This window comes from Diorhabda carinulata, chromosome 4 (assembly GCF_026250575.1).
Source record: "Diorhabda carinulata isolate Delta chromosome 4, icDioCari1.1, whole genome shotgun sequence".
NCBI classification, from domain to species: Eukaryota; Metazoa; Arthropoda; class Insecta; order Coleoptera; family Chrysomelidae; genus Diorhabda; species Diorhabda carinulata.
The window spans coordinates 7,640,640-7,762,535 of record NC_079463.1 but is presented as its reverse complement, the minus strand read 5'-3'; the positions used below and the strand labels follow the sequence as shown (position 1 = coordinate 7,762,535).

At 31.6% G+C, this 121,896-nt stretch overlaps 7 protein-coding genes across 15 annotated transcripts; 3 read left to right on the top strand and 4 right to left on the bottom strand.

Moving 5' to 3' along the window:
• Positions 1-472: 472 nt before the first annotated feature.
• LOC130892200 (mitochondrial uncoupling protein Bmcp) lies at positions 473-5,809 on the bottom strand. Its single transcript, XM_057797429.1, has 6 exons — positions 5,245-5,809; positions 3,577-3,724; positions 3,054-3,339; positions 2,461-2,579; positions 2,299-2,359; positions 473-832 (listed from the first exon to the last, which is right to left on the bottom strand). The coding sequence occupies exons 1-6, from the start codon at positions 5,306-5,308 to the stop codon at positions 623-625; spliced, it is 888 nt and encodes a 295-aa protein (XP_057653412.1). The 5' UTR covers positions 5,309-5,809; the 3' UTR covers positions 473-622.
• A 1,179-nt stretch (positions 5,810-6,988) lies between these two features.
• Positions 6,989-12,098, top strand: LOC130892199 (U2 small nuclear ribonucleoprotein auxiliary factor 35 kDa subunit-related protein 2). 2 transcript variants are annotated; one of them, XM_057797428.1, is made up of 9 exons: positions 6,989-7,197; positions 7,614-7,735; positions 7,844-7,935; positions 7,988-8,142; positions 9,586-9,766; positions 10,223-10,481; positions 10,571-10,797; positions 11,499-11,619; positions 11,797-12,098. In XM_057797428.1, exons 2-9 carry the CDS (start codon positions 7,728-7,730, stop codon positions 12,056-12,058), a joined length of 1,305 nt encoding a protein of 434 aa, XP_057653411.1. In that variant the 5' UTR covers positions 6,989-7,197; positions 7,614-7,727; the 3' UTR covers positions 12,059-12,098. The 2 variants fall into 2 exon arrangements, with proteins under 2 accessions (XP_057653411.1, XP_057653410.1); XM_057797427.1 differs by lacking the exon at positions 6,989-7,197 and having other exon boundaries at positions 7,272-7,735.
• Positions 12,099-13,604: 1,506 nt separating this feature from the next.
• On the bottom strand, positions 13,605-25,490 carry LOC130892198 (aspartate aminotransferase, cytoplasmic). Of its 4 annotated transcripts, none has more exons than XM_057797424.1 (9): positions 25,354-25,490; positions 24,762-24,895; positions 22,669-22,850; positions 22,203-22,311; positions 21,864-22,031; positions 20,554-20,754; positions 16,047-16,212; positions 14,045-14,187; positions 13,605-13,823 (listed from the first exon to the last, which is right to left on the bottom strand). In XM_057797424.1, exons 2-9 carry the CDS (start codon positions 24,868-24,870, stop codon positions 13,675-13,677), a joined length of 1,227 nt encoding a protein of 408 aa, XP_057653407.1. In that variant the 5' UTR covers positions 24,871-24,895; positions 25,354-25,490; the 3' UTR covers positions 13,605-13,674. The 4 variants fall into 4 exon arrangements, with proteins under 4 accessions (XP_057653407.1, XP_057653409.1, XP_057653408.1 ...); XM_057797426.1 differs by having other exon boundaries at positions 25,210-25,383; XM_057797425.1 differs by lacking the exon at positions 25,354-25,490 and adding an exon at positions 25,069-25,207.
• A 4,412-nt stretch (positions 25,491-29,902) lies between these two features.
• Positions 29,903-38,026, top strand: LOC130892197 (uncharacterized). The gene is made up of 5 exons (XM_057797422.1): positions 29,903-30,016; positions 30,807-30,945; positions 34,618-34,809; positions 36,924-37,035; positions 37,726-38,026. The coding sequence occupies exons 1-5, from the start codon at positions 29,950-29,952 to the stop codon at positions 37,906-37,908; spliced, it is 693 nt and encodes a 230-aa protein (XP_057653405.1). The 5' UTR covers positions 29,903-29,949; the 3' UTR covers positions 37,909-38,026.
• Positions 38,027-39,981: 1,955 nt separating this feature from the next.
• Positions 39,982-63,725, bottom strand: LOC130893545 (golgin subfamily A member 6-like protein 22). 5 transcript variants are annotated; one of them, XM_057799779.1, is made up of 10 exons: positions 63,396-63,725; positions 51,356-51,507; positions 50,976-51,110; positions 48,988-49,421; positions 48,255-48,698; positions 42,875-43,052; positions 42,545-42,709; positions 42,095-42,407; positions 41,122-41,265; positions 39,982-40,796 (listed from the first exon to the last, which is right to left on the bottom strand). In XM_057799779.1, exons 1-10 carry the CDS (start codon positions 63,593-63,595, stop codon positions 40,403-40,405), a joined length of 2,559 nt encoding a protein of 852 aa, XP_057655762.1. In that variant the 5' UTR covers positions 63,596-63,725; the 3' UTR covers positions 39,982-40,402. The 5 variants fall into 5 exon arrangements, with proteins under 5 accessions (XP_057655762.1, XP_057655763.1, XP_057655765.1 ...); XM_057799780.1 differs by having other exon boundaries at positions 42,095-42,404; positions 63,396-63,652; XM_057799782.1 differs by having other exon boundaries at positions 42,095-42,404; positions 42,554-42,709; positions 63,396-63,652.
• A 1,555-nt stretch (positions 63,726-65,280) lies between these two features.
• LOC130893544 (uncharacterized) lies at positions 65,281-83,068 on the bottom strand. The gene is made up of 19 exons (XM_057799778.1): positions 82,715-83,068; positions 81,992-82,179; positions 81,608-81,779; positions 80,506-80,731; positions 80,056-80,387; positions 78,491-78,614; positions 78,137-78,272; positions 77,935-78,068; positions 77,168-77,465; positions 76,600-76,841; positions 75,598-75,990; positions 74,763-74,961; positions 72,147-72,947; positions 70,804-71,037; positions 69,359-70,627; positions 68,327-68,637; positions 66,716-66,833; positions 65,926-66,237; positions 65,281-65,725 (listed from the first exon to the last, which is right to left on the bottom strand). The coding sequence occupies exons 2-19, from the start codon at positions 82,122-82,124 to the stop codon at positions 65,691-65,693; spliced, it is 5,469 nt and encodes a 1,822-aa protein (XP_057655761.1). The 5' UTR covers positions 82,125-82,179; positions 82,715-83,068; the 3' UTR covers positions 65,281-65,690.
• A 7,928-nt stretch (positions 83,069-90,996) lies between these two features.
• LOC130892432 (leucine-rich repeat-containing protein let-4-like) lies at positions 90,997-93,977 on the top strand. Its single transcript, XM_057797856.1, has 2 exons — positions 90,997-91,061; positions 91,445-93,977. Exon 2 carries the CDS (start codon positions 91,773-91,775, stop codon positions 93,798-93,800), a length of 2,028 nt encoding a protein of 675 aa, XP_057653839.1. The 5' UTR covers positions 90,997-91,061; positions 91,445-91,772; the 3' UTR covers positions 93,801-93,977.
• Positions 93,978-121,896: the final 27,919 nt, after the last annotated feature.

Here is a 121,896-nt window from a genome sequence, read left to right as displayed (position 1 = left end):
CAAGGCTGAACTGGATTTGAGAAATGTTTAAATATAAATACAAAAAATTCGGGATCAAATGGATAAAATAATTAAAGAATTGAAGTCGTTTAATAATGGGTGTTTTTTTTTCAATTGTGACTCTTCGGTAAAACCGAAAAAGGAGAGGAAAAACTTTTCTGCCATATTTGAAAATTCCTCTTCATTGTAGCTTGAGATGTAAGACAAATTTGAAAGAGAATAACTCTGGTTGATTGTTGCATTACTACAATTCAAAAAGTTCCTTTGAAATAATACAGCAAGATTTGAGAAAAACCATTATTTTCCTTAAAGACGTTAATACATTCCTTGTGATCTTCTGGATTTATATAGATCTTAAAAAAGCCTCGAACTTCAACATCCTTATTGATTTGTATCTATATACTCCTAATAATCGCACTTATTTACTAAAATGAGTAAAAGGTAAGATTCTTATCTTAAGAAAAATACAATAAATAATTTAAATATATTCACTTGTATAACATGTGCCATATTAATTATATGAATTAATAACATATATTTAAATAGGTGCACTATATATAAGATCACAATTCTACAGACAGTAAAATGCCTTACGTTGCAAAAGATTAAATTATAATAATACTTAATATAGCCGTTTCAGCTGTTCATAAGTTAAAAAGAATATTATGTTCCAAGGACCCATACGAAATAAAGTGGGAACGAATCCTTTATAAAATGCCCAAAATCCTTCGTTTTTGTATGTTTGTATGAAACAGTCGATAGTCCCTTGATATATGTGACTAGGTAATTGTCCTCCGATTTGTTTTAATTTTCTTTGATTCATCAGACGAGTCTTGAAAAAGAAACATTTATTATTATTGCTAACAGAATTAAAATCTAAGCTTCAAAAATTTCAGTATAAAAATAAAAAAAATTATCTCTGATAATCTGGATGTGTATACAAAATTGAAAAAAAAATTTCTCAATGCTGAACTATGTATATACAAGTATTAAAATTATATACTCATTAGAAAGGGTTAAGTCAATACAACAATGGCACTGTATTGCCTCAAAAAACAAGAGATATAGCAGCGCTACGAGACAAACTGCAGAATGGCTAAGCAGTGAACGAATCAAATAAGCTATGAACACCTTTCATCAGTCTCTCCAGGAGTATGGATGGAATCTTCCCAGCCCTTTTTCAAAAGAACAAAAAGAAATCCTGCCACATTTAATCCGTTTCAATTGGAGCAGTTTAGAGCTGGGATATATTGAGCTCTGGAGAAGGGTCAAAGTAATCTTCATACCAAAAGCAGGAAAGAATGATACCACGCATTCCAAGTCCTTCAGACCAAATCAACCTCAAATCATTTTAACTCAAGACAATGAAAAAGCTTTCAATAACTACATCAGAACAGAAATATTGAAGTGGATACCATTCTGACCTCGTTAGTATGCATATCAAGCAGAAAATTTAGAGAATACATTTTTGGATATAGAAGATGCCTTTGACAATCTTAATATAAGTCTGTCAGAAGAATAAATTTATCCTCCAATGAGTTTTATAAAACACTGTAGTAGGAAAGTCTATGGAGCTGATATATGCTATCTATCTATAGATTATTAAAGTTAACTAGCTTTTCCATATAATATGACCATCAAAGAATGGAAAGAAAAAGTTTGCGGAAGATGTTATCACTACCAAATTGTGATTAAATTTGCCAAACGTTGACACATGTTAAAATCATGATAAAAAACTTTGGTGTAAAATGTCATCAGCATTATTAACTGATAAAATGGTATCACCAAATAAAGGGTAAGAAACGTTGGTAGAATGTTTTAACTATCAAAACGAGAAAGGAAACATGATAAAAGTTACCATGATCAAAAAAAGAGAAAAGAAACGTTAGCTGAAGTAGAGAAAAAACGTTGGTAAAATATGTCAATAGCATCAGGAAAATAAAAAGAAACGTTGCCTGGAAATATCATCATTACAAGATAGGAAAAAGAACTTTGGAAAAAAAGAGAGGAATCACTTGCAGAAGAATTTATTACTATCAAAGAAAGGAGAAGAATCGTTGACTGGTGATATTATCATCAAAGTAGAGAAGAAATGTTGGGAGATATTATCTCTAAAAGGGAAACGTTACTTAGAGAATTATATATCTTGAAGAAAAATTGGAGAAATATAGTTCCAGCTCAAATATCTGAATAAAAAGACAAACTGAGTAATACTACTGCAACTAATGAATATATTAAAAAATATATATTTCATCTTATAATATTTGAATATTTCGCCAGTAAAAATATAATACTCACTCGAACAACGTCTATTGGAGTTGAACCTACCGCACTACCAAAACTAGCAATAAGACTAGATCTGTAAAAATATTGGAATTTAAAACTTATAAAATTAAAGTGATCGAAGAAATATTTTATATGTTTTGGTAACTCGTTGATACTATCATATTAGAAACTTACATAAAATGGTTAACTGCTCTATCTCCAAGCAAATTTAACAGATGACTTTTGCAAAAATCATATACTGGTAATTCAATCGCTGCTATAACCGCTGCCCTTTGAGCAGTTGGATTAACACCCTGAAAATAAAATGAAGAATAATATCCAAATTGTTAAAATGTTAAATTTAAATAAATTGTATTTTATATCATGATTCCTTGTCCTAATTCAATTATTTGGTAGTATAAAAGTTATATTCCACTGAAATGGAATATTTCATTCTAATTTTTAAACATAATGGTATTGTCTTAAAATAATTCCGTTAATTATGAAACGTCTCATTAAATATACTGTTCTGATATGCATACAGTAGCTGTGGTACTTAGTAGATTTAGTGTTAAGCATTGTAGAAAAGACCAGAATAGTAACATAATATTCTAAATTTGACAGAAAAAGTTATTTCTGAAAAAGCCTCTCTATTTTAACACATAATTATGAATGAACAGTCAATATCCATTTTTTAAAACTATTTTCTTCTAAGTCAGTAATGGAAAATTCTGAAATGTTGCTTATCTATTATTGCATACAGTATAATTTAAAATGGAAAAACTTACCCTCCACAATCCTGAGATTCCTTCGTGAGTATAGACATCTCTAAAACAATCAATTAATCCCACATTAGAATTGTTATTCGTTCCAGCAACTTGCATACGAACTTTGAGAACATCTGTAGGATTCGCAATAGCACTAGAAACTGCACCAGCAACCACTCCGCAAACTACATTTAAAGTTACACTTTCCTTTCCGTCGTTATAATTTATAAAAATTTTTTTAAGTGTATAATAGGTTCCAAATTTAATGGTTCCGTAAGTCGCTTGCCGCAATACTGCTGGCCATATGCTAAAAAATTAAATCGCTATTGAAGGCATCATCAATTCATAATGTTTAGTAATATACGAAGTGTGGCTGTTAAGAGGTCATCCATAGATTACGTTACACATTAATGGGGAGGAAGGGTATCATGAATTCTAAACGATAAATAACAAATCAACAAGATACTGGTTACCTCTGACACAGTTATATTTGTCAAAATAAAAATGGATATCAAAAGTTTTGATTAACTTTAGTTCAACTAACCCAGAATATAATGAAACAAATCCTTCTTGTCTTGCTATTTTCAACATACAATCTATCATTCCCCTGTATTTTAAATGAGCATGGTTTTTATCCAGCTTCTGACCCTGGATTTGTAATCTGGTTTTGGTTGTATCAATTGGAAAAGTTCCTGAAATAACAAAAATACACAAATAATTTTGTCTAAGAACAAATAAATTTTCTTTCTTTGTTTTGATTATTTTACAGATACCATATAAAATAAATATAATAATCTGGTTTACATGTACCATTGTCTTTTCAGTCTCCGAAAATAACAATAACTCTAACACAATAAAGACTTGCTAAAATGTATTGTTATGTTTTTATAATTTACCTGACGCTGTGTAATAGCAACGGGTAAAGATTTATTTTATTATTTTTAAACTATGAGTATATTAAAAAATGTGTCAACGTGACTCGATATGGAAGCTTGATTCGTAATATTTAAGTATTGAATAATTTTAAAACATACCTTACGTTACTTTAAAGATAGTAAATGAATGAATTTTTCTTTGATTAAAATAATGTTTTAGTTCCCAAATTATATAGTTGGAATTTTATTGATAGAAAATGTAATTTAAATAATTGTGAATCAAGGTATCAAATTTTAGGGGTCATTAAAGGCAGCAAAAGATGAATATCTTTACAGGCGGCAAATCCGCCACTGTCTCGATTGAAGTATATACGTTTATTTCAAAAATTTTTAACATTCCAATTAACATAATGATGAATTTTTGTTAAATTATCAAAATTTTAATTCAGATAGTCTGTAGTGAAAGTCAAAATTTGAAAAAATCTTAAGAAGCAAATATTTATTGATATCTGCAATTTGAAAAACTGATTGTTCCTATATTTTAATCTTTACATTTACAGAGGCTTCCTTTGGAAAAACAAATTAATTTAAAAACCAAGTTTACATATTTTTTAAACATGTATGAATAAAATTAAAGTGGATTTATATAAGCAAATTAAAATGAAAAACGTGAGAATTACATAGAAACGCAATTAACAAAATAATTTTTACACATGCCAATTAGGAAGCGTCACTTGTCATTAGGATTTTTTAGTATGGTTGTGAGTCATTGAGTTGTTAACCTAACATTCTTGTTCTTGTTATATAAAAAACCTGTTTCCACTTTTCTGGTTGCTCAATAATTTCAGTTTTTTACTGTTTTCATGCCATTCGCAATGATCAACAGACATGAGAAGCATGGTATTAACGACGTTTCATCATTTCTGTTTACAGATAGCAATAAAAATTTTATATTTCTCATTATTTTTATATAAGCCTTATAAACGTTTATGTTGTCCATAAAGTCAAATTTCCTTATTCTTATCTTTATTACCTATATAAACCTATCTTTTAATGTATTCTTTGGCTTTGTAACTACAATTCAAAAGACTAAGTATATTCAAATAGGTCCATTTCACTCAGAAGGTACAATCTTTTTTTACACTATCCAGATGTTCTTGTCTATTGATTTATACACAAATGGACAATAAAAACACTATTCTTATCACTACCATAATTTTATATTTGACTTTATTGATTCCGATCTAATGTTTAGTCAATTTTGATTCTGTAAATGTGAATCCCCAAATCCAGTTGTATGCGTATTTGATGAGATTGGTTAAAATATTAGTACTTACCAAATTCTGCAACACAAGATGCAAAGCCTCCGTAGACAAAAGGTCTCCAATCCCTTTCTCCCATTCCACTACTAATGCTTTGTAGGAATTAAATATGTAATAATATATATTAACAGATTATTTTCTCAAGTTTGATCAACGGAGTCGAGATTGCACTCACAGAAATGTATCATCAGCGAAAAAATATTGAATAAATTTAAATAAATTCCCTAAATTTGGCAAAATTGCTTTAAAAACGTAATGTAGCCTGGTAGATACATGTTTATGTTAAAAAAATACACTAAAAAAAACTAATGCAACTAAATTTCTGGGATTCGGGAGAGAATTGGACGATCTATATTAAGATTCTAACCTAACTACCACACAAATTTACAATGTAAGAAACTTCTTCCTAAAGGGCACTAATACAAAGATTAGAATATGTATTGTTTAATAAAGGTATTTATTTTGAAATAAAGTAATTATTTGAAAAATTATTCATATTAAACATATTTACTCGTGTCAACTAAAACCGATAGGCACTTTTTATGATACTGGTAATCACAATGTTGCCAAACTAGAAATCACTATAGCTGGAAAACTCACAATTGTACCAGTGAAGTACGATTAAGAAGCATATCTTTTTACAGCCGATCTCTTAGGTTTATAAAATATATATTTTAAGAAAGTACAATTTTTAATCTTCAAATGTTTCCATTTTTATATTATAAAATGTAAATATTTCAAATAAAACTGACAAATAACAAGTTATTTTTTATATTTATTTGTGTTATAGTTATTTATTTTATTGGCATGACGACACTAATTAAATATTTCTGGTAATCTTTATTTAGCTTATAAATAGGAGATGCGGATTATAAAACGTAAAACTTTTTTTGTTTGTAAAAGCGCACTCGATTTTTTTATAAAAATACCATGATGTTTGTAAACCAATCAAAACAACGCAACGTATGAGTAAGCGACAGCAAACGATTATCAGGATTTGGTTGGTCTATATTATTATCGCACCTAGGCAGAATTGCCTGCTTTACTGTTCTTTCAATACATCTGCTAAATCCACATGTTTCCTCCCTATCTACTGATTAAACCGTAAATTCTATTACAAACTCGAGAATTCAACTACTGTTCTTAAGCTATAATTTTATATTACTATGGATTCTTTTATTAATAAAATTTACAGCGTTTATGACCCAGCAGCCTCCCTGAAGTTAATATACATTATCATGAAATTGAGAGGTCACCGTATCAACTAAATCCAGCAGGTGTTCTTCCGTGAAGCCGGTATCGGGTTATCCCGCTCGACTCACAGTCAACTGCGATCATTTAGCGCTACATGCAGTTTTCCGGCTTTTAGAGCCATCTCGTTGTTCCATGGGTGTAGAACCAGGGGTTCTTGCTCTATTATCAGGCTTTACCTGGAACTCCTGGTTAGAAGCCCTGGGTGGAGGGAGGTCCTTCCTTCTACTTTTTATGTCAATAGGGCCCTTGGAATGTTGCCACGTTTTCCGCAAGCATTGTTTGCGACACCTCATTAGGGCCCAGGAACCACCCATACATGCCACTTTGAGGTGGAAATGAGGGATGAATAGCACGCAACAAAAATACTAGTTATGTGTTGAATTTGTAAATTGTGAATTTTCCTAAGAAATTTTTCATTGGTAGGCCCGGAGTTGTCACGTTTTAATAGGGTAGAAAGTTGGTAACCTTAAGTTTGATTAGAGTAACCAGAATTTTCCCTTGTATGTTCTGTCGTCAATTATTTGTTAAACTACCCTGTACTATGCAACATATGCATAACAATTAAAATAATTGTATTGTAAACGTACCATACAATGTTTGGGTTAGATAATAGTATTTTATGATAATAATTAGAGATATCCTTTTTTTTGTTATAAACGACCTTCTTTATTTCTTGTAATCATCGCTTGGGCATCTGTACTGAGAAATATTTGTGTGAGTAAACATATATTGTTAATATTGATTTCGAAATATATAAATAAATGTAATAAATCGACAGTCATAGCGATTTACAATGCAAGAACTCGAATCAACGTACAATGTGTTTTGACCATGATTAAAAATATATTATGTTGTTTTATATCAAAAATATAAATGATTATTTATATATTATGTGAAAACGAATGCGATTTAATGATGTTTCTGAAATAACCACAAATATTTTTCCATTTTCACTGCCATCAACGAATTAATAAATGACAACTATGATAACAACTATGCGCATGTGCAAACGCGGTAATGGCGATCGTGTAAAGTTTATTTTGTCGTATTTTTATTTGGTGTGAATTATTTGTGATAAATTTAATGTTTTTTTATATTTCTCATTTTAGTTAATATTTGGTTTATTTAAGGTTCTGATACTCATATATGTAATGCTGGGACTAGTTTTATTGGATTCATTATTGGAATATATACACATTCTTAGATCTATAAATCATTATTTTGATTTATAATCCATTATTATAATGGGAAAGTAGGTATCCTTTTGAGAAAGAAAAAAAAGAATTTTATATGTAATAATAATTTGGTAGGTATTTATTCTATATTTTAAGGTTATATTTTCTTAATTTTATCAATCTAGACATTCGGAATGGAGGAAACTTGCAAAAAAATATAGAAGAAAAAGAATTAGGCAGCAAAAGGCCAGAGTAAGAGAAGAAAATGAACTTTTAGGTTCGTTTTATATATATCATTTTTGGAATGTTTCTTTAGTATTATATTTTAGAATTGAAAAAGCTGCTAAGCTCTCCTAGCTATCAGCTTTTATTGGCAGAAAAAAATGAGGCAGAAAAACAGCAGAAATTTGAAGAGGATAAATTGCAACAAGAAAAAGAGAGAGAATGGTTAAGGATTGAAGAAGAGGCTCAAAAACAGTTTCAGGTATATACACTATATATTCATTTCAGTGTCTTGATACTGTTATTATCTATATGTCTAGAGTACTTTTTTTATCCCTGGGCTGCTGTAGTGATAAGGGTCGGGCAAATGCCCAATAAAATGGGCATATACCTAGTTATTTGCCCAAAACCTTTTAAAATGCCCTATGTTTGAGTATTTACTAAGCTCAATCATGCCTGAAGATAGATATAAAGAAAATGATTCTCTATGATGATGTTTTCTGGGTGAAAATTGACAAAATTATAGAGCTGATAATGCCAATTGTCCATATGATACATTTCCAGAATCTAATTGTAGTCAAAAACTCATACAATAACTACAAAGTTCAATAACTTGGAAGCAATTTTCATTCAGAAGCTTCCATCATCTTCAAGTAAATCCTTTAGTTTGGTGACGAGGATTAAGAGGAACCTGTGAATTACCGAATGTGACAAAAAACATTTTTGGGACACCAGTAATATCTGCTGTCACTTAGAGAACATTCAACACAATTTGCTGAATTCACTATAAAAAGAGAAATCTGCTCACATGTGACAGGGAAGCAAAACTAACTTATCTAGCTTGAAATGAGAAATTTATAAAGAAATCTTCCACGAAAATGATGAAGCAGAATAAAGAAAAGATAGAAACAGAAAATTAAGATGAAGACGAAATCTCAGGGTCTGAGAAATCAGATTTGGGAGAATCTGAATCCTGAGTCTATACCAAAATGAAAAGATTTTGTAGATTAAAATGTATATCTGTTTTAAAAAGCACTGAAAATTGATGACTGAAAAGGAAAAAGAATTTTAAATAAAAGAGCTTAAAATGCTTTTTTTAGGTTGATAAATATTTAATACTTGTTGCCTGGTTGTCGCACTTTTACTTCTTATTTTTTTTCTGAAAAAGTATTACGTATCTTATTATATCAATCCAAAGCAACACTTTTTTGCGTCTATTGTGTTTTACTGATTGTTTTAACTGTCAAATAATCTCTACATCCACTGTAATGAAGTTCCAGAATAATGCAATTCATTACATTAGATTTAAAATAAAGAAAAAATAAGAAAATCACTAAACTAGACTCGTCAGTAAGTATCATTAATAAGTGCTTGTCTGACAATAATTCAATAATTTCTCAGAAATATAGAAATGCCCAGGCATTTTTGTATTTTGAGAATTTGTCCAGTCGTATGCACCAACTTATAAATGAATAAAAATTATTATTTTTTATTATGCTTCTGAATACATATTTTCATTTCTTTTTTATCATTTTGTTTTCTTTTATTCCAGACTGTGTGCATCATACTTAGTTTTGTTCTTTCCTTGGCGGTTCATGATTTTGATCAATCAAATTACTGATAATTTCTGCATTCTTTATGTACTTTAGCTTTTTACTGCAAAACTAGATAATAAACAATGTTTTGTTCATTTGAATTATTACAGGAACTTCAAAAAAAATTGGCCATTGCTAGAGAAGAACGAGCTAAACAAAATGAAAAAATTATCTTAGAATGGAAAGAAGAACAGAAAAGGAGGGATGAACAAAAGAAACAGGAAGAAGAAAAATTACAACAGCAAATCAAACAGCAAGAATTGCTAAATATCAAAGTAGAAGAATTTCTAGGTGAATATTTTACTTATTCATTTATTTGAATTATGAATCAATTTCCAAGTTTTCATCTACTATGTTATTTACACTTTCAACTGTCATTGCTAGATATTCTGTATTTTTTAAAGAATATTTCAAGTCCTATTTTCTTATAATCCTCCTTCAAATTCTTCACCATACAATTTAAATTCTCTTCATCCTGTGCTTTGACTATTTGGTCCTCCACAAAATTTAATGAGTATATATCTTCATTTCGGACTGACAGAAAGTTGTTACAAAGATGCTGGTGGTGTTTGGTTCAATTTTCAATCACTATAAAAACTGGATTTGCTGTACCAACAATTAAATTCTCCTTTTGATACTGAGGTTGGTTATGAATTGATATAGCTTGACCATTTTCAAGCATTATGAGGAAAATATAATATCTTTATCTTTATCTTTAAAAAAACTAATTTTTGAATTTTTATTTAGAATATGGTGGTGATACCCCCGAACATTTAAAAACTACTTGGGAAACGAATCCAAATAAACCACTATGTCCATTTTTTCAAAAGACCTCGACTTGCAGATTTTTTGATGTTTGCTCAAGAAATCATGTACGACCAGGAATAAGTAGTACCATTCTTATACCAAATTTTTTCTCACACTACAGTTTGGAAAAAACAGAAAATGAACATTTAACTGATTCTAATTTGGAGTTTGAAAAACACGAAACACAAGACTTTTATAGGTATGCGCTTCAGTGTTATAGTTTTAAATGCAAAGTTTGATATAGTAATATTCAACAGTCACACTGTTGTTTTATTATTTATTTTTCAGAGAATTTTATAATGATGTTGTACCTGAAATCGAAAAATATGGAAAGATTGAATTGTTTATAACATGCTGTAACCATGAAGCTCATTTAAGAGGAAATGTATTTGTAAAGTTCTGTTCGACTCATGCAGCTCTAAAATGTTTTAGAGCCTTGAATGGTAGGTGGTATGGTGGCAAGCAATTGAGTGTACAGTTTTGTAATGTACCAAATTGGAAATCTGCTGTTTGTGGTAAGTTGAGTCAATATGTGTCCAGAACTAGAAAAATAGCTCACAGACTCACAACAGCTATTTTTTAAAATGTTTGATTGGATAGTAAAAGAGAAAAGTCACTAGGTATGTGCGCAGCATCTCTAGCCCTCCTGCAGTGTTGTGGATGGAAGTTTTTGATAACATACCTGATTTCAAACCCCCAATTTGCTTTCCTGAAATGCTGCTTGAAGAATTGGAACATTTATAAATCGCCCTAATAGGAGACCAGAAGTGTATAGAGCACGGTCTTACATACAGGTCTTAAAACAAAAGTAATGGGTTCATTCCTTGGGCGCTTAATTATCTTACTCTGTGGCCACCAGATCGGCGTTGTGATCAAGGGATGGATAGGTGCATGCACAAATACCTACATTGGAAAATTGTTCAAAATACTTTAATCTGATGTACAATCAAGATGTGAATAGTTAATGTTAGAAGAAATCGGCATCTTCACACCAGATGCTTATAGAAATATCAAGATAATTTTGCTTTCAAAATTACATAAATGTTCCCAACTCCCTCTTGCTGGGAGTAAGCCCCCTCGCGGAGGCGCGGCCTATACAATTTGCCAAGGGTGCCATATACTCTAGTTACGTCCCTGCATGGTGTCGGATCTTTTTACATAGTTCACTCAAAATATTATTTATCTCAAATTAGGCATAAAGTGTATACTATTTTAGGAGTACATTTCTCAAACAGATGTCCAAAAGGAAATAGTTGTAATTTCTTGCATCCGTTTAGAAATCCAAGAAACGCTTATAGCTCATTTGCAAAAATTAGGGAATCCGAATATAAAAAAAGGTAATAAAATTTTTGGATAGATTTAACAACAAATAAAGATCGAATTTAAAAAATGGTAGATTAAAAATTGAACCATTTTCTGTGTCAAATCATGCCTACCAAGATTAGTCCTCAAAAAAAATTCAGTTATATATTATTGGTAGTACCTATAAAATGTAGTATGCAATTTTTTTCTAGAAATCGTTCAGAAAGTACAAATTGGAGATGGTCAGAGTCACCTGAACCAAGTGTTCAATCTGACTGGGAAAAGGATTCAGATACGAGTGCTCAAAGGCAAAAAAATTCTAGGAATGGAATGAAAAGAAAAAGATCAAAGTCCCGCTCTAAATCGAAAGAAAAATCCAGGAAGTCTAGTTCGAGTAAGCATTCAAGAAATGGTTCAAGATCTAGCGGTCGTAGCAGAAATTCAGAAAGATTTTATACTCATAGACATAAATAACTATTTGTATATGCTGATAATATAATTCTATAAAATTTAATTTTATTCACTAACTATAAACCAATAATGTTACCAATTAGGAGGGAAACTAATTATTAATTTATTTAAAAATTATTTATTATTTTTTTATTTCAATTTATTAGACAATGCAGTTTTTCGTAATATCATATTGCATATTATGATTAATCTTGCCCTTTATTTGACATTATTATACAAGGTTCTTTCCATTGCACGGTTGCAACTAACCAAAACTAATTCTTTATCTATCTGTAGAGAAAGTGCTACAATAAATGCAGGCAATCTGCAATTCTGATTACTTTTAATATTCTTTTTATTGTGGCTTAGTAGTCACTTCTGTTTTATTATCACGTTCAAGTTTTTGAAGAAATTGATGTGTTGTCAATCTCCCACTTAATTCGAAAAGTTTAATAAAATCTCGATTCTAAACGTCCTCATCTACAACGCCTATTTAAGATGAAACATTAAGTGAAGTAAATCATAAAAAAATATTTATCTACGACTGTTTTATAATATACCCATTACACGTCTACTTGCTCGACCTTAATAGTAGCCATTAATCACTGCTGTCAGATGCTTTCTTTATTTAGTTATACATCTACTGAAAATCTCACTATCGCTCGTGGCAATGAACTTCACTTCGTGAATAATAACCTTCATTATAAATTCGTGATAAATATACTATTATAATGTATGGTAATGGGAATACGTTCCCTATTAGAAATGTTTTTTTTGCGATTTCCTGACAGAACTGCCGAAATAAATAAACAGGAATGCAGATAAAAATTACTAGAGAAGGAATAAGTAGAATAGGTAAAAAGGTGTTTATGCTCTAACATATACAAAAAGTAAAAATTATATTTTTTTCATGTCATGCGATTAAAAACGAAGATTTTTCTATAAGGATAGCGACGATCACAAATCATCATTCAAAAGTAACATAATTGTTATTACATAATAATGAAGAGAAACACATATTTTATAAAGACCTCTCCTATCTATTTCTTTGTCAGCTCCCCTCTCCCTTTATTTGTGTTCTCTTGACAGTTCTATTTGCATTCATTTTGTACTCAACCACCTGACTGTCTGGGTTCTGACTAGTTATGTAGTCTCGTTATCTTTTCCATGAATCTTTGTTCATTTTCACAGTCCCCAGTATTTTTCTAAGTACTTTCCTTTCCCTAACTATTTTCACCACTTTTCAGGGTTATTACCCTGGACTCACACCCTTACAGTACAGAAGGTCTAATAATAGTTTTGTGCAATCGTAACTTTGCTGCTTCTTTGCTATCCGATTTTCTAGCTCTTTCGTCTCAATATCCGTTATCAGCACTCCTAGTTAAAGGAAACCATTTTTAAGGTTAAGTACAAGATTTGGTCATTTTTTTTTTGGTAGTTCAGTTCACTCTTATTGATGACTTGGTCTTGTCAACTCCAAATTACAAATTTTTCACTTGGTCAGATTCAGTTGTAAGCTCACGATATATGATGTGACATGAGGATATGTGTTACGGGTACAAAATAACAATTAACACTTTATGAAATGATTTTATTACTCTGTACATTTACTATTTAACAACTAATACTCACATTGATCATTAGATTTTACTAGGCAGTGAAGTTACAGTTTCGTGAATAGCCTTGGCAACATAATGTACGTTGTTACTGTTTAAACCACACATACTGATTCTTCCAGAACGTAACATGTATACATGGTGCTTCTTCACCATATGTTCAGATTGTTTTTCTGAAACATAAAAATGATGATTTAATGGGTTACATGAGTTTACAGTTTATGTAAACACATTAAGGTGGAGAAAATTAAATGGATATACATTTACATATTCAACTCAAATGTTCATCTTTTATGGAAAAAATATGGAAGCTAGAGACTTTTGACCGCGATCGTGGCACTTGAATCGTTTTTTTTTTCACAAGTGTATTTATAGTTTCAATGGTTATACGTACCATTTAATCCAGTATACGAGAACATACCAATGTGTTTGGTAAGATGGCTCCAATCCCCTGGGGTTCGCAATTCCTCAAGTGCGTTTCTTAACTGGTTTCTCATATCAATTATTCTTGAAGACATAGTGGTAATATGATCTTGCCTAACAATATAAAATAATAGTTATAATTATTCGCAGTATATAGTTGAATGGATCCTCTAAATATTCTCAATAGATTATTCATTTTGTTTAGAATTTTTATTTAAAATATCTTTTCAAAATAAATTCCAATGTTAAAAAATGCGAAAATGATTGTTATGTGACACAAAGAACCAATATAAACAGCTATTCAAAAGTTGAGGATTATCATTAAATTCAATTTGGAAACTCTTCTTATTTAAACATACTTAAAATTAAATAGGGTCATTATAGAATAATAAAACAAAATTATCGAAGAATTTAATAAAAAGAATGTTTAAACAACAGTTGTGTAACTCCTATTTGAATATATCACATCTCGGCTAACTTTCAACCAAGTTATCTTGATAAATTTTTTGCTATTTCAATTTCAATAACTGATCCTAAGCATGATCTATGAGATTCAGATCAGGCGACCTAGGTGGAAGCGGAAGATGATTTCTGTATTTCTTCAAAAATCATCACAGCACCATTATTATTAGTAAAAATGACGTGGGAGCCTACAGCGGCTTCACATTGTGACAGTATGTTGGTCATATGGAAAGTAGAGGTAAGAAGAATTCTCTTATATGGGGTTTAATTCTCAAAAGTTTATAGCAAATTGGGGACGATATGAATTTAAATAAATTCATAATTGATACTTTATAGGTATAGAAAATGATAGTATCATTTATGATAATACCTTTTCATTTTCTTGTAATATAACAACTTTCGACGCTTTGATTTTGATACCGTAGCGCCATCTTCAAGTTTTGTTATACTACGAACAATTTTACAAACGGAGAGAGTTCTTACATCTACCCTCCATATTTGTCTGTCAGTTGATTCCTATATATCTGTCCTACCATGTTTCCATGTTTTTTATCTTTCGCCAACAGTTCCAGTTTCTTGGATTCGATTAAGCATTGTCGAAATGATAATATGGGATGCGAAATCCATTTATGTTGAGCACGCTACGAATATCCAATAACCTGAGAAACTCTCCGATGGTTAATTATTTGAAGTAATCATTGAATTTAACCAAATCCTTATAAAAAATTTTGTAGGTCCGGCTGCTTATTACGGACATATTGAACACACTGTTTACACTACCACTTCACCAACACTCACAATTACACTGTCTGACAAGTGTTTCGATAACCAAGTTATCGTCTTCAGTGTTGGTGTAGCAGTAGTGAAAATAGTGTGTTCAGTATGAAAGTCACCAACGATTCCAAAAATAATCCAAAATGTCAAGTAAAAAATTTCCAAAAAGTAACATCAAAATGAAATTCATTGATTTTTTTCTCTAGTGATGGCAAATTTCGATGAATAATTTCAAATAAATTGATTTAGTTCCAAATACGATTTAGAAATATCCTTAACCTATGAATAGGTGTATATTTTAATGACTTTTTTCGTGATTATTTATCTTGTTTTTAGATCTCTTATCATAGAAAATCAGTTTAAGAAAACAGGTAAAAATTTTACTTACTTCGGTCTTTATCAAAATATCAAGACAAATCATCACGAAAAACATATAAAAAAGTTTAAGAAGTGAAAAGTTATTATAATGACATGATATTAAGTAACAAAGCTTGTAAATAAGTTCTAAAAGTATGTTTTTGAGAAACAGAAAGCTAATATAGACTCTAAAAAAGTTTATAGAAGATTAAGAGTAAAAGCAATGTTAATAAAAGAGCAAACAACTTCTCAATTTCTAATAGTGAAGTTATAGAATGAGGTAAACAAAATCATTACATATGGATTCAGGCTCAAGTCTCGTTCCGTGTAAACATCCTGTAAAATACAATATAAATTCATATACATATCAAAATACCTACCACTGGTTATACAAATCGGGATTGTTGAGTACATAAGCTACAATTTTAGCACCGTGACTTGGTGGATTTGAGTACATTCCTCTTACTACTAGAGTAAGTTGTGATTTAACAGCAGGCACTAAATCAGCATTATTTACTACGACAGTCAAGTTGCCAACACGCTCGTCTAGGAATAATATCAAATATTAATACAACCAACATAAGTTTATATAATGTTGCTGTAATATCCTACGAAAGCGGCTTAACGGAACACTTTGGCTAGATTGTCAAAATTTTAGATAAATCTGACCAATAGATTGGGTTTAATACTCATACGAGAGTTACTACTCAATTTTGGAGATAAACAGATAAAAACAAATATTTATGATTGTTTTTCAAAATATTCTCAATATACTTTTGCGTGTGTTTGAACGAATTGTGGAAGAATTTTTCCCATTACAACTGAGGTACCTCCGAAACATGTGATTTGAACGCATCAACCGGTACTTCAGGCGTAAAAAAACGTTTAAGTTGGAATTTCTGGAACCGTTGGTGATATTCATACTGAAAACACCGTTTACACCAACACTCACTATTACACTGACTGATGCGCGTTTCGATAACAAAGTTATCCTCTTCAGAGACGGAAGGTAGAATGTGATGCGTATGAAATAGAAGACCAAGAGACAATTAAAGTCATCCCACATTCTAGACTTTTTAAATGGAGTGGGTTGATGGATCAGCTGTAAACCTGGGTTCTCCAGTATCGCAATAAAAAAGAGGGACACAATAGATCCTTTAGTTCGCAGTGTATACGAGACCCCAAATCCATACATACATCCGCGGGAATAAGAAGTCATTGAGTGTCAAACAAAGACTGTTCAAAAACGTTTTCAATTGAACCGATGTGTAAAATGTAAGAGGTATTGTCGTGGTGGAGAATGATTCGTCTTCTGTGATTGGTCTACGTTGCTACGGTGGTGACATGTCCAGTTATTCTGAAAAACTGCGCGAACAACTTTTGTAAGATTTGGCCCGTCTTTGAAGACCCATACTGTCGATTGTTGTTTGGGAATCATATGCATAGATCGGCCACGAAGTTTTTTGAAGCACTGCGAATGAATTTTTTCGGCATTTATTCGCACCAATCGACACGAGCTTTTTTTGAGAGATTGTCAAATTATGCGGTATCCAACGCGAACAAATCTTTTTGACAGCCAAATTTTCATGCAATATTGAATGCATGCAAGTAGAATTAATGCCCAAGTATACCTCAATCTCACGGTATGTCACCTGATGATCTTGGAATATCAGTTTACGCATAGAATAGATGTTTTCTAGCACAATCAATCGGTAGCGAAGAGCGACCACGATTGATTTGGAAAACCAGCCAAACACAGTGGCTCGAGATTCTTTATCAAAAGTCGAAGCGAGTAGATCGGCAGGTGGCTAATCCATTTCGAAAGTCATAGAAAAATTGTTTTCATTGTTAGGTAAATATGGAGAGAAAGGATTTCTAGTGTTGATTGAAAAATGTTTGTTACGTGGAAAACAAAGGGACCGAGAACAAGTTACGTATGATAATGTCTTTAATCACAAAATGGAAGGGATAAATTCATACACACGGTTTATCTTACTTACGTAATTTACTTATCGTTGTGAACTCGTCGACTGATATAGTCCGAGAAGTCGGTCTTGTTCCAATATATTAATCAAATTTAAATATTGACGAATGCGCCTGGTACTTTTTGTATGGTCTGGGAGGTCAGTTTATTTGTCTATTTACATATTTGTGACCGTTTTTATAAAGAAAATTTCGAAGGTTGCGTTTTTGTTCCTTTACAGTAAATTACAGATTTCTAGGAAATCAAACATTCTGGAAAGTAAGAGTATATAAAAGCGAATCGCTAACAGACGGATTTAGAAAACAATTTGATTGTCATAATAAACACATCAGTATAGTGAAAAGTATTTAAATAAATTAGTGTTAAGTATTGGTGAATAGTTAACCGTGTTAACCACCTTCTGGAACATTCGGATTGTTAAAATCTTTATATATCTAATTCTTAGAAATTGTCTCGATAAAAAATAGTGACAAAAAAGGTAGATAAACCTTCAATAAAAATACCCGGCGCATCCGCCAAATAATATTAGGACAGAACCGACTTCACAGTCCTTATCAGTGCTATTTGCAAGAAGATTGCCGCGATTGCTTAATGCTGACCAAAAGCTCCGTCATTTTAAAAGTTCAAATGAACGTTTATGTATCTTTAAACGTAATCCAAGTAAATTTTTCTATCACAGTAGATGAAATTTGGGCATAACATCACACACCTGAAAAAAGATACGGTTGAAAAAGTGGGCTTTATTCACGTAAATTGCTTCCAAGAAAACAAAAAACGGTTCTGCGGTCAAAAAAGTCGTTGTCACATTGTTTAGGGGTTCCATAGGCGTGATATTTTACTTCAGACAAATGAAAAAAATCCACACATTTTCTTGATGGTTTGTGGAATGGAAAACTTGCTGTACTAAATGTATGGAGTTGAATAGAATTATGTTAATAAAGGACTTTATTCTACAGTCAAGTATTTTTTTTATTGAAATGAGACTCTTCCGTTAAATCGCCCTCGTATGAATAAGAGGATAAATTCATTAATGACCCAAAAATAAAAGCGCATAAGATGAAAAAAATATGATGTATTTAACTATCATAGAAATAGTTTATAGGCTATATTTCGATGAACGGACTCGATATTAAAATCTGATATTCTTTTTTTTTTAGATTAAACAAAGTAAATCAAGAAAAAGCAACCAGAAGTTGCTTAATTCAATTCATGAAGTTTTCTAAAATTATTCATGAACATTATTAGGTGGTTGGAAATTAGCTATTTCCAAAACATTTTTGAAATAGCAATCCCATTTCTTTTCAACACTAAAGAGTAGAGGAAGTTCGTTCTTTCAACCCTATTGTTGAATTATAATGTTTTTCTAAAATTTGTCTAATTCTCCTTAAACTTAATTATCGTTTGTTGACACTTATGGCATTTATTTCTTGTCAGCCCTCTGAAAATTCAGATATTTCTAATAACAACAAGGAAATTTTGAGTTTCTACAAGAACTTATACATATAATTGTAATCATATGAAGTTTTCCTATTTTTTTTTTTCGAGAAAAAATGGGAAAATGTTTTACACAGTTTCTGAGCATATAATGTAATTTTTTTGAAACAATAAATATTTGAGAAGTTATAGTTGTAGTAATTTAATTTTTTATGATATACTGCTTTTGAGAAAATTTAAATTTATCATAAATTCTAAAAATGCAATTAGAAAAAGCTCAGATTCATTTCTGATAAAACCGGTAAGTCATAAAAGAATGAAAATAATTCAACTGAAATGAAAAATATTGCAAATAGTATCCAATATAATCGGTGACTCAGCTCATTGTGGTATACACTGTAGTAAAAGTTGACAGAAATTTGTAACAGCTTAATATATACATTTTGATGATTATTTATGACGAAAATATTCGCATTTTAATTAATTGTAAAATTATTTAAATAGATGGATGAAAAGAGGAGGTCCACGCATCTAGCTACCCAGATTTCTAGATCTGACTTTGATGGTTTTATTTTTAAGGGAACATGAAAAAAATATTGTGTATGGTACTCTTTATAATATAAAAATTAGAATTAGGTACGTGTTTGCTACAGTTACACCCGAAATTTTGAAAAATGTTAGTTACAATCTATTTTACAGGAAAAGGTACCATTGAGGTCCAAAATTGACATGAGGTGCCTTGATGAAAAATTACACAACATTAACATGTTTAGAGACAGCTATAAGGAACCCTTATGCACTACACTATGGTAGAAATCTTTAAGTGTTATTTAATGCGTTGAAAATATACGGCGTGTTTTTTTATCTCCAATATTCTAACACTATTATAAAATAATGGACCAAGAAATATCACGATTTATAGGTCAAGTTATCCTGAATTAATATTGCCAACTTATCTAAATTAAATTGATTAATCAGCATTAATCTTCTACGCCAACTTTCGGTTTCCATAAAAAGTGAAATATATCAAGAACGGCAAAACCTGGGTACATAGAGTATTATTCAAAGTAAGGAGTAGCACCCATATACATATTCATAGAATATACAAAGATGATTTCAATAGTAAGAATGAAATTTTGTGAATAATGAATGGATCAATTTCAATGATACATATATAAGTATATAAAAATTTTGTATATAAAATTTGAATAGCTCATAATGATAATCAAATTGATTTATAGACATTTAATGGTAATGAAATTGATTTATATACATTATGTACATATTATATCGATATTGATTATCTAACATCCATGGGGCAGACAACTCAGTATTTAGAAAATAGAATAAAAGGTCATCAATATGATAAAAAAAATATAACTGCATTAACGAACCACGAAATATGAAAAAAACATAAATTATGAAAACATCCAGTACCTTGATATTCATTAATGATGAATAATACATACTATAAAGACCGAAATTCTTGGCAAAACTCTGAGCGCAGAAAAATTCAAACCCTTCAGCTGCAAACTTTCTCACAACTGCTGCATCTTTCACCAAATTACCGGAAGCAAAGCCTTGGTAAGCGCAATCGAAGAATGGGAATAATTGCCTCTCTTTAATAACTTCAGCGATTTCAGTCCATTGTTCTGGAGTGGGATCCGTTCCTGAAAATAGTATAATGTATTAGGGCACTTAATAAGTATTATGCACTCAACATATTTTGCATAATATTTATATTGAGCACGTTACCTAGACCTTTGACGTTACTTATCAAAAAGCTTTATTTTTAGTTATACTGTAGCAACTTAAATATCAAAGGAAATGCATAAAACTGCGAGATATTGTGTTGATTAAAGGTGGAGGCCTCTAATCGATGGAAGCTTAATAAAAACATATACTTGAGAAGAACGTGCTGAGCATATACGAAATGAAGGTATACGACGAACAACAAGTCGAGTATACACGACTTTGGAGAGAATACAGACTAAACAACTGATCTGGTACGGACACGCGGTGAAGATGGAGCTAAAAAGGAGGCCACAGAAACCTTTGATGTATCAATTGCAGAAGACCCTAAAGGACCTGGAAGGAAGGGATTGAACAGGAAAGATAGAGCTATCTGGGAAAACGAGTGGATATAATTTAAGTTAAACTATAATATCAACAGATAATTAAGAACAAATATTCATTTTATTGTTGTTAAAATGTTAGAGTTATAAAAATTATGTATCAACATTATTCCTTGTGTAAGCTTTATTCATATAAGTCATGAATTGTTTTAGTACATACCTTACCTCATATTAAAAGTGGTACAAGATTTATTTTTTCCTTATTTAATTTATAAAGCTGGAATTTTTCTGATAAAAAATGTAAATTAAATAATTGTGAGCTGAGGTATCGAATTTTAGAGGTTAGTAGAGACAGCCGAAGATGAATAACTTACAGGATGCCAAACTGTAAATCCACCAGATATTGGGATAACATTTGTGAAAGATGCCATCAAAATCATAAGTAAAAAACACCATAACAGAATAGAAAATCACCCATTATTTGAACCCAATAACAGTCGAGATTACAAGGCCAGTTTACTCAACAGTAGGGTAGATGACTATTGTAGAAAAGAATCAACTCGAATCAAGTGGGGAATTAAGGAGAATCCAGCAACTGATGCAATCTTATCATGCTAACTCAGAGTAGTAGCCTTCGAGCCATCAGATTAGCTCATAGAATATTGTAATTCTAATTGTACTAAATAAAATCCATTATAATGTACCTGTGGGATTGTGGGCACAAGCGTGTAAAATTATTACAGAATCTTTTGGAGCATTTCTTAAATCCTCCATCATACCAGCAAAATCAAAGCCACGTGTGGCATTGTCCCAATAACGGTAGCTACGACCTTCTTCGAATCCTGCATTTTTAAAAAGCAACTTGTGGTTTTCTAAAAAGTAATTATATTTGGATTAATTGTAAGAACTGCAACAAAATATAATCTATTTATATCTAGTTACTCAAAAGTATCATAGAATAATAAATATATAATATTTGATTAATCTATTTCAATAACCAATATATCAATTTATATTATGATCTATAATATTAATTATCATACCCCAAGTTGGTTCAGAATAGTAAAAGATCTTTTTTCCTAATACTCGTGCAAGAAATTCTGCTCCCACTCTTAATGCTCCTGTGCCAGATAGACTTTGAATACCAAAAGCCTGAAATAAATACATCAACATATTTTATTGAATTTTTTTTTACAGGAAATAGTAATATCAATCTTACCAGTAGAGTACCTAGGGGCAATTAAGATCGCCCGTCTGCCATATCTCAGAAATAGAATATATTACAATTTTAGGAAAAATGATAATAAAAAAAGCGGCCCCGAAAAACATGATTTCTATGATGTTGGATTCCCCACAAGAGGACGTAATTGAAAATATATTGAAAAAACCAATTTGCCTTATTTGTTCACTCGGTATATTTCAGTATAATGTCAGAATAAATTATAATAAACTTATCTGTTCCACTGAATTCCCACTCCTACTAAATAAAAAAAAAAACAGAGTTTTTACCTTGTTTTCTCGAACTACTTCAGCATCTTGTCCTAATAACATGGTAGTAGCTGCTGAACTGAATGCCTCCAATCCTAAGATTGGGAGGTATTCTTTGTTTAACGATTCATCATTAGCTAAGGCTTTCTCTGCTATTCTAACAACTGGAAGGACCCATGGTTTGCCTTCGGCAGTTCTATATGCTAAGATAAAACAATATTTTTTTACAAGCACATTTTTAGAATAATAGTAGATGATGATGTTTGGTTAATAATATGAATATGTATGGTGAGAAAATTGAACATTGTTTTCAAAGTAATCTGAAATATTTTCGTAATAAATTAATAACTAAATTTTGAAAATGCTTATTTTACCACCGATTGCTCTATAAAATAACTAAATCGAGATAGTTTTGATGGAAAAGTTTCAATTATCTTTATTATTTTTAACTTGCATAACAAATAAAACATCAGTAATTTAAGGATAATATTTTTGGAACCAATATGGTATAATTTATTAAATTGAAAGTCCCAATCTAGTCAAATGCAACCAAAAATAGCTTGTTTTGGGACATTTTGATCACTTATGTAACAACTTCTTTACTTTTGGAAAAGATTCAGGATTATTATGTAGGCAGTTTTGACAATAACATCATCCTTGTATTTTATTATGACAACAATTGTCATGTAAAATTAGTATGTCTTTTTGCTTCATACTGAAGAAATAGAAATAAGTAATGAAAATTATGCGGAATGATTATAACATTGGTGAATCTATAAAGGGACTACTCATTAATTGTTGTCTGCATAGTCAGAAGAGGTAAGCTGCATAGCCCTCAGACAAGTAACTCACTTTGCAAAGTCGTTGTTACCTGACAGGTGAACAGTCCGGGGTACACAATAGATTAATAGCTCCAAATGTTAGTGAATTAGATTCACCCTAGTTCATCTAATCTAAATTGTCAGTATAGTCAAGACATATAAATTTGTCAATAATTTCAAAAATGGAGTGGCTCTGGAGCAATTATTCATTGCTTTAGTCAACAATTTGTATTAGTTTTATTACTTTCCACAAAAGAAAATACATAAGTAGCTCTAGACTAGACCAAAAAACATAATTATTAAAGAAGATACAAATTAATACTTTTCAAGAACTAGAGTTAACATAGACATAATGACAAATATTATATAATTAAATCTGATTCCTTTTCTTTCTTGGAGTAAGAGGTAGATAAAGGGATACATAGAAAATTTGTACAAAACAAAACTTACAGATTTAGATGGGATGAAATTAATATGTAGATACTGGTCTAATTATAATTTCAATATTACCTCTAATGTTGATAACCCTTATAATATTAACACATGTTATTATCATAGTTATATAAATATCTATAAATAATGCATAATAGAGTGATTGTTGACTGTAATTGTTTCTATAAAGTTCAAATATTGTTATATGGTTTTTTAAAAATTGCTATCATTTATTGAAAAACATTGGAAACAAAAGAAAATGTTATAATTACGAATATATATGTTTCGGGAATGAAGTTTATTTATGATTAAGTCTATCAACTTTTTTTTAACTGTTTTGCAAAATTATGTGGTATTGTAAAGCTCAATAGTCTAATTAAAATAACTATGTTTTCTATTACATCTCACGACCAGTGTGTGATATAAGTTGGATTAAACTAATTTTTCTCTATTTAGTTATGTAACTAACAATATCTATATATAATGTATATTATATAATGTGAGAAACTTATTTCTATCTTTTGCATGCATATTATTGTTTTGGAGGTATTATTATAGTAAATAATTTAATATAATGTAGAATTTTAAATACAGTTGGTACTAGACAATATATTTAAGACTGTGATCTAATAGAGTCCAAATCCTGCTTTATTTAGTGTTTAACTAGATTTCAAAAATTATATTCAATCATTGAATAAACCGGGCGATTTTAATAATAAATCATTTTAAAAATTAGACGGCAAGGTGTAATATAATAATTTCTTATACAATTTTTTCTATTATATAATTATATCATAATTGATTTATTACTATTCCAACTTGAACTTTAAGGTTAAATATTATATACAATATGTAACTTACCTCCAACTCCAAGATTAACTTTCTTATCATAAGTATCTTCATTAAATGCTTTAGTTAGAGCAAATACTTCTACTGGTGGACCCAATTCAACTTCATTGAATAAAGACATTTTTTCTGGTAGTTGTATGATAAACCTTTAATAAAAAAATATGGGTAAAAACCTGTACACGATGTTTGTTCAACGATTAGCAATTAACTAAGAAATATATTAAATTATAGCAATGTTTATTATAACCTCTTTGACCTTCTCAAAAGGTCAAAAAATGTCAATAAAAATGTAAAAAAAATAACAGTGAACGATATTTACAGAAGGTGCGAATGTCGAATGATTATAATCGATGTAATGACAAATAATCGAGTTATCGTTTTATCTTATCAAGCTGTTTTCTTATAATTTGCGTATTTTAAATTGTATAATGCTGTAGTCTTCATACTGCATAATACTGACCTAGATTTTATTGCAAATAAACGTGTTTAATTTAGCTAACAATGATTGTTCAAACTATGTGAAACAATGAAATAATTAAATTTTTGAATTATAATAATTATATATAAAAGGAATTATAATTTCTATTATTAGTTTTCACTTTACCATTCTGGGTTTTAAATAGATCACAGAAAGTAGTGCTCACAGGTCCTATTATAGTTGGCCTTATTTTTCAAACTCGGCTTATGCAACCACTAAACCAACACTCACAATTACACATTCTGACGTTCGTTTCGATAACCAAATTATCATATTCAGGTAAAGTCATTGTTGGTGTTGCAATGACGTGAACAGTATGCTCAATGTGAACACACGGTTCCAGAAATTCCCACAGTTTACAATGTCTTGACACTTTAAGGTATTTAGCGCTTATATCAGTTCATATATGATACACGCTAGGTTTGTATAGTGACCATTGGAAACTTAAGGTAACGTAGGTTTCTATTACGATAGAAAATGACTTTTACAGATTTGTTTATTTGATGAAACATATTTAATATGTCAATAAATATATTGCATATAGATTGCCTAGCAAATTTCAGTCCAGGATATGATTAATTATTAATAAAAAAAATTTTCAAAATTTCAAAAATTATTCAGGTTTAAAATTATCGGACATGAAACTGTGATCTCTTACTTCTGAACCTTCTTCGTCATGACTCTCCGGTTTGGTTGTTTTAACAATGTCTCCTACTATTAGAGGTTTATGATCCCCAATGAATCCTACTGGTTTTAAATATTTATCTAAGAACCAACCACAGTTCTTAGGCTGAAATTTGACGCAAAATGGATCCGTTGTATTTAGCGACATGGAATTTACAAAAATAGTTCGTAAAAGTTTTTGAGTTGATATCCAGCATGGTGGTATGGAGTTGGAGTCAGAGCCTTTTATTTTTATAAAAAACCGCTGTCTTCTTTCTCGCATGATTCACTTCAGTGCAGTTATTGATACCATACATACTTGCTGTAAATTCTTCCCAGGCAATTCTAAACTGTTCATAATTAAATAATCTTCATTTTCATTTAACTTTATTTCAGACCAGTGCAAAATACCACTATTGATATACCTGTTTATACCTGGAAAGGAGAGTTGTGACTGGAAAAGAATAGGCAGCCTAACGTTTGTATATACTATGGGCTTCAAACTTTCGATTGGTATGGAAATCTAATAATAAATCCAGTGAAATGTTTACAAAATTTATTTTTTAATCATTAATTCAATCATATCCTAGACTGAAATTTGTTAGGCAGCTTAAATGAAAAATATTTATTGATACATCAAATTGAATATAAAATAAGTTTCATCAAATAAACATCTCGGTTAAGGTCGTTTTATATCGGGATCTTAGACCATAAGATAATTTCAAAAACTGACGATTTGAAAAACCTGAAAATATTACTGTATACAAATATATGTGAGAAATAATTGGCAATTATTGGGTATGGCAAGATCGTGACATACCATGGGATTAAGGCATACTTGGGCTCCGGTTCCACTCGCATTCCTTCAATATTAACTATCAAAAATATTTATTCGTGTTGATTACCGCATAATTTGACAATCGCTCAAAGGAAAAGCTCGTGTCGATTGGTGTAGAGAAATGTTAAAAAAAATTCAATCGCGATACTTCAAAAGACGTATATAAGAGCGTGAAAAGTGACAAATCTTGAATCTATGTATATGAACCCGAAACTAAACAACAATCGACTGTATGGGTCTTTGAAGTTGAGCAAAATCTAACAAAAGTTGTTCGCGCACGAAGTACTTCGAAGTAAATGGTCGCTTGTTTTTCTGAATAACTGGACTTGTTGCTACGTTCCATTAGAGCAATGTAGAACGGTCAATTCTGAATGGTACACCAGCATTTGTTTTCCTAAATCAAAATCAAAATATCGAATTAATGGGTCATCCGCCAAACAATCCTGTTTGGAACCCAATGATTTGTTCTTATTCTTGCAGATCAAAAATAAATTGCAAGGTCAACGTCATCTCGCTTTAAATATGTATAAATGAACAAATTGCAGGAACAGTGAACTAAAAATTATGAAATCCACAACTAGTTTCAAGGGAACTTGAACCATCTCTAGATAAGAAATTACCCTTTCAAGATGAATTACACTATTTGCATCTTTTATATGTCTATAAACATAGAAAAACTATACTGATATAAACATCATATGCCATAGAAAAATTAACGCACCAAAGTAAACTAGAGTTTTTAATTTGAAATTGATTACGAAAATCAAACTCCTTCATCAATTTTCCATAAACCTATTTGGAATGATATACTACTTACATAGTAGCTGCAAAATTCTCACTAGGTCTAGCCTTCACAGTTTCTTATTAATTCACTAAAATGTATCAACCCTTCTTTTATAATTATGCGTTTCAACATAAACATGTCAGTTCGTTAATGTATCAAATCTAGTCTACCGCATCCTGTTTTTTTATTTATATTACTTTTGTATTGTTATTCACTCCTACAATATTTATCATTTCATTATTATCGCCAGCGGTATGTGCTGAATTTAGGACAAAAAAAGTAGCGGTTCAAACATACGTTGGAATTTTATGAATTAGAGATAATAAGCTATACATATTTTTTAGACCTCACTATTTTTATTAATATTATCGATTTTGATTAATATTATCGAATGATTAAAATCAGATGACCGAGGAGGCGAATGAATCGGAGATCCACCTCTACCGGTCCACTGATTCGGAAAATGGTCACTCAACCATTCACGACATCCTTTATCAAACTGCGGTGTAGTTCCATCGTGTATAAAAATAAAGATCTCCGCTTGATTAGCATTTAATCCTCTAATATCTCGAAACAGTGATTGTTTAACAAATCCACATACATATCACCATTTTAATTTCAAAGTCGAATGTGATAAACATATTAATTTATTACTTAAAGCTGCTGCACAAACATTATTTTTAAATGAGTGGTGTTAGCTATGCCTAATAAGATTATCAAATAGAAATTAAGCGTCCATAATGGCTGAAATTTTAGTAAGAGTCTCTCAAAACATACGCTCAAATTTTATTGATAAATGTTGATATCTTCAGGTTGAGCTGGGAAACTTTTCAGACAACCCTCGTAGCTTGGTGTATGAATTGTTGAAACAATAGCTCTCTCCCAGCTTTGAGCATTTTACTAATATATATCTTAACTGGAACAGTAACAAAGTTGTTGCAATTTTGAAATGTTTCATTTACTTAACAGATTTTTGAAGTTTCAAGTTTGGAATTCTCTCTAATAATTTGATGCCATTCGGTTTTCAGGATATTCCGAAGATGAAGTGGAAGTAGGACACGGCTTTTTGGGTTCCCTGTCTAATTTGTCCCACAACTCAATCGGATTGCGGTCGGGTGACTGTGATGGCCAAATTATTACTTTCAGTACATTCTTCCTTTCTAATTCTTTTAAATACTCTTTGCACAGTCTCGAGGAATGATTGAGATCGTTGTCATGCTGAGAGCTAAATTTTCTGCCGATCAGGCGCTGCCCAGAACGTACTAAATTTTCATTTCATATTTTTTCTAGTATTCTTTCTTCAAAATTCCTCCAAATTTTACTAGGTTTCCTAGTCGGGATTATACATGGATATAACATCCAATCTTCGCACAAACACTCTTCTGTTAAACCCAAAAACGCCAAACTTTGACTCATCACTTTATAAAACTCTCTTTCACTATTTATGTGTACAATTTTTATGTTCTTTATTCCACCGCAACATCTTAGTTTTATTTTGACGTCTTAAAAGGTTTATCACCGCACCCTTTAAAAAAGACCAGCTTCGCTCAATTTCCTTTTCACTGCAGAAGTACTCAAAGGCAGATCCTTAGATTAATTAATTTGAGTATTTATATCTTTCACGTATACTGATCAATATAATACGTATATCCTCAGCGGTTCAAAGTTTTTATCGCCAAAGCTCTTGATGGATACATAATTATTCACGTTGTGGTCCACGGTACGACGAGGTATTTAATTAATGTTTTAATATAACCTTAAAAAAGAATATTGGTCTTGTCCTTAGATTAGTGAAGGGATTTTTGTCCTATCTTAAACATTCAGGACCTTTTTAGTAAAAATTTTGTATCGAAGAAATAACATCGATTTTCTAATTTCAAAGAAAATAATTAAAAGGAGTTATGTTGAATATGTAGAAATATAAGTAAAAAGAGTTACATATATAAAATTTAGAAATAAGATTGTAAAAATTTAGTTTCTAAAATAAATATGAAATGATATCAAAGCCTACAAATCAATAAAAAAGTTTTATAATAATCATTAAACGAACTACTGTGATATTAAAAATTGATTTTGTATTAAGTGAACTATCGAGAAAGATAATAAATCAGAAAGACTCAAATTTTATTTTAAAAGTTGTAAAATTATGGATAGTTATGTCAATATGTGTAGTTTATGTAAAACATAAAACATCTAGTGATTTCTGTAAAATAATGCTTGAAGGGTACTTGATCTTCTATTGTCCAGGTTTTCATTATTTTCGAAAACAATGAGTATTCATCAGTTGATTTTGTTTAAATCTATTATTTTCAATTTGATAAAGGTACTTTATCATCTAATCATAGAAAGATATGTTTGATAGATAAAATAATTGTACTTAAATATCACATATAATATTTTAGAATCAGTGTGAAAACTACTTGTGTATAAACATAAAATGAAATTTCTAATAATAACTTTTGCTATAGCTGGTGCCTTTGCGGCTATACCATCTTTGGATCTGAGTGAGTTTTATATCTAATATCACCATAGAATTAATTGTACAGTGAACTTTTTTCGATATATTTGGAAAATTAAGGTCGATTCACTTGACGTTCTAATCTTCGACCACCGTTGCGTTTTTGGACAGTCGTTCGGTAGATCCGAATTTTTTACTTCACGTTCATATTAGGGTTAGGCCAATATCCTAAAAATATTTTACACTTTTTGATGTTTTAAAGGTTTTGAAATTCAAATTCAAAATAAATGTTGGAATTTCCAGCACATTTGAGTTCTTTGCTGTACCTACCCTACACCTCAACTACAAAAATAATCTGACTGTCCCGTTTTTGAACAGTTTTTATGGCCAGCCTAACTTTACTGTGGAGGATTTTTAAAAATTTCAAATACTTGATTTTTTAAGAATAAAATTATGTTAGCTAGTCTACAAACAATTCTAGAAAATGAATATTCAAAGGATTAAAGAAGAGAACAACTAGCTGGTACGTCGACGGATATTGAATTGCATCTCTTCCGAAGAACGTGACGGAAGGGTCGATGGACATCACTTTCTTTGGAGAAGATGTAATTCAATATTCATCGAGGTATTATCCAATTGTTTTTCCCTTTTACGAACGACACAGCTCGTTTTCGAATTATTGATACCATTTCAGAGGTAAAAAGTAGATACTATATTTTTTATATTGGACACACCTCGTATATCATTAACAAATATACGTTATATTATTTTTGTGATTTTTGATACACAGATGGTAGGTATTCTAGTAACTAATCTATAGTTTAATGGTTTTATAGGGACAGGTGATGAAAACGTTGAGTTGGGAAGTGTGATAACCGATTTAATAAACAAAACCATCAATTCTTTGATTGAAAATCTTGACGAACCTCTGGTCTTAGATGATATAAATGTAGACGAAAACTCTGAAGGGCTCTCGTAAGTGAATTTTATATGTCATGTGAAGCATTAGTTCAGAACATTTTCTTATATTTCATTTCCAGTCCATAATCAATTCCATTAAGTAAAGAATCATTAATTATAGTTTTGTCAATTTCTGATTGGTGTATTGATACATATAGAAGTCCATCGACAGTATATCACATAGGTGTGCAGAATATACATAAATGAAATAAAATATATTATGTTATTGAAGGTGTTTCCAAATGCGAAAATTCGGTTGATTTGATTTATAAGTCATGGATTTTGTTGCAACAAAATTTCTTGTCCGCCTTCCAGTGCCGGATTAACCTAGGGGCTTGAGGGGGCTATAGCCCCGGGCCCCAGGTCCAAGAGGGCCCGTTCATTTGGAAATCATTCTGTATTTTTTGATGTGTTGATACCACAAATCTAACATATTGATATTATTCTGGGAATTTTTCCGGGTTTCCGAATTCCTTAAGGGGGCCCCGTCATTATTTTAGTCTCAGGCCTTATAAATCTTAATCCGGCCCTGCCGCCTTCCGAAATATCACCTCTAGAAGGTGATGAGCAGAAGACCTTTCAGTGCATTATTTAAGAATAAGTGCTAATGTCCGTCCGTCTTTGTATATATGTTTTAAGCTAAAAAAATAATATAGAAGAATACCAAAAACAAGCAGATATTCTAAAAATAGATCGAAAAAAAAACAAAAATATCATCAACCAATCTTTTAAGGTAACTTTTCAACTATGAAGTCGTCTGAACATTCCACACATACACTCTTTATATGTTCTATACACATTTCGAACATTTATCTTGATTTTTGCATGTGATTCAAGCAACTGCATGTCCAGAGTCTCCACTTTCACACATCTTATCTATAGTCTGCTTCTTTTAGCGTGTCATTTTCATAATACATCAAGAGCATCATCTTTTGGCTTTAGAATAAACGAAACACTGGTAAATTTATCTTAAAACATACTGGTTGTCGTCGGTCTACTTACAGGCTTGTTGAAGTCCAATTGCAGTTTTGGTTTTTTCTCTTAATAGTTCCAATTATAGTAAGCTGATGATTTGTCAATAATGTATGAACTATCTGCTTATTAATAAAGAAATTATCAAGAGTAATAATTCTCTTGGTACCCCAGATAGGTCTACGCAAATGTGTTGCTAAATCCACAATGTTTATGAATTGCTGATATTCCATTTGGCTACAGACCCAACTAAATTTCTAAACTTGTATAGTATAATTATAATCTAGTTTAGTATAGGTCAAGGCATATATTTTTATATCGTACCTATTTCGTTTTTTTTTGGCATAATATTCCTTGTACCCATAGCGCCCTCCAAAGGCTTCTAATTGTTTATTTACTATACAATAACTTGAAGACATTGAGTAAGGTTTTGGCAATTTGGTGATGAAATTTTCAAGAAAGGTTTGGGTGGAAGCTAATTTGTCTATTGCTTATCTTTCTGTTCTTGTTTATCATCAAAGCGAATATATGGTTATAAAAATTTAAATCGTTCATGGTACATTAATTGTAAAGCGAAATATTTCTAAAGAAGAGGCTTTTATCCTAAATAAGTCGCGAACATTTAGATGTTTTTTCTTCCCTGTTATATACAATAGGTCTGTGAGAGATTCTATTTCCAGTTTCTCTATCTTCTATTCAAAGCATTTACATAAAGCTCAACATTTATATCAGTGTTTGTAGCAATGTTCTCTTATAATACAATTCCAAATGTCACTAAACTTTTCTTTATTTCTAGTATCCTCTCATTTATTATCTGGATGCTTTCGACAGTTTCCTTATCTTTACCAGGAAAAATAGGAATTCTTCTACATATAACCTGTTCGTTTCCTGTCTCAGACAAAATAGTATTATCTGTTTCAGGTACATCTTGTTCACTATCTATCTAGATATTTGGAACTTCTTCCCAATCATCCGCAGAATCGTAACTTTCCGATTCATCATTACTGATAACTTAATTTAGCAAATATTTTCTCTCCTTCTTGTAGCTCATTTCTATTGATATGAAGTAAACAATCAATATTTCATTCGTTGGAAACGAAATAAACGGATTTTATCATTGGAAGTTACAACCACACAAGCTAACTTCCGTTTCTTCGATTGAAATTTCGTATAACCTAAAAACTGGCTATCAAATTTTATTGATTATTTAACACGATATGGGTTCGTCTCGTCTGGGCGTTAGCACTGGAAGATTATGATTTCATTATTTTCTTAAATAAAGGTTGAGTTAGAAAACTGCCTCTTAAATGTAAAAAAACTAAACGACTAACTTCAACAATTTACGTTGATGTAATTTACCTGATATTTTCCAAAAGAGGTTCTAGCAGATGATGGTAGTGTAGAACTAGAATTAAAAAATGAAGAAATATATACAATTAAACAATGTATTGGTTATAAAGTCAATAAGTCAACTTCAACATTAGCTAAGACAAAGAAAAAAACTGAAATATTCTTCTGGGAAATGTTTTAGCAAAATTTATCTATCAGGTCGGCAACACAGGCAGTATGAAAGGAATAGAGCTGTGACTTGGTACAAATAGGTTTCCCTTTGTGATCATTCTTCTGTTTGTTTGTTCACTTATTTTTCATCATCATCGTCATATAGCTCCCAGTGGAGCAAAGGACACATGTTAATGTTTCAGCAGCTGTATTTGAAATGGATAGTTGGCAACAAGTTGTCTAAAAGTTTGAGACCCAACAAAGAAACAAGATATTTTTTTCCATAATAATTTTGATTTTTCAGTATAGTTTATTTTCAAGTCTATGCACTCTTACCTTTTTAACCAAATAATAGTTGATGTTTAAAAAAAAAAATCCACTAATGCGATAACATCGTCATCTGATGAAAATTTCTTCCCTGCAAGTTAAACTTTGAGATTAAGAAACAGGAAAAAGTCACTGAAGGCCAGATCTGATGAATACGATAGGCGGTCAACCAATTGGAAGTGTAGTTAGTGAATTTTCTTTCTTTTTTGCAATTCCACCCTCTACCTTATCAAAGGTCTATGACTATCCCCCCAAAAACCGGTCTTGACTATTTTATCTTTTCAGTAGTTTCATTCATAGTTATAAACGTGCTTTTAGTCCAAAGCGGCATCCCACGCGCATAGCTTACGCATACATATGGCAAATGCATTCTTTTGATATACCTTATACCTTTCCAACCTTTATCCGATGGTAGTCCAGTACCATGTTGTGAACTTTTTCGATGATATCGCTGGTTGTCGTAGTTTCTGGTCATGCATATTCAATCAAGCTGATTTTGTTCCGTTTGAATTCAGCTGACCAAAAATTTACGGTCGTAATTAATGGTGCAGAGCCTCTATACAATGTCTTTCATTTTCGTAGGCGCAAGCATATATTCAAGGATTCATTTCTTTCTATTTTAAGAGAAACTTCACAACCATTTCCAACGATTTTAAATCAGGCGAAATGGCTTGAATTGTAGTAAAATCTCTCAACGCATGCGTAATTATATTTCTCAACATATATTGACAAATTTCCATATTTTTAGGTTGAGTCCGGAGCTTTTCAGGCAACTCTCGTATTATTTAATGTCATATTTATTAGGATTTTTTTGCTAATATTTATTTCAATTATACCTGTGAATTTTTTTATTTGGAATAAATACTATAATTTGTTATCGTTTTGCAGGGGTACCATAGATGTGACTAATATCAAAATATCGGGCTTGAAGAGTTTGGTTGCCACATACATAGACGTCAACCTTATAAGTAAAATAATGAATATAACTATTCACATTCCAGACATAAATCTTCAATTTGCTGCTAATGTTGATGTCGTGTTAGCTGAATTGATTCCTTTGTACGGTGCCGGAAAAAACAGGTATTAGTTGAACTGGTATATCTATATTGAATTATTATACAATACGAGTCAAAAATTTTAAATAACTCAAATATAATGTTTCCTTTGCAAAATGGTATGTCCAATTGATCGATATTTTTTTCAATCGCGCTCCAATAATTTAGAGATGATTAGATCCGTTCAATTTTTATCAGCTCTCCATTTGTCCTTCCTCCCTCTTAGACTTCTCAGTCTTTTCTTAGACCCAAAAACATCAAGCTTTGACTGAACTCCCACTCTTCATGTGTTCAACTTTTATGCTGTTCAGTCTACTACAATCTCTTGATTTTTGACGTCTTGAAAGTGGTTTCTCTACTACCACCATTCCAAAAAGGCCAGCTTTTCTCAATCTTTTTTTCACTGTAGAAGTACTCAAAAGTAGATCCCTAAATTCATTGCTCTGAGCTGCTATATTTAGGCTTGTGAGCCCGTGAGTCGTTTATATTAAACGGTTGTGAAGTATGGTTACTTTTGACTAGACTATGAAGACTTGCAGTTAATGCACAAGTTTCAACAGATAGCTCCTTGGTTTTACCCATTTTAAAACTTACAAGTTTGAATTTGCGGGAACGAATCCAATTCGAATACGAGCTCCATATAAAGATGTCTTGGTCCAAAATGTATAAATCACAGCACGTTCTTGGGTCTTACAGGGCTAACTGAGACTAAGCTATAATCATAAACACCGAAGAATTAATTCACATTTAGAGAATAATAAACAAATCAGCCGGTACTTGTAAATAGTTGAAGATAGAGGGGTCTCATAGTGGTACATAATATATTCTCGGCCGAGTTGTACTTGGAAAAATGGTCTGCACAATGGTTAATATTCTCTTCGTCAGACTGAGAGCGCCCTGAGCCCATTTTTGTTGTTGCTAAAAGTGTAGCAACTGCATCTCTAGGAAATATTTACTCTTACAAATAAAAAGGTCTTAGAAATTGACTTCATAAAAACGATCACAGCACAATGTAAATAACCAATAAAATCTATACAAAGAAATGCCGCTTTATAGCCGGCGCATTCAACACACTTTAGATTCTATTAACCTAATCGAACAGAACTGGCTTCATGGTCTATGTGAGTGGACGAGATAGTAACGACAATTTAACGAATCGTGATTCGTGGTATGCGATCTTGTCGATTACACTTCCGAAAAGCTTTGCGTTCCAGATTAATACGTTGGACTAATATTTTGTAGAGATTTATATGATGAATTATATTTTTTATAAATTTGATTTCAAATTTGTAAAGTAATATTTGAAAAGCTCAAATCTACATAGAATTCCAATACTAACATTTTATTATAACATTATTGTATGATTGTAATACTACTTAGGATTTTTAACAATGCAACGCCTGTAAAAGAGACAGAATTCTTTGTTTATTGTTTTCTTACACTGAATTTTTTGCTCCCTCAAGTAAAAATATAACAGATTTGCTGATTGGCCAAATAACAACGTTTAACTCTGAAAATTCTTAACGTTTTCAATAACTTCATCATGTGGAATTGTGAAAACAAAAAATCATCAGTGTCTTTATCATAAATATTTTATCTAGAATAAAATTGATTAACAAATACGTTCCACATATCAAAACAATAAGATTGCTTCAAGTGGATACGTTAGAAGATATTAAAAACAAGCTTTTATGTCGACGGTTTTATATTCTAAACATTTCCATTGTATTATAATTTGTTGAATGAGCGTCCCATATATTTTCTATTTTTATATCAGTCACACTATTATTGAATTGATGTTTATACGGTTCGTATATACTCAATAAATTCTTGGACTCATTATTGTTTGTCAAAACGAGATACCATTATTAAAAGTAAGGGACTGAATTAGAAAGTACCTCTGGTTGCATTATTTTTGGGTTGCGATTGTGAAGAATGAAGAAGGATTCAGTCTGTATGAGATTGCTTGTCCCATAAAATCTCGCATGTGGTCAATTGAAGGTAATCTTTGAACATACTGAAACTGAATTTTCTATTCTTTTCGTGCATTCCCAGCTAAAGGCTGCTTCTTCAGTCAGTACTACACAACATTTTTTATGATTACTAGCTTGTGACTACCGACCACTGTTTCTATTTTAGCATAGACTTGAGCGAAATCGAACTAACTATAACAGGATTAATTGATATACACGATCTTAAGCATATCAAAGTTCAAGATGTTGGAGTTCTTATACATTTGGATTCAGCCACGGTAAGTTCAAAATTTTCAGAATTCCTGGAGGCTCGCTCGAACCTACGCGTACGTACTTGTTTGTGTATGTTAATCATTTTCACTGTATCGTCATTGACATCATCGACGTTAGTGAAGACACCAGTTTACTAACATTTTTTTCTTTTCTTTTCATTCCTCCATTTAATTATTCTTTATAGTTTCTCTCTTTTCCTCCGTCACGTATATAAGCCTAAATAATAGATTGCAATATGTATTAAATATATTGACAATTATGGTTGTCGATGAATTATTTGATGGTTAGGCAAAAGTTGTATCATTTAAATGGTTTCATAGAAAGAAGGTAGACTGACACCAATTCATTTGAGTGCATTTTAAAAAATCTAAATAACAAAGTACACGGGCTTTTGATTGATTGATCATAAAATAATGTTAAAGAAGTTCAATCACAAATTATGTGTTTTCGAGGGTCCCAGCAAACTAAAAAGGTATTTTTAATTTGAGCTCTCAGTACATCCATTATCCATATTTGTTGGAGTATCTCTTCGGAAGTGTACAAAATCTTTCCTCACGGAGATAAAACAATTCCGGGGGGATTTTGGTGACTTTTATAGCTTTATCCTCTATTTTCCCATCGTAGTCATTTATTGACTGGTCTAATAAGGAACCAAATATAGAATAATTAATATTAATACAAATGATATTTTTCAGTTCAACTTTAATGGTCTGCTCAATAATGTTGAATTCACTGCTCTAATCAACACGATGCTCACAGACAATGTTGCTGCCTTCATAAACGATAACGATGCTTTGTTATCTAAAGTTCTCGGACAAATTATTGAAGATATTGTCAATCAAAATACGACAATGGAGAATTTTGAAAGTTTTCCCTAATTAAATTTGTAAGATTCAATTTCAAAAATGTTTTATACATAATAGAAAAAATGTGTAACATAATTTTTTATTTAATTGTTCTTTCGATTTGCAAATTAAAGATATTATAATTTTGGAATTTATTGTTTATATAACAGGTTAAATCACAAGAAACATGGATTGTGTTAACCTATAGAAAATTTTCCAGTCTTATAAAACTGTTTACCCCTCTTAATTATTTTCTTTTAACCTAAGTAACCAGACTAGGACACATTTGTTTAACAGACTAAAGGCAATATCCCAATCTGGCTATATTATCCCGTATATTTCTATCACAAGTCTCTCAATTTTCTATGCATTCTTCTAATACTTAATAAAAAGTATCTGCACATATTTACTTATGTTTAAATTTACTGACTATTTGATGATTTCTATGTAGGAGGTATTAGAAAACGTAGGCCTAATTGAAGTTCGCTAAGCTCTAAAGTACTTGGAAATCCTGATGAAAGAGGAATTTTAGTTTCACATTTCTTCAATTCCTCGTAATATCAACTGAAAACTAACACCTGTACGCGTACTCGATAGCTAATCTTCGTCCAAGCTTTCAAATAACTACAAGGGTTGCTACCTAAGTTTTGAGATAGATTTATTGTTTTCCAAGATATTCTTCATTAAGATCAATACACTTTTGACCTTATGTGCCAAACAAAGACTGTAAAGCGGATGACCCATCAATTCGATGTTTTGACCATCCAAAAACTTTTTTGTTTGAACTGATGTGTGTGATCTCGCATTGTCGGGGTGGAGAATGATTCGTCTTCTACGATTGGTTTCCCCGATTTTTGCGAAGGTTACTGGTAAACAAATGCTGGTGTATCGTTTAACATTGACCGTTCTACGTAGCTATAATGGAACGGTAACGACCATTTTCTTCGAAGTGCTTCGTGTGGGAACAACTTTCATTGGATTTGGTTATTCTTGAAAGACAAATACAGTCGATTGTTGTTTATGATCGGGTTCATATGCATAAATCCAGGATTCTTCGCCTGCTACCGTCTTTTGAAGCATTGCAATTGAATTTTTTCAGTATTTTTTTGCACTAATCAACACAAGCTTTTTTTGAGCGATTGTCAAATATTTTATACCAGTGGAGCTATTGCCAAGTATGCCTCAATCTCACGATATGTCATATGACGATCTTGCAATATCACTGAACCGAATTTTTCCGGCAGAACAGTCGATTTTGAATGACCTTCACGAGATTCATCCTTTAGCGAAGTGCGACCACAATTGAAATCGGAAATTTCCTCCGCTTTTTGAGTCTTTTTTTAGATTCATAATTTCTCAAAATATTTTTAAGATATAAGGAAAAAACCAAACCCTTTTTTTTAGTCATTGTCTATAACTTTTGTAATTTTTGTGAGCGCATCTTCTATTTTTCAATATTCTTTCTATTCATTGATAAAATTTCTTGTTGTATATCAACTTTCACGTTAATTATCTCACCACTCCTGATGGGAACCATTAGGATCTGATAATCATATAATTAAGTGTTACAAAGTGGTCCTTATTTTATCTTCCATTAACGTATTGTCTTATATTACTGTGACTATGAAGAATCATAAATTCACCTATCTAATTTCTAGTTATTATTGTATTCGTTAAGATTTATTGTAATCTGACCGCTCCTAATGGGAACCAACGTCATAGTTAAGTGATTACAAGTGTCCCTTAGACACGTAAAGTTCCATTAACGTTGCAAATTACTTTTTTTTTATATTGATGTGACTCTTACGACCAAAAATATCTATTTCTATAATGAATTGTAGCATGCAGCTTTTGTATACGATAATATTTAGTCTTTGAGGCGGCTTGTGCACGGATATTGGGTTCTTAGTAGTTTGACATTCGTAGAGTACAGTAATCAGATTATTGATACCACTTTATTTATATATGTATATTTCTTTTGCTTGGTAAATAGCTTTTTACAAAGTAGTGAATTGTGTTATTTAATCAAAATATATTTTAAATTTAATTCGCAATGATATATATTTTTTTGGTTGGGAAGTATGGAGATAGACAAAAAAACTGAAAAAAGTATAAAATAAATGTTTATTCAAAGATATACAAATAAATAATAACAAAAGGCAATCTGCACGCAAGTAGTTGTGGAAAACAAACTCAAAGAAAACGTTTCTTCTTGCATTATTTGAATAAAGAAGTATGTTGGTATCCTAGCAACAAAAATTCGTGCGTGTAAGTATTTTAATAACATTGATGCTGATAGTGAACAATATAATTTGGATTCACACCATTGATGGTTGAAATCTAACAATTGTATATTGCCAAACCTACATATGTACATATTCCAAAAAGTCAAAATAGGTATAAAAATGAGTTGGATATACATATAGTATTGAACAAATTATTTCTAGGGCTATCTTATAACAATTGCAAGTTTTGACATATTTTATTTTTACAACTTGTTCCAATATGATTTAAAAAGGTGACGCAGTTATTCATCGCATTCTTCTATCGTCGGAGGAATCGATAAGTAGGTAGGTTGTTGATTTAAATCGGGTAAAGCTAAAGGTACGCAGACGGATATAATATCACCATTTTTCGTCTCAGTCAAATTAGAATTCAACGTATTTGTTGATTGATTCGGCATGGCAGTAGAATTGGAATCTGAGATTGTTTCATCTTTTAATGACTCGTCTTCGGATGAACATTTCTGATCTAAGGAATTTTCTAAGGCTATTAATTTCATTTGAAAATAACGCTTCTCTTCGTTCAAGCAATTCAAATCTTTTTCTTGTTCTGTTATTATTTGTTTTAAATCGGCTATGATGTTTAAATCTTCTTGCTTCGATTCGCGACGTTCGTATCTCTGCCTCACTTCTTCAAAACTGAAACAAAAAATCAATAGCATTACTCCATTTTGGTGATAGAACAATGATATTGAGAGTCAAGCACAATATATCTTTCTAGGTATAGGTGTAGAACGATTGGATAGACAAAACGCCTCCTCAAACAATCTACATCCAGCAGACTGATCTACTTTTGCTCTATTGATGATAGTTGTCATATTTTGAGACAATTGTGAAAATTTTTTCAAGCTTGCTTCAATTAATTAAGATTTGTCAATTGAGACCACCATTGGCCTCTTACGAGTACACCACTTATGGAAAAGTGTAAAGGTACTTATGTAACTCATGAAAATATGATACTTACAGTTTCGTCAGACATTGATATTTTCTTTGCATGTGATCTATTGTTTGTTGGTATTGCTTCTGCGAATTTATGAATTTTAAGCGATAGGTTTCTTGCTCCTTCTCATTTTCAGATTGGATTTTGGAAATTTTCGATAAAATGTTCCTAGAAAAAAGATATTTTACAATGTAACCAATAAAAAGCAATTCAGTTTCCATGATTATCATAAAAGTGGTCAAAACGTACAGTCTAACATGCCATTCGGCTTATTACGTTTTTCTTCAAACATTTTGAGTATTCCTTTGTTCACGTATTATAGCACAGTAGTCACTTCTGATTTATTTATTATTAACATCCGGGTTTTTGAAGAAATTAATTTGTTATCGACCTCCCTCTCCATTCGAGAAATTCAATAAAAATGTATTCAAAATCGTTCTCTAACTATCTACACTCCAGTTTAAATTAAAGTAAATTTTAGTAATTTTGTGGTGATATTGGAGCTGGCGCATTAAGTGTGGTCGTTGGGCTGGCTCATAATTTATTCGTAGATATTGATGACAAAAAGTGGAAGACCTATGAGTGTGAATTTTGGGAAAAAAATAAGATTTTTAATTTACAAATTTGATACATGAATGGACACAAAATAAAATAACCCATTCAATTTCTTGCAATAATTATTAAATTTTTTCTTTGTGAAAATTAAAAAAAAAGATACAACAGTCTTCTCTATATAATGTTTAAAGAAATTTAATTGACACAAAATCCACTTTTTCAATTTATTATTATATTCTCACCAAAACAAACATCAGATATTTAAAAAACGGGCCGGACAAAGTAAGCAAGGGTCGAATCTGGCCCACGGGTCAGCTTTTGCACTACCCTGATTTAAATGGTACATATCAATGGTCCTTTGAGTAAACAGGGTACACTATATAATGATAATTTTCTATATGGTGTAGAGTTTGATTTTTTGGAAAAAAAGATTTTTACGTACCTCAGTTTTTGTTCGCTTTCTTTCTTTTCTTTCGCCATTAATTCAGATTGCTCAGCCAGCTCTTTGTTTAATACTTGGATACCCCCTTCTAGCATATCCATGTTGCTTTGCATATCTTGTATAATTGATTCTTTACTTTGTATTTCATTTTTCAAAGAATCCACAGTTTTTAAAAGTTCCACTTCGCGTGCACTATGTGATTTTTGTAAAACATTCAACTGTTCCTCAAGTTGTACGCATTTGGCAATATATTTTTCTTCTAGAAATTGTATCGCTTCTTTTTTCTGTTGAATTAGATTTTCCCATTGTTCTTCTGGAAAACATGATATTCAATATTCTTTAAAATATATTTATCGGAAACGTAGCTCAAAAGACATAAATAAATGAAGAAATATCATCGAAATACAGGCTTATCCTAATTGATTTGTAAATCTAATATTATTGACCTACCTAACTCACCCTGATGATTTTGTATCAGTATTTGTAGTTTTTCTTGCGTTTCGTTTTCCATTTGAAGTTTCATATTTGCTATTGTCGAATTGAGTATATCGATTTCAGATTGCCAATATTTATCACGGTTTTCGATATTTTCCTCGTGTTCTGCTCTTAATTTCTCTAAAATGTAATAATTTACAATATCTCACAAAATATTTTCATATGATGATTCTTATTAAATTTATTACTTTACCGTAATTTCTCAAGAAATATATCACCTAATACCTATGTATTATTTTTGCGAAACAATCTGAAACGAAGATGTCAGAAATTAATGAGAATTACCTATTTCTGTTTCATGCTGTAAAACCAATTTTTCATATTTATCATGATGTGACATATCAAGTTTGTCCATCAGTCTTCGTAACTCAAAAATATCTTGGTCTGTTATAGATTGCTGCTTCACTATTTCTTCTTTATAATATTTGTCCTTTTCTTCCAAAGCATTTTTCAATGTGTGAACCTTCAAAAACAAAAATAAATCGTTTGAGCACAAGTTACAAAGACAATGATCAAGATTATATTGATGGACTATCTGGAAAGATGTTCTTGACATCCACAGTTCGTTTTCTTGTTCTTAGTATAAGAGATTTCAGTATCTGTGGTGAATTCAGTGAGGCTAGAACCTCACTACTTCTACTAATCTTTTTTGCAGAGAAGTGAAATTTAATTTTTTATCTAATAGAACCTGAATTCATCCATTTTAGCTAGATCTAATCACATCATGTGCCTGCAGTAGCAAGGAAGCCAGTAAGTCTCCTTTCCTGGCAAATGTATTTACCTCTTTATTTGTTTTGATTCTTATTTTACCACAAACTTTATTTTATTTCATTTCATTCTTGTCTATTTCATTAAAGAGATCTCAATACTTCAATAGCATGACTAGAAGAATCACTTTATCTTTATAGGTAAATTTTTGAATTGCTAGTATATTTGCCTGAAAGTTGCCATGTATTTGGTAAATGTATTTGGTGCTATCCCCAAATATTCCATCGCAAGCTTCTGTAGCGGTTTTGCCTGGAGTATATTCGTTTCGAACAGGTCATTCTTTTCATTCACAATGATACTCTGTGGTCCTGCTGTCCCATGGACGAAAGAAACAAAAGAATTTGGATAATCAACCATGTAAACTCATTAACAAACCGATTAATTTGAGATCGTTTCAGATTTTGTACATGGAACATCTTGCAAATGTGAAATTGCCTTAGAATCAAATTTAACATGGCATAGACAATAATCGCCTTATTTTAATTCAACAATTCTACGGCTTTCACCAAACACTAATTTATGTGTGGTGGTGATAATTTTTGCAACCTAGAACTCTAAATAAGAAAATTTATCTGATGAATGAAGCTACGAGGATGGTCCCAGATTCACGTTTGAAGATGCCACGTTATTCAGTATTTGTTTGGCAGCCATCAATAGTGAACGTTTTTATTGAATTTGTAAACATGGGAAAAAATGGGTCATCGTTATATGATACAAAACTTGCGGTACATCGTGTATTAACTGAAAGCTGAACCAGGCTCCAGAGAAGGCAGGGTAATGGCGTCTGTTATTTGGGATGCTCGTGGGATAATTTTGCAAACTTATTGCAGCATTTGAGCGAAGAAATTGAGTAAAAATCGCCGCATTTGGCTAAGAAGTAAGTGTTGTTCCATCAAGAAAATGCACCAGTCAAATATCCGTTATTGCAATGGCCAAAGTTAATGAATTAATATTTGAATGAAGAATGAGGAGGTGATGTCGGCAGTTGGTGGATATTTTGCGGAGTTTGACGATTCTTATTATAAAAATGGTATTGAAATTATTGAATAACGCATAAAAAATGTATGAAGCTAAAAGGAGAGTACGTATTTTTTTGTTTTTCTTGTTTGGCTAGGTATTTCTGGGACTATACTTATATAAAACTTTTATGCATTAAAATAGTTAACTCCTCAAAATAACTATTTGAAGGATGTTCACAACATCACTCTAGCTCAACGAGAGATTGGGTTCAAAACACCATTATTATTCCTTCAGCAAAGGAGTAACTAACATAATTAGTAACACCAAATATCATAGGTAAAGTATTACTCTCGAACAAAATCTAACTTTAAATAAACTAAGTGAGATTGTCGAACTAAAATATCTCAAACTACAGTTATAGATCGTTATTAAGAATTATACCAAAAAAATTACGATTTTATAGGCGACTTAGGAGTAGAAGAATTTATGTAGTGGGAGAATGAAAGTTTACAAATTTCTAGTCCAGCAGTGGGTTTATTTAACCTCTAACTCTCTAATGCATTAGGCTGCACATCCATGGGATTTCGTGCATCAGCTCAACTAAGCCATGAGATACAGTTGGTCTTATCAGTTACGTAAACCGCAGCGTAGTTGTACCCAAATTCATTCGGGTACATGAGATATTGATCGTTCTAGTTGAACAAAGCATAGTTTTTCAATACTTTTATTTTTTCCTCGTTGCCTTATATTTTAAGAGGCATTGCACAAAAAAATTCGGAACAGCCAAGACATCTCCTGGTCTCTCTTCTTACTCCGCAGCCTGGTCCCATCCCTGATACCCATTCTACCTTGACCAGATCGAACTACACGCACAGCGCCGTGAGGTTAAAAGAATAATTAATTTGACATTTATTATTTACCCCACAAATCTGTTCTGTCTCTTGTTACTCAGCAACAATTGCACCTGATTCATCAATAAAAAATTTGCAAAATCAGATGGAAAAATTTCAATTTTAGGTGAGATTTTGATTGCCAATATTTAAGAATCGTTTTCCGTAAATAAATTTACATTAGTAAATGGCTTATCTTAGCTGCCAATTTTGCAAATACGTAAAACGGCTGTCTTCGAGAATCGTTACATAGTAAACGTAACCTTAAAAATAATTTACTATTGATAATTTCGTATCACTAACAGCTACAATTTTAACTGGAAGCTATAAGAATAGAAGTTCACTATTAAAAACGTATTAATAATTATCTGAATGTGTGTATAGATGAAATTTTACCATCATTCCACATAGCCTGGAAGCGCTCAGCGCCACTTGAGGAATGTACATTATTTCACTAAGTATCTTCCGATGATATTTGGAGCAGCTGTGTTGTTTTATGTACGATTAACATATTGATATTATTAACTTATTGCATTTTTCTTTTCGGCTAATAAAGAAACTTCAAATTTTGATGAGTGATGTCAAGTAATCATATAAATATGTCATTAAGAACCAAGTTATCTGTTAATTATTCATAATACGATTACAGTCTATCGACTTGACCTTTCTCCCGATAACACTGATCATTAGTAAACATCAATTTCATACATTCTTTTCTACTAACAGTTTACGTACACATATATTGCGCGTTCTTTTGGATACCTTGGTAATCATATATTTACTAATTTATATATAATAAGAGATTTTCGGATCAGAATAACTAGATCATTATCTATGTTCGGAAAGTAGTCCGGATCACGTTCACTGTTGATCGGAAACTGAACGAAGTAATGTATTAGTGACAGGAAAGGGGCTACTCTGTTGAATCGGATGATGACCAACCTTAGAAATATTAACAGAACCATATTATACGAAATGTAGCGAAATAATTGATGAATCAAATAAATCTCAATAAACCAGATTCGAGTTGTTTTTGATCTTATCTATAATTAATTGAAAGTTGGACTTTTATATAAAAATCATTTCTTTGATTGTTAATCTGAATTCGTTTTATTTTGTTTTTTTTTTCTACGTCTTGTTTGGAAATCAGAGACTAAGTACAAATTGGCAACTATGTATTATTATTCATTTCAAGCAAAAGACACAATTGTATTGTTTCACTATTTTAGTCACAATATATAACAATTGGCGGTGTATCAAAAAACATTAACACTAACACTATATTTTTTGTCTGGTTTTTGGCAACCGTCGCGTAGTGAGGTATATTTAATTCAATTCATGTCTCTTGATAACTTTCAGTTTAATTTAGTAATACGGTCAAAAAACTCCAGCAGAAGTTTTTCGATATTTTATCCTTAGTTGTCATATCACAAAAAAGAAGCAACCCTTAAATCAAATTATTCGGTTATACTTAAATTTATGAAATGAAATTATATCTAAGTTATGCTCAAATTTTTAAGGTTTTTTTACAGTTTCTTTCTCGTTTCTAAGTATGTGAACCGTTTCTAAAAGTTCATTATATTATATTCAACTTCGTTTCAATTTTTGATTTTCAAAATTAAATGTATGTTTTTTGACACTTTATGGTTTGCTGACGCAGTTTTGTTGTTTTTCCGTATTATAGTTTTTTTGGTTTATTTTCTAAATATTCACATATCTGTCCTATGTAAACAACTTCACAATTATTACAAGGAACTTCTTGGCTTATTGTTTTCAGGTGTTCTAGATTAGATTGTTTGAGGAGTCATTTCATATCTCATTGTCCTGCTTCCAAAATACAAACATTCCTCCCAAAGGAAGGTATGTCTTTATGACTTACTCGCATAGTCTGTAATGGTAGATCCTTCCATACCTATCGTCTTAAGGTGCTATTTGGTAGGGTAGTGTCTTGTCGAAACACCGACCACCAGTTCAAAGCCATTTCTGGACATCCGGATAAGTTCCGCAGACTTCTTACCTGATATGGTTATAAATCTTTTGGATTATCTAAGTACTGGATTGTTTATTCGCCGTCCATTTAGTCCATTGTTGATGTGAGGTATTATGAGGTACAATAGAGCTAAAGTCTAAAATTTGGAGTCGTTGCCCTTTTTTTGGCAAGACAAACTATTTTCTGTTCTGTTGATCTAGTAGTTACAACATTATGGTTATTTATTTCGTTTTTGCTAGCTAGTGCTTTCAAAGTTTGTTCATACTCTCCACGCTAGTTTGGACGTACAATTATTAGCCTTCATGACATATTTAGTAATATAATTTGAAAGTTGTTGATGAAATTCTGGTTAATAATATTATAGTAATAAAAAGGGTATTTGTTTAATCATCTCTGAATACGTTATTTATCATTTACTAAAGGATAATAACTATATATACTCTTAATGCAGTTTTTTTCATGATAATTGGATAGTTTTATCAGTGAAACAACTGATCTTTTTTATGAGATAGGATGACGTGAATTGAAGTTCGAATATATCGAGGACCAAGTTGGTTTTGTATACCATCCTGGTTTTGTAATATGGTTAATTTATATAAGATGACATATGAGATTTGAGAATTGAATATCATTAGTACAGCAGTAATGTAGTCATCTACATAACAGAAAAAGAATGGGATATGTATGTAAAGTTTGTGAAGACAGTATCTTTGAGATCTTGCATTACTAATTCATCATTTTTTCATATAAAACAAAATTCAGAAAATTTGGTACCCTAGAGTGGAAAGTACTATTTTTCTCACGTTGTTTTCTAGTTTTTGCTTATAGGAATTTTCCATTTTCCTCATAGGTAAGCAAAAAGAAACCAATGATAGTACTTGTGATTATAAGAAATCACGTTTCTTGACAAATCTCCTATACGACTGCTAATTTTTGATATCTGATGTTCACATTAAATAGACATATATTTTTATTGAAGTATTTTCAATCGAATATCTCAATTGGAGGAAAATTGCCTGGAAATATTTGTTAATTAGAATTAAAATGAACAACTCACCTCGTTCACATACTCTTGATACTTTTGTTTCCACTGTTCCTGCGCTTTTCTGAAGTCAGCATCCTTATTTCTTTTAACCGATTCTATAGCAGTATACTTCTCTTCGGTATAAACTTGTTCTAGCTCGTCTTTCAGTCTGGATATTTCGTTTAATAATTTTTCTTCCCAATATGTCGCAATTTCGATCTTCTTTTCGTTTAATGTTTGTTGTAACTTCCTTTCTTTATCTAAAATTTCTTGTTGGTGCATTCGTTGCATATGTTGAAGATTTTCCTTTTCTAAATTTATCAAGTTTCTTAATTTTTTCACTTCTGATTTTAAATTTTCCTCATTTTCTCGCATTTGTTCGTGCTCATCATGCATATTTTTCATTATTTTACTTTGGTCAGTCGTTTTCTCTTTCAGTTCATTCACCTCCTCTTCTAATAATTTAAGACTTTCCATCTAAAATAAAGAATTAATTTTATTGAAACCAAAAAGTGGAACCACCTTATTTTTCTATTGAGTATGTTACTATCAACAGAGCTCAAATTTGAAAACTATCGAAAAATATATTTTGTCTTAAAAATCGTTTATAGTCTATAAGTCTAGCGTTGATGAACTGATGGAAAGAATAGGAAGGTAGTTGTAGAGAGTAATAAGAATGAAAAAAAGGACCTGTCAAATTTCAGGCTACCGACTATAACTTGTTCAATTGCAAACATATAATAGCATAAAGGTTTAATTAACGAACCTTAAGTGATAATTCTTCAGCTTCTTTCTCTTTATTTCGCGAATGTTCCAATGATATTTGCAAAATCTCTTCTTTTTCGTCTATTTTTTTCTTACACGTCTGTTCTACATCTCTCAATTTCCATTCGAAATCATTCAACAATTCTTGTTCTCGTAATATGTTCACGGTTCTCAAATTTTCAAAGTCTTTTTTCCATTTTTCTTCTAGCTGTTCCTTCTGCTTTTGTGTTTGTTCCAATGTTTTTACTATTTTTTCTGTTTCTTCCCCCCTTTCAAGTAATATTTCTTCTTGTCGTTTTGATAGTTGCAGTTTTTCTTCTTGTAAAGATTTAATTTGTTGTTCTAAATTTTCGATTCTTTGACGTAGTTCCGCTATTACATTTTCGAGGTATTCTATTTTAGATTTATAGTCTTTTTCTGAGACGCTGAAAGATTCTAAAAAACAAAGAGTAATGAAAATCAATGTTAACATGTATTAAAATTGTGAAAAATAAATAATATTTCAAACCAAAGAACTGCATCCAAAAATACGATAGAACTTAAATAGTTGAAAATGAGTATAGAGCTGTCATTAAATATTTGTTTTCAAAAGGCAATACGCCTCCGCAAGTGGAAGAATGAATATATCTTAGGCTTATTCGTAAGGGAAAGTGGTGAATCAAATATTGCTATAATCTACACCCACAGCATTAAAAAATCCTAAGTGTTATTGAGCTATCGCGAGGCACTCTTCTTGATTCGTGACACTGGAGTAAGCCTCTGCAGAATAAAGTGGAATTCTAAGGGAGATGGGCACCCTAAAGGTGAGACGAGTGGAGAGAATGCCAGAAAAGAGACAATAACAGTGCTAATACCGATGGAATTGTTTGCTAATGACACAAGAAATAGAGACAAACATCAGGTTATATGGTCAAACAGAAGTGATTGCACGATATTCAAAGCAATTTGGCCAATGATAAATAAAGAGAAAACAAAAAAGATAAAACAATTAATACAAAAGATCATTGGAGCGATCACTGGATATTACATAAAACTTCAGAAATGGGGAGTGAAAACGGACAACTATTTCATAGAGTGTATCAGAGAAAAAGAGACGATCAAGCAACTGCTCTGCCGGTGCCATGCCTTAATGGAAAAACGACGGCAAATGTTTGGAGGCAACACAATAGATCGCATTGTAAAAATAGCAGAATTGGAAATAGGAAAAGTAAAAAACTTTATTTTGGGATAGAAATGATTAAAAATAAGCGATAAAAAGAAAAAAGAGGGAGGTTAAGTAAGTTCCCAAATCGTGGAAAATAAAGGGTGGCATAATGGGCCTCGGGGATCCGAGTAAACCACGATTAATTAAGATCGAAGTTGCCTAACCTAACCTAACCTAACCAAACCTTCCCAGGCTTCATTTACACACAGTTAAGCAACGAGTTGCATTTTTTTTGTGATTAATAACTGCAGATAAGACCTGGATCCTCCACTTCAGTTGTGAAATGAAAAAAATATTTAAAACAGTTGATTGCAAAGGGCGAATCTGTTCCAAAAAATCACTTTTCCGGCCGGATCGTTTCTTGAGATAGGTATGGCATTGTGTTCGACTGTTCTAAAAAAGTATCATTGCTTGTTAAGGTAGAGAAAAAAGTTGCAAAAAAGGTGCTTTTCCACCAGGACAACGCATCTTTTCACGCCATGGACAAAATTCAAAAATTGGTTTATTACCCGACGTACTCACCAGATTTGGCCCCAAGTGCCTTTTTCGTTTCCTAACCTAACCTAACCCTAATGATTCAAAAGAGATTGTCATCAGACGGGGACTTTACTCCATACGTGAACGCTTATTTTGAGGAGAAAGATAGCAACTATTATTTGGAAATGTTAACAAAGTTACAGCATCGATGGACTAAGTATATAGACATGAAAGGAGTTTAGAATATCTTGTTTCTGTGTTAGGTAGGTAACTTCTCAGACAACTTTCGTATTCATAATTTTACTTGCCTGTTTTTTCTTCTAATTCTCTATTTAATAGGATATTTCGCTTTTTTTGATTTTCGAGGTCATTCTCTAACGTTCGTATAGTCCTTCCAATAGATTCACACTCTTTTTGGGCCTCTTTTAGTTCCGATTCCAATCCTAGAAACAAATTTTCAATGGATAGTAGTTAATTTTGTGAAAAATATTTAACCATTAACAAATATTTTGCCTACTAATATAGCAGCGGGAAATAGTAAAAATATCTTTTTTTCTCTTTCAGAAAAGGTTGGCGATTTTTGTCCACTATGATTCCGTCTATGTACAAGATGTTTTATCTTCTATCCCTCTTCGATTCCTAATTTGAATTCATGATAAAACATGCATAAAATGACTATTATACTCACTGTCCATTCCAGCTGATTTAGCGAAAGCATCTCGTTGTAGTTCTTCCATTTGAAATCTAAGTTTATTCGCTTCTGCATCTCTGATGGATAGTTCTTTCGTAAGTTCGTTGAGTTTACTTTGAAATTTAGCTTCCTGGTTAACCAGGTTTTTCCTGAAACAAAAGTCTCATCAAATTTCTACAAACATTTTAAGTACTATTATGTTTTATTATAATTTGTAGTGATCTTAGAATCACGCTAACAATTTTTATATAGAATAAAATGAAGTTGAATAGCATATTGAAATGAATACTATATAGCTTTAAGCGTCCATGACACTCCTCGCAAAGTTGATCAAGGTTGACCGAATAAGTTTTGCTATATCGCCTCACTCAATTTCCCATCATTCTCAGTTTTTGTGCCCGAGTCGAAGGACTTAAAGTGAAAAGAAGGTTGAACACAAAACTTCTGACTCAGTTCAGTTTGTTTCTTTCAAATGTATTCTTTGTTTAAGAATGAATGGCTTTATTTTGGAAAACAGAAATATAAAATCACACCATGACATTCGATAGAAATTTTCGAATTCCTCAGATCGCAGTATAATAAACGGAAGAGCAAATTTCAACCACAGCTGCCACTTGAACATTTCTCGAATGAATGATTTTTCCGAAAAAGTGAAGGGAGAAAATAAGAAAAGGAAAACCAAGAAGAAGAGGTGAAAATAGATATAAACAGGTTTGGTAAAGAAAGAGGCACAGAACTGGATCAAATGGAGACATTTATAAAAGAAGATCGAGCTAACAATATAAAGAGAGCTCTGAAGCTATAGGCCTTTTTGCGCTGTTTGTCAGTGTCAGCCATATAATTAGCATCATACCAATTTTATTATTATGGTTTCTTTAACCGAAAGAGAGAGGATAGAAATTCTAATGAGGGTAGGTTGGCGATAGACTTCAAATGTCATGAAGAAGCATGTACTTTGTTCAACAAAACAATTTATTATTACTATTAAGTATATCTTATTAACTGTCAAATTTCTCTGTTCAAAAGCTTACTTATAATGTTATTATCAGAAACATATCTTGAACGGGGAAGAAAACTTAACTCAAAACATTTGCGTGTATGGTCCTCCGGCCCGTGAGACATTTTTAAAATTCCATTTTGATCCGCGTTTAAAAGTATTTGCCCACCCATGATATAGGGCATCATTTTATTAAACTTGTTGAAAGATTCAATGATCTACGAGTTTTACAATAACAAACGAGGTATCTGAACTTTGTTAATTGGAACCACTGGTTTGTGTTTTCGCTAGATAATCACGTAAACATAGATTGTAATGTGAATGTCTGTTTTAAATCCAAGTCAATTGATTTTGCGATTTATATACGTGCCAGCTGCGTTGAATTCGACCAGAAAATAATTTAAATTCTCTTGGCTCGATTTTTTGATTTTGTCATAACGCCAGGTGTATAGGTTACCTTTCAATATTTACATGACATTTGTATTTTTGTGTAGGTATGTTTGTAATTAGGTTGACATGTTCACTGCGTTTCTAAGGATCTGTTATTAACACTTTCTCTCATACTCATACTCAGTGTTTACAGCTGATCTATTCATCCCACTCTTAGAAAGTTAAGAATGTGGAATGGCTCTAGCTTCCAGAGATCTTCGTATTTATAGATTATTTTTGTCTAGGTTTGTACATTCAACAAATCTTTCCTTGTTATAATCTCCGAGGAGTATCTTCATCTGTCTCAACCCCTATAAATTGTTCCAGTAGCTGGTTTCATCCCTATCCAACTTATTTTACTGTGTTTTCTCTATTATTCTGTAGCTAATTTCGCAAAAGAGTTAGGGCATATGAATAGTTTATTTGATCCTACTTTAGCAAGTCAGTTATTTCATTCCCCTCCACTGCTGTGTTCCTCCTGTACCCATTGGAGGGTAACTTTATTCTTCTTACCTAGTTTATATTACTTGGATCTTATGATATTGAAGCTTAGAGCTCTATTAGCTGTTTGGCTATCGGATAAGATGAGTTATCGTCTTCTTATTATGATGATTTACCTTCAGCCTTTGGAGACGAAAACTTGGTTATTTCTAGAATGGTGTTTTGATCCCATTTGCTTCTGAAGCAAACAGAGCAGAGTGGCAAAATATAATGAGGATAGTTGATATCCCCAAATTAAAGCAAGGCACCATTTCCCTCAATAAATGAAGCAAAATATATCAGCATTATAACCTTAATTGGGTAGGATTGAATAAATTGTTGATTATGATGATAGAAACAATCTTCGGAGATCAAATGATTCTCTTGATTTTATATGAATTTGGTTTTCAACTCAATATTTATTGAGGCTATTAAGAGAAAGTACTATACAGTTGTATACAATATTTGGTGATATATTAAACTATACGAAATCAAAAAGTTAATTAAAATTAACTTTCAAAATAATATTCAATATGCTAATATTTAATTGATGAATTTGAAAAGATAAAATCTAAAATTACTGAATGTATAATATACAAATTGTGTTTACTTTTATATTTGAAGAACCTGTACACATACTCTATTTTTAAAATGATGTTTAATCGATAGTCTGGTGTTGATCGTTCAAATTCTGAAATTATATTTGTAATTATCTAAAGACGTAAGTAGTCTTGCAGATATAATACTCCTACGCGTATTTCTGAAACTGGTTTGTCTAGGTTGAATTTATTCAAAATATCTGTTTCAAAATTCATTTGTTCAAAAATTGACCCTTTCAAGTTGAGCTTGAAAAATTTGGATTCATTTCAAGAGAACTTGAAGACAAATTACTTTTCTAAGTTCAATTTGCTCTAAACTTTTCCTTTTCAACTTTAACTTGGGCAAAAACTGGCTCTTAATTGAATTTAGTCTGACAGTAACTTTTTTAAGTGTTGTCCAGAAAAAGTTGATTTGGTAAACATTGGTTTTTCAAAGGCAAAATTGGCTTTTAAAAGTTTTATTTGGTTAAACATTTATTCAAAACTTGCTCTCCGTAACTTTAATTCTGTCAAAAATTATCGTTTGTTATTTTAATTGGATTTGGTAAGTTGGTTGTGTCAAACATGCGGTATCGTAAGTTATATTAAATAAAAAATCTGCTTCTCTAAGTTTAATATTGTGGAAAATTATATTTTCTAGGTTCAATTTAATCCAAAATTCGATTTACCAAATTTAGTTTGATCAAAAATACGCTTTTATGACTTTAGTAAAAAATTCGTTACTAAGGTTAACCTTCTTTACTTCTCCAAGCTCAAATAATTGTATTTATGTAAATTGGGTTATAACCGTTTACTTTGTCCAAAAATACTGTTTAGTAAAACTTTCACTTTCCCAAGATTAATTTTGCGGAAAATTGACTTTTCCACGCTTATTTTGTTCAAAAATAGCCTTTTCTATGTCAAATCGGTCATTAAAATTCTCTTTTATATTGCTTTACTAAGATTCATTTGTTAAAAATTGTCTTTTCTATGTTAATTCTGGCAAACATCAACTTCTCCAGGTTCAATTTTCACAACAATTTGATTTTATAACTTTTGTTATATAATTTTCTGAAAATTTCACTTCTCTGAGTTTAATTGTATGAAAAATTGCTTTTATAAGCTTAATTTGTTGAAAAATATTCTTTTCTAAGTCAATTTGGTTAAACATCACCTTGTCTAGGTTCAATCATATCAAAACTTTGGTTTTATAAGTTTAATTTTTTTAAAATTTCACTTCTCTAAGTTGTATTGTATCGAAAAGTTATTTTCCAAGCCTAATCTTATGAAAAATAGTCTTTATTAAAACAATTCGGTTATATTTTCAGTTAGGTCAAAAATTAGCTTTCTCATATATCATTTTCCAATAATTTGTATCTGCATAACAAAACTGAGTGAGTAAAAATATCGGATTAGTATGGATAATCTCCTCAATAATTGAATCAAACATACTTTGTTGCAATAATAAAGTAACATTTATACAAAGCACTACAAAAGATCATCGTTGTTCTTGGAACAAATGTATTAAATCGAAAATTCCATCTCAGGATACTTAGAATCCTTAGGTTAACTATTGTTATTATTCTATCGTGTGTGTATTTTTTATGATAAAAAAATGTATTCCGGGGAATCACATATTCAAGAATCGATAATATTTCCTAAGACAAAAACTGTTGAGTTACGTCATACAACTTCACGAATCACAGACATATTTTGGAATTAAATATGTCGAGTAGTGTATTGTAACGTTTTTCTTTCATTTGTTAAATCGATCACAAAAATCTGGAGGGGTGGACATTATTTTGTGTGCGATTACTTCCAAAAATATGTTGAAAACAAATACCTTGTCAGCCAACCTGGCAGCATAGCTGAGAGTTTATTAGAAATGCTTCATTAACACCTCGTGAACAGATCCGTTAATGTTTCCATGTAACAAGCTTGTCGCACTTAACCTAACATATCCACAAACGAGAAGTATACTGTGTCAGTTTGCATACCTTTCAATATTCAACTTGTGAAATTTTGAACACCACTTTTGAGTTATTTATAAATTTTCAAGCATGTATTACGAAACGTCAGATACCACGGAAGCGCATACATTATGTGCGTCACAGAAAGTGGGAAAAACTGACTAATATCCTCTTTTTAGTTACTAGAATGTTAAAAATAAAGATCTGTTTTTTCGATAATGTTATTTTTTTGAGTGACTAGCGTCACTAATTTACTCACTTTTTTATATTTCTCTGAACAAAAATTAAAAGGAGAATATCTATGTGACTATTATTAAATTTTCAAACTAACCTCAGTTCTCATCATTTGTGTATGTTATATTCAAAATCTATACATATACAAAGAATTTCTAAACAAAATAAATCGTATCTCCTCAGCAAAACTTTTTCGTAACGGAATCTATATTAGTTTTTATGTTTAAACACAAAAAACTGAATAAACGGATGGCAATAACCGAATCTTCAAGGATTGTTCGATGGTGACAAGATTATTTGCGTCAGATAAAAGACTACCGAAGTTTTAATAGCAGTGGCGGATTTACCAGCAGGCTGAGTAGGCTGGAGCCTAGGACGACAAATTTTAAGGGGCGGCAAATTTAGTTCATAAATTTTTTATTTCGGTTTACAAATTTAAAAAAAAATATTATACACACATAATACGAATTTCGAAAATTGGAGAGAAATTTTTAAGAAAATATTTAACAAAAATCGAAATATTCTCATATACAGTGCTAATTAATAAATATTTCAACAACTCTGCATGAACAATTCCTAAACGCTTTACTAATTATACATGAATGATTATGAACTTTTAGAATATCGCAATAGCGATTCGATATTATAATCGAAATTTAGTCATTTTTACATATATTCTGTATAACTGTACCGAAAAGCCTGTAACGCGACAGGAAGCGGCGGGAGCACTTTTGAATTTAGAAAAACTGGAAACGGCGGTAATGGTTGTTGTATGGGATGTTTTTTTTTTTTGGAGAGAATAAACAAAGTGATTGTTCAAATTCAGACTTCTAACATAGATTTGATTACCGTTGCTGATCTTACGAATCACTTCGTAAGTTTTTCATGAACGAGAGAATTTCAAGTACTTCGAAGAAAAGGCGATCCAGTTAAGTGTATCGAAAGAATATTCAAGAGAGATGAAAAAAAGGCAACCAAAAAGAAAAAAAAAAAGATTTGATGAGACACCAGATGAAGATATTGGAATAGCTGCGAGTGATTACTTCAGGGTTAATACGTTTCTCGTTGTCATAGATAGACTCATATCCGAGTTAGCAAAAAGGCAAGAGGCTTATCAAGGATTTAACGAAAAATGTTCATTTCTTACCAAAATGAATGAGTTGTTACCATCAGTTCTGACGGAAAAAGCCAGTTTTTTAGAAAAAATGTATCCTAATGATTTAGAAACAGACTTAGTTCAGGAATTACTACTCTTTTAAAGCTACCTTTCGTCTGAAAGAATTTCAATAAAACCAATTTCTGGATCATTAATAAGTCTGTCTTCGTTCCTGCGAGAACAGAATCTAAGAAACATTTATCCAAACTTGGATATAGCACTTCGTGTGGCTCTTTGTACACCAGCGGCAAATTGTTCAGGTGAAAGAAGCTTCTCTTGTTTGAAGAAAGTAAAGAACTACCTACGATCGACTTTAAGTCAAGAGAAGCTAAACGCTTTAGCTCTCTTGTGCATAGAGTCAGAGCTAATGAACAAGATATCGTACGACGATATAATAAATGATTTTGCGAATTCAAAGTCTCGCAAAAAAGTATTGTAATGCTTTTATAATTTAACTTAAATTATGATGCTAACAAATAATTAAGAAAAGATATATTTATTGTATTGTTTTTAAACTGTGAGTGTAATAATAAATGTTAATCAACGTTCGCCATATGTTTTTTACGTAAGCTTAATTCATATTATGTAAGTATTGTATAGTTTTAAGACATACCTTACCTTACATTAAAAGTGGTATATGATTGAGATATTTTTTCCTTAAAATAATGTTTTTTGATAATTCTTTGCTGTAAAAATAATCAAGGATCTAACACGGTACCATAGTTCTCAATAATAATAACTATATGGGAAAAGTTGATGAAACGAGGATGATGGAGCACAAATTATAAAGTTGGAATTTTATTGATAGAAAATTGATATGATTGTGGACTAAGATATCAAAATTTAGAGGCGGCATAACTTGAATAGCCTACGGGCGGCAAATCTATAAATCCGCCACTCTCTAATAGACACATAATTTATCTAGCTGAAACATGGTTTATCAGTCACGATGTAGTAAATTTTGGTTGGGTTGACAATAGTAAAAATTTCTGTTTGAATGTGCCATGTTCTAAAGGGAAACGTATTATAATATTGCACGTTGGAAACAAAGATGGTTTCGTGTATAATGATTCATTAATATCTGTTAAAAAAATTAAAAACCTTGCAGATGATTATCATGAAGACCTGACAGCAGAATTATTAGAAAAGTGGTTTAATGAACAGCTTTTACCTAAAATTCCAACACAATCAAATTTTAGCATTTATGTCTGAAAAAAATATTCCTGTCAGCGATCGTAAAAAAGGCCCAACAACCAAAGAATTGCTTATTGTTATTAAAGGTCTAAAGTTATAAGAAATTTATTATATTGACAAACTGTGCAAAGAACAGGGTCAACTCTTTTCAGACTACCTCCTTATTATTGCACATTTTACCCTATAGAGTTAATATGGGCAAACTAATTACGAAAATGTCATCAGTCTCCAGACCTGAGAAAAGAGGTTGTAGAACTCGTAAATATTATCAAAGAAGAAGATGATTATGTGGTATCATCCTCTTAACAACCCTTCATAATTCAATCAAATGAAGACTCTAGTTCAGGCGATTCTAACTACCATGATTATTTATAAAGATACTTTGGAATTGAAATGTTTTTTTTTATTTTGTTTTATTCACAAATAATTTATTTTCCTTTATGGTTTTTGCTTTGAAATTTCGTTTTCCAGAAAAAAACGAATGGGGTACAAAAAGGGCTCAGTTCACGTCTGGTACCTTGTTTAAATCAAACGCCCTTCCAGGTAAGTACATTTTACTCGTCTATTTTATAATTTAATATTCAGTTGTAACAAGTTAACGAGGAGTAATAATGATTTTCCAAGTAGAACTACAATTAAGTGCATTTAACGAATACTTTCTCGCTTAAGATATACAGGGTGCGGCAGCATAACTTCCTTTTTTAAAAAGTTCGCCATTTAGTCGGTAGATGTCGTAACGGAGTGCTAGTGGTCTCGTTCGAGAGGGGGGACTATAAAGTTTTGTCCCGGCACAGTTCAGTCGCCATCATGCGTTGGAACAGTGAGGAGCGTGCGTTTGCCGTTGAGGTTTACTTTTCGAGCGGATGTTCTGTGATCGCAACCCAGCGCGCCTTTCGGAATCGCTTTAATTTAGCCCCCTTGGCCCCTGTCCCGGACCGGAAATCAATTGTTACGTGGGTCACTACGTTCAGACAAACTGCAAGTGTGACAAGACGAAGAACTGGAGTCCCTCGGCCCATTAGATCACCGGAGAACATTGAGTTAGTTAGAACTTCAGTGTTGCGATCACCACGGCGTTCTGCGCGCAAACATGCGTCTGCCCTTGGACTTTCCGATCGTTCTGTGAGGAGAATACTTCATGATAATCTTCATTTTCATCCATACAAGATGGCAATTGTGCAGGAACTTTCTGAACGTGACTTCAATTCTCGGAGGAACGCGTGTGAGGTTTTTCTGGAAGTCGTTCCTGAGGACGCTATTGTTTTTTTTAGTGATGAAGCCCATTTTCATTTGTGTGGATCCGTAAACAAACAAAACATGCGCTACTGGGCTGATACCAATCCTCGACAATTGCATCAACGGCCTTTGCATTCACCTAAAGTCACAGTGTGGTGTGCAATTTACTCACGTGGAATTATTGGTCCCTGGTTCTTTGAGGAAAATGAAGTCACAGTGACAGTGAATTCGCACCGGTATGTAAACATGTTACAGGAATTTTTTTTCCCACGGCTAGATGAGTTGGACTTAGGGGACACTTGGTTCCAACAAGACGGAGCAACGGCACACACTTCAAGAACATCGATGGCTGTTTTGAGGGAACACTTCCCAGAGCGCCTTATCTCAATTAGGGGCGATTTGGAGTGGCCAGCCCGCTCTCCCGATTTGACCCCTTGTGATTATTTCCTATGGGGTTTTTTGAAATCCCGTGTGTATGTGAACCGTCCAAGGACCCTACAAGATTTGAAGACGAACATCCAGGAAGAAATTGCCAACATAACGCCTGCTATGCTGGCAAGAGTCATGACAAACGCCAGAAATCGGTTTACTCAGTGTATGGAGAATGGGGGACGTCACCTAACTGATTTGATCTTCAAAACTCAGTAAAACAAAACTTTATGTATGTGCCTGTATTATAAAAAACGAATAAAAATTTTCTGATTCATACAATAAGTTTTATTAACTTTTGAAAAAAGGAAGTTATGCTGCCGCACCCTGTACAAAAGTATTTAAATGAAAACAATAAATTTATAAAATGAAGTATCTGCGGCTATGTTAGATCAAACAAAATTATCGGCAAGGGTTTTCATAATTTACAATTTATATTGAAACAACTATACCATAATCTGTTACTCTTTATAAAAGGACTGGATATAAGTGTGGTAGTCCAAAGTAATATCATCAAAACACATCAAGAAAAATACAAAATCGTTATCAATATTTCAAGTTACCTTACAAGTTGTGTAGCAGGTTATTGTATTAAATAATTATAATAATAGATGACATTAACGTCATATTAATATTAATTAGTATTTTTTTTTTATTTCAATTGGTATATCCATGTTGGAAAGTCTTTAGTTTTTATTATATGTAGTAAAACAATGAATATCTAAAAATGCACATACCTTGAAATAACGTATGATACACCATTTGTGAAATATTGAAATAAATTGCTTGGTAATAGGGCCATTTTCATGTATGTATCTTGATACTAATTAAACAACACAGTATACCTTTTTGGTATGAACAAGGGTAGGGTTGATCTTTTTATAAGTCAAGTTCATGACATTATTTTCTCATTATCGTTGTTCCTTTTCAACAAAAGAAAATGTATGGCTTTGTTTGAAGGATGCAATATTTAAACTACGTTGGACATCACAAAAATAAAACACGTCAAAACAAAACAAATTTATTTATCCACGGTTAAAAATATCACTTTTAAAACGAAGTGAACAATTTCAAGTAGGAATTATGTTGATAGGCGAGGAGCTTCCAATTCCGAGAGCTCCGTAATCGTGGATTATAAATTTTTCAATGAAATCTAATTTACATTTAGACGAATCTCAGGAAAAATACTAATAATCGAGAAAGAAGCGAAAACATCAGACGTAGATAACATCAACGAATGGGTACAATAGCGTAAAAAACAATGGAAACAACATATAAATGGGATTATATACTGGTTAGAGTATTAAGGAATAAATCTCCAATTGTAATACGGAGTTGAGATCGACCACGAATGCCAGGATTAGGAAAGATTCGAAGAAAGTACAGAAGTTAGACCTATTGTACAAGAAAGAAGGAGAATTTCAGTTCATGCATTCCAATCACTTTTACATTACAATTATCAAAAATTCTTGTAAAAGAATCGAAATCCATTTTGGACCTATTAAAGCATTGAAGATGCTTTTCGATTTTTTAGAGTCATTGAAAGAATCCAAGAGAACATAGAATCGTGCATTATCATGCAAGATAAATTTAACATTAGTCCTTTTAGATCATTGGTTCCCGAACTTTTTTGTTACATAGAGCATTTTCAAAATGTTGCTGAATCCGTTGGACACCCTGCTACATGACTACCAATTTCCAAATCTCGATTAAAAGTGAAGATCAGATCTATCTATGTAGAATTGCGTTGTGGCTGAGCTGCAGTGACGAATTAACATTTTTCGAAAAAAAAAAAAAAGGTTAGCGATGTATGATGTATAATTTGTTATGATATCGGATGACATTATTTTTGAGTCTTAAACGGACCTAGTTGTGCTAACAAAACCAGTTCAATGGGGATTAAATCCGGTTGATATAGTGGGAGTGGCATATCTAACAAAACTGGGTTTATGCCGTCGTTGCTTCCAAGTCTGTAAATAGTTGCTCATTATCTATCTGTTAGAAACTTAAGAACTATAGCCTAAACAGTACAAGAGCGACATGTACTTTTAACCCTAAAGTATCTAAATGTCCACAGGAGCATAATTAGACGTTTGTGTCATTGTTATTGCACAAATTGAATTGAAATACGAAGGTTATATGAAAAGATTTTTTATCTGACAAAGAAACAAGACATTTTGTTCGATAATCATTTTTATTTCACAATAAAGTCTCCTTTTAAGTGTATACACTCATTTTAGCGATGCTCTAACTTTCCAATTCTTCCAATAATTTTATTATTGCCTTCTCACTTCAAAATAGTCGTTTAAATATCTCTCCTTCAAATAAAACTTTAAGATAAGCAGGAAAAAGTTGCTGGGGCCAGAGTTTGGGAATTGCCATCACCGAATTGTGAAAAGGTGGGCAGTTCTGCTGGAAAAGTATTTTTACATTTAATAAGTTCCGAAGATAGACGAAAGAATCAATCAAAAACCGCCGCATTTGGCTAAAAAGAAAGTGTCGTGTACGAGCTCACATATCCGTTATTGCAATGGCCAAAATTAATGAATTAAAGTTTGAATAGATACTTTATGCACCCTATTGGCCAGATTTAGCCCCTCGGATTATTTTCTGATCCCAGACTTGAAAAAATGGCTCGGTGGTCATGTACCGATGGTCCGATAGATCATTCTATCTCTCTGACCATAATCCGATGGTCTACCGATACTATATGCTGAATTTTTTTTATTTTGATCCAAAAATTTACTTTACAAATATTCCGTCGCTGATTTATGATGATATATTGGAATTTACCTCCGGAGTATTATCATTTATTTTCGAATATACGATAATATTCTCTATTCATGTTCCATTCAATTGACGTAAAGAAAGAAGCTTAAATTGTTGGAACAACAGATGGCTGTAGTAACTATTAAGTTTTTAGTGAAGAATGAAGCTTTAACGTGATAACTGAATATTCTCGAACTCGAAAAATAACAAATTTTCGTCATTTAATCGTAAATATGCACAAAATACTATTTTATATTTGCATTTACAAATACATTATCTTCTTGAAGGATTATATACAGTTTATTATTACAATTTCAAGCCACAGTATTAGTTTTGTAGCTAAAAATAAATGTCATGCACTAGTAATAATAGTGTTAATTGAATATTTCGAACAGTTTCGCCAACAAGAAATTTAATTAGAGTTGTTGAATTTCATTAATAATCAAAATTTTTCCAATACATGAAATTATTTGTTAGTAGAAATATCAATTATATTTACCTCTATTAAAATGTTAAAGGAATTATATATAATTTTGACATAAAAAAACTAATTTTATTGTCTTACCAATAACCAAAAAAATTGGAAATCGTTGAACAGTCGGGATCCCCGTTTCCATTAGAGCCCAAACTACTTTCCAAATCACTGTTACTCATATTACTTAAAAATCCCGTATCCGAGGACGAAGACGTTTCGTCACTGGTGTCATCTTCCACTTCCGTATCTTTGTTATCACCAGAACCAAAAATACTTCTCACAAAACTCATAACTCTTGTTAATTACACGTACAATCTGCTTCTAAATTCACCGCGTTTGGCACGATAGTGGATAATACTTTGTCTATTTCTGGCACAAGAACGCGAGGCCTTGTACTCGGTCAGTGTTTATACGTAATGTACCAGGTTTTACACAAAATTCAATTAAAAAGATACAGAAGAGATATAGCAATGAGGTTTCTGGATTTTAGTCATAAATAGGTAACTGAGAAAACTTTCTTCACATCTATCCAGCAAAAAAACATTCTCTTTCATTTATTATGCCTACTCTGACGAAAAAATACGTGTTTGAATAAGTGAGAGTTCAAAGAGGGTCGATAATTTCACTAGCACTGAGTTGTTCGAGTGTTGTATGCGCATTGATGGTGCCAAACTTTCTAACCCATCAACAAGAATAATGAGAGCCAGTATAAAAACTTAGTGATTGCACTTGGATATTTGGCTATGACCCTGAGACTAGTAGACAGCAATTCGTCGAAATAAGCGAGGAACGTATAATTCGCGATTGATTATCGATATTCACGGCATAGATAATATGTTCATTCTAGCCAAACAGTTACTGGACGGTTCAATGTTAACACTCTGGCGAATACAGGTTGAATCTTGCACCTCAACAATGCACTGGTATATTTCAATGATGTCGCATACACTCTTTAGCTCCGAGATGAGGTCACACCTCAAAGAAACTCATCGAGGTAGCGTCTAAGAAATCAAAGTAGTTGCTAATAAAAGTTTATTTGGTGGTTTCTTATTGATACACTCCAGAAATTAATTTGCCATTCTCATGTGAGGTTATGTTGTGTTTCAATAAGTATTTAATGATCATCTGGTAAGATGTTTTCATTATTGTTGGAAGTGTTTTTGTTATCTCAAAATGCCGTTTTCACATAATGATTTTAACTAAAACCACTAGAAAAAGTACTTCTTATAAATAGTGTTTTGTATCAATACATTTAGTATTTTTTGTATTATTAGATAAGTGGACAAAAGTGAATGCTCCACTTGGACCAAACGTCATTGACTCTATCCACCCCCACTGTGCTGAAGGTTCTGAAGTATATGGACAAAGAACACAGCACTTCATAAGCTCAAGTGAGTTTAATGTAAACTTTTTAATTTCCATACATGTAACTACTATTCACAGCATAGTTAATATGTTCCTTCTGGCCAAACAGTGACTGGACAGTTCTATGTTAACACTTTAGAATGACCGAGGGTATGATTTCCCGTGCGCGACGCGAGCTCTCCAATACAGGCTGAGCCTTTCATCTGAACATCGCACTGGTATATTTCAATGATGTGGCATACACTCTTTAATCCCGAGATGCCACACCTCAAAAAAACTCATCAAAATAACGTAAACGAGATCAAAGAAGCTGTAATCTTGGTTCCAAGCGGGATAATTTAAGAGATTATATACTTCAACGTAAAAACAACTCATCTACCCCCTCTGTGTTGAAGGTTCAAATTCCTATCAAAGTATATGGACGAAGAAGACAGCTCTTCAAAGTCTCAAATGAGTTTGATTAAAACTTTTAAATTTCCACATATGTAACTGTTTTGTAAGAAGCATACCACATTTTTGTGTACTAAAAAAATTTCCAGGTTCATCAGTGGTCACACTTCGAAATTTGGTTTTCTTTGACTTTGGAATTCGGAAATAAATAAAATAAAACTTTTCTAAACGAATGTGTATTTCTTAGCTACATAATTTATACATCATACCTAAATTAATTATACAAATCTATTTTGTTTTTACTATATAGATACAAAAACTCTTACTATATACTGTAGTATTTTAGACAATAAAGCGACTAGAGAGAAATTTGGTCTCCTAGTAATAATAATTCATTTGAAAACAACATATAGAATGATCCAAGAGTAAGGAACACGAAGTATATCTAAAAGATCAATAATAATGATACTTAAATAATTTCTTTTTAAAGGAATAACACGGACGACATCTTTAGTATTCCATACTCTATTCCAATTTCTTTATTTATAACTAACATGAAAACAGTTAATGACATATTTTTTTAGGTGTGAAGTTAAATGCTTTGAATAAATATGGCGCTGCAATACTGATTCAAGAGTTTATTAGGAGACTGCCAACCAAATATCCTGAAACAAAAAATATGAAATTATATACACCATACAATTAGCTTGAGATGGTTATATTATTAGAATTATAATTTACTTAAATATGTAGTTTTATCTTACTACTTCCTACCTTTTAAACATACACAAAATAAGAAAATGTAGAAATGATTATGAAATATTGTCAACTCATCAAGGTAAAAATGCTAACAGTAGTTTCTTACCTTCGTTGGTATCATCGTCTTCTTCTCCCTCGCTACCTTGACCGTTACCATCTGCCCCATTATCTTCAATTTCTTCTTCCAATTCATTTTGATTGAGCGCATCAGCACTTCCACCAAATAATGAAACCTGTTCATGATGCGTTTCCATAACGACACAACAATCGGTTGCAGTTTTCTTTCTATCAAAATGTTTGGAACTGCTTATCGGCTCCTGGTCAGACACACCATAGTGAAGACTCGTGACTAAAGAGGAAGATTCTGCGGATACTAGATGGGTAGGGGAAGTTGAAATCTTGCCGATATGCGTCATATCTGCAATAGAATGGTATTCAATCATATATATTTTCAATAGTTTCATTGATATTTTTTGCTAATCTAAGCAGTTTTCTTCTGCTGCAACTTTAAGCCTTCAAAATTATCTGATGAGTTTAGACAAATTATGTGGCAAACAATTAAATAATGACAAAATGTGTGATTACATTGAACAGTTGCAAATAATTGAGCACAAAGAAGTTCCAAGTTGGACTTTCTGGAACCATGGGTGATATTCATACTGAACACACCAACACTCACAATGACTGAAGCGCCCTTCAATAACCAAGTTTAGACTTTTAGATCCTGAAGATGATAACAGACAGTGTTAATGTTGGTGTGGCGGTAGTGTAAACAATGTGTTCAGTATAAAACAGTGCGTTTTCTTGGGGAAACTTATATGTCACTAGTTTTGGTTATTTAAGATATTCCTTGAACAAAGGGGCTAAAGGAGACAATAAATAAGGTATAATATTACCTGTATAAGTTCCATTTATGCTGCTACTACTGGCCTGCAGACTTTGTTTCCAATCGTGATCTAGATTCTGCATATCTGATGGATCTGGTTCACTACTTGATATACAATGGACCATAGCCTGTTAATTAAAATAGTTTAGAGAATTTCCAAGTTTTGCAAAATATTAAATGGAATCATTATAAATTATTCAACTCTTTATCTATATAGATTAACCTCTCAGACTAATGTCGAGGATTTAACTGATTGATGAAAGGATCACTTTCCTGAATTCGAGTGTGTTCAATTAAATGCTATATCATAATACGTTTTTTTAAGGATACAATCTTAGTCAGTAATTTTAAGTTGACTGTCAAGTGTGTATTAAGTATTGGACCAAAATTGTTATTATTAAATATTAATACGATAAATAATGAAAGTTTTTGTTGTTTAGAAAATGTTATAAATTATTATCAGGACATTTATGTTTTATGTTTGATCGAGATGGGTGTGAAGGATGAGTGTTTAAAAATATTTAACTATTGTATGTAATATGGCGGAACAAACATCTAAGATAAGAAACAAAGACACGAATTTATAAAGCGACAATCAGATCTCTAATGACCTATACATCAGAAACAAGACCAAAAACATCAAAAACGATACAACTCCTTTTGGAGTACACAAAAATGAAAATTCTCAATCGGATCGCAAGGAAAACATTTCTATACCGAGAAAGAAGCGAGCACTGGTAACAACAGCAAGGGATAAATCTCCAATTGGAACATGTAGTAGAGGTCGAGCTCGAAATAGGAAAAGGAACAGGCTTTAGACCTATTATGGAAGAAAGAAGAACTTTTTATTTAACTAAACAGTCTAAAACCGAAACTATCTAGTTTTAAAAAACTAGGGTAGTCGTGGTCTGACGCTGAGCTGGATATAATTATTCTTACTATACAATACTTCTATTCAACTAAAACCGACTTTAATAAAATATAAACAATTAATTCTGATTTTGCAAATGTACATGTGGGTGTAATTCAAGGATCCATATGAGGTCTTTTAGTTTTCATTTTGTATACCAATTGTTACATTGTTACAATTAAATACTGTGATGCTTCAAAAAGACATTACATGTCCTCTCCAGTACAAATCAACTTCCCTTCCACTTAGTCATGACAGACGACATAAATTGGTTATGTTTAATTGTATATCATATATAGTGTATATAACCCCAATAATATTAGTGCATTTTTAAATCACACAGATTTTGTTACTCATGCAAATGATATTTCAGCTTTAGTTTCAGAAAATGATTTAAAAAATTGCTAGTGGAATCTATAAGTTATATTATTAGACAGTTCAAATTATTTTCACAACCTCAAATTTATTTTTCAGTTCTGGTAAAACAAACGTCAACTTGGTTTATTTCGGGAAAAGTTCAAGATTTCTCTATTGAGGTTGAAAATTAACGGCATTCCTGGTGCACCTCGTTTTTTTTTTGACACTATACTTGGATGAAAAACGATATTAGATATTAATGTAATTACTTGTTTTATCAGACTTATCCAAGCATCCAAATTGTTTAATTTTAATTTGAACGTTTTTTATTTTGTAGAAAAGCAAGAAACTCACCATGGTACAAGATTGAGATTCAGATCTAATATTACTTTCATTGCGACCAGTTGAACAGCTCAAGGGTACGGGAGACAACCCATCGTCGTTATGTGTAGTAGTGTCGGCAAGTATGGGGCTCTGCATTTCTGATGCTACTGGAACGGGACTCATAGTGGTAGTATCTGGAGGACTGGACGCAGATATTGTTGACGTTTGACAAGAGGTGTTTGTGATAATTGCCTGAACGTTTTGATTTACAGCCGTTTGTGTTGAAACTGACTGTCTGCAGTGACTAGATGATTTTGGGCTTTCCCTTGATTCCTCAATACCTACAATAAATAATTAAAATTGAATATCCAATAAATAGATATTTATATTATCATTTTCTGAAAATTTTCTTTAGCAGAAGCACACAAATTGCAGAATTATTGCAGCATTTTCAAAACAAGTGTTTTAAGAATCCTACATGAGCATTGAAATATGGCAAAAATTAGTGTAAGGAGGGTGCTTCCAGAAAACTATGATTCGATATCTAAAAGATTTAGAGCGGCGATGAAATTAAAGAGGCGGTGTACGAACATTTCTATGTGCTTAGTATTTTTATATTGTTATAGAAGCTTTAGTCAGACGTTTTGAAAAGTGTGTGGAAATTAAGGGAGAATATATTGAAAAATAATCACAAAGCAGTATTTTGGGGCATAACAGCCTGAAGAATTGGTTTACTTAAAAATGTATACAACCTTTTTAGTAGCTCAATTTTTTGTTTAAGACATAATTCTCTAAATTCAATATATTCGGAGATAATGAGTAAAATTGTTATAACTTTGAAGGGAGCTTGAAGGAGCTAAGGAAGCTTAGTCGGTAAAAATGGGATTATCTTTTCTAATTAACGACCAGCTTTATCAAAAATTTCAGCAAAATCCGGAGTTCGTCTTTTCAAAACTATTCCAAATATCTTTGGTTGGTTAGGTTAGGTTTTAAGAAAAGCAGTACTTATAACAATAGCTAAAGTTTAATTAACACCATATCAATACTTATAAGCTCACTTACTTGAATTTAACATTGTCGATTTGGATCCCCCCTGTTGATTATTCGGGAAATTCTGCAACCCTTGGTTTGTCAGCATTGTAGTCTGTTGCTGAACTATTGTAGTGTTCTGTTGAAGAAACGTGGTATTTTGATTTGATGTTTGATTTGATACAGGTATAGTGGATGCTGGAGAACACGGCACAATCAAAGTTTGACCATTCATATGTATGTATTCTTGCTGGGGTGGTTGTAACGAATTATTAGAGCGTATCTGCTGTGGGGGACTGTTAAAAGTTACTTGTTGATTAGGACTGACGCTTGCTACTAATGGGCTTAACTGCCCGCTAAACTGGGAACCATTCATGATAAACTGTCCTCCATTTGGGGATAAAAATTGTGCAACAGGACTGTGCTGTTGTTGGATTAACTTTCCTTGGGATGTCGGGGTTCTTATAACCATTCCCGAAGGACCAGTTGCGAATATAGTTTGTCCATTGTTGAATAAAGTGTTATTTTGAACAGATGTCAGCATATTTTGTCCATTAACATTCTGAAATTGGAGCTGCATTCCCAAATTTGAAGTATCTTGAAGGATTGTAGCTGTGCCATCTGGATTTACAACCATACCTCCCAAATTAGGTACAATAAATTGATGAATTGCTGGAAAATTTTGAACCATTCCAGTACCATTTATCAAATTCACTGGTTGTAGCAGATTTATTTGTTGTGATTGAGAGTTAGTTATTAATTGTTGAGTGCCTAAGTTAGAGTTGGTCATAGAAGGGTCACTCATGATAATTTGAGCAGGTGCTCCAGTTTTATTAGGTACGATAGTGACAGCTTGCATTACAGGTGTAGCGGTTACAGACTGTGGACTATTCATTTGTATTTGTTGTGGGAAACCTTGTGGTGATAATACTACACTGGGGTTCTGTTGAGTAGCAAACTGTAGCATATTGGCAACGGTCTGCGCAGGTTCTTTTCTCTTTTTGCCCTTCTTCTTTGTATCGGGAGATAAAAGAGGAGGCATTCTACGCCCTTCAGTATTATCAATTTGTATTGGTTGTTGAATGATGTTGCCAGTAACAAATTGTGGTAATTGAAGATTCTGTCCTACAGGCACTCCCTCCATGGTCATAGAAATTCCTGGTTGGAGAACAAATGGAGCGGGAAGAGCGTTTACTAAGACAGTTTGTTGACCAAGAACTTGTTGACCGACGGCAGGAATTACAGTACCTACAGATGATGTTACGTTCGTTACCATTGGAGAAACCGTAACAGGAGGCATACCTACAAAACCAGAGTTAGTTTACTGTGCTACAATATGATGATAGTTAATTTTTAGAATGACATCATTAATGTTATAATAGTCTCGACTTAGTTAAGGCCAAAAATATTTTCTATTAAATAAACTATTAATAATTAAAAGAGGCCTAAAATCCAGATCATTTTCTTTGTATTCTTACCTTCATTAGTCATAACTTTCTGAGGTGCGTGTACATCTTCGTTAGATCCTCCCATGATAACTTGTTCTCCCGATGACACCAATATGTGTTGTTCTTGTGGAATTGCTTCCTTCACAATTTGAGAAGGTTGTGATATATTTGGAATTTGAATACTGCTAACGATGCTTTGTACCATTTCTAAAGGAGACTTCGTAACTGGTTGCGATTGGACAGTGGAAGTATTTTGACCAGTTGCTATATACCAATAAAACAAATTAATTTTTTCATTGGTTATTTATAGCGAGATAAATAATTTTATTACATTACACAGTCACACATATGAACGCTAGGTCAAGGATTCAATATACAGAAATTGTGTTGAAAATTTAATTTTGTTCCAATGCAAGCTCATCTAATAAGTTGTTCATCAAATACTAACACTTATAGGGCACAAATAATCCAATCCTGCCTGTTTTTTCGTGTTTGAAGGCTTGCTACATCCCTAGATCTCGATTCTGTATGTCCATACAGGGATAAGTATGGTTTTGTATATTAGCATTTTGTTTTCTATTGTCAGTTGCGATTTTATGTTTATCAGCCAATACATATTTTTTTATTTTTATGTAAGTTGTTTTCTTTTGTCCTTGATATGTGCGTTCCATGAAGTCTTTGATCAAGATGTAGGCCTAGATATTTCAATTCACTGGGATATGAAATGGATTTGTTCCTCTTCAACACCTATACAGATATTCCACAAGTTTTATATGGAATCAAGGTCTATATTATGGAGTAGCCATTCTGTAGGCAAAATCCCCTATGTAGTTGATTTGTAGTTACGATATGATACAAACAATTGTAAGAGAACCGAAATTCTTGAATTTCTTCCCTGTCTTTTTCTACTTACAAGATTTTCTCTTTTTATAAATATTTCTAGTATCCAAGAGACAATTATGTGAAAGTAAATCGACACCAACTTTAGTAGCTGAAACCATCCTCTCTTAATATTATGGCTTGAGCATATTCATTGTATGTCAAATTTCGATTCAAATGATAAATTTGAGCCTGGTTTATCCCAAAAGATTATGAAGATTGATTTAAAACGGGGAGAAACACTCTTTTCATAATTTCAAGTGGTATTTGAATTTGTTTGTGTAGTGTATGCATCATTGTCAAAATATGTCTTGATTTAGTTTTGTATTGTATAGATTAAATAGTTGAATACTATACCAGTACAAAACATCCCCAATAACCATTTAACTTAACAAAGTTAAGGTTTAGGAAGCAAGAAAAACCAAAACCATATCTGTTGGGCAAATTGTTGAAAAATATAATATTAGCCCTAATGTAGTATATATTTTACTAACCTCTAGTTACGAAGGAGCCCGTTATAGAAGAAGGAGTATTCAATGAAGTTGTAGTAGTATTGGTTCTACCAGCTAAAACTGATGTAATTGTATTGCTGCCCACAGTTCTACTACTCGCCATAGTAGTAACTAGGGGTGAAGCTTGAGAATGGAAGCAACAAACATTATCAGTATCTTTACACAATGTTGATCGATTGTGACCTATAAACTCGTTAGTATGGTCAACTTGATTATAAGCAGCATACAATCCTGTACTAGATATTTGAGAATTGTCTACCATTCTTTCTGGTGTCGGAGGATCCGAATTATTGTCCATTGGAGAAATATTACTAGTGCTGACAGTACCTCCTTGTATAGGTTGTATATCTACATTGTTTTGATTAAATTGCTTTTCAAATGACGTTGAAGAAGTTACTGGATCATCTAAAGTCCCTGGTACATTTGAACTACTTGGTCTCCCTGTTTTCACAGGATAGTTAACCTGGAATCCTTCAGTGACACAACAACGGCAATGTGCAGAATACTGATGTGACTTGTTATTCCCAAAGTTCGGTTGAACTTGTATTATATTATTTTGTTGAAGAGGTGAAATGGGTTTACAAGCTTCCTGTTGAATTCTACTGAAATTATTGCGGGACGTTTTTAGAAGATTATTCACTGGTTCATTTATCATTACATTATTGGAAGGGGGTAATTCTTGTGAAGGCGAACTTGTAGGACTGCTATTAAGATTTTGTTGTAGAGGATTCTGACATAAAGACCCTGGGCTGTTGCACGTGAAACCAGCACATCCAGTAGCGCCTGAAAATACAATACATATAATTATACTAGCTGACCCGGCCACGCGTTGCTGTGGCTGAAGTTTTTGTTATATTACATTATAGTAAACAATCTAAGAGGAACGATAAAAGAACATCAGACACGGAGTCCACTATGCTTATTTACACAGATGGTATTTGAAAAAAAAAAATGGTGATCTCCTTATTTGACTTTCTACTACTATAACCCTTTAGTACAATGAAATTATTTACGAACAAAGACGAAAATGTTGATGGTGGTATACAAATTCACTGGATTGAGATTTGAAGGGGAAGTACGTTGAACACAATTAATTAAAATGTTCTTACACTTGATATTAAGCAGAAATCAATACAAAATAAAAATTTATCAGATTTATTATTTCCATTTAATTTTATAACAAATAAGTATATTACAGTATAATACAGTAAATAACATGTGACGCTTAAACATCATGAATGAGGTAGGCAAGGCAGACAGTCTTAAACTTTTAAACATTAATGTCTCTTTTTTTGAATTATAAATACTTTCAATTTCAATTTAATTTAACACCAATCGGTGCACAATGTTTTTGGTTAACCTGTCTTTAGCTAACACAAATAGATTCGACGGTTTCCCAACACGTGAACACGCAACATATAGTTGCCCATGAGAAAAACATGGATTTTCCAAATCTAAACCACAAATGGACATTGTTTGACCTTGAGATTTATTTATAGACATGGCGAAAGCTAAACGAATTGGAAACTGTAGCCTTTTGAAGGGTATGGTAGAATCTGATGGTATCATCGGAATACGTGGCAGCAAAACCACTTTTCCTTTAAACTTCCCAGCCAAAATGGTTGCTTCAAGAATGTTACCGGTGATCTTTTTGATGACCAAACGCGTACCGTTACATAATTGAGGCGGATTCAAATTACGGAGGAGAATAATAGGGGAACCAATCTTTAATCGAAGATTATGTGGTGGCATTCCAGGTATATCTAATGAATTTAAAAATTCAATCGGAAAATTGCACATTGAAATAATAAGTGCTAAATAATAGAGATTAAATAAAAACAATAAAAAAAAATATTTGTACAACTATTGAAAAAGTGTAGGAAATTGTGTATCATTTTTTCATTGACATTTTAATTAAATTTTATAATTATGTGATAATACTTACATACATATATTCAAATTAAATTATAAAGTTTTGATCAATGAAGCACAAATAAGTAAAAAGCAGGATTAATTTCACTGTATTATCTTCATTATAATATGAATTCAATTAACATTTCAGTCTAAGTAACACGTGGCCGGCTATGCTAACACCAAAAATTTAAAAAGTGGAAATAATTGAATTATGCGGTATTTCGTTCACTACAAAATAAATTTAATTAATTTTATAGCGTCAACAACACGTGGTAATTATGCTGTGAAAATGTAGCTTATATGACACGTTCGTAGATTTACCATAGCAGCGCCATCTATTGATTACTTACTCAACCCAGTCGAAAGGTATCGACATCTGTTAGAATCATTTGGAGTTAACAGATAATTTTGACTGTCAAATAATAACAGACGAATAATTAGCAATAAATTAAAATTGCGACTATAATTTGAGATTTAAACTATCCTATCTCTCAAGTTGGATCGAACTGCACATGGTGTGCAAATTTTATTATAATCGGTTAAGTGGTTTAGGAGTCCATTGAGGACAAACATTGTGACACGAGATTTATATATATTAAGATTGACAGAATATTAAATGACTTTCCATATATCCAATGTACATTACTTTGTACTATAATTTTTTATAATATTAAATTTTATTACCTGTTTGTCTATTAATAGTATTATTTAGCAGAGCCGTTTGTTGTGCTAAATACCCACTAGGATCCTCCATGAAAGAAGGACTGGAGCTTTTCATATTTTGCGAGAAGTTATTCATCATTACTGGTCTATTTTCTTGAGGTATGTGTCTTATGTCAATGTTGGGACAGGAGAAGTGATTATTGGTACATGATCCTTCCACCTAAAATATGTATATTTACATGTTCATACTTGTTTTCATATTCAGCGTAGTCAATGCTCTTAAGAAATTTTCACCAAAACATTTTTTGAAAATACTTGTTCCTTTCTTATGATATGAATGTCAAGATGTTAACGCTAAAAGTAATAATCTTCAATACATTAACTTTTTAAAGCCAAAATTTGAGGTAAACAATAGATTTCAATGGCCAAAGAGAGAATTAGAGAGAAAAAAGTTTTCTTTGATGTTTTAATGAAATTTTTTTTTTTGGAGGAATGAAAATAATCAAATAATAAAAATCGGATAGCTGATAATAGTGGCAGAAAAAGATTGGTCATTTAAACAGAAAATAAACCAAAAAAGGTTGAAAATTGAGAAGCAAAAATGTATTTATTCAGAGGAATTGAATAGAAACACTACCGAGAGTGGAAGCAGAGCAATAGTGTTAGTAGGAAAGCAACAGAAAATCAAAATTCTAGTTATTTAAAATAAACAGTCAGTGAAGAACGAAATATTCAAGGTAATAATTATTTCACATCCTTTAAGCAACAGATGATAAAATGAAATATTCTAACAAATGAATAATGTCAGTACATAGTGAATATAGAGTTATATACCGATGCAGAAGAAAAAACTTACCAGTCGATAGGGTCTATTTTTAGTAAACTTCCCCATCTTAACCTTTTTCCTCCTCATATCTTCCTGGCAAACGGCTACTGGGGGTGTATGTTGATACAAAGGTGGTACCCTCTCGCAAATATTTGCTTGATTCTGCTGTTGCTGTTCTAATTGTTTCTGCTGTTGTTCCAGTTGTTGTTGTTCTAATTGCTTTTGTTGATGTTCCAGATGCTTCTGCTGTTCAATGGTGGTTGATCTACGAAGCATTTGATTGGACCAGTTCACTTTTTGCATATTGGGTTGTGTACCCGCCTGCATATTTTGATTTGGTTGGTAGACCATACGATGAGGTCTGAAGCCTGTATTTGCCTGATTGTATGGCCTTACGTGCCTATGTGGAGCACATAGTTGAACCTTCAAACAATTAATAAAGTTAAATGTCGACCTAGACGATTTTAACATTAATATTTATTCAAGATAGTCAATAAATTGATGGTTTTTCATGGATAACTAAAAATGATTTGAAATAAGGGTAGGTTGGTTTACAAATTATTATTCTTTACAACTCAAGGTACTACAGTATAAGTAAAGCTCTACAACATTATACTCTGCTTTTCTACATTCCGCTTTATACCAAACTCATCATTCTTAAATCTATGTATAGCTCATATCTATTAGTTTTAAGATAAAGTTCCTAATTTTTATCAATTTTCTGTGACAAACAGAAACTCATATACTTATGTAGTAAAAAAGATACCAAGATTTTTATAAGAATAATTAGCCAATGATTAAGTTTGTAGGAATAGCCAAAATATATAGCAATAGAAAAAAAGGCGGCCCCTTTTCAGATCAAGTTCATGAAGATTTACAAACAATGAATGTGAGAGAATGAGGAATGTTGGTGAAGAGCAGACTAGTTTGGAGGCGAATTGTCGAGGAAACCAAGGCTCACACAAGCTGTAGTGCCAATTGGTAAAGTAAGGTAATTTGTCAATGAGTTAATAAAGTTCCAAAGGACACTACCTGTTGATACTGTTGAGGATTGCAAAATTGTGGTTGAAGTGGCTGCATATGGCGTTTTGGTTGATTCCTGTCAACCATTTGGTGAGTCTCCATGACCTTTTGTGTATTAGGTGCATTTACCCGAACAATTTGTATGTGTTGAGGCCTTCCCGGTCCAGTAGGTTCAGTTGGTTGGCGACTAATAAAAATTCTATGTTCTTCAGGTTGATCTACTTTTGGCATTTGGGTTATCATGCGAGGACCTAGAAGCATATGTATAATTTTCATGAATGTTTTCATATGAGAAGTATTTTAGATATCTCAAATTGCACATACGTAAATAACCAACAATTTAAATACCCCTTCTTGTAATGGATTATTATGAAGTTATTTGAACAAAGTTCAAAGGAACTGATGGTTTTATTGATTTGAAGAATTGTCGTTTTCATTTAAACGCAATTATAATTTGGGGCATTATGTCAGATGTTTATTATTATGAAGGATATTTCAAATGGTTACTCAGATAGTAATAAAATACACAATGAATTATTTCTATATTTGTTTAATAATATAGTAATTTTGCACTAACCTGGTGGTTGAGGCATATGATAAACATTTCCTTGATTATTAGCAGGACCTCGAACATGTAAAATTTGTCCATTCGAACCCATCACTTGTCTGGGTTGTGAATTGTAAACAGGCATATTATTCATTTGATGGACAGGAGGATCATTTTTTATAACATCTGGGGAAGGTATATCGTTGTTTATATTCGATTGTTGAACCATTACTGTACTATCACCTAATATCACTCTATTACCTTGTTGATCTTGATATTTTATTACATGGTTCTGTTGTTGATTATTTGCAGGATAATCAGAAAACACCTAAAAATAGATTTTCGAATTAAATGACTACAACACGCATCAACTAGGATGAAGTACTGCAGGTTAGGCTGATAGAGCTTTCCTCTCCACTCCAGAAAATAAAAATATATTTGTCTGTATTACATAAAAGTGGGTAGTAGGCATGTATAATAGAATTATAAAGGAGCTGAAACTTTCATTTATTATCAAAAAATTTGAACACCATTGAAAAAAATTGGATACAATTTCTTACCTCAACTGCTAATTTGAAATTACGTATATGAAATAAGAAAAACCTAAGTTTGAATATCTAAAAAGCTTAATATTTATTGATTAATTCCAATATTGATACTGATTTTGAGAAATCTATGTTAATAGTGGTAAAAAACAAATAAACAACAGATATATTTTGAAGATAAAATGTAGATCTGTGAAAGGTAAATAAGTACTTGTTTAAATAATTTATTATTAGATATAGTTTAGAGCGGACCTGTTGTTGTGCTGCTGCTTTATCTGTATTTTGATTTAATGCTACTTTTTCCCGGTGTGTCATTAACTGGGAAACAGGAACTCCATCTATATAAGGTAAGCCAATTCTTCTTTTCTTTTTTTTCATACCAAGTTCTGAAAAAAGTAGAGGTGGCAAGATTAAAAATAATAACAATACCACAAGCAGTAAATCATATATTTACCTCTTTGGAATTTAATATTAGAATCAAGTGGCGGGCCTTCGAGAGGAACTAAAGGCATTATTTTTCTTTTGTGGTTGCACAATTTTGTCATATTTGATTTAGAATCGGGTTGCATAACATATGGTTTCCCAATCACCTAAAACATATGATATGCTTTATAATATGAGGAAAATGGTTGATGGAGACCAATTTAAATATCAAGCAAACACTTTCAGTGTTGAGCAATTCTTTACACATGTAAGCACAGTTTTAGTAATCAAATAATTTGTGAGATGTGAGATAACCATCATTTTCATCCTTTTGTTTGCACTGTAATAATTCATTATTTTATTACAAACATGTTATGTAACTCACCTTAGGATCAAAATTAAATACAGATTCATGTTTGAAATGACATTCTAATCCGCACTTACAAGTACCAGCGGTTAATAAGTATTCCTTTATTTGATCGGGTGACCTTAAAGCTGTGCAGCTAGGACTAAAAATAAAATATATATATACATTTTTGTGAGAGATTTTAGGGGCATAATTTGATCAACAGAAAAAAAAACATTTCAGGAATTTTATTGGCGTTTTTTAAAATTAATATAAATTATTAGAAATAAACCTACACAAGGTTTGGAATTCTATGTAAAATAAAATAAACAGTGGTTTACATAATTATAGAAAAACACATCACAAAACACACTAATTCTAAATTACAATTTTGCAAGACCAAAACTGATTTTAATCATCATTAGCTATTGCTCAAGGGAAAGAAAAAGCTGTATAGAACCATAAACCATAGGTTTCTGGAGACTTAACAGTGTGTTGTTCAGTATTGAGTCTCTAAATATATATAAACCCATATAACAAGAAAAAAAGTTACACACACACACACACACACACACACACATATATATATATATATATATATATATATATATATATATATATATATATATATATATATATATATATATATATAGTGGTTTTTTATTGGAAACGTGGCAAGGAAACACCAAAGTGGACTAACTTCAATATATTTTCCGAGCTTTCGAATACTTATGTATTCATCTGGGAAATAATTAATTGAGATTTCCTGTGATTTTGATATTATTAAAGCTTGTAAAAATGGAATTCAAAATTCAATATTCAAATTGAAAACAAAAGTCAAAATTTATCTTTCTTTTAAAAGTTATAAAAAAAAACTAATTTTAAAACAGAAGAGACCTAAAATCAAGAACATTTAGATGCATTAATATATCAAAAGGTCTAAGAAATTTATATATATATATATATATATATATATATATATATATATATATATATTATATATATATATATTATATATATATATATATATATTATATATATATATATATATATATATATATATATATATATATATATATATATATAATATTCTCACAACCTCTGGGCTTTAACGGATTGGATGATGTTTCCATTGCTTAGTATTTTATTAATTGATTGATCTATTATTTTAAATTCTCCAGTCTGCTTAGTACAGAATCCAAGTTTGGTTTTTTGGGGAATTGAAACTAACTAAAAGCTTCTACAGGATTCATTATATTTTCTGTAGCTATGATAATGATATTTTGAATTTTTAACTTCAAGTCCTGCTGTAAAATGTTTGGTCTTAGAAAAATCATTTGATAAGTTAAGACTGTAATCAGCAATTTTTTTGGTAATGATGCATATAACATTCAGCAGGAATCTTTGATATTGGTCAATACAACTCATAAATTTAAACTGTTAGTACAGAATAAAATATTTCTATTTATGTTAATCAAGCACATCCACAATTTATTCCAACATTTATGCAGAAGGTAAATAAATAAATTACAGCACAAATTCAAAATTGAGAAATGCCAAGAATCTCAAAAATTTTAAATATACTACATATTAAAAGAACCAACCTTATATAAATAACTGATCCATTGTTCAATAGTCTTTTCCAACCATATGGTACAGTAATTGTTGGCCTCTGAAGTGTACCATAATTATCAATTAATTGATTATTTGATTGTTGTTGCATCTGTTGCTGTTGAAGTTGTAGCTGTTGTTGTTGTTGTTGCAAAGGAGATCCAACTGTAAGTACCACATTACCAGATTGTAAATTTATGTTAGGATCATAAACAACCATTTCAGAGGTTTGATTTGGTAGCACTTGTGAACCATCATCGGAGGAACTCAAACTACTGCAACTGGAGTCTGCTGCTTCTAGTCGAACAGTGTCATAGCACATGCCCTATACAACAAGAATTTGTAGTTGTAGATGTTGGAAATTGCTTTATTTTGTTATTTTACATTCTTAAATTTTTCTTATTCATCAAACTAGTGTTACCACAGTTATATTAAATACTTGCCTGTACAGGTATGTCTGTTCCCACAACCTTTGTATAATCTTGTTCCACATAAGTTTCACAACTAGAACAATCTTCGCGTACTCTAATATTGTTGCAGATAGACCCAGGAGTTTGCTTCCCTTCCTGTTGGAGAATATCCACATTCTCACCATTACCATTATGGAAAGTACCATCGTTTACAATATTTTGTGAATATTCTGGTTGTGGCAAAGGTGGATAATTATATCTAAGAAAATAATGAAATATATTATTGAATTAAAAAAAATATCTAGGTATAAGAAAAAAGTAGTTCAAATTTTTTTTAGCCAGTACAAGAACCATTTAGACTCTAAATAAGGCCAAAGATTTTTCCATGATTAGTTATAAATTCTTTTAGTGTTTTCTCTTAAGCTTCTGCTACACATTAAATGACATATTTGATGGAAATTTTCTCAAGATAATTAGTTCTTTATTCTCTTTGAAAATGTTCCAAAGAAGCTTTTTTCTGTAATTCTGTTGCAAAGCCTTCAAAACTCCCTGTTCCATCAGTGGAAGCTTTTTTGTGACAGAAGCATTGCAGTAGGTTAACCCAATTCGTAGAATATTTTAAATCCTGGTGCAGATTGTTCATCTTGTAATGCAGGACCTTCAGTAAGCAATGCTTTAAAGCTGAGTCCTGTCTCATCTGTGTTGTAAACCTGCTGTGGTGAGTAAGACAAAAATGATATCTTTAAAGTTTCTCAAAGTATTCAAAAGCTGCTTTATTGTCCACTGACAGTTTCTGCTCAGTAATTGAGAGCTGTCTGATTCCATGTCCTTTCTTTGTTTCTGTATATGATAAGTCCCAATGTATAAACTTATTCAATTGCATAACTTTTAGAAGGTCAGTAACATGGATTCCTTTTCATCTTTTTGGATGAACCATAAAGTTTTCTTGTAAGGAGACACTGTCTTTTGCTACTTAAACAATAAGAACAATTTTTAAAAATAAAGAAAAAATACTGTCATCAGAAATTGCAACTATGTTAAGCTCTACAATGAAAATAACCTGTTCTAGTTCTAGAAAAAAATAGATTGTAAGTATTCTGAGGATTAAAAAATATTTCTAAATAAATATAATTACCCAGGTCTACTTTGAGGTACAGTATTATTATAGTAATCACGTTGTTGTATATTGTCAACTTGCTGCTGTTTTATACCATAGTCAACAAGTTTAATAGTTGGTTTTTCCCTAAAAGCTTTTGCAGGTCCAACCATAGAAGTGTTTTGATTTGAGAGGGTATCATAGCCATTGCCTGGAAATATATATTTTAAAATGTTGGGTAGTTATGTTTATCATTATGCTTCAACTCTACTAAACAACTAAAGAATTTTTAATAAATATCCATAGAATAAGATTAAGTTGGAGCAAAATTGTTACAAAAAGTATTGAAATATATTATATCAAACAAATGTAAGTAAACTAAACATTATTTATGAACAAAATGATTATCAGAATATTTACTACCTTGAACAATGTGATTAGTTTCTTGTACATTTTGCTGTCCTAAAGAGTATGCCTGTGCAAAATTGTCATCAGAAACATACACGATAACATTTTGAATGCCAGTGGCTGCTGATAAGTCAGGTTTTCCTGCCATCGTAGCTACATACCAATGGCTCTGTTTTAGAGCTTCCTTTCAACTTACAGTTAATCTGAAATTATGAAACTAAAGTTTTTCTCCTTTTGATAGTAATAACATATTTCAATAATATTCTTATTTTACCACTAAAAAGAATTATTTGATGTTTCTTGATTAGGGAAACTTATAGTCCATGAAATTGGAATACAACTAAATTTTTGCTATAATTTCAATGACCTATTTTTCCAGTGCACATAAATATTAGACAGGCAGTTAAAATATCTATAGGTACACAAATATTGGAAACAAAATACATTTAACAAAAAATTAGTTCAAAATATTTTTGTTTGTATAACCAGCCTCATATGCATAACAAGACACTCCCTTTCTTTTGGGATCACAACAAACAAAATATGAGGTATGGCATTTACAGAAATGAAATGTCCTTATAGAATTTATAATCAATACAACTTTTACAAAAAAAATGATAAAAAAAACTGTTGTCTTTTCACTAAATAAGAAAACTTTTTGACAGAAAGTTAGGCTAGTGAAATGACATTGGAGAATAAAGGAAGGCTGGAAACTAAAAAATAACGAATATAAAATACCTGCATGTCGTATAGGCGAATCCTAAATGAAATAGATTTTTCCAAATTACCATTACAATCTGTTAAAAAACAGAAAATAGTTTATACACTCGATATATGTATTTGAATTGACTCTAGTGTCAGCCTAACACCTGCTGATGTAAAATTAGTTTGTATACCATGCGAACGTAACCCATATCGTTATATCTTATTCATAATTGAATAAATGAATATTGAAATATTAAAATAAAGAATAAGAAACTTGATAATTTGTTATTTTTAATAACTAACACTAAATAAAACATAAAACAGTCACTAGCAAATGGAATTCTTCCCCCACTCTATACAACTATACGAGACAGCGCGACAACCGACAGCTTTATGACAGAAGAAGATTTTGGTTGCAATTAAAGGAGTGTCTCCATAGATAAAGTTAATCGTGGCATTTGAATATGTAACCAATAAATTAGAGCCGTTTTGATAATACCATATTAATCTTTTCCCTATTTTTTTCCCAATTAGATGAGTGAACTTGCGTAATAGTGAACTGAATTAACTAAAATAATCGTTTTTCATAAAGTATTCTATTTATTTCTGCTTAATTGAGCTAGTAAAATATGTTGCCTAAGTTGAATTGAAAGATATTTAGAAAAACAATTTGACATTGTGATTGTTAAGGACAAGACAATGAAAATATGTTTAATATTATAATAGATCATCGCTTTGAGGCGTATACTAATATGTTTTGAAATTTTCTAAAAATCAATATCAGTATTAAAGTTAATGTAATCATTTCATAGACATTTTTAAATTCCAAAATTCGATATAAGTAGAGATTTCTGTTATCTGTTACCCTGAAAGAGAAAATAAGAATTTTATAAAGAAATATGAATTATTTTTTTGTTTATCAGTGTTATTATAAAAGCAGGTATCATGTCTATTTTTTCGTGTTATCCTATTGGAGCATCTATTGGGCAAAAATTATATTTTAATCATTATGAATAATGTAATAAATAAAATGAAGTTAATAAGGTCAATTTTTGTAATTGTAACGTTAATTTTCTATAGAAAGGAAGGAAAATCCTCAAGTTAAATGAAGAGGAAGGGGTTTTATATAAAAATACTGTTGTTGATGCCATTACTCAAAGGTTACTAACCCTGCATATTTTTTTAATAAAATGTACTAAGTTGAGATTCGTTCTTTTTAGCAATTTTTTATATTACTGTTCATTTAGCTATTAACGAATTTATGCGTCATTTTATGGACGATGTTATTTCAATGAAATATCTTATAGACATTCGTTAATTTTGAAAGCTAATTTTAATTAGAATCAATATTGGGATTTCCTTCGCACAATTCTCCAAGTTTGAAATATTCATTAAGCAAGAGAAAGGCTTTGGAGAGAATTGTGATCATAGTAAAATAAATTATGAGAATAGCCCAGTCATATTAGGGGTATCACCTCGAAATGAGAGATAAAAAGATTAAAACTCTTTTATTTTGGCATTTTTGAGTTTTTCTGAGAGCATTATCAGTACCTATTCATATGGCCACTTTAGAAGCAGAGGACTACTTAAATAACTCTTCTCATGATACGGAACACTTTTAGGATAATCTTTACGTAACTTCTCCTCGATTTTCTTCTTGTTTTTTCTTCATGAAAAATAATGTTTACTAAACAACAACTGAAATATATTTTTCCTCTATCTTTTCCAATTAAAAAAAAAAACAATTTTGGTGATTGTATTTTTTAACCCCCACAGCAAATGTCGGCAATATATCCTCTAGAAATTGATGATTATTGAATAATTAAAACAAGTAATGATTAAACATATAGTTTTTATCATGTCTGAACTTTACTTTTCAATAATTAATTCATGATCGTGAAAATATTGGGCGGGGTGGGGACGAGGTGTTAAATATTTGAAACCAGTGTTCAAATTTGGTCTAAATTTTTAACTGGAAAAATCCTCTTTACTCAGTTGTCAATTTGGACATGTATCACTAGTAAACAAATTTTGGAATTTTTAAAGTCCAATACAATAAACAATTTTCAAAATATAGCAGAGTTTACTTTATAATTGTGCTATTTAAAAAAAATTTGAATCAAAATGAAATTATTCTGATATGCTTTTTTCCCGTATGTCACATTTTCTAATACATCCTACCTTGGGGTGGTTTGGGGGATTGCTAGGGGAGCTTGGGACACATAACAAAACGAAAATCACTACATTATTATAAACTCAAATTTGACAATAATTGTGATTATAGATATATAAAAAGATCAAAATTTCTACTGAGAGCTCTATTTGTGTTTTTTTTTGTTTTGGTTTGAGTGTTAAACTTTATTTGTCTTTCCAACAACCTTTCTCCACCTTTCTTCTTCCTTCATTCTGTTACATTCACCTCTACTTCACACTACCCCATACCTCCCCACAAGAATTGTTCCAAATCTCTCTAAGGTATACCTAAGTAAGATTGTAATTAATTAATTAGAATAATTCTCTAAACAGATTTCAAACAGTTACTTATATCCAGGAAAATAAATTTGAAACAATGAGGTTTCGAAGGAGCATTTTATATTTTCCTGTTTTTTTAGTAAGTTGTGTTCAGATGGAATCAAATATTGTATTGGGAAATCCAGAGTTTCCATGAGGAATTCACTTGATTTGGATAAACTTAGTCAAATAACTGAAATTCTTGAAACCTCACGCACAATCAAAGTGAGGTTAGGTTGTTTTGGAGGGAAATCAATTTCTTGCAGCTCCCTTGCAAATTCAAATCATACAATACCAAACAACCCACCCTCTCCTAGTGAAAATATTATTTATGGGTGGTCAGAATATTTTTCATAATGGTACCATGTAATTTTCTTTATTTTCTTTCATGGACAAACTTTTTCTGTTTGTTTTCCTTTTTTATCTACAGATGTAGTTTTTGTCAGCGTATGTGATGTAGAATTGGTCAGGACAGCTTTAATCTTAGTAGCTTAAATATTTCCAACAATTTTGCTAACCCGAGAGTTCCATGTTTCTTCCCGCATATTATTTGAATATGCATTCATTTAGTCTTGATGGTCTATTCCATCGATTTGTTTATGATAGTGAAAAATCGGCTCAAGTTTTTCTTTAGTGCAATGTCTTTCATATATAAACTCGACGATTTCGTTTTCATGTTCATTAATTATATATAAAACTTTCCGCTTCCAATTCCATTTGCCAACTCAAACGTTTTAAGAATACACTGCAAATGTTCGCTCTTTTCAAGTTTTTTTTGACACAAGGCTTCTTGTATTATTAATTCTTTTTGAGTTAGCGTGCCATTATAATTAGTCTGAGCATACTAGCTAGGTTAAAAGACCTTATGATACAAATCCCCGGCATTTTTTATTAACATTTATATTTAACTCCGTACTTGTGCCCTTTGCTCTTTATATATATATATGTGTAATAGCGTGATAAAGTTCAGTTCTTCATTTGTCCTTTAAGATATCAATATGAAAATTTGAGGGATCATTAGTCTTCACATTATAAAATTATTTCCAATCTTACAGGGTATTTAAGAATGCTGTACCATATCAAAGCTGCATATTTTTACTCTATATTTTAATATATACATATTCAGAATCAGCTTGACTTCTTCATTTCAATAATATAGGGTTATGTTCATCGGGATAACCAATTTTCTATAAAAATTATAACAAATTCAATACCCTGTACAATGTAAGAAAAATTCAAGAATGAAGATACATTGAGGCAAAAGCATTCGAATAATAGTAAAAAATCTTGGATTTCAATAATATTAAATATTATATTATTTTCTCGATTTTTTCAAATGAATCACTCTTTATTTTAAGCAAATGACTACTAATATACTTCTTTTTTCATGAAGCATTCTCTACAATTCTAAAATTATAAATATTTGAGATATTTTGATTTTTCTGTGCACAACAATGGTTGTGTACTTATATATATAATTATTTAACAATCAATTGTGAGTTGTTTATGATTTATTTGTCAAAAACCGATATTTTACGTATCAGATTCAATAATATTAACAAAATAATTAAATTCTACAGAAATTTTACTACTATTTGAATGTTTTATTCATGAATTTCTTGTAGATTGTACCTTATAATATTGTAATGGAGAATCAATTTTATTTCAAATATATAATAAAATATACCCTGTCTTATTTAAAAAAAATGTAGCCTTGACAGCATTCTGTAAGATTATAAATAATTTTAAAATGTGAAGACTGATGATGACTCTAATCACTCAAATTTTCAAATTGATATCTTGAATGATAAGGGAGGTATTGAACTTTATTATACTTATTATACTAATCAATCACCTTGTATACTTCCTGAATACCAGATCTTATGATATGATAATCTTGGAATAAAAAAATCTGTATTTGTTCATATTTTGAACAATCGATTTCTAGGTGTATTTCTGTTAAAAAGTACACGCCACGTTATTAAAAAAATTAATCACGACCCATTAACTGTTGAAAACATTGAATAATGTGTTTTAGAGGCATTATATAATACTGATCCAATGAATAATATTTCTTGAAAACCTACACTCCTACACTTACTGAAGAGTTTTATAATATCTAATACTTCAATCACCCTACTGAAATTGTATTATTGTATCACCCTATATAGTTAGGTACTTGGTACTGGTCGATTGTAATAAGAATATTGAATTGCATTCAATTTTTATCTTTACATGGGTTTGAAATTCACAATTAACCAGAGAAAGCATTTTTAAAGTTATAATAAACGTTATAATATGAGAAAGGAGACGTGAAGTAGAAATGAAAGTATTTAGGAAAGAAATGTGTGGTACAGGCGCTCAGGTCCCTTTCTAATAATTAATAGTAAGCTTCATTAAAACAGGACGCCCAACATTCTCCTCTGTGAAAATTGCGAAAACAGGTAGCTAACGGGATGTACAGGTGCAGAAGACGTTGATTTGAGGATTGTGCAAATGTGAAGAGCAGTTAATTTTTAGCCTTATTCTTGAGATAATTCTATAATTAATGTTACGTTTGTTTCACAAGATAAATGCTTTGGTCTTAAGTATATCATGACAATTGTGTTACTGTAAGAAGTTCTGGATAAAATCTGAATATTTGTATATCAATAAATAAATAAATATAGAGTATGTTATCGGACCGTTAAAGAAAATTCTAGTGCGTAAATTATAAGCCAAAATTATATAAGTATTCCATATAAGCTTTTCGATTGCAGGATCTCGTTTTCGAGAGTTTAACTCGAAATTATTGATACATATTTTCAATTCCTGTACTGCTCATTTGATCTATGAGGTCGGGTACTTTGAAGAAATAGTTTCAAATTTCGCCTCTACCTAAGCAGTCCGAAACACGACAGATTTCGTTCGTTAAAACTAAAATTTTCGTTTTTATTAGTTTCATAGTTTATTAAAAGAAATGAGTAAAAAATTCTTCATTTATTTGTGTCCCATGGCATACGTACTTCTAAATCTTGCCCTAGTTCTGATAAGTCGGATTTGTATTTTTCTTGTGAACGAATGATGATAACCTAAAAACGTGAAACAAAACCTCATTTTATTTGTTGACGATAACACAATATTTTAATTCTTAACGTTTGACAACAAAATAATGAGTATATCCTGGTACATCTTTCACAAAATCATTAATTTGTTCTGTAAACAGGAATTTCCATTTTTCACTTATAAACCCATCCGATGACGGCTTTAGTGAGATAATTAACTTGGTATGTTAATGATTAGTGCATTGGTTCCCAAAATTTTTTCTTTCATAGACCACTTTCGAAATTTTGCTGGATCTGGTGGACAGCTATATTACTACCAATTTTTAAATTTCGAAAAAAAAGTGAAGATTAGATCTATATATGAAAACTTGCGTTATAGCTGAATTTAGAAACGATTAATATAAATACTAATAATAAATATTAATTTGTCACAATCGTTTCAGAGACAACTATATTCATTTTGGATGTCATATTTTCCAAAAAATCTACTTTATAGAACGATTAAAGTAACTATTGAACCGACACGTACGGAAAATTCATTCTTTTTCTTTTATGCTCCATTTTTCCTATAATATTTTTCATTGGATGTTATTGAGAGAAATTGCAAAATAATTTCATGAAAAATGCACATTTTCTATCACGAATAACTCAGAAAGTATTGAGTTCTCGAAATATTCGGATATTAGACTTTTTGCGCTGATAATCCATCTCTTTATTGAATTCTCCAGTTTTTCTCATCATTTCATTTTTCAGTTGTTTTTAAGTGCAGGGCAAATATAATGGGTGTTATTTATTTATCATATTAAATCAACAATACTATAGTTTATTATGATAAAAACGGTTTAAAGCTATTATCAAATATCATTGAGGCAATGCAAACCAAATATGGCTTCTTATCAATTTTTAGTGTGATATGTGAAGAGTAAAAACTAGTCAGTCGATGAAGCTTATTTGTAAAAAAAAACGCATTCGAATGTTATTCATCTAAGGAGGTTCCAGATACCAGATTGAACTTTTATTTTTACAAACAAAACATTTAAAATAATTAAATCTTTGAATGTATGTGTGGGAATGCCACGGGTGAGATAATTGGTCATAGTAACATAACAGCAATAACTGGGAAATAGCTAGACTCCTTGAAATACTAGTTGAAAATGGAAAGCGATGAATATAGGACAGATAATGGAAAGAGAAAAGAAAAGAATTGTACGGATACATGTATAGTAAAAGCAAGAGAACAAACAGAAGAGACCAAATATAATAATCAAGAAATTAATATGGTAAAAGTCATAATCTTACAAAAATTATCAGAGGATATAGAGAATATCAAGAAGGAACAAAAGGAAAATGCAGAAGAATGCACGAAGCTGAAAAATGAATTAAGTAATTGAACAGAATAGGAATAGAATAAGAAAATACAATAATCAAAGAAGTGAATGAATATATTAGAAAAGAAAATGAGAAAATCAGAGAAAAACTTTAGAGTAATGGATAGATTCGAAATTTTAAATAAGATAGAATATAGAGCAATAATCCACGGCATTGAAATGGAAATTATAATCAAGGGGAATTAATAAGTAGAAATAGCACACAATCTGTCAAAATCCATATGTTTAGTGAACAATAGTATTTAAGGTTGCAAAAAATGAAGGACCAAAAGAAGAATAAGAGAAGTAGGTACAAGAGAAAGCGCACAAGGAAAAACGGATTGCAAATAAAGACGGGATATGGAAGGATAGAGTTAGATGTAGAAGAAGTATTTTGGAAATGAAACAAGGATAATGCAATTCTGGAAGATGGAACAATAAACTGGAATTCAAAAAACTAGATTAGATACAAATATTTAAGAGAAAAATGAATCATAATAGTACTAGATATTATAGGTATATTAGAAATATTAAATAGGATGAGAAAAATGGAAACATTAGGTATAAGAGGAACAGGAATCCAAGTCAGACACTTGAAAAAGTACAAGGAGAGAAAGGACATAAAAAGCTTCAAGCAAAGTCAAAATGCAGAAGGTGCTGGATGATGATATCAATACACTGTAACAGGACGATGTACTACCTATATATTTAGTCTCTACTCATACAATTTCATGCCTTATTCACTTTAGTTATATCGTTGTGATAATGATTAGTTGCTTTTGTTATGGTAACATTTTATTTGTTTATTTAAACAGTTTATGCAAACGGTGTATCTCACTTACATAATTAATTTGTTCACTAACACTTACACACTAAACGATTTATCAACACTTATTATGTAATTTATTTTAATAGAACTTTTGGTTTTGGTTTCGGTTTTGGTTACTATTCACTATCCCTACCATGATATCAAATTGTTTACTAACTCCCTGTCGCTAAAGACTCGTTTTATATAAAAAAAAGCAGACATACTGGAGTTTTTACTTGAACAAGATTTATATTACGGAGATCATTATACAAAGAACCAACTGATAGAGGCTTTAGAAACAAAAATAATCGCCAATCTGTTTTAAAACTAACTCCGTACCACTGTGTTTTAAATCCAATAGAATTAATATTGTCTCAGCTAAAAAAACAAACAACAATTAATAAAACTTCATCCAAAAATTCCTCCCCCGTTGTGAAACTGATAATGAGAGAATGTTAAAACAGCACCGATAATTGGAGAAATGCCATCGATAACGTAAAAACAGTTGGAAACCAATATATGCAACATGTGCCAGTTTTAAATGGACTTGTGATTAATTTAAACGACAGTGATTCTGAGGAAGTTGAATGTGATGTTAGTGATTTAGAATAATTGTATTGTAGTATATGTATTATAAATGAAGATCACAGGTAAAAACTTCGTCAGTATTATGTAACTTTTACTTTAGTTTTCAAGTTATTTAATTTTACTGACATTATCTTCCCTTTTTATATAGAGACAAAATCATGATGGGTTTCTTATCTACGTTGGTTAGGTTTAAAAAATATAAAGAGGCAAAAAACAATCGTGTATTATATGAAGAGATCAAAATTTTAGTTTGTCAAGGTTAAAAATTTACTCAATGTTTAGAGTTAGGAAGAAATTTAAAAATAGAATATTCCACAGTAAATTAACTTTGTTATTGAATTCATCCTTTCGTTAAACCATCCTCGTATATTTATATAAATTATTGTTTGAATTATTTTTGAGTTGAGAAAGATTTTGTGCTATTATTATATCAAATCCTTTATAGTTTTACTCCAGGAATCGGTCAGGATGTACAATTTATCTAGGCGCACCATAACGCGCACATCATGAGTGAATCGTAGCGTTACGATCTATGGAGTGTCAGCAACTTCGGCCTCTAAAATCAGTTGACAGCGTGAATCCGGCAAAGTTACATGATAACATTCTCGATATGCGAAATTATATTTCGGCAAATGGTTCAAGTAGATTTAGATTAATCAAAAACAAATTAATAACATATAATGCCACGTTTACCAATTGAAATATATTTATTGAATGTAATAAATTTCATTGTGGCTCAAGTGATTAATAAATTGTAATGTGAGAAAAAAAAAATGTTGATTCTGATCATAACCGTCATCATGTGTTGTGTGAAAACAAATAGTGTATGTTTAGATTTCTGTGATTGTTCAAAAGTACTTTCTAATAAAAAGCTTGTTTCTAATCAGTTCGATTTCAATGAGAGTCAGCAGAGTCTACATTCTCTTGTATCTGTTGAAAATGGGAGTAATAGTGTTTCTTTTCCGGACTCTTCCACAGTGATTCTCCAAATTTGTGAAATGAACTTTGAATTCGGTAATTTAAACTTGGAGTGGATTAAACATTTAGTATTAACTGAAAACAATTTCACCACAGTTCCTGAATTTATATCTGCATTCAAAAGTGTTGATATGGTGGACTTATCGCGAAATAAAATAAAGTATTTAGAAGAAAGTTCGTTCACAACATTGAATCTAACATTATTAAATATTAGTAAAAATTTTATAACTTCATTAAGCAATATCAGTTATGGTTTAAATACTTTGATAAATCTGGACATTTCTTATAATAACGTGGAGAACATTGATTATGTTATAGATTTTCCAAATTTGCAATATTTAAATTTAAGTGCGAACAATATGAAAGTGTTGAATGCTGATTTTTTAAATAATTTAATATTGTTGCAACATTTAGATGTATCGCGAAATAAACTCACCAGTATTGCACCGATTCAATTGCAAAATCTAATTAATTTATTAATCGGCGATAACGATTATTTAGGCAAAACACGCGATATTTTTTATGTGGGAAATGGACGTAAGATACAAACTTTAGACGCGTCACGAATAGGACTCCAACAAGTGCCGGCTATTTTAACTCATTCCATTAAATATCTGATATTGAAGAAAAATTTGATTCGATCCATTAACAGCGGGGATTTGGATTCGTATCCATTATTAAACACGCTCGATTTGAGTTCTAACAATATAAAATTTATAGAAGAGGATTCCTTAGGGAGACTGGAGTTTTTATCGGTTCTTTATCTAACCAACAATCAGCTCGAAGAAATCCCAAGAAGTTTACCTGAAAAACTGAAAGTTCTACACTTAGATATTAACAAGATTGGAGTGATAAGAAAAAAAGATCTCCAAGGGCTGTCTGAACTTCGAGTGCTATTTCTTAACGACAATAACGTTTCTGTAATAAATGAAGGAGTTTTTTCTGAGTTAACATCGTTAGTTAGTTTGGATTTATCGAGAAATCCTATTATTGACCTGGAGACAGGTATATTTGCTGGTCCTCCCTCCCTGGAAGTGCTACACTTAGCTTCCGTAAATATTCTACCAACAGATAACACTTCGTTTCCATTTTCTACTCCAGAAAGTTTAGTTAAACTTAATTTATCTTCCAGTCCAGGATTAGTACATCAATTTTTAATGGATACAGCAACATTAATGGCTGCGAAGCGACTGCAGGAATTAGACTTGACAGGCGGAAATCTGAAATTTATAAGGCAGGATTTACAGTTCTTCCTTCCCCAATTGAAATCGCTACATATAAACGGCAATGAATTAAGCCCTAGTCAGATTAATTGGTTGAAATCTTGGTTGTGCGCACAGAACCAGAATGATGAAGTAGACAATAGCACACATATTGAATTTTTAAATATAAGTACGTCCACATCGTCTGCAATAAAATCAAAACAATTTAAGAGTGAAGCCAGAAGTTTTACCGATTTAGATGTTAACGGCAATAAGTTAACCAACAGGAATATCAATGATGTTGGTTTTAATGTTAATGAAGGATATCAGATCACATCAAAATTTTCGCAAGCACTATTCTCTCCGTACAATAAATATTCTGCCAGTAATCACGATGAAAATGAGATAATGAAAGTGGTTCCTTTAAAACTAAACACATCGTCAAGTGAATTTTCTGTGTACGAAAATGGAAAGACATATTTTTATATTCGCTTAATATTTTATGTGGTTCTCACTGTGGTTACAGTATATTATTTATTTGCCTTATATCAATATTTTATCCGAATTGAAATTCAAGATACTGAAGTTACTAATTTATCGACTATTTCTGATATTTGGTGACAGTTAGACAAAAATGATGATGAAAATGTACTTTATCAAACTTCCATTACTTAAAAAAACGCTTGTGATAAAATTTGAATTATATTTTATATGCTGAAATAATTTTTGTACTTTCAAATTGTAAATTATTGTAGAAAGTGATAGATTGTATGTACTGATATTAATAGATATAGCAAATATCTATTTTTGATATTTTATTTCATGGTAAACTTAATTCAATATTAGCTGAATCAAATTGAGGTTAAAGTAATTTTTTTTTAATACATATTAGGATATGATTTTTTCAATAGTATACCTTATACAGGTTGGTATAGCTCTATGCCTCCTTTATATTTTGAAATATCAAGATGAAAACTTAAGGGATTATAACCATCATTAGTCTTCACAACAAAGTTACACCCTATATTTTGTATACACTTGAAATCAGCTTAAATTTCTCTTTGATTTTAATGAATTAAATGTTTTTTAGAAAGAGATATCAAAATTTAATACACCACAACCCTCAACTAATTAATTCCCTACTGATGAATACATAGGTATTCGAGAGATCGGAATATATTAGAGATAGTACACTTTGGTGTTTAATTTTGCCACAATCCCACGACGAAAATTGATATATTAATCGATGGGTCGTTATATACATAATATTCAAGCAAAGTATTTTGGTATTGTCAAAAATTAAAAAGAGAAAGAAGTTTTGAAAAATACTAACGAAGAATATTTTGAAAATCCAGCAACTCAAAATCAGAAACTATGTTTTAAGTGTATATAAATTATGTTAAGATATTTATGTAGCAAGTAATAATAGGTATTAACATGTTAATTAGAAAAAGACTTGTCAATAATTTCTTTTCTTCACATATGTTAGTGTGAAGTGAAGTATGAAGGTACTAAGGTTATAATTTCCAATGCGAGGTTGGAAATTAGTTGCTGAGGCGTTAAGCCTCAGAAACTTACCAGACGAGTGACAAAAGAGACTTTAAACATTTCTTCTTCTCATGCCGTCTTCTCATTGAAGGTTGGCGACCACGTTTTTAAATCCGTCTCTATCCCTCGTAACATGAAACAATTTTCCGACGCTGAGATTTGTCCATTCTCTTATGTTACGGAGCCAGGATTTCTTTTTTCTGCCGTTGCCTTTCTCTCCCTCTACTCTGCCCCGCATTATGTTCTGTAACAGTAGGTATTTGTTGTAACGTAAGATGTGTCCTATGTAAGAAGTTTTTCTTAACTTAATAATTGTCAACAGTTTTCTTTTGCGACCAATGCGTACTTCGTCGTTGGTGATTCTGTCAGTCCAGGGTCTCTTCAGAGTGGGTCTATAGAGCCAAGGTCAATTTCCTTTAGAAAATCTGTGAAATTTTCTCTTTTGTTTTTTGTTAAACAGGATGAAGAGATCTTCAGGGAGGTATTAGCTAAGCTTGGAAATTCCAGGACCAAATAACAAATAGAAGTTGATGGATTAACAATCATGGACCAACGTTGTTAAGGACATTATCTACACATGAAGCCAAATTTACAAGACACAGGATAAATAATCAATAAGTAGGTCCTCACTTATTTGATTACCCTTTAAGAGGACAAGTCTTTCCACAAAATATTTTGCCGAATATACTTGCCAACGCGAACGTTGTTATCCGAGAAATGTATTCTCAGTATAATGCCCACTTTTTACTAGAAATAGGTGGATAGGATTTGAATCTGGTTGATTACCATATTTGGGACGATTGAAGCAAATAGTTTACATAGAGAATATTGATAACTGACAACAATTTATTGATAGAATTATACTTTTTTGTAATACTATTAGAAACAATTCCCGGAAAATCCGTAATTCAATACGAAATATGAGAATTCGGCAACAAAAAAGTGTAGAGGCCGCTGGGTTCCATACCAATAATCTGATTTGAATTGCTTTTAATTTGTTTTTGTAATTATTGTATTTTTTTCAGCTCTTATTTATTATGCGTCTCAACTATATAATTTTCGTTATTGTTTCTAAATTGTGATCGTTGTTGTTATTAGTTACTGTTTTTTGGTGGTGGTTCAATAAAAAGTCGCACATGTCGTTTAGTTGCCTTCAAAAAAATCTTATGCAGTAGTTAGTAGCCACATGTTACTACATGTAAAGTATGCAAAGTGCCTCATGACTAAACCTGTATAAACACCACAAATATAAGAGAATAAATCATAACTATATTTGTACTTTTTTCGATTTCATGCTTTGAAGAAGAAGATAAATATATAATAGAATGAACATTTGCTAATTGGAACAAAGTATTATCACATATAAGTAGACCAATATTTTTAAATAAACGTGGGGGTCTTAGAGTGGAGATTACATTAAATTTCTATGTGCAAAAAAATGTGTATAACATAAATTATAATGTCGATCATTCTCCAAAAATCATGAAAATAAGAGCACTTCCATAGTCATATTTCTAATATGGATACCTGAAAACATAAATTTGCAAAGATATCCATACTTTTTATAGAGCTGGGTGGACTTTGTGATAGTTATAGATAAATCTTTAAAAACGAACATGAGCATGATTTACAAGAGACAATAACATCCTTTATTTAAAAAATTGTTTGGGGTAGACTAGAAGCAATTTGATTGTTTGTAGAGAATACAATGCAGATTGATCGTTTATAAATGATTAAATAATATATATTAATTATGAGAAGTAATATATTATACGATGAGTTTATCTTCTAAAAAGCAACATTCTTCTTATTGATCGCAGTCCTGATCTTCATTGCCATGTTCACTTTATTTATATTTAGGTCTAACTGAGCTAACTCTGGATCATCCTTTGCCTGATAAATACATAAAGTTTTTTTATCTTTTTTTGTTATTATTTCGTTGCTTTTCTTTCTCAATTATCAGAATATATTTCATAGTATTTGTATAGTGACTTGATAAACGTAAGACTCGATTTGACCAAAAATACGATCAATTGGTATAGAATATAGCAATTGGCAATATAGAAGAGTGAAACATGCCTTTGTTTGCTTCACATCGTTCTAATCACAAAAACTACACTATCTCTAAATGTTCGATGGTGTTAAAGCTCAATATATTTATTTTTTTTCTAAACTCAAGGGAACATGGTCAAAAGCGACTTGATTGATTTTTGACGATGAACTTGCAGTTTTTCGACGAATAATTGATGTGCAACTTTGTCATTAATAAATCAAGACCTTTGAAAAATGAGTTCCAAATTAAATTCAATAAAATTAATAATGTCACTGCGTCAAAACTGGTGATGTCACCAATTTCCATATTATTCCAAAAAATTTGCCTTTTAAATTGAAAACCACCCTATTTCAAAATTTTTATGACAACTAAATTGTTTGTAAAGTATAGAATTTGTTCCATAATTTAGGCTATATGTATAGAAAAACAGTGATAAATTTTTTTAATTCATTTATATTGTTTAATCTGTCATCGTTTTCTTTATTATAGATATTTATTAAATTAAACATGATTTCTTTTTGGAACATCCTTGATAAAAAGTACCTACACTTTGATAATTTGATCTAAATGAACACTATAATCTCAAAACTACTCTTATTTTTGATTATAAACAACATTATTTTTAAATCGAGTAGAAATTCGAAAATATCTAAAAGAACCGCAATATTAACAAACCTATTGAAATCTCGACTTTTAATATGTTCTCTAACTCAATATTTTTATTGAGAACTTTTCAATATAAAACTTCTAATAATGTTTGATAAAATAAATTGAGAAAGTTTCGCAGATTTATAAAACTAACATATATTGAAAAACGTTCTATCAAAACGTAATTATCAACACATTGTCATTCATGATGAAATGCTCTAGTTGTATGATGCAATTACAGATTATCTGTTCAATATGAAGGAATGAGTTTGTTCAATTTGTCACACATGACTGAAGCCACGTGTTAATTATCTTGTCGCTTTGAATGGTATTACAGCCATATTGTCACATAATTAACATTGTTACGTAACTTTTTGCTAAACGTCCATATAAAATATGTCTAGCTATATTGTATATACACAAAACAAATTTATTGTTTCTTTTCACGATAAATATTGTTATTTGTGGATTTACTTCAATCAATGATTTCATTAGCTTTGTTCGCAGTAGATGTTCTGTCACCAGATTCATGGGCGGTTTGAAATTGTGCCTTAAAACAATTCAGGATTTGAAATACTGTGTCCGTGGAGCACAAATTTACAATTCAGAACTTGTACTGAATACGTCCAATGTATCCTCGAACTTGGGTAGGGATTTTCAATTCTACGCATCTGAATTAATCGTATTTGGCATTTTTGTGATATTTACCACGAAATAACCTCTAACCTATGTGGTTTTCTACGTGCTTGTATTGAACAACATGATAGTTGACTTCATTATTAAAATCATCAAGACTAAATCTTCGTCCAGTTAATTTTATATATTTCACAAGTTTTAGTCTAGATCTCTTTAAATAAGAAACGCAGACCAATTAGCAGGTACGTCGCGTGATAGATCTTCATCCAGGAACAGACAGTCTAGTGTGAGTTGTTTCCGTAATAACCAAAGATGGAATCTTCAAGTTTGCTATTACAAATGTAGCACCCCTACCTTTTAAATCCAATGCACAAGCTGATTTGTATGATTAGTCAAATTAAAAATATAGTTTAGGTTAATTCTTTTTCCCTTTTTGTTTATTGGGACTGTGATGCTGTTTTTCCAATCAGTAGGTACTTTTTAGGTCGAGATAATTTTTTGTAATAATGTTATGATCCCTGTTTTTAGTTCAGGTCCTCCGAACTTAAACATTTCGCTAACTATACTGTCAGGGTCAGGGGCCTTTTTGTTCAATTTTGCTAGTGACTCATGTTCTTCTAAAAGTTCTTCTTTGTAGTTATTATATGCATAATCTTCGTTAGCACTTGCTCGTTGTCTATATAAGTCTCTTACGAACGTTTTCCAATTATCTGGTGTAATGGTGTTTATTTATACTTCTTCGTTGACTGCTCTTTTTGGTCTTCTTAATGTGTTCCCAATTTTTCTTTGGCCTCCATTTATGTCATTATCTAATTTTTCCAGTTTGTCTTCTTTATTTCTTTTATGGTATTACTCACTCTGTTTATAGTCACATTTTATTTTTCGTATTCCTCTGTTGTTCTTCTGCTAATATTAGTATATCTTTGTTGGTACTGTTTTTATGCTCACCATCTGGTACCATCGGCGTGATCTTTAAGATTCTTGGATTATCCCACCCTATATTGGTATTAATAGAAATGAAGAAGCGGACATATGCACACGGAATGCCACTACAGTTGAAAATGGCGTGTCGATTTCGAAAGTAGTTATTTCGGATTGTAAGTGTTTTTGCAATCAAAAAATAATTACACTATGGCGATCTCAGTGGATGAAAAGTGAATCAAAATTTTGGAAAATTAAACCTTCATAAGAAACATGGATCTCTTTTGTCAATAATAGAAAACACCAATATGATTATTTGATTGCTGATCATTTCTCATCTTTGATAGTGCCCTAGCCTACAAAATTTACCTATAGTTACTTGATAGAACCCGAAAAAAACCCAATATGTGATTTATATAATGTGGCAGTGAAACATATTCTTATAGAATGTCCAATGTACCATGTATAAAGAAAAAACTAATATATAAACTGGTACTACTTTTTAAAAATGATCCATGCATTTAATTTATTATAATCTCCTACTGTTCCGTCGCCAATAAATCATTTGCAAATGAAAAACAAAAAGATTCTTAGAATTATTTACATGCCAAAACACTGGTTCAGGTATTATAGACAGTATTATATACTGATAAGACAAGTTGTTATATGTTATACAGAATTCAGTGTCGGAAAAATCTAGAAATAACAACAAAATTGAAGGACTTATCGGAAACTATGATCGTGTTAATATGATCATGATCTGAATATACGTCAACTAACCAGGATCACGTTCAATGTTGTTCGGAAGTTTACTGAGTTAATCGGGTCGTAGAGATATGAAATGATTTCTACCCTGGTAGACTTAGGCCCCTTTCACACCAAACGAATCCGAATCAATCTGGATCACTCCGAATCAAGTTGAATCTGATTCGTCATCTCCACTCTTTCATACCAGCTGAATCAACCTGAATCTATAAAAATCCTTTCATCTTCTTTTTGTTTTCCTTCTTTTAGTTGCTTTTGAGCTATCATCTTTATTCTGTTGCTGTGATTTTTATCACTGGCGTCATAAATCGCACTATTTTCTTTAATTTTTAAAATTAATAACTCCACGTCCATCTCGTATGGTTGTTGTTTCAAGACTGACTGGACGAGGAATCTGACGGGTTGAATCAAGTGCGACCTCGAATCAAACCTGATTGAACCAGCCCTCGAAGCCGAATCTTGGTCAATCAGATTCAACTTGATTCGGAGTGATTTTCATTGATTCGGATTCGTTTGGTGTGAAAGGGCCCTTAAGGACAAATGCGATCAGCTCTTTGTCTATGATTTTTTGAACTTAAGAGTTATCTATTTCCCTTAAATAGCTGTCTACTATCAATTCTCAGCGTCATTGTTAGGCTACTGAGGTTTGCTGTTGGAAAAGACACAAAAAAGTGATAACAATCAAAAGTTCTTGTAGATCATGTTTTAAATTTTCAACGAAAATTGAGTGCGACGTTCAGAAACTGTGATGTAAATCTCTTTCTGAGTTAGGATCCGCAACCAGCTGATAGGTGATCTACCTGAACTGAATAGTTCTTAAGTTATCGTTTACGGAAAATGTAGTTTTGTCCTCCGCCCACAATTGCTTACCATTTATTCAATCAAAACCATGCTTTTAAACGATTTGCACGTAGAGCCTGGTACACAGTGAGTGTTACCATCACCAACAATTGTTTCAAGTAAACTGGGCTTTGATCGGTATCCGAATGTCAAGATGCCGCAGAGTTCGAAGAAGAAGACGTATGATCTACTAAAGAGTGGATCAAACTTTTTCGCAATGTCAATTTGTTGTTTGCTGCAGGGTATATAGATGACATAGCTGCAGGTTAAATATTTCAATAAAAAAAAGGATGTGATGACGAAGCAGCTGCGGATATGGATAAAGAAGAGAAACCTATTCTAAGAAATAGCACTTTAAATTCCACAGTTTGAATAAGTATATAAAGCCAATTATGTATGAATTGATTTCTTAAATATATCTTAAAGCACTAGCATAACAAATGAGAGTACGGTCTTCAGCTGAAACTCGTGAAAAGGTCAGGCGTCTGAGTGTGTGGAAATTTCAACAATGCAATTTTTCATAAAAAATTGCATACTAGGTTTATATCTTCCGAAAAGTGGGCGATCTAACGCTTTGACTAATGCCCATTCAAATAGATTGGTGGAATGTTCAAAAGACAAATTAGTAATATCAATTTAAAGGTTGGATCGCTGATTTCGGATTTCTCACATGACTATTAGTCGAGAACTAAAGTGTGAGGAAGTTAATAATTGGAATTGGAAAATATGTAAAAAATATACTTAAGATCAGTTGTGTAGTGACGTGACTTCAAAGAGAACAGAGTATTAATAATGGATACTGAAATATTTCACCTTATAACATTCACCTTCCTTTTTAGTGTACTTTTAGCGATGAGTGAGAAGGATGTACCAGAGTCTGTTGCGCAACAAATCTTTATTAGTTCTCTGTAAATTTTTCACAGCAAAATTCCGGTTTATATTTGAGCCACCCTCGTATTTAGAATTCAGTGTGTTCATGTTGTTCATGCATCCAAAAACTTTGCTTGATTGATAAGATTAAATGCACTCTTTGGCCACCCCATCCCCAGTGCAGACGATTCACACCTTCTAGAATCAGCCCCGAACTGAAGGTCATGGTATTTGATATTTTTGAAAAGGTTATTAAACTACCATTCAAATGAGATCTACCTCCTCTTTTCATTTAATATTTTCGGTGTTGTGTTAGAGCTTGATGTTATTTAATTGATAACCAGCTTACAAAGTTAGGTCCGAAATGTAGAGAAATATATATATATATATATATATATATATATATATATATATATATATATATATATATAAATTTCTTCAATGCATCTAAATGTTCTTGATTTTAGGTCTCTTCTGTTTGAAAATTAGTTTTTTAAATAGTTTTTAAAAGAACGATAAATTTTGACGTTTCGACTTTTCTTTAAGTCTTTATCAAAATATGATATTGACACTGACAATTTGTTTATTTATATTGATCTATAGATCACCTTCATCATGAATATCAGAATAAGGATAAAATCCACTTAGAACTTTGTTCCAATGAAAAAAATTAATTTTTCCTTGGTTTACACATCTCAAATATATTAAATTTATTAGAATTTACAAAATAGAGCTATAAATTTTACTTAAGTTATTTAGATCTTTTTTATCATTTATAGTTTTTTCGTTCTTATGAATGTGAACCATTTGTAAAAATTCTCTTTTTCGTGTATTAGATTCCGTTTCAAGAATTTTTGAATCTTTATAATTGAATTTATGTTTTTTTGATACCTCATGGTTCGTTAATGCAGTTCTATTTTTTTATCGTATTGATGACCTCTTAGTCTATTTTCTAAATACTGAGATGTTTGCCCTATGTAGAGCGCCTCACAATTAGTACAAGGCACTTATTGGAACAAAGTTTTGAATTGATTTTATCCTTATTTTGATATTCATGATGAAGGTGATCTAGAGATCAATATAAATAAGCAAATTGTCAGTGTCAATGTCATATTTTGATAAAGACTTAAAGAAAAGTCGACACGTCAAAATTTATCTTTCTTTTAAAAACTATTAAAAAAACTAATATATATATATATATATATATCCTTTTAACACGAAGTAGACTCTCTAGATAAATGGAAAAACGTCACATGAATACCAAAATTTTTTACTTCTTTCCTCGTGGTCACAAAGAAAAAGTGTTTTCCAACATCACTGTGATTTCTCTAATAAGAACTGACGGTTGTGTCGCATATAGTGATAATCGTCTACCCAGGGAATTTAAATTTGGTCTGCAGTGCACCGGTGAAAAAAGTTCGAAAGCAACAGACTATTACAGATTCATCGTATTCAGATAGGACGAATGAAAAATTGCATTGTTTACCGCTTGAAATGCGTTGGTTTTTGATAATTGTACATTCAGTAACGGATAACGTCCATTATACACACATTAATACTGTTAAACAGCAAAATGAAATAGAGGTTAGTTCTACAAAAAATGAATAAATGTTTGCAAGAAGTCTTTTTAACTTCAGTATCTGAAGATAAAAAATTCATCAACGAAACGAGCTATTATTGATGTAGTTAGTTATAGAATTTAATCAACAATTCCAGAACTATCAATTTAGGAGCACTATCCATCTTCAATATCAATTTCAAGTAGTTTCAACTAAAGCATTGTAGCAATTGGTACTAGGATTCTTGATGTTTTATGTTCCTGTCTATATTGATCTCAACAAACCAATGTGGCTCGAATGATCAAATACACCTAAAATGACTTGAGTTAACTCTAGGATTATTGATGTTTCTGGTTATGTTGACCTCAACTTACCAATAAAGCTATTGTAAGCATATGTAGTTGCGATGGATGGTCTAACGTCTTGATTTGATCCTAAGATTTCTGATGTTTCGATCTATATTAAACTCTAACATAACTCAAATGTGGACTAACACATTAAAACTTGGTATTACCTTTTAAGAACCCTTTTTTTGATCAATTTTTCCAACTGTTTCGATAAAACAACTGTTTGTCAGTGTCAGTCTTACAACTACCGTCATCCTAATTATAATTATGACGATAGACTTAATGCAACCCATTTTGAAAGACTTTCAATTGATAGAAGTACGTTAAGTAGAATTGTTGCAAAATTTAAGGGAACGGGAAGCGTGAGGGATGCTCCAAAATCTCACGTAAAGATAACAGAAATTGCTTTACAACAAAATATTAGTCATTCGTTTGTAGAAATGCTTTTGAAGAAAGAACAACTTTATCCATACAAAGTCAAACTAGTTCACGAGCTTTCAGGAGATGATCCGGACCAACGTTTGGAAAATCCCTACTGGATTCAAAGAAAACTTCTTTTACGCTGGAATCTATAAATGTTTGTAACATTTTTCATTGGAAGTGCTTCCTGACATACTTGCTGACTTACCGAATCAAAATATTAGGGAAAATTGGATGGATCCATCAAGATGGTGCACCACCACATTAAGATTTCTCATAATATGACTATCAGTCTATAAAGCGGGTTGTCGACCAAGAGCTAAGCTATGTCCCAATTAAGCTAAGCGAAGTAAACTAAACTAACGGAAGCTAAGCTAGGAATAAGTAGTCCATCAAGAAACAAGCCAATTATAATTGATTGGATTCCAGTGTGAAATTATAGAGCCATGTTACATCCATTGTTATATCAATGTCAATGTTCAGGTTGAACCCTGCTCAGAATTATCAATTTATCGATTGTGAACTTGCGCGGCACCAACTTTCAACGGAGCAGTCGAACACGTTCCTTTGGTGTCTTAGAGCCTCGGTTACCTTAATAAGTAAGTTGGAATTTTTGTAACCGTTGCTATTTATACGAGTATATAGTCCGATATTCTGCCTAATTTTTACCTTTAGCTTTATCCTTAATGATTCTCGTAGCTTCTTGTAACCCACATCATTATCACGAATATGTTATGCCATAACATGATTCTCGGTATAGAGGATGGATCTTAGAATCTTCTGGCTGCGTTATTCCTGGGATTCAAAGATCGTACGAGAAAAATATGGTTTTCGACAAGGTAGCTCATCTGACGTTGGTTTTGTTTGTTTTGTTGGTGGGTCTGATCCATCTGTAAGATGGAGCTGAATTTACCAGCTCGATCTCTATTTGTGGCTTTAAGTTTATATCGAAGATATGTTGTCAGGTAATAGTTTTCGAGGACGTTTGCCATTTGCAAACTGATCTTCCTGTTCTTGATTTGCAATTGAAATGAGCAGTTTTTTTCTAACATTTTTTCCATCTATGACGTACTCTGTTTGTTGTTAGTCTGTTTTTTTAAAATATGAGATATATTTTTGAAGGTAACTCAACGCGTTATCAAGATTATTTGCCGTTGATATAAAACAATCATCAGCGTACGTGGTCGAAAAGAACTATGAAGAAATTGGTATATCATGGGTGAATAGGGAGTATAACAAAGATAATATAACTAAACATAGTGGCTCTTCAGCTTTTATTGGATATAATTCCATTGTGTTTTCGTTTGTTTTCACGAAGAATTGTTATTTGTTAAATACGAACTCAGAATTTTAATCAGTTAGCTTTCTTTGTTTAGATCTATTAACAGAATACTCGAGTTGATAAGACTGATAGGCATAGACAGTTTGAGTGGTAGAATAAGAACAAATATGATTATCAGTAACATTATTTATCTTCGTCGTTTATTCCAAGGTTCCAAGAAATAGCTATACTAGACACATTGAAAATGTAGATAATGAAAAAAATATTGAAATAAATGATAAAAGTGTCTAAGCATTAATACTGAGAAAATAAAGTATATGAAATGTAATGGGAAGAAGTTCAGATTGTTGGATGAAGTGGAGATAGATTTTAAAAGAATGAGGGGCTAGAAATGGAGAAAATAGAGTATAAGTTTTAATATAATATTATATTAGTTCTTTTACATATCAAAGACGTAATAAGAAACGATATCAATTGTCTTCTATAAAGGTGTGAAGAAACACAAGAAATGTTCTTTTCTTTAGTGTAGATATTAGTTTCAAAATCATGATGCATAATAACCTTTTTCACTTTATACAACTTATAGTAAATATTTTCAAAAATCTCTCTTTAAACAATATTTTTAGGATAATATGTATTCACGAATAGCTACTATATGAAAATATCGGATTCCAAACATACTCAATATATAATACGGGCTTATTGTCTCAAACTGGTTTATTGAAATACTATATTGTATATCATCTATCCCCTGAGGAAGTTTGATCACAAATAAAACTAACAAATGAATTTTTGTTATTTGTTGATGTAACTCCTCGTCGTTTTTCCTTTAGATTGAAAATTGTGATCAACTGCAATAATTCGAGCTGTATTTGAGACTAATTATTTCTTTGAGACTAACTAAAAGCGATTTGTCAGGATCTTCATAGCCACATAACTTTTTTTCTATTCCTGAGAATAAAATCGACGTAGAAGCTGAACAGTAGCAGTGTGTAAATAGGGAAGGAGCAATTCTGCTAAATTCTAATACTTTTTTTCTGAATAACTATTCAGAAAAAAATGAGGTCTACTATTTTTTGGAACAGACCCTATAAAATATGGATGAATAATTATATGGTTTGGAAAAACCAGCGCATTTTATGAAGCATTATTAGTACCGGAATCGAATATCATTTCTCGTTTTACCATGCATAAATTAATTAGTTGATTATATTATTAATAAACAGAAAATAAATTCCAATACATTATCATATCCAACCGACGCCTATGGTGAAGTCCATGCCGGTGATCATGAAGCAATTTCGCGCTACAGTCAGCATTCACAGAACCAGATCATTTGTTGAATACCAAATGCGAAATGCCGACCGGCGGATTCATTTATTGCACTTAAAGTAGATTTATCAACCATTACTAAATCCGCATTACCCGTAATGCGCAAAGTTTTTTGAAGTAAATATTCACAAATTGGTTTTTTTTTATTTAACAATTGTTAAAATGCATCTGTCTATTGCAAATACGTGCACATAAGGAGAGAAATATTCCACATTTGAACGTTAAAAAGAAAAATAAATCTTTATTTGCTATATAAATACAACTTGTAGAAAAAGCAAATGGAGCATTGAGATTTCAATGCATAATTTCTTAAGGGATAACCTATGCCTCTCACTCTCTATTTTGCATATTCAATTGTTCCCTTCGTGTACCGTTCTTAGTTGAAGAGATGCTTTTCGAAATGAAAAAGTCGGAATCTGACTGGAATTAAGAGAGAAGGAAAATGTTTGTACCTGCTCAACATTCAACACTTTGAGATGTAAACGCGAATAGTTTCATTTGTTTTGATGGACATCAATCTTAAGATCAGGTAAGGTATCACCCGTAATTGGTGTATTACCAAATTTTTCATATAGGCAAATCTACTTTTGCCACTTAAAGAGGTAATTTCATGCAAAACTTGTAGTCTATTTGACAAACACAAAGGTATGAAATTGGTTGAAATACGACTTGGGTAGCTTTAGCTACAGATTAAAGTCAGCCGAAATAGTCATCTCTGACCCTGATACGAGATGATATTCTGTTGAACATTGACTTTTCGGAATTTCTCGGTGATGAAACCCCAAAAAATGCATTTGAGGACTATTTTCGGAGTTTTAAATATGTTTAACGATATCGAAGTTTTTGGGACATTTTCATGTGCAATTCAGTTTTCAATTTCAACGGTAAATGAGTTTCATTTTTTTTAAGCCGAGGCGGCCCAATCAAATTTTATATGCGTTATAACCATTATTAGATATTTAATGGTTCATTTTCCAGTTCGACGCAAATATATGCAGATAAACAACATTGAGTAGACTATTTTCCAATTTGGATCATTTTCCGTGCTATTGGAAATGGTAATTGTATATTTGATCTGTTTGATAAACAAAATATGGATAAACAGAAATTTCCCATTTCGTGTAATAATAGTTTTCATTTCATCGGAAAACATTTGTGATATTGCAATTTCCATGATAAGAGAAATTTCATGTTTCTTTTATATCACTGATTTAATATTTATCATTCTTCTTAGAAAACATACTAGCTAGTGAATGTTTATAAGATGTTTCATACATTTTAAAAACCTCCAGCTTAAAGAGCAGTTTTCGCAAAGTGGTTTGGAATACAGACAATAATGTAAGAAGGTTGTTATCAATCATATATTTCACAGGAAGAATTGTGACTGATATACACGTACTAGTAAATACCAACACAGACCCGAGGCTGTTCCAGAAAGTAAGTTGTCCTATTCGAAACACAGAACATTTTCAGTAATATATTTATTTGCATCAAATAGTGGAATGTGATATTTATCATATCAACATATCAATTTTTGTATCTTTCTAACGTAGAACTCGGCCACCTGTGAACGGAGTCATCGTGTGACAGATGTCTTCAGCTCAAATCAGGGCTGGGTTGTTGATCAAACAACTTCAATCCAAATTACGTCAAAACAACTGTTGTACGTCGAACCGTATCTAGATTAATATTATCGTGGAGGCACGTAATACCTGTAGTGAGCATTCCACGTCTCTTGTTTTGAATAGCAAGTCTAAATTGCCGCGGTGTTTTACACTAAACTTCTAAATTTACTTTTTCACTACATGGGCATAAGATGTTTGAGAAGAAGAGCAGATTCTTGAAGAAAAGACTATAAAAAAATTAAATTGCTGTTGTTGCAAAAAAGAGCCCAATTAAACACAATCCAACTGAGGCACATGAAAACGTGCAAAAAATAAAGCCTTGGTGTTAATGGGAAGCTACTTCTCAAGTGAAGCTGCAGTAGATCTGGCATCAGGGGAAGATATGAGAGAAATAAAAATGCAAGATATGGCCTTTTCCTCTCATTTACTCCAGCTGTGAAGTTTGTTAGGAAATGTCCACCGGGACGTAACCAAGCACCAATAATTAGCGACAGGTCGTACAAGAGAAACAAGAATAAGAATATATGAGAAATATAATAAATTGGAAAAAAGTATATCGATATTTTTAGTAAAAGAGTTTCATTAGATATGTCGATGTTAGTCATATAAATAGAATACAATACAAAATTGTACAAAATACAATACAATTAACAAAGTTAAATTCCTTTTTCAATTACCAATTCGTGGGATAACGACATTTGGAATATTAGTCATAACGATTATTTCTACTGAGTTGTCAGAAATTTTTATTTGACCACTATTTTATTAACTCATCGACCTTCGAATAGAGCATCATGGATTCTTCTAACATTTCCGTATGTGGCTCAGATAGAGAGTTCTTCACTTGCATGTTCGGCTGTATACGACTGTCTATCACATTCAAACTAACACACTCTTTTACAATGTCATATGATACTGTAGTTTTTCCTTATTTACCTACTAAATCTTTTAAGTTTCATATTGAGGCAGGCAGAGGATACAGAATGGGAAAACATGAGTTTAAGATAGTTTGCTACGCTGATGACGCGGTTGTGATATCCGAAGATGAGGATAATCTGCAAAAACTGCTACACAGATTTGAAACAGTTGCAGGAAAATTCAAAATGATCATATCGACACAAAAGACACAATCCTTGACAATAGCGAGAGAACCAAGAAGATGCAACCTGGCAATTTATAATAAAAGTGTAGAGCAGGTTATGTCTTTTAAATATTTAGGGGTTAACATCACGAGCAATAGGAACTTGAAACAAGAAGTCAAAACGCAAACAACAGCAGCATCTAGGATATCGGGATTCCTTCGAACCGTGATATGGAGGAATAAATTTTTAAGTATCGAAAGCAAAACACGGATATATAAAACTTGTGTCAGACCAGTAATGACATACGCCATAGAAACGAGGGCGGAGACTGCAACTACTAAGTGGATTCTTAGAACGACCGAGATGAAGACATTACGCTCAATCACAGGGAAAACACTAAGAGACAGAATAAGGAGCAATGAAATTAGAAGAATGTGTGGCGTTCCGGATATAGTGGGCCAGAACTAGAAGAAGAGCATGGAGAGATCATGTCAATAGAATGGACGACGATCGACTGGCGAAAATCGCAAAGGAAGAGAGACCCAATACAAGTAGACCGCCTGGAAGACCACCAAGGCGCTGGTATGAGAGCTGGTCCTCGGAGTCACAACTTAGTCTTTGAAAACACAAGACATAGTCTTAAAATAAGAAGAAGAAGAAGAAGATATTGAGGTCAACTCAGTCACAGCGCGTTGTTCGACACGAACCATTTTGATACTGACTTATGACCTCTGAATTCTAGCTCCTACTCTAAACATGCACACCGTGTTCAGAATTGTCAGTTCTTAGCTTGAATCTATACAATGTGACATGATAAATAATTGTTTTGATTTAGTGCAAAGGAATCACCCCATGAATCGTACGTTTCTATATAATCAAATTAATATTATAAGATATACTACTCGGCTTTATACCGCAATGAAAATTGAATCCCATCTCATACGGAATGTGCAGGTCATGCGTTGTTCCTTGTAATTGAGAGTCATCAGAAATAGTGCGTATTGACATAAAAACCCACTGCCGTTGTGTCACGTTTTTCCAGAGTAATCTAATTCAATAGATGTCGCGGCATCTAGACAGAAAAGATTATGATTCTTTCTTCGACATACTATAATAATTTATTTAATAGAATCTGTGAACATATAAAATTCTTCTCTTGTTTTTGACAAGCTCATTGATGTCAGGTATCATATTTGTTGTAGTTATTTTAATAATTGATTGGAGATGTTCATTCGTAAGTCTTGTGTGATGTTTGTTCTTATTTATTTTAATGATGGAAAACATCACATAAATAGGTGCTACCATACATGCAGAAAATGCGTGCTGCATGCTTTTTTAATTCCAGGAAATTATCCAAACTTTTGAAATATTGTATATAAAATGTAAGAGCGTTAATCTCATTAAATTTTTCTTTCAAATACTGATCTATCAACTTGATTTGCAAATGAGCTGGTGCATGTGAAGCTTCAAAATTGCATGGATTGTTAAAAATTTTAAATTCTATTTCATCCATTTTATGAAAGTCGACTCGATTGTTGAATTCCATAAACAATTTTTGCAGAAGTTCAGAATATTCATTCAATTTTTTTTGGTTCACTGTGCCAAATGATTTTAAATGAGTGAAATGGTCCAAAGTTTGATTTTTAACCTGATTTCCCACAGCCTCAACTTTGTTGTCTAGTCTATACTCGAAGCGCATGGAAAAAAATTATATCATTCTCGACAAAAACTAATAGGATATTTCAGCTTGCTGCTAAGAGATGGCGATACTGTCTTTCTCTCTCGCTTGTCTAGGCACGCGCTGCTCTTGAAATTACTCATGCGTAGACTTGATAGTACGAGTATTTAAAACATCCGTAGATGAAGTCTAAGAGCTCTATAAAACATTCTTCTTTCTGTGACACATTGCGATTGTGGGCCTTATTGATACGGTTCAAGGGCCGGAAGCGGCCGGCGGGCCGTATTTTTGACATGATTGATCTAGAGAATATAGATAGAGATATAGGGTCAGTTACTTATAGAAGGAACTAACATCGTTTCCTCCGTAGTGTTGAATCACCTGATACATTGAATATGCAAAACTTTTTCAAAAAAGATGTAAAGTTTTAATTACGGAGATATACGCAAAAGTTGAAAAAATAATATGCAAAGTACGTAAAATATGCGCTTTGCATGTTTGGTTTTCCTCAGTGATTTATTTAACCACATCTCGGACATCCTGTATGGATGGATGATAATTTTAGATGCTCGACGTAATTGATGTTTATGTAAAATATAAAAGTTCAGTTCGGCACAAGTTAAGTGATTTACATAAATGTTTCGTACGAAAACTACTTTCCTAATATTATTTTCTCTTTTTAACGTTCTTTGTTTCATTCAAATCTTCCACATAAATTGAGAAAAACCCATCTACAAAACATCGTTACCGTCGAACATTCATGTCTGATGCCGTAGCAGAAAGTTTCCGTTTTGATAAGACTTGTTCAGCAGACCCTCTTTTCCTGTCATAATTACCACATCTCCCCAACAACTACGTGCTTTGTAACAGAACTCTCATTTGGAACAGTTTAGAGGACTACGAACCACATATTTCTGCATTTTATGCTTTTGTATTTTATCTGTGCTGCAGGGCGTGTATCTTACGAGCACAAATTAAAATAAACGCGCTAATTTTATTGCAGCATCATCTGTTAAACATTACAACCGTTAAATAATCCAGATATTCATTTGGATTTCTCAAACTCAGGTAATTGAAATGTTTTTGTTACTTCCACCTAGTGAGAATTTCTCTATAGAAGGCTACTGTACTATGCATATGCAGCTTTGTGAATAATTTTATTAAAGTGAATAGAAAATTACGTAGATGAAATTCTGACATCAGTAAAGAGAGGAATGATGTTTTATAGCTCAGGAACACTTTGGAATAATTGTTTTAGACGAAAAAGTTATTTGTGTACGATTTCGTACGTAAATAATATTATAGGTACGCTAGGAATTGTAGCTTAAGTTTTTCAATTGCAAGCACAAAATAGGTTGTTAGTCACTTTAATTAGCGCAATTTCAAATTATTTGGAAAATCGACTACGCATGGGAATGCTAATAATTTCTTTGGGATCATTTTAAAGAATCTCGGTTGACAAAATCCTATTTGAACTAAGAGTAATACCAAAATATTATCTTTCTCTTTCATCTGAGACGCAATAATGAATTAATCGAGATAGAAAATACATCTGACAATGTGGTGAAAATTATCTAATCTATAATCATGTCAATTAATATTTCATTTCGTAGTACGATGAAGATGACACAACTTATAAACAGTATCGAGAACCCTGTGCAGATTCCAATTTTGTCTAGGCCACCAGACATGCTACTTGCCAGATCTACATTTATGTACGTGCCTGCCTATAATATCATGCGGGATGAGGCTCGCCGCAAATTGAACCAACCCTATGCACATTCCACACGCAACATATCACAGAAAGAAGAGATGCAAAATAGTTGTTATTCAGTGGAAACAACATGGCGGATTTTCGATGCCAGTGCCCTCGAGGGTACGTGGTAGAACTAATCTATTTTCGCGGTTCATTTAAATTTACAACGCAGAATATCTATTGTATTCTATTATTCTATTATTCATTTACATCCAGTTCCAATTTCGCAGTTTCCTGAATTCAGGATAAGAACAAGCTTAGAACTGGGACACGTTTATTTACAAAATAATGTTCACATATATTTTCATCTCAACCAAGAAAATTAGTAGACATGATTACAATATAACTTTCAAAATGAAAACAAAGTGAGAAGTGTAATATATAAATAAATACTAAACAGTAATGCAGTTGAAGATATAGTACTATCATTTTGGGATACAAGAGAGTCAAAGAACATAGAAGTTTGTTGATTAATATATAAATCAAGGTACATCAAAAAGTTGATCTGTCCACAACATAAGTAAAAAATGAGCAATATTGATACCATACATACGTAAAATATCACAAAACTTTAGTAGTAAAATGAATAAACCATATCAATTTATCACAGTTGAAATAAAAAGATGTAAAGACTTTTTTTGTACATAGAAAGAGTAAAAGTTTTATCCTGTATAGTCATCATTTTGCTGTATATTGTCTATGAATATTTCTTAACTGTAATTAATGAATTCTTCCGTTAAATTATTTAAGCATTCTTCTATACACTCAAAAGTTCCAATTTCACACATATTCAATGTCTTTAATTGCTTTTTGTTATTCCTCAAACTGTTTTTCAATTTTGATATTCCGATAATACCATTTCTCTAGGTGTTATTTTTAATAGTTCCAGCTACATTCCGATTTTTGTTTGTCAAAACTACTCACTTTGTAACAATGGAGTTTGAAAATTCACTTGAAAACTCCAAATACATAAAGACTATTAAGCCTATAAGAGACACAAAATCCTTTTAATAAACATAACCAAACAAAACAAAATAGATCAGCAAGCACGTATGCGATGGAAACAACAGCAATCAACAAAAAAGAATACGAACTTAAAAGAGCCGAGAGAAAGATAATGAGAATTATAACAGGTTTAAACACAACACAGAAGGGAGAAAGGAGAGCAAAGAAAAACGAAGAAAGTGAGAAAGAGCTGGAGAAGAAAAATATAGTGAGATACATAAAAGCACAAAGCTGGGCTGGGCATATATTGAGAAGAAAACCAACTGAAATGATCAAAAGTATAAAGCGAAGGACTCCATTGTAGCCAAGGAGAAGAGACAGGCCGCGAAAGACTTAGAGAAACGAAATAGTGGAGGACATAAGAGAACTTAACATAGAGAACTGGCGGGAAAAAAGCCAGAATTAAAAGAAATGGAACATAATAACAAAAGCCAAGATAAACTATGAAGAAATAAAAGTAGAAACCGAAGAGTAATCCACGTCAAAAAAGGATTTTGGAGCGCTATAAGCGATAGCCATAATCCAAAAAATTTGAAAGGCTTGATGATAATGATGTAAATTTTGAACTGGTAAAAGGCATCATTTTAAGAACTATAAATAGATACCATCCTCTTGTAACATTAGATACTCAATATTTGTACATAAAATTTCCAATAACTATGTACTATGTTTGAATGTACAATAATATATCGTATGAAATATTGGTTAAAATGGAATAATAGTATTTCTAATAATGTAATAAAATTTTCAACCAAAAAAACTTCTACAAAAGTATTTAGTGGTCGTGGATAAAGTATAGTATTCTACTCGCGTATAATGAGTTATTATTCACTCGGTGATTTTTACCACTTGCTAGCGATCGGGACAGTAAACTTTATCTCGTGAATAATAACCTTTATTATAGACTCGTGAATAATATACTATTATACGCACGCTTTGTTGTGAAACTTCATTTTTAATCATGTTAACTCCACTTTTACCGTCAACCATCCATGAAATTTTCATAATAAATTTTGAATTCAATATTAATTGAATAATTTCATATAAATTTCTAACGAAAATCAATAATTCTCTTTTGAAAGGTCTATTTTCTAATAAATCTATTTTTCATAAAGTTGAGAACGCTTGTCTTTGTGAAATTCTGTCACTCGTTTATGCATCTTAGGATGTTAACGAAACTGCTTTAGATCTATTAATTTCGAATTTACGACCAAAGTTTTTGCTGAGACTTAGATTAGAGCGATCATTCTTTACAAAATTAATTGAAGTCTTTCGGTAGGTTCAGAATATTCAGACAATGTTAAAATTGAGTTGCGCTGCTATTCTGAAAGTAGAGAGTTACTCGCCACGTAAACCCCAGTATAATAAATTTGCATTCATCGACAGGACTTCTGTGTAATTAGATAGAGAACAGCCATTGTTTGACAAGGACCCATTTATCAAGGGTAGAGGAGTCAGGGAAAGGGTCCCATTGTGACTGCAGATAGACCACGTCATTCTCTAATGCTCAATTAAGTTAATGTGAAATGGAATTTTCAGTCGAGGGCCGGGCGGAGATTTTTCGGATGAATCTTGGAATGACAAATTTGTTCAATACATCAATTGAAACAATTTGTTATATCATAATATTTCATTATATTTTGTAAATTACTCTGTTACTCTGATTTTCCATCCAGCAAAAAGCCAAATTTAATATTTGTTTACATTGGAGAGATGATTACATATAGCTCTCATAAAAAATTTTTTCCACTTTATAATTATAAAAAAGTGTACTAAAAAGCAGATAAAACAGACAGTATATGGGTCTTGGCAGAGAAGGTTGGTACGTATGACATAATTATGACCATCTCTTAATTTATAGAAAACACTATGTAAAACTTTTAAAAATAAAATTTGGTAACATATCCGTCAATTATGTGAACATCAGATTTATTTGAATGATTTTTGAGAAAAAAATTAAATTGAAGCAGCACATACTACATTCCTAAAAATCAAGGAAAGTATAAGCACTCTAAAAAAATTCTAGCAATCTGATATACCTCAAAGATAGATTCCGGATCTGAAGTGTATGCATCTAGGTATAGAAAAAACTACTCTAAATTAATTAAAAACTATTCAAAATACAGCATAAAGAATAGCAAAAAGAGCCTTTTGACTAAATTAATTTGGCCAAATCGCGAAATACACACCTCCATTGAATACGCTGTTGCCGATCGAATTATAAATAAGCAACTTAACCTTAAATTAGTGCTAACGTGTAGTTTGCTTTTTAGTGGTTTTTGCATTATTCATACAAAATTTGTAAATAAATCATTTATTGTAACAACGGAGGCTGATCAGCATTTAGTTGATAAGCATACTTTTGAAGAAAAACTCATTACGTTAATTAAAAAAAATAGTGGTAATAATTTTACCACCGTATTGCTAACCGAGCAATATTTAAATATTTTAAGTCAAGTAAACAGTAACACGAGAAAGAAAGAATGCAATGAAAAACTGAGCTGCCAAGATTATAGACGTCTAAATAGTCCAATGAAATGATTCATTACGAAACTGGGTTGTATAGGAGGATCTATACAAAGGGTGTGGAAAAAAATACAACTGTATATGTTGGAGGCAGATGCAGAATTCGGTCCGCGGCCGAACCATTTGGACATATGCACATGCTAGACATGCCAAATGCCGAAATACGCCTATTAACTAAATTAATTTGACCATATCGCAAAATACACACCTCCATTGAATACGCCGTTGCCGATCGAATTATAAATAAGGAACCTAACCTTGAATTAGTGCTAACGTGTAGTTTATTTGTTAGTGGTTTTTGCATTATTCATACAAAATTTGTAAATAAATCATTTATTGTCACAATGGAGGCTGATCAGCATTTTGTTGATACCTTTGAAGAAAAACTCATTACGTTAATTAAAAAAAAATAGTGGTAATAATTTTACCACCGTATTGACAACCAAGCAATATTTAAATATTTTAAGTCAAGCAAAGGATAGCACGAGAAAGAAAGAATGCTAAGACTGTCAAGATTATAGACGTCTAAATAGGTTCGAAATTATAAAGATCGGGGAGAAAGAAAGCCCTATTGCGAAACATAACAACGACGTTGCTTCAATAAGGTATTAATGCAATGTTAATTAGAGAAAACTTATAGATACACTGGCCACAAATGAAGATTAGGTATGGAAAAAGAAATTGCTAAAAAGTATTGTAATGTTCCCGGAAGCGTCATTGAGGAATATTTAAAATAAATGCTTCGTTGCGTTCAGCATCGTCTTATGACTATTATAGGCATTTCGAGATGTGTTCAAACAATGTTATCCAGTTGCCGAATAGTATGGCTGTTTTGGCATCTGGCATGTGTAGTATGGACCTATTCATAAATTCAATGAAATAAATTCGATAACCAACCCAAATCAAATCCATATCGCTCCAAACTTGAACTGGACGTGTCAGTTACAAGGAACCTGACAATTAATTAACAAAAATATTTCCTAGGCGATATAATATTTCACCTGTAATAGAAACAGCTAATTATTTACATTACATTTACCAATTTATAATTTTTTATATTGTTCATGTTAAATTTTGCACTAGGTTCGATTACCTCGTTTTATTGCTTTTCACATTTATCGTCCTCATTGGTTCAGTTTATTCATGAATGAAGTTACTCCGAAGTATCTAATAAAAGTGAAATAATTTCCATTACTAGACGAAACTTATTTTAAGAGTGCTAATTTTCGTCCAATTTCCAAAGAAAATTGACAGTAGTAATTATAAAAGTTCTTCCAAGCTTTCTCTGGCTTACATTCAACAAAGTACTTTGGAAATTTCAGAGCTTGACTAAAGTTTCTACAAAGTCATACGGGGGCTGTACAGAGAATATGATATTGAAAACTGATGTTCACGTTCACTGTTTGTCATTTTTTTCATCGAATTTTCTATCTAGCAGTCTCATTAGATGTACAAAAATCAAAAACACAATAGTTTTCCCTGTAGTTTAAGTCTGATTAGGATGTTTGTTAAAATATGTCGGCGACCCACATGTTATTAATGCGTGTATGGTTATTTGAGATTATTCAGCATGTCTTCACCAATCGAGATTCCTGCTTACTACATAGTTCGTTATATTAGTTGTTTTTATACTAAATTTCTATTGACAACTAATATTGCACAAAGAGGAACGCTGTGGCCCCCTTGTCACATTACTGACCAAATGATAAAAATATTCAAGAGAATAGACGCTTCCCGATTCAGTCATTATCTGAACAGCTTCTCAACTTTCTTTATGAAATTATAATTGTTATAAGAAGTTGTAACCAGTTGAGTACCTACCAAAAATGTTGACAGAGATAAAATGTTCTTGCAATGCTTCGATTCTCCTTTCATGGTAGAAAAAAGGCGATGGTTTTTTAAGCCAAAAAGCGTTCTGGTCTAAGTTACTTCAAAATCAAAATATCAGAAATGGCGACATTCGACATTGTCCTGGAATGTCAAATTTCAACAAATATTGTCAACACTATAAATCACATGGACTTTTTCGTGATAATTTGACTCTCTAAGAGATCTAAAATCAAGATAAATCATCATGAAAAACATATAAAAAGGCCTAAGAAGTGAGAAGTTACAGAAAATCATGTGTAATGTATTTGTAACAGAAAGAGGAAGTTTATTGCTAACTTCACCTTGATGAAATACAATAGATTCAACGGCCCACTATGAGACTCCGTTGTACTACTCAAAACAAGTCTTCATTTCACTCTACGAAAATCATCGTTGTCATACAGCTAATCAAATCTAATATCCGATAAGATCTTTTTGGTTAGGAAAAATTTCATCATACATCATTAATTTTTGTATAAACACCTTGAGCGTGAGCACACGTCAACAATGACGATGTTATACCTGCTGTGTTGAAGTTTTTGACAAGTTAGGCGGTAGAATTCTTTGAAGAAATGAAATTTGAACGTTAATTGGACGATTAAACTCGCTTATATATTTATCATAAATTTGTTCTGAAATTTTCTTTGTCCAATACAATTGGCAATATTTAAATATCTCTTTCTGACAGTTGTTTCGTATTCTACACACCCATATTTTATTCATGTATTTTCAAGTCTTCCCTAAACGAGTCTTTCTTTTATAGAAGTGACACCGCTCCGCTCTAGCAGTTGAATATTGGAGCCATTACACAACACTCTTGATTTTTTAGGCAGGAATATCCCTACCGCTCTCTTATAGATTTTTCCTTCTACAATTAGCTGAAAAAGACGTTTAGAACTTTTTCTTATAACGTGTCCCAAAAGTTTCCTTATTTTTATAATTAGACAAAGAATTCCTACAAAATACAAAAAAATCTCATGAAACTGCATAATATAGAAATAACGGAAATTACTAGAGCTTTGAGAATCACTGCACAAGTAGCAGTAGAAGTCAAAATTTGTCTTCTTTTCATAGTTACTAAACAAAAAGAATCTCACGGAAGTGCAGTGGATGGCAGCTCTGGTGATCACCAGAGCCACGAGAAGTATTGCATAGGTAGTAGTAGAAATCGAATGCTTTTTATTTTTTTAGCTAGCAAACAAAAAGAATTTCACGTAAGGCAAAAATAATGTCATGGTGCAGAATCATGAAAAATACTGCACAAGCAGCACTAGAAGCACTCCTAAGTGTATAGAGCCTATAAAGTTGTTCATGAAAGGTGTAGCCCTGAAAGCCGCTCTACATCTGAGAGAGAGACACTTTTGGAGGGAAAAAAATTATGGACATACAATTATCCTACAGGAAATGAATGAAATAGAAGAAAAAGGAGTAAAGGATCTATTTGTTCTGAACTCGGACTGTATGATTACCTAAACTGACTTTACGGAAAGGATAGAAGTGAAAATTATTACGAGAGAATAGTTTTTGGAATTATTGATACTACTTTGAAGCAGATGAGCTTTTAAAAAATGGGACGAGGAAAAAGAATGCCGAAGATACACATGTAGTGCTACTACCGATGGAATTGGTAAAATATTAAGCTACTGATAAAGACAGTGAAGCAAATTGACATTGGAAAATACATTTGGAATAGAGTATAAATGAGATGGAGAACTGATCAAGCATTTTCTCTGCCAGTGACCTACCTTGACGGAAAACTTACGTCAAATTCTGGTAGACGACACAGTAGATTGTAACGAAGATATAGCAGAATTATGAAAAGTGATTAGTGAATAAAAATTTCATTCGAAGCTGGTATTCTCTTGACTCGTCGATATACAAAGATACATTTCAAGTTTCCGAAGTATTTTTCTTCTCATCTTTCCGTTATTGATGATTATTTTTCAGCACATAGCATACGTTGAACAAACAATTTCTACTATTGTAAAATCTATCAATTCTTATATTTGCATATTTTTCCAATTAAGTTGAAAAATTGCGAATTTCCAATTCCTTCTTTTCACATTCACCTCATAGTATCGAACCGCTGGAAGTCCTGGAGAATGAGTTGAAGATGATATAAGATTTAATGAGAAGCTGTCTGTAATTAGTACGTCAGCTGGTTCAAAGACGATACTTAGCCTAGTAATTATGAAACTTCGCCTTCTCCGACTTACGAGAACGTTCGTGAATGTACTTGGATGCTTTTAATTGGAAAAAATTCGAACAATTTGTTAAATTTTACTGGAAACTTTCACAATTTCGTTCAATTGGAAATGTGCTTCTCATATAGTTATCATCAAAAAACTTTTCTAGTTCTAATTGAATCGTTTTTTTGGTATATAGATTAAAAACATTAAATGTATATTTAAAAAGACTAAAATTCTGCTGTTAGTACTGATAACTACTAATAAGATCGACTAAACAAATTATTTTTTTAGAATTAACAGTAAACAAATTTTCCTCAAACCAAATTGATTATTCCCATGCTTATTTATATATATATATATATATATATATATATATATATATATATATCCCCTTTTATAGCGTTATACGCCTTTGGGTTCCTAATCTCCAGGCCTGTCTATCTTGCCAGTCGTCGACTGCTAGGTTCCTTTCGGACATTGCTCTAGTGATTCCTTGTAGCCATGTTCTAGGTGGTCTTCCCCTCTTTCTTTTTTCTGTGGGGGTCCATTCTAATATTATTCTTGGTAGTCGTTCTCTTCCCATTCTCTTAACGTGTCCGTACCAAATCAACTGTTTCTTTTCTATATCTTCTACTAAAGTTCTTTCTACTTTCAATTGTCTTCTTATTTCCTCGTTTCTTATATGTTCCGTTCTAGATATTCTTGCTGCTCTCCTCCAGAAATCCATTTCCACTGCATTTAAGTTATTTTTTTGCTTTTCTGTAAGTTGCCAAACCTCGGAGCTATATGTAATTATTGGTTGTAAAATGGCGTTGTATATTCTCTTTTTTGTTTCTGGTCTAATATTCTTTTGCCACAGCACTGAGTTCAGGGCTCTTATTACTTTTCTTCCTTTGGTTATTCTGTCCCTAATTGTTTCCTCGTTTCGTCCTGTTGTTGTTAGTTTTACACCTAGGTATATGCATTCCTTACAGTTTTTAATTATTTTTCCCTCTAGATCTAAATCCCCAGGTGAATCTTCTGATCCTATACATATGTATTGTGTCTTCTCCGTGCTAACCTGTAGACCCCATTTTTGGTATTCTTCTATAAGTTTTCTAGACATGTACTCCAGATCTTCTTTTTCCTGTGCTACCACTACCTGGTCATCGGCATAGTGCAGTGTATACAAGGTGCTCTCCCCAATAGTTAGTCCCATTCCTTTACATTTTTTCTTCCAAATTCTTAGGGCTTCATCTATGTATATGTTGAACAGAGTTGGGGATAAACAACACCCTTGTCACAAGCCTTTGGTTGTTTTGAAGCCGTCTGTCACCTTGTTACCTATTTTTATTTTTGCTGTTGTGTCTCTGTATAGTTCTTTTATAGCCTTTATTAGAGTGGTATTTATGCTCGTTCTTTCCAGAACCTCCCATAATTTTGAGACAGGTACTGTGTCATACGCTTTCTTCAAGTCTACCAATAGTAGGTGCACTTCTTGTGATCTTACGGTTCTCTTTTCGATTATTTGTGATAGACAGAAAATACTATCTATCGTCGATCGACCTGCTCTGAAGCCGTTTTGTTCCTCGGATTCGTATGGGTGATATTCTTCACAAATGATCTCCTTTATTATTTTTCCGTATAACCTACTGAGCGTACTAGTCACTGTAATGCCCCTATAATTATTGCAGTCTTCCTTATTTCCTTTCTTGTATATGGACGTGATCCATCCTTCTTTCCACGTTTGCGGTATTGGTTCTCCATTTAGATGTCTATTGATAATT

Bases quoted from the DNA above. Each gene is read 5' to 3' on its own strand.
- LOC130892197 (XM_057797422.1), top strand. From the start codon at position 29,950: ATGAAATTTCTAATAATAACTTTTGCTATAGCTGGTGCCTTTGCGGCT. The intron at 30,017-30,806 runs GTGAGTTTTATA...ATGGTTTTATAG, and splicing joins TATACCATCTTTGGATCTGA to GGACAGGTGATGAAAACGTT. The intron at 37,036-37,725 runs GTAAGTTCAAAA...GATATTTTTCAG, and splicing joins TACATTTGGATTCAGCCACG to TTCAACTTTAATGGTCTGCT.
- LOC130892199 (XM_057797428.1), top strand. The intron at 8,143-9,585 runs GTATATACACTA...GAATTATTACAG, and splicing joins AGGCTCAAAAACAGTTTCAG to GAACTTCAAAAAAAATTGGC. The intron at 11,620-11,796 runs GTAATAAAATTT...ATTTTTTTCTAG, and splicing joins GAATCCGAATATAAAAAAAG to AAATCGTTCAGAAAGTACAA.
- LOC130892200 (XM_057797429.1), bottom strand. From the start codon at position 5,308: ATGGGAGAAAGGGATTGGAGACCTTTTGTCTACGGAGGCTTTGCATCT. The intron at 3,725-5,244 runs GTAAGTACTAAT...TTGTTATTTCAG, and splicing joins ATCTTGTGTTGCAGAATTTG to GAACTTTTCCAATTGATACA. The intron at 833-2,298 runs GTGAGTATTATA...TTCTTTTTCAAG, and splicing joins CTCCAATAGACGTTGTTCGA to ACTCGTCTGATGAATCAAAG.
- LOC130892432 (XM_057797856.1), top strand. From the start codon at position 91,773: ATGTTGATTCTGATCATAACCGTCATCATGTGTTGTGTGAAAACAAAT.
- LOC130893545 (XM_057799779.1), bottom strand. From the start codon at position 63,595: ATGAGTTTTGTGAGAAGTATTTTTGGTTCTGGTGATAACAAAGATACG. The intron at 42,408-42,544 runs GTAGGTCAATAA...CATGTTTTCCAG, and splicing joins AAATCATCAGGGTGAGTTAG to AAGAACAATGGGAAAATCTA. The intron at 40,797-41,121 runs GTAAGTATCATA...TTTTTGTTTCAG, and splicing joins TATCAATGTCTGACGAAACT to TTTTGAAGAAGTGAGGCAGA.
- LOC130893544 (XM_057799778.1), bottom strand. From the start codon at position 82,124: ATGGCAGGAAAACCTGACTTATCAGCAGCCACTGGCATTCAAAATGTT. The intron at 80,388-80,505 runs GCAAGTATTTAA...CTTGTTGTATAG, and splicing joins GAACAGACATACCTGTACAG to GGCATGTGCTATGACACTGT. The intron at 75,991-76,599 runs GTAGTGTCCTTT...AATTGTTTGAAG, and splicing joins ATCCTCAACAGTATCAACAG to GTTCAACTATGTGCTCCACA.
- LOC130892198 (XM_057797424.1), bottom strand. From the start codon at position 24,870: ATGTCTTTATTCAATGAAGTTGAATTGGGTCCACCAGTAGAAGTATTT. The intron at 20,755-21,863 runs GTACATTATAAT...TACTATTTTCAG, and splicing joins TTGTGCCCACAATCCCACAG to GAACGGATCCCACTCCAGAA. The intron at 16,213-20,553 runs GTATGTATTATT...TATTATTCCTAG, and splicing joins CAAGAATTTCGGTCTTTATA to ACGAGCGTGTTGGCAACTTG.